The sequence below is a fragment of the Meleagris gallopavo genome, chromosome 3 (genome assembly GCF_905368555.1).
Source record: "Meleagris gallopavo chromosome 3, MGAL_WU_HG_1.1, whole genome shotgun sequence".
Taxonomy (NCBI): Eukaryota; Metazoa; Chordata; class Aves; order Galliformes; family Phasianidae; genus Meleagris; species Meleagris gallopavo.
Window position 1 is genome coordinate 16,721,490 of NC_139406.1, and position 144,179 is coordinate 16,865,668.

The following is a 144,179-nucleotide window of genomic DNA, read 5'->3' on the forward strand; positions in this document are numbered from 1 at the left end:
ATTCTACGTGAGCTCGCAGTTTACGTTCGCAGACCAGAAGGTCAAATGTATCCATCAGGAGAAGCGTGACCAGGAGGTTGAGGGAGGTGATTCTGCTTCTTTGTTCTCGTAAGACTCCCATCTGGAGTACTGTGTGCTGTTCTGGGGCCTCCAATACAAGAAGGACATTGAGCTGTTGGAGTGGGTCCAGAAGAGGGCCACACAGATGATCAGAAGGCTGGAGCACCTTCTTTATGAGGACAGGCTGAGAGAGCTGGACATCTTCAGCTTAGAGAAGAGAAGGTTCCATGGCGACCTTATAGTATCCTTCCAGTACTTGAAGGGGGCCTACAAGAAAGCTGGGGAGGGACATTTTATAAGGGCATGTAGCAACAAGACAAGGAGAAATGCTTTTAAACTGGAGGAGTGTAGAGTAGATATCAGGAAGAAATTCTTTACCGTGAGGGTGGTGAGACACTGGAACAAGTTGCTCAGAGAGGCTGTGGTTGTCCTCACTCTGGAGGCATTCAAGACCAGGCTAGATGGGGCTTTGAGAAACCTGGTCTAGGGGGAGGTGTTCTTGCCTATAGCAGTGGGGTTGGAACTAGATTATCCTATAGGTCCCTTCCAAACAAAAGCATTCTATGATTCTACAAACATTATCAATGTTACATATATCATTCACTGTATTTTTCTTTACCACTGAAGACAGAGAGAGAGACGTGAATCATAAATAAACCAGGATTCTTAGGCAAAGATTGGAATAATCACAATAAAAGAAATCATTAGGTCTTCTGCAATGAAGTATTCATTCATTCTATCTAATAGTAGAACTTTTGCCTTCAGCTGATACAAATAAAATGTGACAGTGTAGTGCACTTAACATGATACATTTTCCTGAGATTGTAAAGGAACTGTCTTTAGTATTTCTCCTAAATTTGTATGGACTTCATGTTAAAGTTCACATTTGTCTTATGAGATAGATAATCCAGTTTCATTAGAAATCCTTTTATTCTTCTACTTAGATTCCCTGCTTGTTGCTTTTGTCATTCCAAATGATATGTTGCTCAGTGTACCTCCTTCATATTTTTTTCCATGCAGTAGATTTTTAATTTTTTATAAAATTTTACCCAAGTAGAGAACATTAAGAGTCAAGAAAACAATCTGAGTGTCAACATGTAGACTTAGATAAGCTTGAGATTCACAGAGCAGTACTGGGAAATTAGTACCTTTTTTCTCAACATTGATGAGCAAAGAGTAATACGATGTACGTGATGACCTACATCAAATAAAACAGTTACAGAAAGTTGATGATCACTTTTAATCTCCTCACATTGCTACAACCTCACTTAACATTTCCAGGACTGGAAGAGAGGTAAAAAATATCATCCCTCATATTTGATTTTTAAAATGCATGTGAAAGAGGAAATTCTCCATAGTGAGAGGACTGTGTTTGTCCATTCATTTCTATTCAGGGTTACATCACATCATCCTATCTCTCAAAGTTTTTGTCCCATTAATTAAAAGTGCTTTCAACTGCATTTGGAATAGTATCTTGTATTTCAAAAGGGATTGTATGGTTTATACAAGTATACAAGCAGAAACAGAAATTCTTCCTTCTTCTAAGAACAATTTCAACTCTGATTGGAAAGGAGCATTGGGTGTGAAGCAACCACACATGCCACAACGTGTCAGGAGCTGTAATGACATGCTTGGAAAGCCAATTTAAGATTATAAATATAATTCTGGAAGTCTTCATCTAGTTAAAGTATGGTATCTGTTCCCAGAGCATTCACCAGTGCTTCAGAAAGAAGCAGAAACACAAACACAAAACCATAGTAGCTTCAACATCCTTGTTTTTCAAGGATTCAAATAACAGGATTTTTTGTGCCCTCTTTTTTATTTCTTGCATAAATCCTACTTTCTTCTCTCAAGCATTCTCAGTTTTCATCAAACAGTATGGTACTTCAATTCCTTCTCATCATTCCATCCAGAGAGAAAATATCAGTAGTTTATGATTAAAACTAAAGATACAATGTTCCTAAGGAAGGGTGTGAAGAGACTCTTAAAAAAGAGTGGAGGTAGACCCCTTTGAGGCAAGTCCACTTCATTATCTCCTCCTTGCCTGCAGGACATCCATGCAAGGGAAAATGTGGAGGAGAGGAAGAGAGCCACAATCTGATGCTGGGATCATGTAGTTTAAGGAGAGATTGAAAAATCATAGAAAAGTGCACTTCAAGGGGTTCAGAAAATAAAATATCTTAAAAGTAGAGTGCACAGAGCACAGTTTGTTGCAATTCAAGAAGCCACTGGACCAGCTGAGACCAAACTGAAGAGCACAGACGCAGTGGATGGGGAAAGAATTAATAGAAACCCTTCATGTTTTTATTGTGACTCCATCACATTGGGATTGCTCTATTTACAATGTGATTACTCTTTTAAATTCCACTACCTCTTTTTCTTTCTTTCTTTCTTTATTCTTCTGCATTATTTTAAAACATCTTAGTTGATTTTGGAAAGCGCGTGCTAAGAAGAATGTCTAGGCAATTCTGCTCAAATGACAGGAGACTTGGTACCACTACATAAAATGCTGCCATCTCCAGAATCTTTTACTTGTTCTTCCTCTCAGTCTTTTTCCAGACTAAGTCCTACTTACTTTCTCTAACAAACAAGCAACAGAAAAGCTGCTTTTTGTGCTCAAAATCACAATTTGGAAATCACTAAAAAAGGTAGCTGGGAGTAATATATAATTAAAGTCCCTCTTAATGCTACTGGAGTTGGTCCTGAAAATCCTTTCAACAACTGTTCTGCAATGGAAACTCATCTTCCATGAAAGAAGATGCTGCCTTCCTGCTGTCAACACTGGTACACCAACATCAGCTACAGAAGACAAAAAAACAAAAGCAATTGCTACATTCAGAAACTCAAATTCTTTATTTTATAGGTAATCGTTTTTATTATTTATTACTATTATTTCATTATATTACAGTATTTTCACCGTAAAATAACAAATGCAATAAAATGACAATATGAAAGAGGAGATCAATAAAAGTGATTCATCATAAAACTTGTAAATAAAACAAAGTTATGAAGAAAATATCCCTGCTTAAAAGAGAAGCTGATACAGCAACCATCAACAAAAATACAAGACTTGTTACATTCAACAATGCTACTGCCTGCGGTCAATATGCAAATGCAATTTCTGTGCCCAATCAGAAAGATTGAGCTGAGCAGAATATTTATGAAGCACAATGGTAAGGCACAGAATGCATAAGTCTGACCACTTCCATTACAGAAATATGAAAATATGACAAACAGGCGTACATGCAGTTTGTCCCTTAAATCTTACATACATAAATTCAAACTGAAAATGCAAGAACCCAGACTAGCCTTCAAACACCATTAGTGGCAGTCATCTTAAAGGCCACTTTGTCATCTTACAAATAATGTGATTCTAATGCAGTGGTGTAGTTCTCTTCTACTATTTTTTTCCTCCCACTGCTATCTTATTCCCAGTATTCAGTGTTCATACACACCCAACTTTGAACTGTAGATATAAAGTTTAAAAGAATTAAAGAAAAAAAAATAAAAAAAGTCTAGGATTATTCCACAGCCGCAATACTTGAGTGTTTGAACTCATCTAACACTAGGAAACTTCTACAAAAGTTGAAAGATCTGAAGACTGTGGAACTTGTTGGATTGATTCAAATAACAGACCCACTCAAGGAGAAAAAGAGAAACAACAGGCTGAATTTCCTCTGGAGGAGGTATTTCCTTTCTATCAGTGTTATCATAAGATAACAGCACCATGTCATAGCAGTAATATCCCCTTCATCTTCTGTTTTCACAAAGCTTTTAGTTCAGGCTACAGCTGTTGCTACATATGAGACATACAAAACTATTTTTCATCTGCTTGACAGTGACGAGAGTCTGTTCAACCTAAGATGCTCAGAGCAGAAATTACAGAGTAGAAAACAAAGAGAGGTTTTTGAATATTGTGTTTGCTACAGGAACTAAAGAAAATCAGCCTAAAATTGAAGGTTAGACACACATTTCTGGAAACTCGCTTCACTCAGACAATTTAATCACCCAGTGAACACTTGCCAAGCCAAGAAAAAACATTTGATATTCCTTTCCTGATATTCTTTGACAGTACATTCTCATTTTCTTTTACATTAAGACAGTCTGTTGCTCTCTGGGATGTTAGGTTCTCCTTCAGCTCTACATTCATTTCAGTCTGAATCCTGATACATTTGCAATTTCACTGTTGTGCAAACGTTATCTTGAAACTCCCTCAAGCAGAAAGTGCAGCACTGCAACAATACTACAGCACCTTAGCCTTACAAATCCCATTCCCATAGCTAAGTTGCTCCCAAAACCAAAATAAAGGATTGCAAAGAAAAAAAACTGCAAGAAGGATTTCTTCATTAAAAATCCTATGCTAAGACTTTACTGAAGAAGAGCTTAAGAAAGAGAGAAATATAAGCTTCTGCTTTCAAAGAAAAGAAAAAAAGTCTCATCTATATGTTTCTCATTCTAAAGGGTTATGTTAAATGAAAGTTACAAACTTTTTACTGCAAAATAAGAAAGTTAGGTCACTATTGCATTCTCGTTAATGGCATTAATTATAGTGGAGCTTAAATGGTCTAGTAACATTGGATTTGCAATTTAATGTTTGTAAAATATAATCAACATAATTTTTGTATGCATAATAAAGCTATAAATATAAATAATTCATCATACAACAATTTTATAACAAGTATTTTCTCTTACGGATGTTTATCTAGATAACCTTCTCAATTACTAGTTTCAGAGAACATAAAAAGTTAATGTGTAGTATCTACATCTTTTTCTAGTGGATTCTGTGTCATCTCTATTTTGTTTGGTTTGGTTTGGTTGTGCTTTTTTTTTTTTTAATTTATTTTGCTAAAGCAGAGCATAAGGTAAATGCATATAAATACTGAAGAAATATTTTAAAATAAAATGGGAAAAAAAAATGTTTTTTGGAGAGTATTTTCCTTCCCAGATGTCACAGGCCAACACCAGGATACCCAGATTCTCCTCCACAAAGCTCCTTTCCAGCACCTCAGCTTCTAATGTACCCTTACATACCCATTAGGTCATAAGTGTCCAAGTGATATTTACCTTTAATTCTCAAAAGGTCTAAAAGCAGCTCAGTGTGGCCAGCCAGTATCCCTGCATTTACTGCAGCTGCTTTGGGATCATTGCACGGGGCTACAAGATTTTGTGACTGTAATGTATGAACATAAACAATTGAGCATAGATCTCAGAGACTGGTCTGTCTCTCCATATACCTGCAACTTACAGCCAAAAACTAATAAATAGAGGATAGAGAGCAGAAATTTCAAATCTTTATGTTATTATGTGGATAAGTTTTAGGCAGTGAAATCAGTAGAATACATCTGATAAATAAAAACTCTGTATCCACAATTATTTCTATTTTTAATTCTAAGTCTCTGACCTCTGACAATTAATAATTTAAACCTCTATGTCACACAAGTATAATAAAGCAGAGTTGCATATTCAGTCTGACAAAGCAGCAAATTAGAGAGCGGCAAAGAAACTGGGATAGCCATATTGCAATTAGAGGGTTCTGGCCAATTGCCAGGGGATTTTCACTGTTTTTAACAGGGAGTACTTCTACTGAGTATAAAACTCCATACAGCCAACCTGGTAGCCTGTGAATGAATGCAGAACACATTCTCCGGACTGCCTGGCTCAGAGGCAGAATTCAGCAATGATCCTTCCTGTCTATCCTTATGTCTTTTGACCGATAAGAAGCCAGATACTCTCTGTGACAGCAGCCTGACAGCACAGCAAAAAGGCCACATGGTCTAGACACACTTTAAGGGCAGAATATAAGTTACTACTCAAGTTTAAAAAAAAAAAAAAAAAAAAATCACAATATATATACTCTTCAAATTGTGCAGTTTACTTCCATTAAGTGGTTAGTAGTGTAGATCACTTACACTGGACTGTAATATAAAATATTTCTTAAATCTATGGCTTTACATATTCAATGTTTTTACTGTCGTTTATCTCACAGTAAGAATAAAAGATCAAGGTCCCACTTAACCAGGCACAATAAAGAACAACAACAACAAAAAACAACCTCATTTCTCTAATTCTTTTTTATTAAAAACAATGACTGTAGTACACGCTCAAAATTTATGCAGCAGCACACTGCATATTTTTCAAATATTTAGAATACTTTGACTTACTCAGAAAGGAAAAACAAAATCTCAGATGTTGTGATGAATAATAAACTCATCTGCCTGCGTGTAATGAACAGGCAAAGTCTTTTTGACTATATATGCTCCTGAATTACATTATTGATGTAATTGGCACTGTACACATTTCTTTTGCAGCAATTTTTCTCCTTTTTTTCACAGTAGCTTCTAGAATCTAACGTGTGTAGACCTTTCTGAATGTAATGACTCCTATTTATTTCCATTAAACTTCCAACAGATACAAAGAGCACAATAACAGTATTTGATAAAGCACATTCTCAGCTACAAAACACTATTTTTCCACATAGCCACCACCATTAGCTATGTATTTTTGCCAGCAATGAATAAGAGCCTGCATGCCACACTTGTAAACCCCTGCATGGCAATCCGCAATGTAGCTTGTCTTTCACATTGCTGTTGCCACTTCTGAACCATACCACCCAAAATCTCACTGTGCTCACATCCACTGTTTGTTCCCCATATGCATTCAGCAAGTGTTAATGAATGTCAAAGGGTGCAATTTTTTTCAGCGTGGAGGAATTCAGTGACATACCTTAGCTTCATAGGCCCTTCTATGTCAGATGCCATTTTGTCAGACTGGCCCTCTGCTGCCATCCGTTGTACATGCTTCATATGGATGTGAACAGTCTTCTCTGTTCACTACTTGGGACAATTATTAACATCAAAAATACCTAGCTATCTCTAGATGTAAGTATAGTTAGAGATTTGTATAGCCTCCATTGCCCACATACATCAGTGTCTTGATTTAACTTGAGCTTAATGGGGTAAACTTTTCTTTAGTTCAGACTTGCATTATGGTATTCCTTCATGCCATAAATTTGAATGTGGTTATTGATTCTCAACGATACGTTTCTGAGTATATTCCCACTATCGAGTAAGAACTAGCAAAAGACTGTAAATTAGATGACCTCTTCAATAATCGATGGCTTAGAAACTTCTTTGTTTCTTTAGTTCTTAAATGATGCTTTGTCATTAGCACCTTTAATGGTATAAAAAATGAATTTTACCCTAATTAAATATAGTTACTTTATAGATCATGGAATACTCTTCATTATTATATCTATTTAAAATTTACTTTGTTTTGAGATATACTTTCTATTCAGAATATTATTAATAACCTTCCAACAATACTTGAATTCTTCTGGGCAGAAAACAAGAAGAAAGCTGGGGTGAAGGCTTATTGTGATAATTAGAATAGTTGCAAAGTTCTTTTTTTATTAAAAAAAACCCTACTGTTTCTACAACATTTTATCTTTAGTCTTCAACATATTGTCTCAATAACAGTGACACTTGTTATGAGTCAATAAGTGTAAGATGTACAAATCAAATAAATTTGTTAAATAAATACTCAGCAGTGAAAACAGCAATGGGTAAACACTGAGAAGAAGAAAGCATAGCTCTGGATTTTGTCCATAATCGTTTTCTGAATCATTATCCAACTGACACTGGTATGGTATTTTTCCAAGCAGCTTTCATAGACTCATAGAATTGCTCAGATTGGAAAAGACTTTCAAGATCGTCAAGTCCAACCTCAACCTAAACATACTACCCTAACTGTAACAGCCCATCACTAAATCATGTCCCTGAGCACCACATTCAGAGGTTTTTTTAAACACATTCAGGGATGATGACTCAACCACTTCCCTGTGGAGAGTGTTCCAGTGCTTAACAACCCTCTCCGTAAAGAAGTTTTTCCCAATATCCAACCTAAACTTACCCTGGTGCAATTTAAGGCCATTTCCCCTCATTCTGTCACCCGTCACCAGTGAGAAGAGACCAACCCCACCCTTGCTGCAATCACCTTTCAGGTATTTGAAGGGAGCAACAAGGTCTCCCCTCAGCCTCCTCTTCCCCAGACTAAACAGCCCCAGTTCTTTCAGTCGCTCCTCGTAGGGCATATTCTCCAAGCCCTTCACAAGTCTTGTAGCCCTTCTTTTGACTTGCTCCAGCACCTCAGTGTCCTTTTTGTACTGACGTGCCCAAAACTGAACACAGTACTAAAGGTGAGGCCTCACCAGTGCCGAGTACAAGGGCAGGATTATTGCCCTAGTCCTGCTCACCACACCATTCCTGATACAAACCAAGATGCCATTGGCATTCTTGGCCACCTGGGCACACTCCTGGCTCATATTCAGCCAACTGTCCATCAGTACATCAAGGTCCCTTTCCATCAGGCAGACTTCCAGCCACTCCTTCCCAAATCTGTAGGGTTGCCTAGAGTTGTTGTGACCACAGTGCAGGACCCAACACAGGCCCTACTGAAACTCATACAGTTTGCCTCAGCTCATCAGCTCAGCCTATCCAGGTCTCTCTGCAGTGCCTTACTACCCTCTGGAAGATTAACACTCCCTCTCAACTTGGTGTTGTCCGTGAACTTACTGAGGGTGCACTCAATCCCCTAAATAGATTGTTAATAAAGATGTTAAACAGTTGCTTACAACACAGAAAAAAATATTTCCTAGTCCTCCTGAAGTGAAAGCTGGTACTACATTCCACCATCTTAAATATCACAGGAGTAACCATTGTAACCTTGAAGGGTATGGCTAACAACCTTGTAAGCTACTCATAAAACATCGTCAACAAATTCTTATGTTGATAAGAATCAATCATAACATTGTTTAATTTTGGAAGTTTGCAGTTTTTTTGTTTTGTTTTGTTTTAATATACATGCACAATATTGCTTGGCTGACTTGAAGAAACTTTCAAAGTAATAATGTTTTGGCAAGTTTCTTGACTGGTGTATCATCAAAATTCTCCAAAGTCTAAAGAAGTATTTTCTTAAAGACAAAACATGCCTCAGTGGGATTTCACATGCCCAAAGAAATGAGCGTGTGATTCTTTGTTTCATCTAGACACAGTCTAAAGTTCAGTAATATAGATGTTCAGCTGAAGGTTGACTGAACAAATGTTAAAGAACAGAACTGTAAAATGCCCTTCAACCTAACAACAAATATCAGTGTTGTTTGATGGTAGAATTCAGTCATGGCCCTGATGAACTTTACTGCTGGTGTATTTTATAGTCTAGACAAGTGTCTCAAACATTTAAAGGCTGATCACAGCCTCCAGAGGGTAGCTACATCAGTCATGTCGTCAATCTATCTCTGTAAACACCTCTCTCTCACTCATCCTTCCCCAGCACCACTGCTATTCCAGCCAGTACTTGTGTAGGATACTTCCTTCTTTCACATTTCAAAGAATTGGTGAATATTATTAGTGACATATTAAGTATTGTTCATCACATCCAAATTAGTATTCATTAACTAAGCAGGGAGGCTCACACAGAAACCCCTTATGCAATGAAATCAGATAAGGTGGTGCTTTCTGGCCTCAAGAGAAAAAATTAATAAATGTCATTAGTTAAGTTATTTATAATATATTTGCATTTTCTTGATGAAAACAGGAAACTATGGGCTGAGAAAAATTATTTTTAGAATTCCTATCTTACTATGAACACTTTTAAAGTATTTGTCTTAAATTGAAAATCCAAAATCTGCCATCGAGCAAATCCAATCAGCATTTTTGAAGAGCATTAATTTACAAAACTACTAGGGATGACTTATAGGGGCAACTGAAGGAGAAACTCCTTTGCTGGAATATCAGTTCCACCAAACTTGTATAAACACGTGGCTTTTGCAGACTGTCTTTGGTATTGGAATCTTAAGGCCTCCTAATATCTATTGATATTTAACATTTATTCTTGTTAATAGACTCAAGCAAAGTTTACTAAACAAATATTCAATTTCATTATGGACCAACATGTCAGCAATTTCTTGGTTAATTTTGTCCAACATTTGTTCTTGCAAAACTTCCAAAGAATGCAACAAGTTTTGAAAAAGGAAAATTATATTTTAGGATTGGACTTCAAAAGTAGGATTATTTTGCTAGTGTTACTTCAAACTGATGGGGGGAAAGAGTTAAATAATTATAGTACATATGAGAAAAACCCACATCCTTTTGCAAAGTCATTTTTAAAGTGGCACAATACTAGGATCAGACAACCAGATATTGCACTGAAGTAGTTATGTTTATATCACTGTAGAGCTCTAAAAAGACTGTTGTCATTGAGTTTCTCAATCACACATTCCCTTAGAATGCTATGGTTTGAAAAATATTGCTTTACATAATCACTTTTAACTACTTGTTATTTGGTATAAGATATCTCCCGTGGAAAATGACTTCTTGCTTAGATGTATCCTTTTTCTGAATGAGGAGTTGCTTGGATTTTCTTAAAGTAAACAAGTTTTATTTCTCATCATTGCACACCAAGTAGAATTCTCTTTCAACCAAAGATTATATATAATTTGGTACATAATAGGATTTTTTTTTGCTGGATTCATCTGTCCCATCACAGATACTCAGAAACAGTACAGTACAATATGACAGTTTTAAACACAAACAGATAAAGGAGCACAGTCTGATTTATAGAACACTGAACTCTGCAATGTGCCGATTCATAAAATGAAACAAACATTAAAAAAAAAAAAAAGCACAGCCAAACCTATAACCAGTTGAAAAATATTTTTCCATTTTAGAGGAATATTAGATTGCAAGAAATTTCTAGACCAGATCCAGTATCAGTACATAATTATTAAAAACTAAAAGTATGCTAAAAAAACCACTAAAGCTCTACGTCCAGGTGGAAGCCGGTAACAAGTGGTATCCTTCAGGGATCTGTCTTGGGACTGGTGCTCTTTAACATCTTTATCAATGATGGAATCGAGTGCACCCTCGGCAAGTTTGCTGATGAAACCAAGCTGAGTGGTGTGGCTGACACAGTGGAAGGAAAGGATGCCATTCAGAGGGACCTCAACAGGCTAGAAAGGTGGGCCTGGGTGAACCTGATGAGGTTCAACACGGCAAAGTGCAAAGTTTTGCACTTGGGCCGGAGGAATCCCAAGCATCCATACAGACTGGAAGGAGTGGTCCTTGAGAGCAGCCCTGTGGAGAAGGACCTGAGGGTCTTGATAGATGAAAAGCCAGCAGTGTGCCTTTGCAGCTCAGAAAGCAAATAGTATCCTGGGCTCCATCAGAAGAGGGTGGCCAGCAAGGACAGGGAAGTGATTGCCCCCTTCTACTCTGCTCTTGTGAGGCTCCATCTGGAGCACTGTGTCCAGGTCTGGAGCCCCCAGTACAAGAAAGACAGGGAGCTATTGGAGAGGGTCCAGAGGAGAGCCACAAAGATGATCAGGGGACTGGAGCACCTCCCCTACGAAGACAGGCTGAGGGAGCTGGGCTTGTTCAGCCTGGAGAAAAGGAGGCTGTGGGGTGACCTCATTGCAGCCTTTCAGAATCTAAAGGGAGCCTACAGACAGGAGAGGAATCAACTTTTTGAAATGGTTGATAATGGCAGGACAAGGGGAAATGGTTTGAATTTGAGGGAGGGAAGATTTAGGTTGGATGTCAGGGGGAAGTTCTTTACAGAGAGAGTGGTGAGGTGCTGGAACAGATTGCCCAGAGAGGTTGTGGATGCCCCGTCCCTGGAGGTGTTCAAGGCCAGATTGGATGGGACCCTGAGCAGCTTTAATTAAATGTGAAGGTTGGTGACCCTGCATGTGGCAGGGGGGTTGGAGATTCATGATCTGATTCTGTGATTCTGTAAAGTATGCCAAATAATTTCTTTCTTTTTTTTTCCTATATCTATGAAGGGTTTTGTTTGAACAGATAAGTTCATATAAATATTTTCTTTTACCATGACCTGCTAACCTCTCACATCCTCAAACTGTAGATGCACAGTGACAAATATTTAAATTAGTATCTCCTGAATGAAAAACTGCATGCACGAGAAACAAAAAAACCAGACACTTCTTTCCTAGAGCAAATTTTACTTCACAACCTTGCTCTAAATTATGCTGGAGTAATAAAATATTGAAACTGAGAGAAAACACAAAACACTGACCAAAAATAAAATCTGCTTCTGTCAGTTCATCAAAACTCTTCAGCCTCCATCAAAGACAGCGGTAAAAATCTTCACCTGCTTTCAAGTTAACCAATTGGGCTATAGGACAAAACAGCAAACAGTTGGCTATTAATAACTTATGAATACAGGCAGAACTTTCAGATGGACTAAGTGAAGGCAAAACTGCCTTCAGAACAGCTTTGGAGGAATAGTGACACACAACATGAGAGAGCCAGGAGAGCAGGAGGGGAGTTAATAGCTCTTCCACCTAAGGGTCCCAAACTCTACACTGATCCAAGTGCCCAGGAGAATAATTGATTAAGCTGCAAAAACAAGATCTAAATCACTTATGCTTGGATTAGACAGTTCGTAACATCTCTTGTCCACAGATCCTATTAGGAGAGCTTTTATTTATTTCCATGATCAATGGTTGTCCATAACTGTACTTGGCTGCCTTTTCTTAGCTTGCACCTGATGTAAAACAGTGTGTACTCCTGCAAGCCACACATATAAACCTCTCTCCACACGGAGAATGAAAGAGTCTAATTTTAGAAATAAGGCAGAAAGCGGCAGAAACCCTTCGTTATTGCAAAGTAATGCATTTACAGTGACTCAAATCTACTTACAATGATCTTTTATTTTTGTTGTTTTTTTCTCAGTCACCAGGAGCCTCACATGCTTCTCCACATAAAAATGTCAGTGTCTGTTTCTGTGACCATCCATTGAGCATCTGATTGATAACCATTCATCTATTTCCCTGCATGCATTCACATCTAAGACTGAAATGCAGTATCATCTGAGTGAAGCAATTACTGTAAAAGGCTCCTCAAGGAAGTTCATAATGAAACTGCATTTACTTATTTATTTATGTGCTGGACATTTTACTTAAAGTACTAAAAGAAAAATGCCATCATTAATATTAATGAGGGACATTTTTAGTTTATTTATTTTTTTAATAATATTTACTAGTTCTAATCAGCCAACAGTTCTTACCATTATAAATTTTAAGGTATTCTATTAATTCAGGGAAAGAATTTAATTAGAATATGACATTATTTGATACTGCAGGGAGAATTTAGATTCAGTAGCTAAAATTAAATAATGTAGCCTTAACCTTTAAAATGTTTTTCAAATTATTTAATTAGCCAATTATATCTTATTTAAGCTGTACATGTTATTTACCTTGAGATAAAATTCCCAGTGGTGTTGGATTCAGCTGATAGTTCCAGGTTCCCTCAGATGTTATTCAAGCTTGGTGACTTTGGCAGTCTTTATTGTTGTTAAAAAGGATTACTTAAATAAAGCATCCTATAATGCAACTATTTTGTGTGTGTGTTCCTGTAATCAAGCTCAGAGTTTCATGCATTTATCATGAACTTTTTTACTATGCTACAGTAAAACATGATTTCTGCCTGTTATTTTTGTCCGACCATTCTTGAGAAATATCTAAGATGCTATATATAATATCACAGAGAAAATAAGTAACACTTGAGATACACTTCACTGAGGAATTTAGAATGCTGTAAAGAGATTGCATTAATTCTCCTTCCTTGCTAAAAATTCCTTAATTGCAGAAAAATGTCCATGTTTTTCCTAAAGCATTCAACTGAAGCCTAGTTTAAGTATCACAAGTCAGGAGTAGGGCCAGAATCACAAAGAGAGTCAAAAGTCTTTCCTAGCTTTACATAGATAATAAGAGGCCATGCTCTTTTACCCTTTGAACACTCTGGAGAATGAACAGAGCAAGAGCCCTTATTATGATATATTTTTGTTATAAAAGGTGTATGAATATGCTGTACTTTTGTACAATGAATGCTATATTGCTTTCCACTTTTCCAGAATCCCACTCACCTCAGGCTGCATTATAGTTCAATTCAATATATATTTTTCATCAAGTAATGAAGGTAAAAAATATGTTCGTTCTAATTAGGCTGAGGCTTTGTTAAATGAAGGTTAAATAAGTAACATACCAGGTCACTGCTAGAAAAGGCTAGTAGTTTGCTCCCCGCTCACAGATGGTTTTCTTACCAAAAAGTGCAAAGAAAGTGATAAAAAGAAAATTAAAGCTGCAGTACATGAAAGCTGCAGCTCATGAAAGCTGCAGCTGAAGTTGTGCAGAAGAAATATGCAGCTCTTGTTGCCCATAATGTAGACCTGTTTCTTAAGGGTATCATTTCATGTTATTTATAGCTTATCATGCAAGTCAGTGATAACCAAAAAAAGTTATCATCAGACACCTCTGGATTAAAATTAACAAATATGAGTGCTTTAATTTCTCTACATGCCTAGATACTGTTCACCTCAAAGGGTGGACCTTCTCCTCTTCTAGTGAGCCACTCTGTTGTCTCTATAGACCATATCCGACATCTCAGCCTGACCTCAGCTTATCCCTGCCCCAGTGCTCCTGATGCTTTCCTCCTGGTAGGGCACTAGAATGGTCCCTAACTGGGAGAGATAGTCATGCACTAAGAAAAATCTATTTAATACAAAGACACTTCAGGAATCTGTAAACATTCATTTTGAAGTTTTAATCAGTGCAAATTAAAGAGAGAAAGAAATAATAAAAAAAAATAGGAAAAAGTTTTACAAAGAGCATATAAAAACTTACAGGATGAAAGGAAAATAGAAAAAAATAAGTATCGTTTATCTCTAGTGTTTCTGAAAGGTAAGACTGGGAAGTCATAACATTTGTATAGCCATTTTTAAGCAGCGTTCATGACAAAGATCTTCAAATTTGTTAAGAAATAGATGCAACAACAAAAACAAAATGGACAGAGATGCAATATGTTTGAAATGGCAATGAAATTTCCATTGCAGAGTGTACACTGAGTCTTGGTCTCTCATTGTTTAGTGATGTGATGCAATAATGAGATCATTCTAATTCTAATCTTTTTGTCCTTTGGAAAGAAAATGATTCTTTTTTGGTCTGCTCTCGCTAGCATCTCCATTCTTGGTAAAAGAGACAGATTACTAAAACCCTGCTATCTTTAGCATAAAACACTGCAGACCCTCATCATTCTCCTTCACATAAACATGCCATAAGAATTATGAGGTTCATGATGTTAATAATAACACGAAGTCTAAGGATTCACAGGCAGATTTCTTAAAGCACTCCAGATCTTTGAATGTTTCAGTGTTGTTGTTAATTATCTAGGTAAAACATACGTTTAATTCTATATTTTACAATCACAATATGCCATTGCATTAACCTGCAGAGATGTTTACATTCACCTAAAGGGCATCTCATACACAATGAAACAATCTCAGCTTTCCCGTAAATGGGTGTGAATGAAAGGATTGTGTGTCTGAGACTCACCCACTAACTGGGATCATGGCTGAGTAAGTTTTTCTTTTCTTTTTTTCTCTTTTTTTTGAACTGGTCAGAAAATAAGCATGAAAAGTACTGAGGATCTTAGTCTGAGCACTGCTCTGTAATGTGCTCTGTATCACAAAGGTCTGAAGCTAATCAGTGATAGGGTTTTCCTGGCTAGAGTGCTATAATGGAGTTGTCCTTGGGTTTGTTCCAAGGGTTATGTATAAGGTTATAATAGTACTGACTACAGAACTTTTGCCTTTATGAGTTTCTCAAATAGGCATGACACTTTTGTGAAAGGAGGTGCAAGATATGTTCACTGAAGGGCTGCAGAATTAACATAAATTGCAACAGGAAAGTATACAAGTTGCAGTCAGGGCAGGAGAAAGCAGGAAGTAGGATGTATTTAGGTGAACTGAGACAGACCTCTTCTTAAGAAGGAAAAAAAAAAATGAGGGTAAGAATAAGAAAAGATTAGTGTGATTTATAATAGGACAAATGCCAGCTACACATAAATACACACAAAACATATACTGCATCCCATCTTCAGTTCTGTACTCTATGATACTTCACAGCTGGTGGCAATAAGGCACAGGATAAAGCAGCCTTTCAGGAAAAAAAAAATCATGTTTCATTTACTCTTCAGACTAAGTTACATACGTTACAAAATATGTACATTGCCTGCAGTTTAGCTTATGTTATGAAAAAAAAAACAAAAAACTGTTGACTGACTTTAAGTTAGCAATTGAGGATTTCTTTATTTTATTCAGCTTACATTCAAAGAACTGAAAAAGACCTTTTTAGTGACATCAGCAGAAACATTTTGCTGCATATGAAAAAGCATGAACTCACATTTTCTGTGTAATAATGCTTTCTATTTTACTGAATTTTTAAAAACTAAAATGAACATTTATGAACCCACCAGGAAAGGAAAATGTAGAAGGAAGCTGCATTATACATTATGAATAACTGCAACTCGGAGGGGTTAATGGTTTAGAACTAGCTCTAATAGCCTGTATAAATGCCTACATAGAGAAGAAATTTTTCATGATTTGTGAGAAATTAGATATGCAGTAAAATGAATTGTACATTAATTTAAACATCTGCCTTTGACATACTTTTGAGATCAATGCTCTGCTTATTGGCCTTTCCATACAATAGTCTTTGCAAAGTCAGAACCCAAGTAAAATTATTTCAAGCTGAAATCATTTGTCACTAGAGCTCAGTAAAAGATCATAGCTGAAAATTCTGCTGAAGAAACCTACAGCATTTTTTGATAGATCATATTATACAGGAAATAATTAAACCCAACTAATTTCTTACTCGTGGCCCCATGACCTTTGTTTCTCACTTAAAATTCTGTAAGATTGCTAAAGACAGACTTCAGGTACAAACGTGGAAAAGTAATCTGAGAGTAGTAATTATATACTGAACGTCAGTTTTTTTTCTCCTGTGGGCTGTTCAAGGCCTTGGCTCTGTAAATGTAAGAGATCCACAATTCAAATTTTGATCCAAGAACTTTAGTACAGGGAACTAATAGGAGTATCTTCCTACCTATAGCATAGATAATATCCAGCAGCATAGATCGTGCCCACTCTTTCCTCTATGCTTTCTATGAGAAAGTTTGCTTCTCCCCAGTCTCCCTCCTCTCTCCTGAAGTTAAGAGTTTTTCTTTCACTTTGTACAATCATAGAAGCATAGCATATCCCAAGCTGTGCTCGTGAGGATGATTGAGTTTACCTCCTGGCTCCACACAGGATGACACAACATTCAAACCTAATATCTGAGAGCATTGTCTGAGTGTACCTTGAACTCCAGCAGTTTGAGGCCGTGACCACTGCCCCAGGCAGGGTGTTCCATGCCTACCACCTTCTAGTGAAGAGTCTTTCCCTAACCGCCTCTTAACCCTCCCTTCCAAGCCATTCCCTCCAATCCTGTTTCCATCACCAGAGAGCAGAGCTCAGCACTGCTCCTCTGCCCTGCTGAGGAAACTACAATCTGCATTTAATTTTACAACTGCAACTACAGTAATTTTGCATACTGTTGTATCACCATTTTCTCTAGCATTTTTTATTATTAATAAAAACCTAAAAAAAAAACCAAAAACCACACATTAAAGTTTTAAATCACTACTCATATTACTAAAGTCATTAAGAATTTCATAGCATTTTATTTTCATTGATATTTCAAGTATATTAGAACAATTCTACACCAAACCATGGCCTGCTGAGCATTTTCAAGTCAAAGCTGAGTAAATTTTTATGAGGTGAAAATTTTAAAAGAATTTATTATATTTACAGTTAGCCTCAAAGTCACACTGTTATCTCAAAATTTAGCTTAAATTATTGGATTTAGAGAAGATGCTCTGGAGATACAAGAATATGCGTATGGCATGCAAAAAAAAAAAAAGAAAAAAGAGGAAAAGAATACTTTGGAGGAAGCAGTCATTTCTCCAGAATTTTCTACTTTGTGAAAATTAAAGGTTTTCATGTGGTCACATGCATCTTTGAAACCTTCTGTCAAAAAAACAGACCCTGGTGAACAAGGTGCCTGTCTTAAGTACTAGGTTGCTGGCTCTACTGCTAACTGTTCCTGATTCCAATTGCCTTAAAAGCCTGAAGTCTTGGTTGTTTCTCTTCTCCCCTGACTTGCAGTTTCTCAGATGTCTGGGTGTCTAGATATTACTAGAAAGCCTGGCTCCTGGGACTGAGTGATTCAACATGATTTATTTTCCCTCAAAAAAGAATTATGGCATTTGGGAATTTTGTTGCGAAGTGGAGTAGAATCAATTTGTTATAATCTTATACTTGCTAATAAATATTTCACCTTTTTAATCAGTAACAGAAACACATGCTGTAAAAATATACAATCACAAATGATGTGATTGTATGCAAGTCCTTAAAACTGAACGTTTTCTATTACTTGCTATGTACAGATTACCTGTTGAGATTAGTAAGTACAGGAGCATTTCATTATGCTTATAGTTTTGAGTTTGTTATATATAACATAAAAATATATACTGGCTATAGACTCCATATTCTCAGTTGGAGTTTGGGGTCCTTGATATTGTTATTGCGTTGTTCCTTGCATTTTTCTTTAAATTCAAAGAATAGGCATGAATGCTTGACATACAGATGGCAAAAAAACAATCATGTTAAGTTTTTCATTTTACATATATGAATGCACATTCATATATGTAAGTAAAACCTGTGTTGTATATGTACTCGAATTCTTACTCTTTATGAGCATTTAAAAGCTTCAGATTTTAAAGGAAAAAATATATCAAATTCATTTTGCAGTAATACTTCAGTTAAAGTAAATAAAAGAAACCCCAAGCCCACATTATAAACCTTACATACAACAAAGCTTATAAAGGAATATAAAATTATCATTCTTATGGAAACAAAGATGAAGTAGGAAAATAGTTGGACACACAACTGTTATTTAAGCCCCCCCTCCTTTTTTTTTTTTTTTTTTTCACTCTAATGGGTTAGCTACAGTTGCAGCACTCACACAGTGGTCTTGCTTCTGGGAGGAGCTGCAAAATTTTGTTATTTCACATACAATTTTAGTAGCACTACAGGTAGAAATCTCAGGAATTGACTTAATTATAGGATGTTAACACATTGAATCTAAAAAGAAAGCCTCTAATTCAATATTTCGATTCATGTTTTGTACCAAACGAAGGATGGATTTCTGAAGATGTAGAAAGAGTGAACCCACTTCAGGACTAGTGCAAGTTCCCTGCTTAGGAAGTAATAGTTGTTTCTGCGCAACATTACCTCTCTATGCTAATTGTTTAATTATGATGATTTATAGTTTATATCGCTTTTGTCTCACCTTGATGGTTGCAAAGACATTATTCACTATCAGGCACCGTGCCTTTTGTCCAATTTAAGTGTCGCTACTAAGAGAAATTATGTTAAACATTTTAATTAATAATGAACAAAATCAAAGTGAAGAAAAAACTTATTGAGCAGCTTCAGGAAAAAAAAAAAATTATAATAAATGAATCCCTTCATGTTCATGTTTGAAGTAAACCAGTGAACTGTAGAGGTTATTCAGGAAGGGCAATTCCCATTTTTTAAGAGTTTTTAATTGTATAAAAATTTAGAATAGTTTTTATGATCTACATGTGCATAATGTACGCTTATTCTGTTCTGCAAACTTCATACTTCCAGAAGAAAAAGCGAAGGAAAGCATAAAAGAAAATATTGCAAGCTATAATTGTCATTATATCAATTTTCTAATTAGAGTACTAATAAAGGATTCCTCAAGTGATGACATTGTGATAGAAAGTGATAGAAAGATCTGCTGACCTTCCGTAAGCATTCTCAGTTCACCTATTATACCTTCCACAAAGTTTCCTATAGCATTGTTTTCATCACATAATTGTATCTAGGTATTTGTTTCCTGGGTTTTGCTAATAATTTGACAAATCTGGCATTTATTATTCTGTACATGGGGACAAACTTTAACACAAGTTTCCTACTATCAAATTACTTTTTTGACATGAGTTTAGATATTTAGTTCTTTTACCTAAATTTATGCTTCCTACTAGAAAATTGATAGAGATACGATTTGCAGTGACCCAAACTTATTGAATACAGTGAGGGAAAACTTTGAACTAGAAGCACTGGAGCCAATAATCAGGAGATAAGATTTTTCTCCAGGGTGTCAAGACTTTCCACTTTTATTCTGTACCTATTCTTAGAGTGGAATTGTAGAGCATATTGCTATCTTTCAGCATTCTCAAAAACCTTTATGTGGAATTCTGAAGTCTGCAAATGTGATCATGACTGTTACTGCTATTGATGCATCTGTGAGATGAGATATCTAAACCTCACCGTATCTCTACAAATTAGTCCACAGCTCTGTAAAACTAAGGGTAGGTTTTCTTACTCCCTCTCTTCCTTCTTTTCCCACCTTTGATCTTAGAAATGAAGCTCATGGGAGGGGCTATTTTGAATGCATATTCGTAATACAACTCAAACTTTCTAAAGATAACAACTTAATTTTTCTAGACAAATTTGACAACAGTTTAGATAACTGAGGTAAAAATACCAAGTGGAGACTAATCCAGGAAGAATCTGTGAATATTACATCATTGCAGATTTTTACTGAGTACTGTATTTCTATGAAGTTGACTGGAATTGAGAAACAGACCAAATTATATCCTTAACTACACTTTCATTATATAGTAGTGGAGGTTCTAGAGATATTAAACTAATCTATTTAACAAACACACACAAGAAAAACAAAATAAAACAAAAGTAGCAAGAGATCCTTAAGCTAATTTTAAGATTAAGCAGTTTTTCCTTCTCCTTTAATTTTCTCTTCGGTGTTGGCAGTTCCTTTATATATTTATTTCAGTTCATATGCACAGGTGGTAGATGGAGCCTCTTAGACTACTTATAAGAGGGTATGCAATTCATCTCATTCAGCAATAATCATTTACTTTGTAAGTGAAAAATGAATTATTGATCTACTGACATGTAGAATCCCATAATACTTCTCTTCTGGAACTCTTTTGACAATGGTACTAAAGTGCCATTCCTCAAAGAAAGACTTGCTTGAGAAGAACAGTCCATAAGCAATAATTCTCACCAGAGAAGAATCACCTCCATATAAGAGAAATTTACAAATCCATTCATGCCTTATACATGATAATTTTTCTTTGTGAAGGAAGTCCCAAGCACATATTAGATGTCTACTTTATGTTCCTTTTGGGTCTACAAAAGTAGCTAAGACAAAACTCCTCTTGCCGCATCGATACAAAAACATGAGATGTTAACTCATTTAGATTTTAATTTAATACAGAGAAAACAAGTAATATAATATTGGTGAACTGAATCAGGGCAGATGAAAGGAATCAGATGACAGGAGCTTGGAGGTATTGATTGAAAAAACTGTGGTAGCTGACCACATAGAAAGGTTACTGCTTATCAGACCAAAGGGATAAAGAAATGATACCGTTAACATAGCAAGTATAAATATTTCACCTGTGATGTTCCCCTCTTACCAAGTGGAAGCTACATGTATAAATGGGTGGTACAATAAGCCCCAGAAAGTTGATCTGTGGCTGTGCAACTGTCTTGCTTAAATTGATCTCAAAAATATATGTTCAGAAGAGAGCGACTTTGTATATGCAGAACTGCAGTTGCAGTGTGAAAGGAAAAAAAAATGTTGAGCTGTAAACCCAGTTTGCTTTGAGAAGAGGTAGGCTATTCCAGTAGAAACAAAGGAAGGTCACCGCTTAGTGTTTTTACAATAATTCTATTGAACTAGTGAAAATTCTCTTTTGTTGGGAAAGGACTTACAAAGGTTAACTCAGGGCTGTTGGTAAGCTGTATAAATTTTCAACCCCACAGTTTCAGATGATTTTGTGTACTCTGAAATATATTCTAGACTTCATATTAACATGTAATAAACAAAAATAGTCAATTTTTATTATAACAACTTGCTAAATAGAATCTGGACCAGACAGTTAAAGATTCAGACGTTAGTGTCTGCATATTCATTGCACATTTAGGCAGGTCAGCATCGTGACTTTTACTTGCCTAACTCAAAACTAGAGAACACAGTAAACACTGTATACTAGCTGTTGAAGAGTTAACTTAGTAATAGGAAAACAAAAAAGACTGCAATGTAAAATAGGGACAGAATTTAGTAAAAAATAAGGAGTTCATTTATTTTAGAAGTTCACTACAACATTAGCACAGGAAGATTTTCATTAAATACATATTACAAGACAGCTTTATTGTAAGATTACACTTTTTGAATTATGGACTATGTTCATTATTAATATTTCAGGCAGTCTTTGAAACACCTGCATATTATTTTGGTCTACAAAGTAAGATTCAGTAATGTAAAAATGAATCATTTTTCATGTGAAAGTTTCTTTTTATGCATGTGTAAATAAAATACTCACCGAGTGAGAAATTAGAAAATACTATATTATGGAAAAGAGTATTCATACATAGCTTCTCACTGCTATAATTCATGCCACAAAAACTGTATGCTATATTGCAGGAAATAGACAAGGCACAAATAGGTGGAAAGAGAAACATGATGATGAGTTTGGGGAAGGTTCATGTTAGTGCCTGTTCTTGGGCATTTATTGCAATGGAGATAAATTCAACTTATATCTTTAGGGTGTCACTTGCACTACAGATGACCAGACTGTTCCCAGATAACTGATTTAATAACTAGATAGAGAAAAACAGAGAGAAAAGAAGAACAAAATCTGAAGACTAGAGGCATAGAACACAACTAAAACACTATCTAATATTTGTTCAATTGTTATTATGAACAAGATTATAACTGACACTTTGCTGGCCAGTGATTTTTATGAGGGAAAGAAATGTTGCAAATGAACTATTTACTGTAGCAGTCACTAGCTAGAAGTGAGATCTAGATAACAGGAGAAAGGATACAGATAGTAATGTGTATCAGAAGTTGTTGTTAAGGGAGCAAGACTGAAGAGAATAAGAAGAGGGATATCTACCTAGGCTAAGTAGGAAGCAGACTGACATTCCTATTGAGCACATATGTTCTCTTCTAACTGACGCAAATGCATATTTACATGTCTCTTGAAACAATTTCCCCCTCGTCCACCCAGAGCATCTCATCCAGGGTCTCCATGAAAGATACTTAAGAAGAGAGTAAATGTGACTGTGAGAGACAGTGAGAGAGCTGAGAAAATCTGTTTCAATTACAGTTATACCAGACTTCAGCAAAAATGTAAGGATTCTGCATTTCTAAAACTTTCTACAGTAGTAACAAGCGTTATTGAAGTGGAAGCAGAATTAATTAATGCCATATTTTGATCCACTAATTATAACTTTCACCAAACTTCCACCAAAAGACGGTTCAAAAGAGAGCCAAAAAGTGAAGCGGTTAAAGGAAAAGATGTATACATCCAAGACGCTACCATATAGAAAACAAAGTCTTCTGTGGACTTGGATTGCCATCTTTTGGTAAAGGACATAATGGACTTGTGATCTGCAAGGAGAAGTTAGTACCCTCATTCTTAATTTTCTTTTCAAAGAAAAAGCTGTAGGATGCATCATTCTCCAGTTATTCCTTTGTTACTTGCAGTGACTATGTTATCTGTAATTCAGGTGTTGTCAGAAATGCATGCTTTTGTTCTGAAAATCTCATGTTCTTGTAATAAGCATAAGGTCTTCTCTTAAGAAATATGGAGGAGAAATAAGGTAAGCAAAGTACTAAGAAAGCACTACTGGACTGCAAAGACTCACAAGTTTCAAAATAACTATTTGTAAAAATAGAAAATAAAAAACATTTTCCAATTAACTTCAGTTACAGTTCATCTCTATCTTGAAGGAAACAGTAAAATGTTATTTGATTCAAAAGGAAATATGCATTTGTAAATCATTTTTAATGAAGCATGTTCACTTAAACTGAACATTTTCCAGAATCAGTACTATATTTCTTTCTATATCATGTTTCTTTTAATCTATGTAACTTTTTCACCCTGATTACATCAAGCAGTCCAAAGTCAAGGCCTAAATCTGTCTCTGATAATTCAATTTGTCCTCAAAAATGAATGAAAAAAGATGTCTTGTGTATTTAACACTGGATTCCCCAAAACAACAGCAAAATACTTAATGAGAGCTATAGATAGGCCCTATGCATTTCTATTGTAAACAAACAAACAAAAATAAATTACTAATTATTAAAAAAATACATTAATTAGTGTGTTTTGGAAATGCACTCTCCTCACAAGTTTATCATAAAACAATGTGCTTGAAAGGCAAAAAAAGCCACAACTTGTGAAGTTTTCAGGAAGCTTTATTCTCCACTATTTTCTTTTTTATTGTACTTTTTGTAGATTATCATTAAATCATTATTTAATTCTGTACTCCTTAATCAATAGTTCTTCTCTAATACAAAGTTTTTCCATATCAAAGAACTTTTCACAAATTACTATTATTCTATTAGCCAGATAAGCAGGTAGTTTCAGGATAAGCAACTTAAGTACGTTTTCAAGTAGATACATGTTTCTGAATAACAGGACAACACAACACAGTTCTCTCTTGGAAACTATAGGCGTTTTCTTGATAAAAACTTTAACTTACCAAACAACATAAGAAATAGAAAATTTCCCACTAAATTACCTGCAGGAAGACTGCAGTGGAAATTATCTCAATGGCAGGCAGAAGAAACACTACTTGTTTCAGGTTTACTACTATAGAGCCAGCTAGAGATACTTTGAAAGTACCTTTACTGGAAGTTCTGAATTGCATGCCTAGGAAAAGGCAATAACAGATAACCAGTTCTAAATTACCCCCAAAAAATGTGCTGGTCACAATCCAGTTAAAGAAAAACTTGCTTACCCACCTCAAGGATCAGGGCTCAGCAAGTACACCAAAAGGAGAGATCTCCAGATAGAAAACTATCCCTTGGGGCAACCAGCCCTTAAATGAGGCTTAGAAGGAGTGGAACCTTCCAGTTGCATAGGTGAATTGCTTTTACCTGTGCTCCCAGGGCTGGCTGCATCACTTCAGCAGATGCTCAATCATTAATGCAGGCTGTGACTTAGCAATTTGCATATGACATCACCAATAAAAAATAATTTGTACAGCTCTGTTCTTTACCTGAATTTGAAGCTTTGCTAATTTAAATGCTTCTATCATATACATTTCTTCTAGTATACCCAACTCTATGATTAAAGCTGAAACACTATAATCTGTATAGTAACAGTAAAGACTTTTTTTTTTTAACTTGAGAGTAGATGTTAAGCAATATTTTGCCCTGAGGGCAGTTTCAACAATGGCTGTACAGAGTAATGCTTGTCCAAGATGAGAGTGGTAAATCTGGTCCTTCTTCAGTGAAAATGAGAACCTGGACTGTACTGCATTGGCATTTGTATGTTCTGCAGAAAACTGTGTTATGTCTCAGCTCTGCCTTGCTGAACCTGTAGCACTTGTAATAATCAGTGCCCTTTTTAGCCTGTTTTTGCAGCAAATTATGTAAAATCAATTTTAAAGGATTCATTTCTACACTTTAATGTAGTGTTTACAAACACATAAATGATATGTAAATTAATGTAAATCACTTGTTTATATGCACAGTAGAGGCAACCTAAATCTCATTTTTCAGGCAGCAGGAGGGAAGAAAGTTGCAAAATGGAGGAGTGGTAGCAAGTTGACCTAGAGGCTCATCAGCACAAAATAAGCTATTTGATAAAAGACAGAAAAGAAAGAAAAAAAAGTTATAATAATTCTGGCATTTAATCAAAACAATAGAAATAAGCAATAAAGAGGCAACTGCCCCACTTCATAGAAGGAGATTCACTATGGGTAGTGTTAGGTATTTCCCAAGCACATCCTGCTAATGTTAGGTATTGAATACAAAGTGTCCAAAATCTTTTACTTCTTTATTGACTGAATTAATTATTTTGGAAGGAAAAAAAAAAAAAAAACCAGGAAAAAAAAGGCTTTTTTTTTTCCTTCCATATCCAACAGTGAAAAGAAAAGTATTAGCAAGATACTAAAGATTTATTTTCATTTATCTGGGGATTTAACTTGCCACCATTTTTTAGAACTATTTGTGACTGAAAGAATCCACTGGATTTGAGGAGCTTTCAATTCTTGAAAACTATTTCATACAATTGGTCAGAAGTTTCCCTCCAGCATGTTAGTTTTTCAAGAAACTGTTTACATGCCTTGGTTTCTACACTGCTCCAGCACTACCTAGTGGACTTAAAATGAAAGTAATTTACCTGTAGGTCTATGGCAGGTACAAGGTAAAATACAAGTCACTACTCAGAAATCTTAAAAATTCAGGATCAGTATCCATTAGCTACCAACTATTTCACAAGGCATATGCAAGGATATAAGGAAACACAAGGATAATGAACAGATAAAGTGCAAGTGCATCCAAATATTTGACATGATGTTCATCTGCTCCTGGGAGTACTAGTCTTTCTCTCCAAGAAGTAACCTCTTTTAAATGCATTCCTATCCTTCATGTGATAAGACAAGAAGTGACCTGAGCCTTATTTCCTTTGCTTTCCTTCCGTCACGCACTAAGTATTCTGCATTTAGAGATAGATGTACTTTAAATGTGTTAGTAAGGTTTCCCTATTTCAATTTATTTGCCTGCATAAGTAATTTTGATTCCAAATGTTGATTTTCTCTGTTCTAGACAAAGGTTAGCAAATGTAAAATATTCTGTGATTAGGATAGAAAGGCTATAGTTTCCATAACTTTGTGCATAAACATACCACTAACTTGTAGGTTTGAAACAATGTTTCTCCTTCCTTTAAATGCTAAACCAGATGAACCTAAATACATTTTGTTAGTAGAGTTCTTCATTTGCTTTAACGAAACATCAAGTATTGCAATCTACTACCTACATTGTTATTTACTTGGATTGTTCCTTTCAAAAAAATGAGGTATTTTGATACTTTCCTTCTTTATTTATTAAGATCTTATTTTATGAGTGGAAGTTGTTAATGAATTGACTGTTACTCAACTACACGTAAAGAGTAAGATACTGGCAAAGCATAGCATTGCAGCATAACTCAGAAAATATTAATGCTAAATAATACTTGACAGAGTTTTAATGATAAGAGGTTGTTGTCACCTTTATATTTGAAAAGGAAGAAGAAACTGAAAACATGCTGAACTACCGAATTAAGTTAGATCAGTTCAGTAAATCAGCAAGCTCGCAGGTGTTGGATAGGCAGCTCGCAAGAAGTTAACAAGCTCTTAGCATTTTGTATCCTAAATTACTTTTAGAAAGTAATATCCATATTGTACCTTGAAGGAAGGCCTAGGCAGTAAACTTTAACGGCTGCCTGAGCTGGCAATCATGTCATAGAGACAAGACACTGCACTTGAAATTGCTCTATAAATAAGATCCCTTAAAAAAGAATTAAAATGAAATTCATATTATTGATGTTCACTAGAAGCCATAAAAAACAAGAGACAGCCAGGAAGTGGCACTTGTTTCAAATCACTGTCAGAAGCAATTGAAGGACAACTTCAAAGTCAGTTTGATCAATGATGATGAATATATCTAGCATTCTGAGCAACTTTAACATATTTGGAAGTCTTGAGGAAATACGTCTGGCAAAAGGAAATAAGACAGATATGAGATATACCTACTGCAAAGCCGCTCCTACATCCATTAATCCAGAAACCTGCCCTACCTTACTGAAACAAAATCTCTCTAAATTCTTCTCTGTCTTCTCCTCAGCTCCATCTGTTCACAGGGCGTGGGATCTCCTCTCATCCTCACCTCTTTGATATAAGCTTTCTGAAGAGTGAATACATTCTCTGATTTGATGGCAGATTGGCAATCATGCTGTCTGAACAAGAGTTATGATCTTCACCGCTAAAGCATTTGTTTGGGTAGCAGTGTCAAGGAAGAAAAAGTTTGTGTCATGTTGCACTGGATCTCTGACCAGTGTGGCTGGATGCTAATATTCTGTGAGCATTTACACAAACCTGTCAGTTCTGGAAAAATTTCACTTGAAAGCTTAAAGATTTAACCTGTAAATGTGACAGAGACAACAGCTACAAGTAGGTGGAGGTGATGGCTGGAAAAGACTGAAAAGTGTGTACCACTTGTTTGAAGGAAGCCTTCTATATATGTGTCTTAGAAGAGGTAGAGAGAAATGGAAAAGAAATCAAATTGCTGAAACCAATGTCAGAAGAGTCCAAGCCAGAAAGCAAGAAATGATATATCATTACCTGAGTTGAATTGGATTACTGGAGCCCTTTCATGATTTGTTCTCTGTAATTTAGTCTTTTCTTCAGATACCACAAACCATGAGCAAAATATTCTGTACTATAGCATATGGCATTTTGTGAAGGGAGTGATTGATATTCTGCAGTTAGCAGTGACATTGATGGTACTATAGAGCAAGAGGGAGCCTGCAAATGTCTGTGAATTTTGTTTAAAATAACATTTATTTTTATTTGCTTTTTTTTGGAAAATGATTTTCACTCATATTCACACCTATGAAAAGTGACAGATTAATGTCACAAGGACTAACAGCCTGCTAGTCCTGCATACCGCAGATATCGCCCTGTTGGCTACCATAACTATGAACTTTCACCACATCCTTGCTTAAGTACTTACTTTGATACCCAGAGAGGATGTAGGGAAGTATATTCAGAATATCAGTTGTGACAAAATAATAATAATAATAATAATAATTAGAATGGAGTAGGTGTTTTGCCATGTCAGAGGAAAGATTTATGTTAATTGTTCAATTTGCTGATCATTAGAGAAAAGAATAGAGAGCAAAAGAGCTCAAACATTTTGAGCGTGAGTACAAAGAAAGGCTAAAGTATTTAATTAAAAAAATTGTTTTCCTTTTATGTTTTCCAATATCTAAAAATGTAATCTAAACATATTTATGATCTATGCTCTTTGGATTTTTTTATAATTGTAATTCTGAGAAATGACTTTTTTTAATTAATGACTGTACATTTTCAGATACTTCAATAACTAATGTTTACTAAATTTATTTTATTCTCTTTTGTTGCTTTTTATTTCTATGAAAATGTTTCATTTGAATTTCAGATCCCTAAGAGCTTTAAAACTCTTCACATGAACTTTACTCACAGACCACAAACACAAGGATTTCAGCAGCATGCATCTTACCCTGCAGATCTTGCTCCTGAAAATAGCAAGTATAGAGAAAAGTAGTGAATTGTCAACTAAACACTAGTATCTTACTCAATTATAAATTGCCTTCGATGGGACTTAAACCTACCTCTAAAAGTTTTGCTAAATTAGGGCTTAAAATAACTTAGTCTTGCTAATAAGATGCTAACTGTCAATTAGTGTTAATTTTGGCAATGTAGTTCCTGAATGCTACTTCTTAACTCTCACATCTGTGAGATTGCCAGTCAGCAGGCAGTGACAACTTTTGGTTCCACCTTCCTTGCAGTCTTCTAGCTATATGCTTATTGCTCTATGCTGAATTGTCGTCTCCAGCCAATAGACTGGATTTGAACTGACAACTCTGCTATATATTCCTCCATTAGCTAGGGCTGATTTTAACAGATATATGTGCTAGCAAGGAAAACTAAAAACATCTGAATTTTGCAATTTTATGCACTACTGAAGCACGAACAAAGGATTCTTATTTACCTAAGGCTTTCTAGTGTTGGAATTAAATGTGTCATTCTGCAGCTACATTTCCTTTGCTGTTGACACTGTAAGATTTGAATAAATAACTTAATGATTCAGGGCAAAATTGGTGACTTGTATTGAAAGAGTCAAGCTCATTCATGTTGTGACCATTCTTCCAAGATTATTTAAATTCTTGAGAAGAAAACTTTGACACGAATGGCAAAAAGTAGTTAAATTCAAGTATAGATTACATGATCATGCTTCATTACTTCAAGAATAGTAAGTACTGTATGAGGTTTCCAAAGTTGGTTTATTTTGCACATTAGTCACAACCATGCTCTTTTCAATAGGACAATTAAATAGACCATTAGTCATTTTATAGGGTATTTATTCACCAGTCAAGAGGAAATTGTTATTCCATTCTGAGATGAGCTGGGTAATTCCTGGCAGATAAAATCAGACACCTTCTTCAAAGATGTATGCATATCCAGATGCCCACCTTCAATTAATTCCAGCAGCAAGGTTTATTACCCTGTCCTTATAGAGTGCTTAAGTACCTACACAGTAAAGTTCCTTTCAGCTCTGTAGCAAATTAGATGCTGGATCACAGAACTTGCCTCTCAGGAAAGTCACTACAAAAGCTAAGGTCAATTAATTTCGATTTGGCTTAGATTACAGATTCACCTTTAGTTCAGCTAAAATGAAAGCAATTCACAAACTCAGCTCTGGACTCCTTTAAGTCATGTCTGGCATCTACATACTTGTTTTCTGGATATATAAAATTTAACAGTCCCTAAGTATGTCTTCTTAGGCCACAATGAGACCAGGTTCCTCCTAGCAAGCCCTTGGCTAGCAGATTGCAACAAACTAAGTAACAGAGACGTGTCAAGTATCCATTCACACAGACAGGCCTTATGTCTAACTGAAGAACGTTGCAACTTGACAGCATATAAAAACAAATATCGTGCACTCTATAGCACCCAATAACTACCTCTTTCTCAAGGAGAAACATGATATTTGTGTAACATCAAAGGTAGTGATGAGGAAAGGGAATTGCTCTAGAAAATGACAGAAACAACACTCAGGCAAGAACTATGGTAAGGAAGTACTCTGGCAGTCTTGGTAATTGTAGATGCTGGTTTCAGCCCTTCAGCATAGTTAAGATTCCAGGCGGTTTAAAACAACATGACAGACACATGGAATACTCCAGAGGACTTATAACCTAGGATAAGGTCCACAATAGTAACATTTAATGTTAGTGGAATACAGAAGAATAGATCGCATCATTAAAACAAAATTAAGAACATCTGATTTGTACTTAATTTATTGAATTACACCCTCTTAAACACACATTTATTTTTCTGAGTCATTAACCCTATAGTAATATGACAAAATATAGCATCTTAATAAGTTTGACAATCAGAAATGCTTTATTAGAAGGCTGTTCTACTTCTCAGTCAACAGCTCTCTCTTCCTCAAAGTACCAGCAACACTAGAAGCACATTTATGCTTCAAAATTCTCAACGATAGATGTTACACATGTTGAGAGAAACTGGCACGTAGTTTCACTAACAACCACAGAATTAATCCTCGAAATTTCATCTCAGTGACATGAATTCTATCCTCATGAGTCTGCTACATTCCTTGAAGCATTTCATAGATAATTATTCTTGATCTACTTTTGTGACCTACTGAGTTCCATTGCATTAACATTTTTGTGGTTTGTTTTTTTTTTTTTCCTCAGACTATCTTTCCCTGTATATGCTTGTGTCCTTGTGTACGTCTATCAATTTACATTTCAGCTTTGTATGAGCAGATGAAAAGTTTGGTGAAACTCATACATATGGGGCAATGAGCATTCATGTTTTGTTCTTATAGATTAGAGGGTAACATCTGAGAGCAGGAGCTGTAATCAAGTCAGGAGAATAATCCACCAACTTGATTGTGATGCTTTAAGAATGGTGTATTTACTCAAACTTTCTGACAAAAATTCATCTTTATTTTCATCACTGCACTGATGAAACCATTCACTTCACCTTGTCCTACAGGCAAGACTATTTGTTGCAATAAGACAGAGGGGCAAGTTTCCAGAACTCTCTATTGATGGCCACTTTGTTAGTTTCAGCTTCATCCCTTGGGGACCATCAGTTACCACAACATCAAGCAGCACTTCATTCTTGAGCTGGTCTTTTTAATTATATTAGCAGATTATAAAGATGAGCAAAAATGGTAGAATTGATGACAAATGGATTTTCCAGTCTGATTCATTAAAACACAGTTCATTCAAGCATTGTGCTAAAGATGTCAAATAGGTGAAAATATGTAAGATAGGCAAATCAAAACTGATTATAAAAGCTGCTGAAGAAATATGAATAAGATAAAAACTGACATGAAAGGTTAATTTAAGCAGTGAGACTGTTTTAAGATGATTGGTCTTAAATGTTCTTTTCAGACCACTGTGCTGAGCTAATCTAGTAATTTTTTATTAACTCTAGCTTATGCAAACATTTTGCAAATTGTCTTTATATAGCTTGGATATCAGTGAAAACATCTCTGTATCTCAGCTCAGGAGGGGCCAAAAAGCCATTGGAGCAGCTGATGAAAAAGCTAAGCTATAGTGATAACAATTTGCACACAGCCACAATGCACTGAAGTAGATTGGAATTTGGTACAGGAGAAAGTGATTAAGCAACATCTCCCTTTTTCCAAGTGTCTGAGTCTGAGAGATGAAAGTTATAGTCACTTCTTCATGAGTTTAGCACAGAGGTCAAAGCCCCTGAGGGCAGCACAGCGCTTTCTGGAAGCCCAACTCATCTGAGATGTTGCTTGATGAATATTATATCTACCAAACTTGACAGAATTGTTTCCATCACTACGAGGACTATTGATACTAATGAATCAGTACATAACCTAGCTAGAATATTTCTTTGTTCTTTACATATAGATTAAGCCTTCAGCTGTGCTTTGGGTATACCCTAATTTATCCAGTGATGATGGTAGTAATAAGTGTGTTACATTTGTAACACTCCATGCACAATCTCACTACTGAAAAACATGTTGTTATGCACTGTGGTAACTGTCAACTTTAGAAGTCTTCCTGCACTTCTTAAAATCTAATGCTTATATTGTTCTATCTTTATTCTCTTCTATAGTATCCCCATATAAGTATTGCTATGTGGTACAGAATTAATGTCAAGTGCTCTCTTTTTACAAGGTATGTAGATTTGAAGTGCTAATATTCTAGCCATTGACATTTCCAAAGAATACTGAGGATTGATATTGCAGCCCGGAAGCATCTTTTAAGGACAAGAAATACTCAAACATAAAATTTTAATAGTGAGGGACAACAAATATTATTCCTTCTTTATGTTACCAAAAAAAAAAAAAAAAAAAAAAAAAAAAAAAAAAAAAAAAAGAAATCAGTCTGGAACGTAAGGACACATAAAACCTCTGAAGAGTTCTAGGAGTTTTGCTGATTTTCAATTCTCACATAGTCATTTTTATTACCTGTAGGCAAACATTATCAGAACCTTATTATTTCTTCTCCAGTTATACTGAACCCTCATTTCTCTGTACTTGCTAATTAACTGATACTTTTATTAAATACTCTCCAAATAACTGTGTTTTGTGAACCTTGCCCTTGAATGCACACAAAATCCAAACAAATAATCAAATCAAATGAACAGAGATATGGGTAATAAAAAAAGGAACAAAGCTGACCACAGCTGTTTTTTTCTTGCTGCTAGATATAGCAGACTGCTTCGTAGCTCTACACCTCCTAACCATAGGCCATGTATCTGAGAAATGCTGATAAAATTATTGCAATAATTTCTTCCTTATCCTGTTTGCTTTGTTCCTGTGATGAAGTGTCTGAGTGTAGCACCTGCCATCACAGAGAACCATGTCATCTTGTCCTTTTCATAAAATTATCAGGCACCATTTAAAAAAATCCTGCTATTCTTACCTTTCTCAAAACCATCACAACATTTTTCTTTAGAAACCGTTTTTCATTTCTCATCCTTTTGTCATCCCCAGCCTATTTTTACTCATTCAATCTCATGCCCAGTATTGTATACTAGTAAATAAGGGACAGTAATAAAGTAGAAAAATTAACTACTTTAATTAAGAACAGTTAGAGCCATTCTGACCAGATTGTGTTACACTGCTCCTTAAAAGCCTGTTGGGTGGTGTATTTATTCTGTTTGTGCACATCAGTGTGTTTCACATACTGTCTATGAGAACGAGTGTCTCACATTGATTTTTCAAGTGCCACCTATAGAAAGATGCATGTAACAATAATCACACACATTATTGATGAAATTAGGTCACTGACTTAGTGACTAAATTAGAATTATTTCTTCTTATTTTAAAGGCAATAACTAGATTTAGATTTTCTTGAATTGTATGTTCCTTTTTCATGGCATATCCATACAATCACCCTATGGTCAATTAATAAATCCCATATATAAACCCCATTTTATATATAGTTTTCTTTTAACAGAAAAATTTTCCTCTTGTTAAATACATGACATTGCATTTCATCTCTTTTCTATTATTTTTCCCTTCAAGATCACTGCAATTGCATCACTTTGACTTGATGCTTAAGCTCAGTAATACCTGTTGCAGTCTTTCTTTTTGTCTGTCTTCTTTATGGACTTCCTCTATCATCTTTCTTGTTTAAAAATAATTGTTATTCATCCCCACGTTGAATACTTTAACAGATAGGATGTCTGTGAAACAGTCCATCTCCTCTAAGAAAGCAGTAAGGTCAATCCAATACTATTTTGCTAATGCATATCACACACATGTCAAGCCTTTTTCATTTGATTCAATTCTTATAATAATTATTTCCTTTAAGAATTATTCTATCTGCATATCCAAGGTCATTCGTACAGTTCTGTACCTGCCTTAGTAATTTTCTTTCCTTTTCATTTCAATACTAAAATTTCTGAGTATTGATACATTTTTTTTCTTCAAGACCCTACATATTCCATAATGATTTATGGCATAATAACATAACAAATTATCACTTTTCCCTAAAAGATGTTTTCCTCCTTCCTTTGAGCATTAACAGTCCAATTTGGAGAAATTCAGGCGTTGTTATTAGCATCTCAATGACGCTGATTTCAAAACAACCATAAAAGCTTAATATAATAATATGACAATAATATAATAATATGATAATATAATATAATTATATAATAATATAATAATATAAGAGAGAAATTTGATATGATAGGGTACCTGAATTCATTATATCATCAAAAGGCCACCAAGTCTAATAAAGACAAAGGACTATCACCCATTCCTACTTTTTTGTATAGGGTTGAATGAGGCTGTAATGAGGAAAACTCAAAATATCAAAAGGGTCTTTATGTCACTCTGAGGAATCACAGGTAGTTTTTAACTCTGTCCTCCCTATTGGAGACTAGGGCTGGTGCCATACTCAGGGCTTTAGGTTCTTTAATTTTGGACGCAGCTTTGAGAGATTGGACATTGGGTGGGACATAATACTCAGACTGGGCAAAGTGCTCTGGGCAGCAAGCTGTCTGGACTTCCTAGCAGAGCTTTAAACAAGATTCGATGAGGGAAGGGGATATAATTCTGAGTGACAGAGAAAGGCCGAGAAAATTTTCACTAGCCAGGAAAAACTTCAGAATTGTCTTGAAAGAATGAAGGAGAGCCACTCTAAGAAGACAATGAAGCTGATAGCTCAGCTGAAGTGCCTCTACACCAATTCATACAGAATGATAAATCAGCAAGAGGAGTTGGAAACCATGGTGCAAATAGAAAATTATGACATACTTGCTATCATGGAAATGTGGTGTGATGAATCACACAACTGGAACACTACAATCTAGGGACACAAGCTTTTTAGAATAGATAGCCAGAGAAGAAAGGGAAAGAGAATTAAGAAATTGATGTGTTGAGAAGAGCTGCTTCTGAGAAACAGTCATGACCAGGTTGAGACCTTATAGGTAAAAATTAAAGACTGGACTAATAAAGGCCATTTTGTCATTGGAGACTACTACAGACCACCTGATCAAGAGGAACCAGTTGACAAGGCCTTGTTTTAGCTACAGAAAGCATTATGCTTGCAAGTTCTCATCCTGATGTGCAGTTTCAAACATTCAGACACGTGCTGGGAAAACAACATAGTAGGCTGCAAGTGATCCAGCAGATTTCTAGAGTTCATTGAAGGTAAATTCCTGGTCTTGGTTTTAAACAAACCAACCAGAGGAGAAGTGTTACTGAATCTGGTGTTCGACTACAAGTTTATCAAATTGTTAGAGCGAGTCCACAGGAGGGCTAGAAAGGTGATCAGAGGGCTGGAGCACCTCTCCTATAAAGAAAAGTTTAAGGAGTTGGGCTTGTTTAGCTTGGAGAAGATAAGGCTCCAGAAAGACCTCATTGCTACCTCCCAGTATCTGAAGGGAGCTTATATGTAGGAGGGAGGCTGACATTTTACATAGTCTGATAGTGTTAGGACAAGGGGAAGGTGATTATTTCCCTCTGCTCTGTCCTCATAAGGCCCCACTTGGAGTATTATGTACAGATCTGGGTCCCCAGCATTAGAAAAATATGGAACTGTTGGAACAAGTCTAGAGGAGGGCCATGAGAATGATTAGAAGGTTGGAAAACTTCTCCTTTGAAGATAAATTGAGAGTGCTGAGGTTGTTCAGTGTGGAGAAGAAAAGGATCCAGGGACGCCCTGCAGTACTTAAAGAGGGCAAACTAAAAAGCTGGAGAGCAACTTTTTACAGAGTTACAGATTTTTACACAGTTAGACACGGTTTTAAAATAAATGAAGGAATATTTATATTAGATATAAGGAAGAAATTTGTTACTCATAGACACTCACACAGGCTGCCCAGAGAAGCCATGGACACCCCATCCCTGAAGGTGTGTAAAGATAAGTTGAATGGGGCTGTGGGCAGCCTGATCTACTGGGTGGCAGTACTGCCCATGGCAGGGCGGTGGAACTGGTTGGGTTTTAAGGTCCCTTCCAAACCAACCCATTCTGTGTTTTTACAATATTTGTACGCATAACATAACACAACTATCTTACTTAATCAAAAAAGTTATTTTTGTTAATTAAGAATTTGAGTTACAGCCTCTTTTTCTCATTCTTCTTTATGATCTGTTTGTAAAGTTTTTAGTTTTGTTAGTTGTTTTTTTTTTTAATATAACTTTCATGTTTGATATCTTGCCACCACTCATTGTTTCATTAAAGTTATGAAAAGAACTTAATTAGCTATGATGACTAAGAATATACAGATACAACTATTTCTAGTACAATTCTGTCACCAATACCTTACTAGGAAAATATTCCTAATAATATTGGAATTTCTGGTTGGATTAATCTATCTGGCAAGCTACATCAGTCTCTGTTTATCTTCAGTCTTTGAAGACTGTGGAGAACTCTCATAACACCACCAGAAGAAAAGTTTTTTCTAGCATTTTCCTCCAAAGTAACTTTGATCAAAATGAGTTTGTCTTATTTTACTTCTTTAAAATGTATTGCTTTAATAATTCTTTTCACAGGACTTTGCTTTAAATCCACAACAAAATGTTTTTTAGGTTGAATTTCAACAAGAAAATAACAGAAGCTAAGAAATTATTACAATTTACCTGAGGACACAATAGCTTCTTTGATATCATTTAGTCAAGAGTGGATTTTTTCCCCAAAGTGGTGTTGTAAGAACTATTATGATCAAAGTAGAAGTCACTTGATAAAATGCTTCTGCTTCAGTTAGAGTAAGTAGGCTATGCTCTATATAGTCCTACAGATATCTGCTGTATCAGAATGTCCCCCAGTGCTTTGGAGGGCTCTTCAGATACCTGCCAACTTATAGATGAAAAATATAACACTGATACACAGAATCTTCAAAAAATATGTCATTAATGTTGCAGTATTTAATTTGTTAATATCAATAAGCTATTCCCTCATCTGAGTTTCTAATTCATCTCGAGCCTGCATTTCCAGGTCCAGCATCTTGAAACTGTTGTTTCCAGCTTCTGACAGGTGCATGAGAAAAATTCTCTCTTCTGCCAAGATCTACTTCTACTGGCCCAGCCACTCAGGTGTCTTCCTGAGCTAGAAGGAAGAGCATGGGAACAATTTTTTGTTTCACTCAACTTCACCAAGTTTCTGATCTCAAGTCTTTAAAGAATAATTGCTACATTTTTTCATGTGCTTCTTAAAACTTCTAAACATTTTTCTCTACCAAATTTTTCTTTATCTAAGTCACTAAGCATTTTCTATCCTCTAACTACTGTTATGGCTGTGCAAAATGTTCTGCATCCTACCTGGTTTAAACTCAACAGTCCAATAATCATTTGCAGAGCTCTCAATTCTGTACTTTTTTTGGTAGACTGCTGCTAGCTCTTTTAGATCTAGTAGGAGCCATTATGAATGCTTAACTGTGCATCCTCAGTGACCTAAACATTCTGCTCCAAAAGTAATGCCTCCTGTTTTATTACGTCACAATGTCAGAAGTGGATGTTGATGGTATGGCAGTAAAGGTTGAAGCTTCCTACCAATACTCTGTTACATATTGTTGCCGTGCAACAGATGGCAGCATAGGAGCAGTCTGACATGATGACATCCAACATGGAAGTGTGTATGGAGCAAAGGACTGTAACGGAATTCCTCCATCTGGAAAAAAAAACACACCCACTGACACTCATTGATGCTTGCTTTATGTTTATTGAGAACAAACCGTGAATTTGAGCACAGTGAGGTGACAGGTGTTGTATTTCAGCAGGGATAAAAGCAATACGAACGACAAGCTGTGTTTCGGACTGTCATGAACAGCTGTCACACTGCAAAATGAAGAGCATCTTGATCAGCTCATCTATGTAATCAGTATCAAGGATCTATGTACAGAACTGAATATCAGCCTAAATGCATTAGAAAAAGATGGTGGTGACATTGGAATATTGCAAAATTTTTGCCAGGTTTGTCCCATAAAAGCTCACACAGGAAGAGAAAGAACACTATATGCAAATTTGTCAGGAACTACTGAACCAAAATGAGACAGAAGGTGACAGGTTTCTCAATCATATTATTATCAGTGATGAAACATGATGTCACAACTACAAGCAGGAATCAAAATGTCTGCCCATGGAGTGGTGACATGTGAATTCAACAATGAAGAAAAAGTTCAAGCCTTAGTGAGTAAAATGATGTGTACAGTCTTTAGGGATAGGAAAGGGGTGATCTTTCTGGATTTCCTACAACCCAGACAAATATTGACTAGGCTGAAGACTCAAACAATTAGAGTTAAGCTAGAGAAGAAGGCAGCTCTTCTAATGCAACAGGGAAAGACGACCCCATACCAGTTTGAAGACTGTGGAGTGCTTTGCCAATCTTGGATGGTCAGTCCTACCACTGTATAGTCCAGATTTGGCACTTTCTGGCTTTCATTTGTTTAGGTCAGTGAAAGATGAACAGCATGGGAAGCATGCCCTAGCAACAACATCACCACAGCAGCTGTGAAGTGACAAAATAGCATTTTACAGCTGAAAATTTTCTCTACCAAACATTGGCGTTATTGTACTTCTTTGTATCTGTGGCAGTTTCCATGGAAATAAATAGGAGGCATTATTTTCAGAACAACCTACATAACATTGTATAAGTGCTGGGTACAATAATATACTACACTGTAGATCTATTCTAAATCCTTTGCAGGTAAATAAGCATCTGTGGTGGTATTCAGGCTCAGAAACAATTGCATTGAACATATTATCATGAAACAGTATAAGCTGCATTTTAGCAAGACCAGAGGACAATGTATAGCAGTGATGTCTCTGGAGATCAAAGATAAAATAGGAATCAGAACTGAGATAATTTGACCCACACATCCTCCATGCTCCATGGAAGAAATAAACTGTAGCTTTCATTCTTCCTCATCTAAACAAAATGTGATTTAAAAGCCATCAGAATCTTCCTCCTTTGTGTTCAAGGCAATACAAATCCATCAATTTTCCCATGAAGTGTTCAGTAAGTGTCCTTATCTGAACTTGTATAGAGCATGTAAAACATTTCAGAATCGTTCTTTATGAAGAACATTTTATAGTATAATACTAGTTCTTTAAAGAGATATTTAAAAGTGTTTTTCTACTCGGCCACTTTAGATGCATTTGCTAAATGAACAAAAGTAGTTTCAAAGGGAGGGAGAATGATATAACATTAGTCATAATTTGACTATAGTTTGCTAGTAAAATTAACATTTGAATGACATTTTCCAATGCAGTGCTAAACAGCAAATATGCACACATTTCAGGACATAGGATTTTTTTTTTTGTTCATTAAATTAAGCATACATCTAAGTTTTAGAAGGAGCAGGCCTTTATATTTGAGGAATGAAGGTCTGCAATGAACAATTTAGAAAATGCACTTTGTATTTTACAGCAAATTATATACTTTTGTTATTACTGATCACAGAATCACAGAATTGCTAAGTTACACTGAGCTTCAGGTTGTTAGTGAATTATTTTTATTTCAACTGTTGAAAGAATAAGCTTTGGGTTGAAAGGGACCTTAGAGACCATCTAGTTCCAATCCCCTTGCTATGGGCAGGACTGCAACCACTAGATCACATTGCTCGGGGCCCTGAGCCTTGAATGTCTTCAGGGATGGGACATCCACAGCTTCTTTGAGCAGCCTTCCAATGTCTCACTGTCCTCATATTTATTTCCTACGTCTAATCTAAATCTCCCCTCTTAACTTTGAATCTTTCTCCCTTGTCCTGTCACAACATTCCTTGATGGAGAGTTCCTCCCCATACTTCCTGTAACTGCTAGAAGGCTGCTAAAGGTCTCCTTGGAGCCTTCACTGAAAGTTACTTAATTCAATGGAAACTACAACATCTACAAAGAGCATGAGAACACTACTTGATAGAGCACATTCTTAGCTATAAAACACTTTTTTTCAACATAATCATCACCGTTAGCTATGCATTTCTGCCAGCCATGAATTAGAGCCTTCATGCTTCACTCATAAAAATCCGCACCAGTGGAGGAAACTCACTGTTCCACAGCTACTATGACGGCATCATTGTTGAAGTGCATCCCATTTTTTTCCACATGGAGGAATTCTATTGCACACCTTTTCTTCAAATGGACTTGCATGTCAGACACCATTTTGTCAGACCACCCCTCTGTCCTTAGCACAGCAACAAAATGTAATGGAATATTCAAGACTGGGTGCCTTCACATGTGACTTGCTGCAGGAAATCTATTAGACTCGATCTTTAGAGGTCCCTTCTAACCCCTACAATTTTGTGATTCTGTGAACATCCACCTCTGATGCCAAGAACGACATAATTAAATAGGAGGCATTACTTTCAGAGCAGCCCTCATAGAAGTGAATAATCACCTCTTTCAGCCTGTTGGCTGTGGTTCTTTTAATGCAGCTTCAGACACAACCTGTGCTGCGAATGCACATTCCTGGCTCATGCTGAGCTTTTCATCCACCAGTACTTCCAAGTCCTTCTCTGCAAAGCTGCTTTCAACCTGCTCATCACACAGTCTCTACTAATATCTGGAATTGAGTTGATTCTAGTACAGGACCTTGCACTTGGACTTACTTGAACCTCAACAGGTTCTCATGGACCCACTTTTAGAGCCTGTCCAGGTCCCTTTGAATTACATCCATTCCTTCTATTGTATCAGCTTCACCACTCAGCTTGGTATCATCTGCAAACTTAGTGATGGTTTTCCGAGCTTTGTTCTTGGGTCAAAGTTTGTTTTCTGAGTCATTTCTTGGAATAAGACTCTGACTCATCTGGGAGATGAGAGGTGGGTGTTGCTGTGTGGCAGTCGGCATCACTTTGTGGACAGCTTTACATTTGAAGAGAGTGCTCAGAAGTGTTTACTAGCAGAATATCTGGCCTGTGACCAAATAACTCCAGCTTGGTATGGGAGACTGGGGAAGGATACCATCGTATACTATGAAAAACAGGATGCAGGTGGGCACCTCCCTGCTCCCTCTTATCTGCTGGCAAGGCCTAGAAGATGGGAACACAGAAGTTTCTGCTGAGATCCCAAAGCTAGAAGCTTGCACTACAAAGAGAGCTGACTCAACCACTTTGGATTTGAGCTGTCACTCAAAAGAGAGCTGACTCAACCACTTTTGGAGTTATAAATAAGATTGTACTGTTGTTGGAAATCACTGTCATCATCAACCGAACAACAACCCCTGACGACCCATCACTACTGAAGATCAACGTCTTCACTACAAGCAATGCTGGAATCCATGGTGATGACTATCTCTCTCTTGCTTCCTACAAAGACTCCTTGCTTTTATTTCCTATATTTCCATCTTCCCTTCCCCATCTACCTAAATGACTCGGATTTGTAATAAATTGGTCAGGCTAACATTTGACCGTTGTGTCTTAATCTCTCCATCGTGTATACATATATTATGAGAACCTCCTCTCCCTCCTATAAATTGGAGCAAGACAATGGTGCATTAATCCTGCTGTCCATGTCACCAGTGAAGATATAAAACAGTTCCTGTCCCAGTACAAAGCCCTGAAGGATGCTGGTTGTCACCATACTCCACCAGGACATTCATCTGTTGACAACAATTCTTTGTATGCAGCCATCTAGCTGAATTTTTATCCACCATGTAATCCATCCATCAAATAAATGCCATGCTAATTCAGAGACTGGATGTTGTGTAGGACTGTATCAAGATCTTGCACAAATCAAGTTAGATAACATCAGTTGCTCTTTCCTTGTCCACTACTGCTGTCACTTTGTAAGAGAAGGCCAGCAGTCAGTCATGATTTGCCCTTTGTGAAGTCATGTTGTCTGACTCCAGCCACTTCTGTGTCTTCCATATGCCTTAACATCGTTATCTGCCATGATCTTATCAGGCATAGAGGTTAGGCTGACTCAGTTCTACAGGTCCTTTTGCTTACTCTATTTAAAAATGATTGTTATTTTTCCCCTTTTCTAGTCACCTGACTGCCACAATTTTTCACATACGATGGATAGTGGCTTAGCATCTTCTTCTTCTTCAGGACTCTGGAATGCATCTCACTGGATACCACCGATTTATCCACATTCAGATTCCTCAGATGGTATCAAACCAGATCTCCTATGGAGAATGAGACTTACTTCATCCAGTTCCTGCCTTGAGATTCTGTGACTTGGGAGGTTTGGTAAGAGCAACTGACAGTGAAAACTGAGGCAAATGTCACCTTCTCCCTGTTGGTTGTAGTCAGATCCCCTTTCTCACTTATTAGGAAGGTACAATTTCTTTTACCTTCCTTTAGTGTCTTACATAAAAACTTTTGTTGTTCTTCACATTCTTAGCCAAGTTTAGCTTGCCTTTCTTGATCATATCTCTACATTCTCAGATCATATCCCGATAATCTTCCTAAGATGTATGTTCCTACTGTCACCACCTATGCATTTCTGTATTTCAGTTTGGCTAAGAGGTCCTGAATCAGCCATGCTGGTCTTCTGTCTTCCTTGTCCAACTTCTTGCGTGTAGGAATTAGAAGCTCTCATATCCTACAAATCATGTACTTAAATACCTTCTACCTAGAAAAGATCTTTTCTATTCCTTTACCACTGAGGACCATCTCCCACAGAGTCCCATAAACAGCTGCAAATTTGTCTTCAGATTTGGAGTTCTGACTTTACTTTTTGCTTAGCCTACATTCATCATGATCGTGAATTCTGCTAATGAATGATGCCTATCCCAGGCTACCTGTAGTCTTGACCTCTCCAATAAATCCCCCTGATTTGGTGAGCAAAAGGTCCAGTAACGCATCTCTTCTGGTTGGGCTTTCTATTGCACTTCAGTCAGGCTGTTGATCCTGTCATGTTTTTAAGTACTTAAAAGGTATTTGGAAGGTTTTATATACGTTACACTAATTCTGAGTGCTTCTTGAGAATTTTTTCTAACACATAGGGGAATATATAGCTTATCATTTCTATTAGTGCTGGAAAGATGCTGTGAGGTAGCATGCAGTGAGCTTTCAAACACTTATGACTGACACCATTTAGTGGACACTGAGTGCCACATATCCTTTTAACATTTCATCATTCTGCAGTAGCAATAGCATATTCAAAAATATTGCAGACCTTTTTTATTGCTTAAACATTCAATGATGCCAAAAGTACCTTTGCCTTGTTCATGCCATACACTTCTAAGACAAGTATGACACTTGAATCATGCTTAAATCCACTCTAAAGCCATTAAAGTTGAAGAAAAGCATGTTAGGTTTTTCAAGACTGTCATTCCTTCAGCTGCATCTGCTTCTGCCATTGTCAGTCTTTCTTTCTTTTTCTTGCATTTGTCCTTTGTCATAAAATAAATTGACATTTATTATATTTACTCAGTATGACAAGGACCCACTTTTAAGAATTACATATCCATTAGGAAACAGACAACAAAACAGTGTTTGTTCAGGAAAAACATAACAAAGTAAAGTCTTCTTTCCAAAATATTTTTTCTCTTTTACTATCTCTTACTCATACCGTTATCTTTGCAGATTTTTGCCATAACCTGCTAGTTACACTCAGTAGGCTGAATTCTTTGAAGTTCTAGTTATTCAATTTGTATGTCAGATAGTCTTTGGTGTCTTGCTAAGCTATCTTTCTATTCATCGTTTCAAGGGATAATCCTACAAATACCACCTTAGGTCTTTCAGCCAAAATCTTCATAGCTTTGGCTTAGCAGCTGTTTTCCTCTCCTCATCCTTAACACTCTTCACTGAAGCAATACCAACACTATAACCTTGATTAAAGTCTTCCTTGGCACTGGCACTCATATAAATGATCAGCAAATCAAAAGTTTGGACAAAGTTTGGTTTGCTAGGACTATAGTAGAAAGAGTGTTGTAAGAAGGCAAGCTGCAATGACAAGGAGCAGTATGGACAATAACTTTAGTTACACAGGTGAGGAGAAAATACTTTATTTAAGTAATATAACCTCTCTCATCCCTATCCCATTCACTCAAATTGCAAATCAGTCTAAGTCTCTAACTGCAGGCTGGAGTGACAGCTAGCATTTTTTTTCTAATATGCTGTTTATGTGTAGATGATATAATTTCACTAGGCAAATCTGTGGCTGCACTGTGGAAAGACTGTATTTGATGAATCCAGGCAAAATAGTTTTAATCATTTTATGAACAGTTTTATTTTATTAACTTCTGCTTATCATGCAATTTCTGTCATTTTAAGAATATACTAAGGATTTAAAACCAGTGGACTGAATACATAAAATGACCAATTTTTTGAGTAATTAATGCAGTTCCATAAATAACACTTTTATTAATTTGCAATAAGTATTTCATCAAACTGACTATAATTAAGTATCTTTTTAAGTGTTCCTAAGTTTTTACATCAAAGGTCATTTTTAAGCAAGGAAAGAGTTTTTAGACAAAACATGCTGTAGCAGCCCAGAGACTAATATATTTTTACTGTATTATTCAAAATCAGCCTAGATACCCTTCTGATGAAGTAGATACATAGGCTTAGGTCTTTATTAGAAAAGTAGTTTTACTTAGAAACTTTCTGAATAATCAGTATGATTTTAATCATAATGAATCCTGGGATATTCCAGGCTGTCAAGTTTTACTATAATGATAACTAAATACCTGTCTGAGACAGTTGCAAGGCATTGCTGCTTTCTGTACTATTATGTTACGATTGAATTCCAGTGATACAAATGGCTTATTTTCTTTTTGTGAGAATGATCACTGCTGTAATGGAGATAGGAGAAGTTCCAGTGTGATATCTACCTACCGTGTATATAAACTGCTAAGAAAACCCATTCATCAGTAGGCATGGCTTTTAACTCTTTCCCCCAGCAATCAACCAACTCTAAATAAGAGGTAACAAAGCCCCGCAGACTACTATACAGAACAGAAGGACTTAATAACATCTCTGCAGACTCTTAAAACCATGGAAGCATGAGGAGTGATTTAGAAGCAAAGTATCTAAAGAAAACAGAAAATGTCTGAACTATCAGCTTCCCAGCAGTCAGTGAGCCGATAAGTATTAGACCTGTGAGGGAAGAGACCCACACTTATCTACAAATATGTAATTTGAAATGCTTGTTTTGAGGTACTTTGACACATTGATGGCATTTTTAGTAACATTACCTTGTTTATTATCCCTTGTGACAAGAAGCAGCATAGCAGAAGAGGATGAGGTCTCAGCAACCTAATTCAGCATGTGTAGAGTTCAGAAAAACAACATAAAACCTCTATTCTGATGATGATGATGATTTCTCTATTTACAGCTGTGGTTTTGAATGTAGCCATCTGGGAGAATATATTCTGTGCAGACCTTGTATTTGGTACTTGTGCTTCAATTTGGATGTTGCTACATTTAAAGAAAATATGTAAACTATGTTTACGAATACGCCAATCTTCCTCGTGTACCAGGTGCAGGTACGAGGCATCATCCCTAGGGCTGCAATTCCAGTCAGCGTCAACTTCACCACTTCAGGGCCAGATATATATGGGCTATATATGAAAATATAGTGCATAAACTGAATTATTTTTTTAAATGGAATTATCTTCATTTTTATTCTTTTTTTTTTTTATCTCAGTTACTTTTTAACAAAATCATGAAAACTGCATGTTTTACTCTCAAAACAGAGCCCTTATTTTCTCCAGAAAATATCTCTAAATTCATTTTGTGAAACTTGTTGATTTAAAGTTTAGTTTAACAATGAAGTAAAACAGGTTACTATGAAGAATACTAAGTAATAAACATTCAGGAAGTTATGTTTGGCTGAAAAGAAGACGTGATAATAGTATAGAACTGGACATATCCAATTGGACAGATTCATTAACATCTGTTCTTGCAGTTTGCCTTTCCTTGTTTGCCTTTCCATTTTTTCCATTATACTGAAATCTTCTCTTATGCACTATTTCTTCAAAAGTGACAGGTCAAATACAAAAATGCACTTTTTGTAGCACATAAAGAAGATGCAATGACGTACATAGAAGTCCTCAGTCTAAAAGAATAAAGCTCCATTTGATAGAGTCCTTCAGGAATGGTGAGTTGCATAATGCATTTTCTAAGAAATTGGATTATTGCCCATGATCAAAAGGAATGTATATTTATTGCAATCTCCACTAAAGAAAAAACAAAGCTTCATTACCACCACAAAAGAAAACAAACAAACAAACGAAAAAGCACCTTCACACACTACTGCAGCTCTCTGAATGCTGTAAGTAGGATATGGATATATTCAGCATCCATTTTTTCAGTGCTCTTACCTGAATGGAAAAAATTTTTCAGTTGTGCCTGAGTGATACGGTCAGCCCTACGCTACTGCAAAAATGTAATAACAGTTCGAGTTGAATTGAATTTGTCATTTATAAACCCTGTAGGATGGACCCTTAATTTTTTTAGTGCATCAATGGATGTTGTTTTGTTTGTTTGTTTGCAAGTTGAAGCTTTGTTGTAATATGTTAACAGTGGAACAATGACAAATGATGCTTGCAGCAGCTTCTTTCCTCAGCTGTACTGAGCTACAGAGTTTATTCTGACATAGTTCAGCTCTGTGTCCTAGATTCACAACCTAGGCCAGCAAAACAGTCATATGCTTGACAATGAGCATCTCCTAAGTCTCACTGATTTAAATTTAAAAGATTAACTTATGAAAGCTGTAGCAAGGAGAACTACTTAAATACCAGTACAAACTAAAATGCTAGTTGTTTGCCCATGTTGCTTAATACAGACCAGTGTTTTTAAACACTTTATTCAGGAGTCTGTGAGCCACCTCTTGGCTACTCATGACATCTTGTCTGGCTAGTTTAAAGCTGAACTGGAGTTGCCTGTACAAGCCAGAAGAACTCTCTTCAAGCTTATTAAAAAGGAACAGAGAATAAACAAGTGCTTTACTGAGAGGAGACTGATATAAAATCAGGACTTCAGTGCTGAAAATAGAGAAACTCCACAGTGTCTACCAGGATATCTCAAGGCAACAGTTGATTCTTACATAATCATAATTTTGCTATTGTAGCTTGTTATTGCAAGAAAATACAAAGAGTGGAGTGTGGACGATACTCAAATAATATTTGTACCACTGTCATGCTGTAGTTCTGTACCTGGTGATAATACCACTTGCAGAGACACAAATTCCTGCAGCTTTCATTTCATCTTGGCCCTCTCAATGCTTTCTTTGCTTTGACTATTACACATCTGTGGGACTGTATGGTGAAATGGCTTGGGGAGGTGTTCTCATTGCAAATATCTAGGTAACTGCCAGAAAAATAGTGTTCTCAGAATACCTCAGTAATATCATTTATAATTCTAATTCTAGGAGCTTTTAAGAATTGAATAGTGAGCAGCCAAGCCACCATACTTCTTGCAAACACAGTGTTTTCTGTCAGAACTACACTACTTTGTGCAACAGAATCAGCATATGGCATTTTGCAGAGCACACTTTGTCTGGTATCAACTATGACAGGTAGCTGCACTCCTAACATTTGGAATAGAAGCTACTGTTAGCAGAAGTCCCCCTCCTTATATTGCTGAATAACAGTCAAAGCCAGAAAAGGTCATGTAGACCTGGCCTCAGACACCAGCAGTGGCATTTAAGCAGAGCAGCACACACTGTATTGTGAAAGAAGCACCTATTTGGTATGGCTTAACAGTTGCAAAGCCACACTTAAGATTTACATATGTTTGTGAAACATTTTCAGAAAGAAAAAAAAAAAAAAAAAAAAAAAACATACCCCAAATAAATTAGTCAGAAACTTATTCCCTGGAAAAATACGCAGTTATGAGATTATATGAGTGAGGGAGAGAGAAGGAATCGGTAAAAAGAAGAATATGAACCAAGAAACTTCCAGCCTTAAATCTGCCCCCATCATATCATAAAAACAAGAAATATTCTTCATGGTATAAGAAACTGTCTGGCTAGTATGTGTCTGTGTGTAATTTAAAAAGCTTTTTGTTGTTGTTGTTCTATAGAAAGAATAAAGTAATAATTCTGCCAAGCATTGGACTCTGTTGTGTTAGAACGAGGTACTCTGGGGATGATATGAAGAACCTTGAATACACAGCCTGCCTATGACAGAAGCTACATCCTCATCATTGCACTCAGAAGGCAACTTATTCCTGCATATATCACTTGAAATTGAATAACGTCTTCAGCTTATGTAAAATACTCAGCAGTTTGTTGTACTAGGATCTAGCACTTTCTCTACCAATATCAACAAAGTGATTGTAGTAGTTGTTCTTTTAGCATCCACCCAAACGTAACTGTTTGTAATATAAACTTTCCACTGAAATGAAGAGAGGGAGCTTGAAGAAATGAGATTACTGACTCACGTGTTGATCTCCTAGAAATCAAGAAGGTCAAAGACAGATTAGTATTCAATATTCAAATTAAATGTCACGAGTATAAACATGTAAACACTCTTAATATAAGTTTTGCATTTCATCTCTGGCTGTAGTGTAAGTATTGATATAGGTTTAACACAGTTTATAATTATTTTCTAAACTATCACTGAAAATAATACTTCTACAATATGATGGAGACGGAGAGGAAACAAAAAAGGATTTCTCCATCCTTTAATCATACAAGCAATTTTAACAATCTCAGACAAGATAAACAAATGGGTACTTTAGATAATGTTGGACTTCTTAAAAGACCTACTTTTCCACCTTGGGAATATGAATGGTTTCTTAGAAATACATTCCTAAAAAAAAGATAAATATACCAGTAGGTATATATATATTGTACATAGTAGTTACATGAATATCGAGATCCTCTTTGCCTAATAACAATACCAAAGATACAAATTTGCTTAAACAGACATAAAACACAGCTCCATTGATTGAAAGTTGTTGATGAATTTTTAAAGATCTGATTTCATCTATACATTACTTTGTTGCACTGGGAAGACAGAACACTTTTACAACCAGAATAATATATTCACTCTATGATCATTTCTGTATGGGTATGTATGGTCAAATTGATCACAATGGGCAGATAAGATAAGTAAAACCTTTAATGTGTAGGAACAATCAGAACTGAGACAAGCTAATGTAACTTATCCAAATGCAGTACACCTAACACAGTTTTTTACTCTGGATGTAAAACCAATTAAATATAAGTGATAATTAAGTGCTAGAATATTTAATGAATGTCTATTTAGGTCTGTGGAAACAAAGAGAAAGAAAAATACAATTTTCTTCAGCTCAAAACTACTTTGTTATTTTCCTTTTTATGAAAATACATCTGCCTTTGCATACACAAATATCACAAAATTGTAAAGGGTAACAACATTACAACTACACAAAGAATACACATTTTCAATTAGCAATCAAATTAGTAATCAAAACAGTATATACGAGCATCCTTAGCTCTGCTAGTCCCACTAATGTAAACTACAGTTATTTCAGATAAGTAATTCTTGTCTCTGATGTGAAATTAATGAAACACAGTGAATCGGAGATGTAGGACCCAAAATGCTGTTCTCAGATATGGAGGAAATATATTCAGTCATGCCATGCTTATATTAAAATCATTATTAGAAATTAAATCTTAACTCCATATCACTTGAACAGGCCGCCATAAATCCTGTGAAACCTTGGTTTATTCAAAATTGGTTTAACTTTCAGAGGTATTCCAGCATTTACACTACAGACAAAATTGTAACATTCTCTGGTAGGACTGGTTTAAGCAGTCAGCTGGCAAATGAGAGATTTCAACATTACTTTCATTAAAATTTGTGACTTGTTTATCTGTTTAATATAGCTTTATTCCTTTCCTCCAGAAATATCTCCTGGTAGTGTGGAACAGACAAGCAACAGATACTAGGGCTTGTGTTATACTGACACTTTCAAGTTAGAACAGCAGACAGTCAAAATTCATCACAACTACCTAGATTTTCCTAGCCAGGGAAAAAAAAAAAAAAAAAAAAAAAAATAAGTGCACAGTGAAGTGCACAGTCTACCTGAATTTCTATAGCAATATAACAAGTTGAAATCATTTTTCAAGCCCTCCACCCAATTGTGCTGTTTTAAATTTTAAAAGTGAAATTTTACTCTGTAATTTTACTATGCAACAACTAGTTCAGTTATCTTAAGAGTTGAACTACTAGGAGAATGGTTAAAAATAAAAAGTTATTAGAGCAAAGATGAGTGACCTAGGTCAATAAAGATATCTTAGCTAGATTTTAGTTAGAGATAAATGTTTGTGAAATGACATTTTCTGTATGTTTGAAGGAGGAAAATTCCTTCTGGGGTGTGTTCTGGGGAAATAGGCAATTTTACTTGGTAGTAACTGGTACCACCTTTCCAATTGATGAGTAATGATACAAAGTCCAATAGAAATAGTACCATAAGCAGAAGGCTTGTTGCTAAAAACTAAGGGGGACTGATGCAGAACCACAGAAAGAAGCAGTTTAGAGGGACATGAGAGGGAGATCTCCCTGAGAAGCATCCTTATACAGTAACCAGGGCCCCGGGCTCCAGCAGAAGTCCACCTGCGCCAAGAGTATCATGCTGAACAGGAAAAGCACTGAAGCAAGAAAATGCACATGGTATTTATCACTATGAATTTTGTGTGTACAGGCTTTTTTTGCTATGTATTCCCAGTGTGACCAGCTTCCTATAGTGTAAGGGAAACAAGGTAGGAATAAGCCAACGGCACCAAACTGTTAAGGCTATAAGATTGTTAGTTTCCTTGAAAGGCAGTGGAGATATATTCTCTTTGTCTAATATATCTTCGGTCACAGAGACCACAGAATCCTGAGGCAAATGCTGACACCTCCCACAAGTCTGATTCAGGAGAATCTGTCTAGTGAATATGCACCTTTGTCTTAACAAATGGGTCACTGAAAACACTGTTGTGAATATGCATGGTCTGACATGAATCTTTGGAGATACATGTGATGGTAATCAACTACAAGTAACAAATTCCCATTATATTTACATTTCATTGAAAGATTAGTGTATATGCATTTGATATTCAAAATTGAAAACTGCTAAAAACTCTGCTAAAAACAGAAAGTTTGAGGAGAAACCAAAAAATGATTCAGAGACAGGGAAAAGGATGCTACCAGGAGAAGCTGGAGAATGTAATTTCTCATAGTTCTTCTAACAAGAACTCAAATGCTAGATTGCATCCGTGTATCTGGTTTCTGAAGAAACACATCTGCTTGTAATGGCCTCAATTTATAGAAAGTATGCTAGGCTTCCTAAGAAAGAGTACGAGCATCAGGCATGAAATCAGAATACTTACAAAACCTTAATTGCTAGCCTTTTAGAATGTTTCTATCAGGTAAGAAATTTTGGTTGTGGCAACACCAGGAACAAATACGTGAATGCCACATTAAAAGGTGACACTGCAGTTTTGTATTTTGTTTGAGCCAAGTTTTCTGCATCTGAGAGATCAACCAATTACTGTGAAATGACAAAGTGTTATCACTGGCACAGAAAATTTTCTACCTTTTTATTGGGAGATGGTACAGAAAATTGGATTCAATTTAAATTGAAAAAATAATACAGCAATTCAATCATTTTACAAATTGATCAACTGCAAGAGAGGCTGCACGTTGTGTCGTTGTGACAAGAGGGATGCACATGTCAGACTGCATGAATGATATGAAGGCTCCTTCAGGTCAAGGATAGAAGGAAATGTGAATCAGGACACAAAATTAACTTATGTTTTCTCTGGAAACTACATTCTCTCTCAGATGCTACACTGTTCTTCCTCCATATACCAGCTTTAATTTTTCTGTAGGTCAATGTCTGTAGTGGAAAAGAAACTATAAGTTAACTGGCAAGTTAATAGATGCAAACCCAGATGCTAGGCTAGTATGAGGGAGACACAGATGTGTGCATTCTGCACAATGCTGACATTTTGATATATCTGAAAACAGATTTCTCTTTTCTCTTTGTGATGTAATAACAGAACTTCTGAAGGCATCATGAAAAAAGGAAATCTTGTCCTATCTTCTGTTTCCCCTGTATGTGTTAACAAACAGAACTGGTAATCACACTGTGAATCAGCCAGGTTTGGTGCAGAGAACTGGTCCTTTATTTTATTTATGTCAGTAGAAATAAACTTATATTAGTTTAAGTTAAATTAACTTTTTCCATCAGGTATCCTGTGCTGTGGAAGCTCCGTGTGCTTTCACACACCAACACTTTAATTTTGTTTGGAGTATTACATCAGAGAAACCTTGGCCATCCTGCTGGATTTTCCATTTCTATACAAAAAAAAAAGTGACCAAATGTTATCCTGAGGAATGCTGGATCATCAAGAAGTTTAAGCAGAGACCTTGAGCATCAGGCCTTTATTTAAATTTAAAACTAAAGGATAATTGTCAGCACTTTGAGTACAGATTAAAATATATTGTTAGCTTTTACACATACCCAGAACTTTATAGTTCATAGCTCCTGGATTTTGGTGACCTTTCTAAAAACAAAGAGATCTTTCTTTAATAGTAAGCTTGGAGTTTAAATGAAAAATGTTCATAAGAAATTCTTAACAATTCCCACTATCTGTTGGGAAAAAGAAAAGGTATCACATTTCATCAGCAAATGAAACAGAAGATAAAATATTTTTACATTAAAGTTTTTCTCTACTTGGAAGACTGGATTAGTAAAGAAAATGAGTACTGCAGAACTTTTCTTCTGTATTTATTAAAATATCTGAATTTTGTCTAGGGGATTTCAAAAAATAAAAATCACACCCAAATCAATTGAAAGATTTTGTAGATATAGCTCAAAAAACTCTCTCATGATTAGGGAAAAAGAGAGATGACTACTGGTTATTAAATACTCAAGTTGATGATTTTATCTTCAAAAACACTGAAGAAAATTGATTGAAAGTGAAGGAATGGCATTTTGTTTCAGTTCTATCCAACTAAATTTAAGTTTTTTTGTTCGTTTGTTTTTTTGCAGATGCCTAGTTTGAGGTAAAAACAATGCAGTTCATGGAATCTAGAAAACAAGGCAGCTGGACAAATGTAGAGGACTACTTTAAGATGAGCTGAATATCCTCTCTGGTGCTACTGAGTAACTCTTCAATCAATATCAGGGGTGCCTGATTTCCTACATCTAAATGTGCTGGACTAAATTCCACCTAATAAGTGTACAGGATGTGTACAGGAACAAATGCAGGCTGATGAAACTTTCTCCAAGTTCCTGCCTGACACATGTTTGCAGGCACCATGCCCAGATAAGGGGCAAAAAACACTCAGCCACACACAATGTCACTGACTTGTGTGCAGTTGCGTTTGAATGTAGATGAAAACACGTGTCTGCACCTTACAGAAACATACTTGTAATAAGCAGCTCTAGCCATGCTATCTAGTAATTCAGCATATATACAAGATTTTAGTGCTGGAGATTACATTACAGATTCAGTGTTTTTATCTTCCCAAGACCTTTGTCTTCCCAAGAAACCATTATGTGCAATAAGCCCTGCTTTCCTGAAAATGGCTGAGCCTACCTGTGGGAAGTAGTGAATTAATTCCTTATTTTCCTTTCCTTCTGTGCACAGCTTTTTTTTTACCTGTTTAACAGTTTTTATCCAAATCCGTAAGTGTTCTCACTTTAATCTTTCTGATTTTCTGCTCCACCTTTCTGGAATCAATGAGAGAGTAGCTGCATGATATTTACCTGCTAACCAAGGTTAGATCACAACATCGGTTATAAAATATTATTTGTTACTCATTTCTCATTTAAATTGGACAATAAACATACACACACATACACAAAACTGACCAGGTACTTAGTGTTATTGGTCACTGTATGAGAAGACAACCTCTGTGCAAACAAATCTGTGATGACAAATGTACAGAAGTTTATAAATATAGTCTTACTTAGAAACTGAATCCATTGAATCCATCCATGAAGCATATTGTAGCAAGATACATGGAGTTTAAGTTTTAATGGTGGTGTAAGGAAAATATACTTACAGTTCTGGTGCAGCTGGATATCAAAGCTACAGCTATGTACACACGTGGCCAGAAAGATGCAAAAAAGCATCAGACACAGTTTTAAAGGACTCTCCAGGAGCAGTCTGACAAAATGGTGTCTGATACAGAAGTACACATAAAGCAAAAAAACTTGCACTCATTAACATTCAGTGTTGCTTGCTGAACATTTATGGAGACCAAACCGTGGATGTGAGTACAGTAAGGAGTTGGGTGGCTTGTTTCAGCAGTGGCAACAGCAACGCCTCTGCTGGTGCTGATTTTGAGGAGCCTGGCACGTAGGCTTTTGTACACAGCTGGTGAAAATGCATTACTAATGGTGGTAATTATGTTGAAAATAATGTCTTGTAGCTGAGAATTTTGACTATCAAATAGTGTTACCATGCTCTTTGTATCTGTTATAAAAATTAAATAGGAAGCATTGCTTTCAGAGTGACTTTTGTACATCAAATATACAATCTGTATAACAAAAACCAGAGACTCACCTGTGTAGACATGGTTTTGTGGAAGGCTGACCGTCTTCTTCCCTCATGCAGAATTTAAATCATTCACATGCCTTATGCTGGCTTATTGTGGAAGCCTTAATTTCCACCTGAAGTAAGTGTCTGCTTTAGAATTTATTTTGACTGAAGTTAACAAAGTCCATTTGTTAACTTACACATCTTGAAGTGTTTGTGCTGTATCTTCTTAAGTACCTGCTTCAATGAAATAATTAGGAAGAACAGAGAAAAAATGTGACAGTTCTAGTTCCATTTATAGTTAAAAGGTTCTATTTCTCACTCTGAGATTTGCCATTTGTACGTTTTAAAAGTCAACATTTATGTGGAAAAAGAGTAACTTTTGTGCCAATTTTTACTTGAATGAATGAAGATACATGTTCATGAATGTGCCTTTTTATGTGCTACAGTATGTGTCTTGGAAATTTCACAAAAATTATGCCATCTGGTTATCCATTTGCTCATTATCAGCAATACAGCAAGAGGAAAAAATGTAGTTTGTTCGGCCTCACTAGATTCCAACTAAATCAAAAGTGCAATTTGTTTGATCTAGTATGGTGCGATAAGTCTGCTGGGATTCATTATAGTAAAAATACCAAGTGCCACATTCCTAGAATATATTTCACCATCAAAGATGTTTCAGTTAGTTCTTTGAATATAATATGAAGATAACAGATAAAGCCATTGTCACACAAAATCCTTCTGAACAATACATATGAAAACTGAAAGCAGTGAAACAAATGAAAATGCCTGCAAAATAATTGAAGTAATAATAATAAATCCTATACACTGGACTGTCTAGCATGCTCGAACAGACTTAGAAATTTTTATTTTAAGTCATTACTGGAAAAGTGTTCATTATACAAAAACACACAAAAAGTTTTCAACATCATTTTTATGAGTATCACAGAGCATTACACCTCCTACTATCCATGACTGAATGAAAGCATTTACTGCCAAATGACAGATTAATTACCAAGCAGATATATCTAGCCGTATTCACCATTATTTCAAAACAGGAAAACACAGAAAAATAATTTTAGGATGGTGCCCTTAAAAGAATATGGAAAATATATTAATTATAACAGGCATTGATTACACTTGAAATTAGTGAAACCCTGACCTGCTACAATTCTTATTTCACTCTCTATAAAGATTCTAGCTTGTTTCTTGCCAATATCTTTTAACAAATGGTGCGTTTGTACCAACCATAGTTATGATTTTATTTACATAAAGTTTTTGTCAATTCCTATTCTCAAATTATTCTTTGCTCATTGTGGTGCTATGATATTTCAGATGGACCACATTCCCTTTAAAGTCATTGGTTCAAGCCTTTCTGTTTTTCCTCCCACATCTCCAAATGAAAATAAATTTCCAGTGATGCTGATTTGTCTCTCTGTTAGCAGCTGAGGAAGAGAACGAAAAATCAACTTGTCTGCCATTTGAATTTATTTAAGACACAGAAGATATATCCTTGCTTTTGAATTACAAACTGAACTCATCCCTTACATGCTTGAAGCAATATATCTCCTCAAGAATAATTCAGCTGAACAGTTTCTTACAAAGAGGTACGCTTCTACATTTTACAGAAGCAGTAATAAAATAATAACCCTTTTGTTTTTCATAGTTTCTCTCAAAATGTGTAAGAGTATTTTAATCTAAAATAAACAAACCAGCTGCAAAACAAACAAGAGAGCAAAATTGCCCACAAGAGAAACAACTGTTCAAGGTTATTGTAAAATATGTATTTTGTTTTTACTGTTCTTTATGTAACATGTCATTCATAGGATCAGAGCATTCATTCTGTTTTTGTGAGGTTGGCTTAGCTATAATATGTCAAACACTCCCTCACAAATACTGCTCAAATACTGTCAGTGTATGTTAGGCTAGTTAATTCTGTTGTCTGAAATTAAATGTATTGTATTTAGTTTTCATCATGTTGCTCAGATGCTTTGTGAGAGACAGCATAGAGAGGGACAAAATAAACAGCAATGCTTTATAGATCTGCGTGCTGTGTTATGATGACTTTATAATGCTGCATCAGTGTAGGCACATCACGTTCCAAAGAGAAACAGAGCTGAAGACTACCATCCTAAAGGCAATATGGTACCAAATATTGAAGATAGCTGATAAAGGCATCCTGCTGAATGCAGAGCTTATCCTGAAAGCTCTTCAGTTATCTATACTATAGTATGTTGGCATTAAATAACCTGAGGAGGTCATCCAGAAGCCAAATCTCCCTTCATAAACTGAGCAGCATCAATCCCACATACATCTGGCACCTGACATTTCTTACTCGGTCAAAAGCAGCAACTACTTCAATGATTGCTCCTGTGCTTGACTGAAGATATGACACAGGATGTACTGAACCGCCCCTCATAGAATGGGACAAGAAGATAAAGGAATTTTCCTCTGACTCAATGCTTCTGCTCTCCTACAACAATCACCATCTCAGCAGTACATTTGTCACCTAAACTTTTAAACTTTTTCTCCCCCACCCCTACACTGGACTGGTGACACAGTTTAGCGATTCAATTTGACATACTGCACAGAAAACATCTGTGAGTGGAGTTTCTCAGGTTTATGCTCACTCCTGGCAGCTTCATGGGAAGACTAATCTGAGCTCTCCTCACTCTGGAGGTGCCTCACTGACTCCGATATACTGAAGCATAGGGGATCTCTTTTGCCTCAGTCACGCAGTACAAGCAAAAGTTGCAGCCCGCTAAGAGATGCCATAAGTAAGTTACCTTAGTGTAGCTTCAAAGCTTCCAGTGATCGAAGAAAAAGTAGTTTCATATCATCCTCCACATCCTGAATTATGAGGCTTTTATCCCCATCAAAGTGTATTCACTAAAATGGTCATTACATTTATTTGAGGTTTATCTTATGTTACTTCTAATTATTATTTTAACAAACGACAAAGCAGAGAAATGTGATAAACATCTAAAATACTGCATATTTGAATACTGTTTATGTTTTGCAATGTACATATAATGTCCCTTAAATCAAATATTTCCTTATGAGCAGCCATGACAGTTATGGTCTGAGGGTGTGGTGGTAAAGTGCAGATAAGTAAACAATAGAGATTATGCTGTATAGTTCCAACATGGCAGGTATCTTTTCATGCCTTGCCAATAGAAACTACTTGCTGTTTGCCTATGTAGAGTGAAGATTCTGGACATCACAAACCATAATCCACTTGAATTAAGTAAAAGACTGTCAAAGGACATAATAATTTTACAAGCATGTTTTCATGGAACACTTTTTGCTCCTTCTTTCAGCAGTAATTTAGTTCCAAATATTCCTGTGTACTGCCTTGTGCCCTCTCTAGAAAAATAATATCAACTTCATTATGTTATTTTTAAAATTCACATTTTTGCTTCCATATGTATAAGCAGGTCTGTCACTGCTCATTACACATTCATATTCTGCTTCTGAAGAAATTTGTCTGCATGATATGGATCACTGAGGTCAGAGGAGATGTTACACTTGATTTGGCACAGTGGAACTTCATTCCTAAATTGATGTCCATTCCTAAGCAGGAATGACAAAAGAGACAGCTGCTAATGGATGAAATCCATGAGAAAACCATTTATACTAACTTACCTCTCAATCCCAGTCAAGTCTTCTCATGGCTACTATTTGCTTAGATGTTAGCGGTACAGTTCCTTCTTAGGAACTGTTCATAGTTCTTGTTTAATATAGAAGATCTCCTCCTTAAAAGTTCAAGTATTAACCAGGTACAATAGCACCAATAACATAACTGCATTCAGCACTGTGAGCTGGGAAATATATGGTCCAGAACTTCTCATAAAACCTATTATTAGATAGCTCTACAATAGCAAAATATCTTCCAAATATATAAGTGAGTTTCTTGAAAACCTGTATCAAGACAAGTAATTGGCTATTCCAAAGGTAAAATAAAAAATGGAAAACAATGTGAAAGTCAAGTGTTTTAAATGAACATAAGAAAGAAAATTGTGAAACATGCCAAGGCAAAAGACTGATCTTGACAGAATTTGGACAGTATGATTGTGTAACAGTATAAATTCTAAGCAGTTCTTATGCAGCTTAAAGTAAAAAAATTGCCAATAACAGTAAAAAGCAGACTTCCATGCATATGTAATAGAAAGCTGTCTTTCATTAAGAGTTAGAATAAACAGTCATGGCAATGATCCACACTCTAGTTATCATATAAATGTTCATTTCATAACACTCCTCATTAATAGAGCCTTCTCATTCACAACTAAAAACTGTAAGAAAACTCACTAGTCTTAAGTGTGCTGCCATTCTTCTATTTTGGTATCTGAATTGATAAAGCAATCTAATAAAGAAAAGCTATCAAAGGAATATTTCTGCTTTTTACCAGATGGTGCACATTTTGCATATTTAGTGAACTGAATTCTTCTTAGAAAAGAATGTCTTTCTAACTACCTGTAGGCTGCAGAATTCTTAAACATATTTGATACAATATTAATATAGTATGCTTTATGAGATGATTTATTTGATGTAGTAATTATTTGATCCAGTATCTCCCACATAATACATGACATACCTGCTGTGACAGACAATACATCTAATTCAGTAAGGCAAAGTTTAATTCTTTGCTCTTCTGAAGCTTTTGAATAAAGATGCATTTTAATATATCACTGCATATTAATTTAAACTATTTCAAGTCCAGCATTATTTGCATTAAGAAAAAGTAATCCTAGCTCAAGAGTGAAAGAAAAGGTAGAAATGTACTTGCATATAAAAATCTTGACTTCAATATGCGACTCTTGATAAGTGATATTTGTAACTAGAAATATTTCAACATATGCTAGTATCAATGAAAATATCAGTAATTTTTCAAGTATCATGATTTTGTATTCCACATTTTACTGAATGACTACTTGTCCTCTACAGTAACTGTTCTTTCACTAAAGATTCATAAAAACACCTTCAAACATACTTTTCATAAATCTACAGGATTATGTAGAAAGACCCACATTTATCATGGAAAGTGGGATATTAATTTGGCTACAGTAGTCTTGCAAGTCTCTTTCAGTCAAAAGGTCTGTTGTAAAAAAGCTATTATTTCTTATCATAGAATCATAGAATCACCAAGTTTGGAAAAGACCTTGAAAATCAGCTAGACCAAGTGTCCACCTACCACCCATATTTCCCCACTAGATCATGTCCCTTAGTACAACATAAATATTTCTATTACCTCCAGGGGCGGTGAGTCAATCACCTCCCTGGGCAGTCCTTTCCAGACCCTGACTGCTCCTAATATCCTAACTTGAACCTCTCATGACACAATTTGAAGCCATTCCCTCTAGTCCTTTCTGTAGCTAGGAGGGAGCTCAAGAGAAAAATTGATTTTTATTCTACCTGTTTGATACAGCTGATGATGAAACTAGTTATGTGAAAAGAGAAATGTTTTTTTCTTCTTTAGAAAAAGTTAATTTTCAGATTCCTAGACCAGGTACATTCTTATCACCTTCACAAAATCTAAAGAAAGAATTAAGACGTCTGCTTACATTAGTATTAACCTCACTCAATGCAATATTTATATATAAATGCACCTGACGTATATTCATCAAGTATTAAAACTTGACACCAGGTAATAGCTAAGAATCTGAGCTTGTATTCAGGGCCAAGTTGCTGGTATTCGGGGTTAGGGTAAGAGTAAAGCTGAAAAGCTTCAGATCTCACACAAGATCTCCAAATGACACTTGTACAAGATCATGGTTTTTATAACATTTTTCAAGATTTGAGAAGACTGATTAAAGCTTTTAATGTTTCAGCAATACTTGGCTGAGAATTATGTTAATATACTTCCCAATGAATAAGTGAATAATATTTATATTGACTTATATTACTTACAGAGAAGGAATTAAAATCCCTTAATTACTTGGAATGGTAAGAAAACAAATACATACATGTTCTCACTTTGCTTTGTTCTAAAAATTTGACTATACATTTTTCTTACTTTCAACGGAAAATGACTCTCCACATTCTTCATATTTACAAATCAGATGTTCCTGTGGACTAGTGTCAATGAAATAATCCATTTTACTGTGTAATTGTATTTGATAAGTTATACTTCACACAGATGGATTTTTCTTTCCCTCAAGCTGCAGCTTACACTGTAGAAATGTTTTGCTGAAATCAATGATTGTATTTGTAGCATAAGATAATACTTAGCACCAGTAAAGCTTGCAAAAGCTACTGTATAATGACTAATATATTTGTTTCTATGTCAATGCCCATCTAGAATTCATATATTAAAAATTAACCTTCTTAATAATATATATTCCAATTTGAAAATGAATGTGTTACGTGTTCAGCATCCTTATTGCTCCTGGAAAAGACACTCCTCATTTCTGCGCTACATCTTCTACGTGTGGTCTAAGAATTATTTTTTCTCCACTGAGAGAAAGAGACCGCAGCCTCTAGCTATATAAACTTTTACATCAGTGATGCTAATATTCTGCTACCAATGCAACTAAGAGAGGATATGCTTTCACTGACATTTTCCTTTGAAGTAAAATCCTAAAGCCTTAATTTTTATTAATGCAAATCCCTGCTAAAAGCTACCTTATCCCTGGTCACATATGAGGCAATATAAGATCTAAAAGCATCTCTGCTTTCAGACTTCAGTATAAAACAGCTGCCATCTGTAAGCATAAAACCTTAGGCTCTGATAATGTCAGCTTTTATAGCACAGGGTAGGCAGGGACAAGTTTCTGTTTGGGAGGGAGACTTCCAAGTAAAACCCTAAATTTCTGGAAGTTGGTTGAAGGATAATAGCATGCTTTACACAATTTGAAGCTGTGAAGTACTTAAAAAACTAGAAAGCCACACCAAAATTCTATGATGGTTGTAATGTTTCAACGTTCAGCAAAGAAAATAAGGAAATGGTTGTTATCTCATGAATGCATTTCCTACAGATTCAAAAGGTGTGATTTCTCCTGTCTATTCCATAGTGCTGTAAATCTAATGATGCCCTTGATGGTTTTCTTCTAGCTGCAAATAGCAGCGAAGTTCAAAGATCAATAGGTAAATCATCATTATATAAAGAGATAGAACAGTTGTCCAACGTAGCATTTTGGAAAATGCAATGCACTGAATACCAGACTCTAGCTGCAGTTTTATTTGAGCTGACCATGTTGAAAGGGAAGTATGTAACTGTTTGGTGCAATTTATCACACTTTGCAAGGGCCACTGTCATGCTATCAAGTGACGTGAATAGATATAAGAACTAACGATGCTGCACTGTTTCTCCACACACGTTAATCTAACTTTAGTGCTTTCCACTTCCATGGAACTTTACAAATATTTAAAAACATGAAATGTCACATATGTATAAAATACTAATTATAAATTAACTTTGCATCTCTATAAGTTGTGTCTTCTTACAATTTTATTGTATGAGTTGAATTCCGCAAGAACTTGTCAGTTGATACAAACCAGATCAAGCCATAAAGCCCTGTTACCTCACAAGGTGACTGTACAGGGCTGGTGACAACTCAGTAGCACATGGCAGCCTCTTTGTCAGTCACAACCATGTATCTCATCACTCAGCCTGGAACATGGGCAGACTAAACTCTTTTCTAATTATGAAAAATTAGATATACCAGTACTTGACCTTCCAAATGAGGAGTGCTTCCTCTATCACCACAGGTATTAACAGCTTTTTGGAAGCAGAAAAAAAGGACTTGTGCATATTATATCTACAAACCACTAGAAGTCTATACAATGAATAACCTGCATACAGGCTCTCTAACCAGTTTACTCTGGTGGAACAACTGTATGGCACTGTCAACAGCTGAATGCATATGTGTGTTCAGTTGAGCTACACTGTTAATGACATGAAGAAGAGAGCAACAGGGATTTTATTCTCTCAAGTGTACTTAGAAGGACGTTTTCCAGTAACTCGTAGCTTTCCCACAGGCATTGTAGTTGTTAAATAATTCCTGTAGGGTGTACTTATATGAATGCCTCATGAATGAGAACCTGATTGTTACAGACTCTGCACGCAATTTTGAGGTACTTGTTCATGGTCTAGTTGGTGGAAGCAGTTCAGCATTTATTTTGTAGGATATACACTAAAATAATCTGTCAAGGAATTGTAACCTTCAAGTAATTTAGCATATACTATTTCATATATCATTGTTTGTTTTGTATTTTTTATCCTTTTTTATATATATACATCAAACATGACTTCAGAATAGTATCAGCTTAATTTGTTTCTTACAATATAAGGAGCTTTTTCTTTGATTTTCATGAGTGTTGGATTGGGAAGGATGGGTCAAATCTTCACGCTTTCTTTAAATACAGATTGAGTAAAAAAAAAAGAGTAAGAATTTAATTTATTGGCAGACATTAAATTTGTAAAAAGAAAGCAGATATAAAAAAGGGAGTGTAGAATCAAAAAGTGAGCATTTTCTTGACAAGAGAGACTTTATATGCAAGAAAAATAGAGCACCACCAGCAAAAAGTGCCCAACCATGTCTGCACATGAAGAAATTCAGACACCTGTACATGTGGACATTTCTTCATTTGTGCAGTGACTATCAGATCTCTGAGAGACTGCCCTTCTCCACAGCCAGCTGCGGATATAAGTCATCATGGTCCTACTTGCAAATGGTTCTGCTTCTAGTGGAAATAGCAAGGATGATTAACAACCATACACGCCCTTCATAAATTTAAGAAACATGTACTTACTCTAATGTTAAGAGGTTCAGTAAAACTTGTTCAAAGCACAAATATGAATGTCACACTAGATTTATACTAAGAACAGTGAACAGGAAAGACTTTCAGTTCTTGTTTTATCAGTTGTTTTATGCTGTAACACTTATCTTGGCACTTCAGTTCCTGTTTTGTATATATGCTGTATTAGAGTGATATGACATATGGTACATACAAATGACATATGGCCATGCCTTTATGACCTATATCATCTCAAACATTTTCAAATACAACTTTAAGAAAGACATTTGACCTTAAAAACTTCACAGGAACTGTATGCAGTGCAGTGCCGAAGCTGAAGACCAAGTAACCTTCCTGTAACACATGCTGTTCTCATTGCTGGCCATTTATTTCTTACATTTTTACAGTTCTGGCTGGATGGACAGTAAATTCCAGAGGAAAGTCCTGTTGAAGAGCTGAGTGTATTTAGCATGCTTCTGGGAGCTCTATCCAAATGATGCACTGATTCATTGGAACAAGCTTTGTAGAAGATGATTTAGTAGTAAATACAAGCTAACAGTGCAAATATTCCCAACCAAGTTAGACAACTACTTTACACCTTTTTTTTTTTCTCCTGAGATATCTTTGCGACATCTGCCTATAGTCCTTGGCTGTGAGCAGCTATAAATGACATGCAAACATTGTCTACATGCATATATGTCAAAAGGTTTAGCTGGCAAAGTACCTACTGAGTTAGCCATAGTGTATGCAGTGGATAGCAATTTGTCTCCCGATAAAATAAGTACCAGTCAAATATACGCAGAAAAAAATTGAGAGTCCAGGAACAATATTAAATTCAGCTCCATTTCAACCGATACAATGCAGATGTCTGAATTTTGAATCCAAAAATACTTTTTTTATTACTAAACAATGTATTTTCCAGCTTACTCATTTACATGCAAATCACCTCTGTGGGAACAGTCACCACCTCAGGAACACATTAGTATTTATTTAAATTCCATGCTGAGTACACAGATCTGAAAAGGAAATGGGACAGGCATTCAAAGATATTTTGCTAACTACTGATGCAAGTTATATATCAGGTTGGATTTTCAAAATAACTAACCAGTACTAAAACTTTCAGAAATCCCTTTGAATGGCAGTCTGCTTCACTGGGCAACGTACATGTCTTTTATTGTTTTTGTACACTGTAGACATTATTCTGTTATTCTGTAGACATTAGGAAATGGTGCTGTGGGGGAAGTGCAATCTATATAGGTGGAAGACAGGACTGAATAACCATGCCTAAGACACAATTTTAAAACGGCAAAGTCATGTATTTAACAACATGATAATATTGAATAGAAAAAGAATTTCTTATTCACTGCTATATCTTGTAGTATTTTAAGCTGAGTTACTATGGCATTTATAAATATAAATATAAATAAATATAAAGCACCTTCTTTCCAGCTCTAGCTTTGCATTTTTGTGTACATAAGTACAAACCTTAATTATCAATCAAATTCACACTAGTCATGACAGCAATGAGCATTCTGATCACATATTTTCCTTGTTTAATACTTGTTCAGAAACCTTTCAAATTTAACATAAAGACAGAAAAAAACCCATAATGTTACTTATCTTTTTGTTAGCCTGAGCTACTGCACTGCCATGAAAAAGAATACCTACAGGTTTTATTGTATATGAGCACACAAATGTCACTTGAATAGTTTAAAACCCAAACCCCCCAAAATCCCAAAAACTGCACTTAACATTTTTACCATCATATTGTTCAGTGTTTTACAGTATTGCAGAAGTTTCAGAAGAGATTTAAGAGTAAAATGATGTAAGCCAGTATTAGTTTATCATTACCCTGGTGTATTTTGTCTGTTCTTTATGAATCTGTAAAAAAAGTTTGGGAATTTTTTGTTTTATTTTATAAGAATTAGCCCATTTTCCTTCTCAAGACATGATTATATGTCACACATTACTTATGAAGATAAAATCAGTTCAACTTATGTATTTCATTTTTCCCACTATATTAAAATCCTAACCATATTTTCAAAAACACCTTCCTAAAACCTACGTAAAAGATTTTATTCTAGTATGTAGATAATATTACAAATACATTAGAAGTAATATTTTACCTATCTGTACATCAAATTCCACTTCTAAACTTTAAATCTATTGGCCATATCCCTTGACTCACAGTCTTTTAGACCACCAGGTATTCAGAATTGAGCTGATGTACAAAAATTAGGAAATGCATGTCCAGGTCCAAATCATAAACTTTTCCTTCCCAAATTGCTGGATTTGCTCAGAATAGATGAAGATTCCATTTTAAAATATAAAACTAGTGGTGCACTGAAATCTTCATGTATATGTTTTCTTGTTTTCAGTCTCAATCTTTTTAATTGTTTCCATGTCAAATAATATATCAATTAATATATCAATATATCAAAATTATAGAAAGGAATCATCAAAGACTGCATATGGAAAATCAGCAAAGAATTGACACAAAAAAACTTGCAGGTGAGTAATAAAGCAAAGAAGTACATCAAAACATCTCAAGAATCTTACTGTAGGTGTTCCTTTGCCAAAAGGGTCCAACACTTAATCCATGTTACCCATTTTTCTTTTCTAGGCAGTACCAAAGGTGAAATTCCTCTTGAAATAAGCTCTTAAATGAGAGAAAATTCATTTTTTCATTTACTGATTCTACTCATTTGAATTAATGTACGTAAGTCTTACTCTGTTGACTTCACTGTAATGTAAAACTATTAAGAGGACATTAAAGAAATTGATTTGGGTAATTTAAGTTTAATTCTTACATTAAATTCTTCCTTAATCTTTAGTCTCACGGTTTTTATGCTCACTACTTAATTAGTTAAGAAACACGGATTATATTTTTATTTATGAAACACATTATGAAGTTCTATTTTGCTCTAGTCTAGTCTCCTAACTTTTTAAATATCATGAAAGACTAACGGCAGTTGTAAGAAATAAAGGACTGGATTTCCATACGTTTGAACTTTTTTAAAATGTAAGAATCTCTAACACTTTTTAGCCAATTTAAAGTTTTGTTTTGGTACAATTTATTATCCTCCATTTAATGCCATCAATAGTGCAATGCAAACATCCAGTCTAGAGGCTTCATTGTAACACAGCACAACTCATTAAAGTCTATGTTGTATACACTGCAGTAATGAACTTTACCATCACATATTCACTTATATGGCAATGCTAAAAACTATACTTTCAAAATTAAAATTTTGCGAGGATAAAGAAATAGCTTTTCCAATGTTATTAGAAATAAAATAATTTGGAACATTTTAGCTATAACTAAAGCACACAAAACTGAACATTTCATCCAAGCAGATACTTCCCCTGTAGATCAGTCAGTAGACATTTGGCTGTGTTATCTACTGTAAGTTTTAAGTCAGAGCATAATCAGGGCTGCGTATTATTGAAAGCAGTGGGAGACTGAGAAAGACAATATTTTGGACGGCAAAACTTCAGTTACAATTTTAATTTCTAATTGGTTGAGAATTTAGGTGTATCTTTAATCAGGTTATGGAGATCACAAGTTTGTGTAATTTTGTCATAGTTTCATTGACATTAACAGAGCTTACAGACATTGAATATTAACAACAAACCACCCTGTGTGTTTGGTTATATTAACTTTAGAGATGTGCTCAAATTTTTGCATAGCTAGAAACTTTCACTTCCTTTGTAGATTAGTAAAAGTTCTTTAATTGGCCTAGATTAATCATACAGCAGCCCTATAGATTTTTCTGTTTGTTTTTTGTTGTTGTTGTTGTCATTGTGTTTGTTTGTTGTTGTTTTTTGTAACTGTGCATGTGCTTGGAGAAGACCTTAAAACTGACAAAATTCTCCTGCAATCACTTACTTACTGCTGACACTTAAACAAACAATACTTTACAATGTTTACAATGTTATGCTGACTTCCTTTTAGTGATGTAATGGGAACAGGAAAATACTTTCGTGATTTACCTTGTACTTAAATTCTCTCATCATCACTAAATGCAAAACCACTTCATGGATTTTTAAGGGACTTTTAAAATTCAGTCCTTCAGGAATGAAAGTTACAGACAGAAGATCTGGATGAAAATGTATAAGAAATAAATGTAGGCAAATCCACTATGTACAGTGTTTTCAAACAATTACTGATGTTATGAATTTGTTTATATTCAGGGATTTGTTCCTTTTGATGGCTTTGACAAATAAAAATGAACATTAAAATGAAAATGTCTTATTTGAACACACTAGAATTATTCTTAGTTTGTTTATTCAGTGAGCCACTACACTGATGTATCTTTTAATTAAAATGCAGTAAACAGTTTAATTTGCTTTATTTTAAATGACTAATAGTGAAAATATTTTATATTTTTGTTTGCATACAACCTGGAACAATTTCTAAATAATCACATCCCCTACCCCACACCCCTCAAATCCCCAAAAGATGCTAAATACTAGTAAATCAGAAAGCCCATTCTTCTTTTTCTAAATCTGAGTGAATACAGTAGTACAAGCAATGACTTCACACAATCAGCAGCTATTGTCTACAATACAACTTTAATATTAATTAAGTGAAATCTGTTTATGCCTACTTTTTTTTGTTGTTGTTTACAGTAGTTCCTTCACACAAGATAAGCTATGCTACAGAAATGCCCCTTCCAAATATTAGATTCAGTGTTTTGGATCTATATGCTTTTATTTAATATTCATTTTTTTTTGTTATGATCTCTGACAAAAACAAATGAAGCATTTTAAAAGTTTTCCTTTTTGAAACAAGATACTCTAAAGCAAGAGAGCTGCCAAGATATGAAGGGAATAAAATTGATTCTAGAAAACAAAGAGTTGGTTCCTCAAAAGCAGATAAATAGTAATGTTAATATATAGGGAAAATAAATTTTCAGCTATTGTAGAAATATTTTAAAGTAACACAAAAATAAATAATCAAACAAGCAAAAAAAAAAAACCACAAAATTTGGAAAATTATTTGCAGAACTTCATCCTTTAAAACCAAAGAAAAATGACTGTTAACTTTTTCAGAGAGACAACTTGAGAATTCTTCACTGACTAATTCTACGTTATAATAATTTCCACAGAAAAGCAAGGAGATTGCTATTACCTCAATTACCATTTTGTGTGTATTCAATAGCTTCTACAGTCTGGGAAAGTAGGAGAATGTACTCAAGTTTAACACCTTTTAAAAATTAAATTCATCAGCTGTGATAAGAGCAAGAGTGGAGATTTATCACAGACCACTGAAGCATTTAACTGATATTCCACTAACCTTTTTGCTCCATATGAACCTGAACAGCCTTCTCACAGCACAATCAATGAAATGAGCCTGTCCATTCCTAATAGCTGCTGCCAGGATACAAAGTTCTGAGTTCTCAATGATTAAAAAAAAAAAAAAAAAGCAAATTTTTCCAGATATCTTTGAAGAAACTTTTAGAATACCATTATTTGAGATTAATTTTTCTGTTGCAAATTAACAGAAAAGAACATGCGCTATGTAATTCAATGATAATTAAAAATCAAGCAAATCATTTGATGATGAACTTCAGCACTTCAATTCTTCTGGTTCACACAAAAAACAATCTACCAGAGTTAGAGGATTGTAGAAAAAAGTGATGGCAACTTTTGATTAGGAATTAATTATTAAAAAAAAATAAAAGTATTGATACAATGCTGAAAACATTTATAAGAATAACAAAAAGCTTATTAACTTTGATTCTGTAAATTTTAAAAATACTTTCCATATTTTTAATTATGCTTTTTTTTTTTTTTTCTATTCAGTTATTCAAGGTATACCCATACACAGATAATCAAGCTTCCTTGAGGTTAATGACAAAATTTTGTAAGGTTTAAAGATAAAGAACTTGGTCCCTCTATGCAGCAACACATGAAAAACGTAGAAAAATTAATAGTATGTTTTCATGTTGATAAATTACTAGATGTGTATTTGCATATAAAGATAAACCTTCTATCACCATCAATATTTCTGCAGTCAACAGAATCATCTAACACTAATATTGACACTTTTATGTGGATTCTTCCATAGATGTAATGTTACAGTAACATAGGCAATAAGAGCAGTAGAAAAGGGTTCCCATAAGCTTCACTTTCCAAACAAAAGCACCTCAAAAATTGACTTACACCTTTCTAGTTAAAACTTGTTGGTTTTTTTTTTTCATGTTCCATTTAAAACCATTTAAAAACTCTTAAAATTCATCATGATAAGGTTTAAATCTTTAATAAATATGCTATTGATACTTTTCAATAAGAACAAAATTACTAGGTGCAATAAAACTCACAAACATTCAAGCATCAAGGAAAAGAATAAAACAAAATGGAAAAAAGGTGTCAGATATCTGATATTAAGCTATTAGAGAATGTTTGTAAATTTTTCATAAGTACCTAAATTATTTTCCAAGTTTAATTCAATGACAGTATAACTTTGTCTGTCAATGATTAATCACTTCTAAAAGTGGAATAGAGTTCAGAACAGTGAAGAATAGATGAGTGTGTTCAAGAAATGAATCACAAAATGCCAGCTGACGGCAAGTTGTATCTGAGCCATCATTGCGCCCTGGCAGCCCAAAGGGCCAACCTTACCTGGGGGTGCACCTGGCCCAGCGCTGCTCCAGGCGAGGGGAGGGGCTGCCCCACTATGCTCTGTGCTGTGCAGCTGCACCTCCTGCACTGGGCGTAGGGTTGCCTGCCACAATATAAGGAAGACATGAAGATATCAGAGACTGTCCAAAGGAGAGCTACAAACACAGGGAAGGGTATGGAGGGCAAGACGTATGAAGAGCAGCTAAGAACCCTGTGTTGTTCAGCCCAGAGCAGAGGAACTGAGATGCCCATGGCTGCTGCAGCTTCTCACAGCGAGCGGGAGGCAGCGCTGAGCTCTGCTGTGTGACAGCGACAGGGCCCGAGTGAACGGCTTGGAACTGTGTCAGGGGAGGGGCAGTTGGGGTTAGGGAAAGGGTCTGCACCAGAGGGCGGTGGGCATGGAACGGGCTGCCCTGGACAGTGGGCACGGCCCCAGAGGAGCACTTGGCTAGCAATGTCAGACACTGGGTTTGGATTTTGGGTGGTTCTGTGTGGAGACACGAGCTGGACTTGATGATTCCTGTGGATCTCTTCCGACTCTGGCTATTCTGTTATTTCATGAAAAGAGAATCAGTAAATCAATTGTTTCTGAATTACAGTGGAAAATACTTTGTGAATGTGCATTTTAAGTTTTAAAAGACAGCCTATTTTCTACTTTCCAAAACACTTTTTTTTTTTTTTTTTCTCATTACTGCAGCTGTCTTACAGATTAGTTCCATGGGATCCAAGCCGAGGTTCAGTTTCGCAGAACCCCAGCAGACAGGAACACAGCTCTAACATAGACTGTCACACAAGACGTCTGAACATCTAGACTTGCAATTCACGTGCAGAGAACAGCCTTTTATAAACTGTGAGACTTAATTTGTCATCCCTGAACTCTAGCTTGAAGACCTTGATTGTACTTTTCAGCCCTGGCCCTCCTCTTAATTCAAAGAAAAACTAATGCCTGTGGAGGTTTGGCATACATAAATCAACATATCCAAAATGGAAATATTTCATACAGTTCCTCACTGCTCTCTCAAGAATTTAACAGCATTTTAAATACCAGAGAGACAAATATTAAAGATAAGAAGTTATCTTCTAGTATTTCGTCTAATTTCGAAGGAATAAAGTTTCGCTCTTTCAAAATAACGTAACTCCCTCAATATAGATCTCCTTAAGCTTTTGCCTGAATGTTTAACTTAAATTTACTCGTGTTCTGTCACATTACACTTAACTACAGTCTTTTACTGTGATTATTAAAAAACAAAGCCACTCCTTCACTTGTCATTCACACCTTCTTCATACATACTCAGTTATCTTTCAGGCTAAATCATCAGTTTGCAAAGATTTAAACAGTTGTCTTTTTTTCCTTCCCCGCCCACCGTCCCCCCAGCATTTCTAAATTTTTTCTTTCCCCTTACATCACTCTAATCATTTTTTGGTGTTCTGTGTTTTTCCTGTAGTTGGCAAGAGTAGTACTGAGTTAAACATATTTCTCTTTTTATACTTTGCTGGTCACTCACCTTCATTCCATTATTCTCAAGACAATAACTAAAGTGAAAGGGGAGTTTTGAAAGGCAAAGCAAGGTTTTACATGCGCTGCATAAATATTTTCTCCACAGATATTGTCAGACATCTCACTTTTCCCTACTAAGAAATATTCTTGCATATTTGTACTCTGAAATACCGGGAAATAAAGTTGCTTGTACAATAGACTTCGTTTCCACTGCAGTACTTTAACTTTTTTTAAAAAAACTTATCTTTAGAACTTGCCTTCACAATGGCATGCAGTGAACTGCATAAAGGCAGGGTCAGCAACTAGGTACACTGCAATAGCTTTGAAATTAAAAAAATAATAATTTCACAAGCAACAAATTTACATGTATGTTATGCTTTTCTTTGTTTGTTTGTTTGTTTCTTTCCCATGAACTGCAGGCTTGTGGTATATTTGTGGCTCACAGATTAATCTGCAGTGATTTTTTCCCTGAATAAGTACTGAAGTAAAAAACTGTTCCAAAATTTAGGATAAGGGCAAAAAGAAGAAGGTAAGAAATATGAAGCCCTCTTTGAGGCAGTGGCCATTTTATCTGTTTTTCAAAACCTAAAAATTAAGTTGTCCTCTGTCCATGAATTTGACTTTGGTTCAGTTTGAAAGACAAAGCTCAGGGCAGTAGATGAGGAGGAGCTGGAAACCAGGGAGGTAGGGCCTCTCTCCACTGAGTATTTCCAGTGATGGAGGGCTGAATGCCTGATCTCCACACAAGCACGAGGCAGATTTATGGTTGAGAGAAATAGAAATTTGCAGCTGTTGTCATAGCAGGGCTGAGAAGCAAGATCCAGGATGGAGAGCTGTTTTCTTCTGTGAGGAATATTGAGTCCCTATGGAGAGCAAGCACGCAGTGCAGCCACGCACAGCATCTGGGCTGTGACAGTGAGTCATCGTGGGATAGCCTTCCAATGTAACCTAGGGCCAGAGGTTTGTTTCCACTGAAGGAATCAAGGGATTGATCTCCACCAGATTTTATAATCTTGCTCACATCTTCCCTTGACCCTCTCTCCCATCAGTGACAGCCAGCAGCCACCCCAGGAAATGACAGTAACCAATACCACGGTACTGCATGTTAGAGCGTGGTATGCCATGTAATAATTTTCCACTTCTTTATATTTTAATCACACCTGAAAACATTGCAGGTATCTCATGACTTCGTGTACATGCATGCCAGCTCTCATCAGGGATCCTACCCTGCTTAGTGCATTCGAGCTCTCAGATTCAGTCCTGTAACAGCTTGGGATAACCACAGAATGGGTGACAAGTCAGTGAAAAGGTTCTTTAAAAGGTAATGACTCTTTGTTTTCTGTTTCTCCATTTACAGTGACGTAAGTAGATTTATCTCATCAGTAGTGTTCTGATAAGGAGCAGATTAAATTACTGGCTTTTAAATTCTCTAACATTACAAGTACATATTTGCACATCTGAACAGAACACTATCAAAACTTCTGTCAAGATAACTACCAATCAGCTGAAATATCTTAAAATTGCAACTGTTTGGTAGTAATTTAATTTTTTTCCATACCAAAGACTAGGTATTTTGACTGAGCTGCAACTAAGAAGCAGTATTTCTTTTGATGATGGTAAAGAGAACAGGGAGTTTGAGAGAATTTACTGCTATTCTGTAGTACTAGAACAGGGTGAAATATTTTTCTCCCTTTAAAACATCAGAAATAACACTAAAAAATACAAGAATTGTTCAGTAAGTTAATTCTCTATGTGGTATAACTGGAATTGCAAATGACAACAAATATTTAACCTTTTTTCTGTTCAGAAGTCTTCTACTCTGCTTCTCTAAAGAAACGCTATGATGGTTGTTTTTTATCTTCTGTAGATTATTTTTTTTTAGTGAAACTTAAATATATTGCACTAAAATTGCCAAAATGAAAGGCTTACCTCTAACGCAAGCAGAATTTATTCACTCCTTGCTTCTAATCAATACTCAAAGGTTAAAGGCTTTTTTAACACAATGGAAGAAAATTAAAAGCAAACATAAATCTATCATTCCTGCTAAATGTTGCAATTTATAGGGGCTAATGGATTTATTCTTTTTCTTACTGCATACAATGCTTCTTTTCAGATGACAGCTACCATTTCTTAATTAAGGATTCACAAAACTGCCATGTAAATGTACATAATTTATTCCCATCTTATTGAAGGTCTGGGAATTTTGCCAGTGGATGAAAGATTGTATTCCATAGGAAAAAAGGGAAACGAATACTTTTGTGTCTGATATGAGAGAATAATTCCTTAAACTGGCATAGTCATAAATCTAAATTAGAGCAAACAGCACGGTCAGGGTAATATCTAATCAGTCTTCGAGCTCAGGATTTCAGGGCTTGGAATGGTGATTACTTAATAAGGCAAAGAATATCCAAACCTTTACAGGCAGACATGAATGAGCTTTGTCAGCCTACTTTCCTCTTTGTAAAATAGAAGTTGGTGCTACCAGTAATCTCTGGTTCTTTATGTACATCAGAAGGCAAGATTGTGGCTTTGATGACTTAAGTGGCTTTTTTTTTTTTTTTTTGTCATGTTAATGTTGCCAAGAGCAAAAGCAGTGCTGAGCCAGGGAAGGAGGCAGACGATGAACCAGATGGAAGAGCAATCTCAGGAGGCTTGACTTTACAGGGAAAAGTAAAAAAAAAAAAAGAAAAAAAAAAAAAAGTGCCTCAGTATTTGTGGCTCTTCTGGCAGTATGACCCGAGCATCATATGCCTGTGTCTTTCCATAAAATCCTATCACAGTTTCACATACACTCTAATACTTATAATTCCATGTCACAGACTATTCATTTCTATCCCCAGAATGCACGCCCCTCATCTATATTCATCTATATAGAAATGTGACAGAAAAAGTAGTCAGAGCATGATCCAGACTGCTGAATGTTCATCCCACCTTCTGCTGTATGCCTTCTGTAACAAATTGGCTTTCTGTGCTATACCCCAACTGTCTAATGTTCAGTCTAACTGAAAAAAAAATAAAATACATAGGAGATAATGATGCCACAATCAGAGGCTGATACTTCACAAAAAACCTTAGTACTTGCAACCTCCGTAACCATAAAGAAAATCCTACAGTGACACTAGAATCTAATAGTTACTAGTCGATCTGGAAACTTGGTCTAAATTGGGGCAGGAGTGGTGGAGAGAGATAGACAAAACAGAAATCCACTTTAATTCTTCCTACTTTAATTTTAAAGAATTTTTCTCTCCCCATCTATATTACATTCAGAGCTGTACTTCAGCAGTACAGTTGATTTTGCAGGATAAATAAAAGCGTATCTCATTTGACTGAAACAGTCAATCAGATCCAACGATAAAGATGTACCCTTATTTCTGCCTTTCAAGGTAAATATATGCATATATAGGGATAGTATTTCCAAGATCCAATAAATATTGTATTTGGAGTTTTGAAATTCAGAAAAAGGCAAAAGCTGCTAATACATGAGATAAAATCATATGAAACAGTCATGACAGAATAAATAAGATACTTCTGATCTGAAAAACGTGAAGTATAAGTTACTGCACTCAGGTAAATGCAAATGAAATATACAGCCAATATTTCTTGTGTAAGAAGGTGACTATCTTAACAATGTCTGAGCAGAGCCATGCAGCAGTGCTTCTTAACTGGTGAGAAACTGCCACCAAATAAAACAGAGCTTTCCCAAGAACCTTAAGTAAGCTATGATTGCCAGCAGCACATATTTGAAACTCACTAGGAGCTTACAAGGAAGTTAATTGCCTTTCTTAGTTTTACAGCGGAGTTTTGTTGTGCTATGGAGTTAGTTTTCCTTAAGGGTGAGTGGGCAACTCTAACCAGGCAGCAGTCTACAACATATACCCTTACCTGAAGACTGAGGTTACTCCTGAAGGAGTCAAGATCCTGTATGAGATCAGCACAGAAATTTCACCTCAAGATGAGCACTTACCGATGCAGATCTAGAGTAGAAAGCACGTCCTACAAGAAGTGTGCTTTTGACAAGCCAACAGTACAACTTGCCTGTATTTAAAAAAGCCATTGAGTGCAGCAATGCAACAGTGATTTGGAAAAGCAGGAAAATTCTACAAAATGTAATAAACCTCCTGCTCACAGAAATGAAAAAAGCATCACTTTGGCAAATGCTGTCACCCAAACAGAAACAACATAATGGGAATATAATAAAACACACAACTCTAGTGGTCCTTGCAGTTCAAGAGAATGATTTTTTATTCCATATTCGCTAGTACAATCTTTCTTTTCTCAGTCAAAGAGAGTGGATAAAGCTGACCACTCCTGTGAGTCTGAGCACAAACACACGTTGATATCCAGCTTTTCCTTAATGGCTGACAATTTTGGTCTCAATTTGACATATTTTTAAATCCCTCTTTTTTAATGGCCTGAACCTCTGCCATTTAAAAATCCATTATGAAAAGGACAATTCAATCGCCTGACTTAAAACGAGTAGCTGCTTCAAAAAAATTACAAATTAAAAAATGGCAAAAGTAAAAATTAATTTGATTAATCTGATGTCTTGGTATGAGACAAAAATAAACTTAAACACTTAAACATAATTGGTTTCAAAAGATACAAACCCCACAACCAAATCCTCTTCAACTTCACACAGTTTTCAGTGACTCAACAACTAAAATATTTGGGAAGATAAAAAAGAAAGTTAAATACATTATCAAGCAGCTATAACTCTTTATATACTTTCTTCTAACTCTGGTAGATGAACTAGAGTCAGTGCAGTAGGATAAATGCAGATTATTGTCATGTGAGATTTGAAAGTGATAAATTCCAGAGTTGTAAAGATGCCATGATATCTGTATGGTCTGTTTGTGCACTAAGGTTCTGGATGTTACATTACTATGTCTCAGATGTCAAAAATTCAGATATGTAGTACTGTTTGGTGAAAAGCCAGTAGAAAGATTGTTTATGTTTTCCCATTTAATTGCTTGTAAAACTGAATCAATATTAATCATACTAGCTGGCAAATAGGTAAGTGAAATCACAGAAGCTTACTGTAGAAACAGCAATATAACATGAAATTCATACAGCTGCAAGCTTGACAGCAGTCACTGCATATCTGAAAATTCATTTTGCTTCCTCTCATATGCATATGGTTACAGCTTGCTTTTCAAATAAATCTGATCAACATTTTGCGGTATGTGAACATTTTCCCATCTGGTGGATTGTTCATAAAACTCATTTTCCCTGATTTAGTGAGGCTGGGAACACACCAGCATGAATGGTTTAAAATTTGTATTTGGAACTTCTAAGCTTTTGAATCTCTCATATGTCCCATAATATGTTCCTAATTTTACAACAGATTAATTTATGTTTTAAAGCTAATAAGCCATGTGTCACAGTGTTTGGTTATTCTTTGCTGCATTACACTATTTTATTATAAAAAGTCATGCTTAGTGAGTGTGTGTATATTTTATATCAAAAGATGAAATGGCCTGAAGTTTTAGAGCCATTTTTCCTCCTTACAATAATGTTCAACCCTCTGAAATGATTCTGAATATCCCCAGAAGTATTTATTAGACCATAGGCAGTACTTACTTCCATTGCAAAAGTGCTTGCAACTATGGGCGTTAATGGTGGAAAGTAGGTAATATTTGTCAAATTAAATTAAGGCATTACTGTTGACTGTACCAATTTTTACTCCAGCAGTCTTACTGTTTAATGACTCCTAAATATTGGCACAGCTCAGTAATTAAGGCAACTTGGGAATATTTTAGTAAATATCTTAATCTATCCCTAAATCTGTCCACTAGCTTATATAAATAAATAAATAACACAGAAAACCCAATTATCTTGTAATTGAGCATATTTGCACTTTATAGGCTTCTGCCTCCTATACTTGAATCCAAACCACTTTGTTTAGCCAGTGTCTAGTCCACCTGAGTAGTCAAAACATATCCCATGATCGCTTTCGTACTAAATAATTGTTCCCCACATTATTTTCCTTCTAGGAGTTTAGTATATTTCTAAGTTTGCTTCTGTCTTGACATTGCACAATGTTGAAAACATTGCCTGAGTTGCCATCTCTTCAATGGCAGACAATGATTTGTTCAGATTCAAACAGATACTGAATTCCCCCATTGAATGGCCTACATTAGGTTTCACTTTCATGTTATTAAAGCATCAAACATGGTGGATCCCTTGTGAAGTATAGGGAGCTACTGAACTAAATGAAAGAAAATGAACCTCGCTATCAAGACATCAGACAACATATCAAGCTTATTTCAGGAGATTCCCTTTGCTTCAGTACAGTTGAAAAGCAGTTACACTTTGAATGGATTTCGTAACGTTCAGCATCTTCCACTATGGAAGCTAGTTTACCAGCAAAGCAAGTTGGAGGTGAAGAGCAGGTTTTTAAGACATGAAGGGCTTTTGAATGCAAGTCTTCTGCTCACTGGAAAACTGCTGTACTAGCTTAGCAGTTGTTGAAGAAAGTTCTGAGTGATACCATCCAATATTTTTTTAAACAAAAGAAATGATGACAGCTGCATCCTCTATTTATCTGAATTTATAAAAGAAAAAAAAAAAAGTGAAATGAAGTATGAACATAAAACATATTGGGCCCACACAGAAAATGTAGCTGGGAGAGATATGTAAAAAGTAGGCAATAGGCAAGTTCCTGTGTCAGATGCTGAGGTTTTAGATCAAGCACCGTGGAAGGGTACTCCATACTCTAAGAGTAAATATCTAGGAAATTAAAATGATTAAAGTATTGATGTATATTCCGAATCCTCGGAAGTCTGTGAGTTTAAAATCTTCATGTGTAACTTGGACACATGCATGTAAGCAACACTGTAGTCTTTGTATCCAAATTTTGAGAGAATTTAAAATCCTATTCATTCATGCCATTGCATTTTATTTAATGGCAATTCTGTATTCCATTTGAGCACCTTTTTATTTTTCAAAACTTTAAAAGGATGGTGATAGTAGGGAGTGTTTAACTGTAGAACAGTTGAAGGACAGCTACATTTAGATCTTAAATCTTGCTTATGAGGCAAGCTAAAGCTTTAAAGAGCAGAAATAAATAATAATAAAAAGGGGCAATAAAAGGTAATTTAATTAGGGACCTGGCAACAAAAGTATGGTTTTTATAGCATCATCCAATGATAAGTACTCTTTCACCTTTTTCTGCATGAGAGGTTGCCAGTTTTACATCCAAGAATTTCTTGGCATCACTGAGCAAAAAACCTCACACATTTAATACAGACCAAGGCTAAGGGCAGTTTAGCAGGATTAAGTATTAGCACATTGAAACCACTTGTAGTATATTTCTTCCTTTCATATAGCGAATTAACACAGATAGTCATTAAAAAAAACACAGGTATATTAAAACAGAATCAAAGCCATGCATCATATATCACTGGAAATCTTGGGGAACATGCTTTTACAATAATATATGGCTTCAGCTCCAAATATCTACTAGACATTTCTAGCTGCCATTCATTCCAAATTAGTAAAGTATACAAAATGATTTACTCCTGTGAATTAGCACAGTCTGGATCATCACCAAAAACATATGTCTATCTTATTAAGTATCTAATCCACTTTCCTTTAGTAATGATTCTTTGCACTTAACATTACACTTCCATCTTTTCAAAGAGATCCATAAAGTACTGCTCAGTCCTTCCTCCCCAAACAGAAAAAAAAAAGTACAGTTTTTACTTGGGACAATCTGTACGTAGAAAGTGGACAGGATAAGCAGCTAAGTTCTAGTGGTGGTAGATAGTTATTTAATAGTTATCAACCATTCAATCAATACATAAGAAAAGTTAATTCTGGGTATGCAGCAAAATTATGAACCAGTCCAAATAATTTATCTCCTGTGAGCGTGAATCCATCACATTTATTCCTCTTTAATATCCAATCCACATGTGGAAACTATTGTAACTTACTTACCTCTAAATATTGAGTTTAGCTTAAGAACTCTTTTTCTTTAAAATATCAAATTAATATTTAATTCATTTTACTTAAAGAATACTGAGACAGAATACTGTCTGTACCTTGTTTCATTTCTAACTTTAGCTCTTGTGTTTCTGTGATTGAGTGATTAATTCTGTTTCAAGTAATTTGCGTACTATCTGTTTTTGTACTAGCTTTCTACAATGACACCCACATATATTTGCATTTACACAGTAAACTATCTGAAAATAATAGTTGCACACAGATAGTATAGGATTAAAAAAAAGACTGTTTTCCCAAAGCATAAGCTATTGTCATGTAATCTTCTAATTATACAGCAAAAATACAAAGTACTAATAAAATAAAATCATTTTAAAAAGAAGTAAGTTCTAATGCTGAGTAAAAGTAGTTTTCTTCAAGTAATTATTAGTATATTGTATCGGTGAAATAATTACAATATAAAGAACAAAACTATCTCAAATTTACAATAAGACAGCAGTTGATCAAGCTAAATTCCAGATTTGCTTGGCATGGTTCAGAACACATGACTACTTCAGTGGTTACAGAAAAAGTGTTTTTGCTCTGCTTATTTGATGAGGATAACAGTCTTCATCAGTAAGGACTGCAACGCTTACATAAATACTTGTTAATGAAAATGTCCTTCCGGAAGACTGTGTAGAACAAGTACTTCTTGTCTCCATAACACAGGAACAAAAATGTATATCTTTGGAAAGTGCAGGGTGAAAGGAAAAGATATTATCATAAATTACTTCCGAAAAGCAGAGGAAGTGCTTCAAGGTTGTCTGCTGCCTGCAGGCTTGTTAGTTCCTTCATGGAATATGTCACAAGGGAGGAATTTTTGAAGTAGTACCAGCACTGAGAAAAAAAAAAAAAAAAGTATATACTAATATGATTCATGAGTCTAATCTCTGTTTTGCAGATGTGAATGCCCTGTTTTCTACAGTAAGGAAAAAAGAAGATACTCAAACATCTAAAGAACACAAAACTGGTCAGTTCATAGTGCTAAAGCAATAATATCATGTTAAAGCATGAAGTTACTACATAACTTTGGTAGATAGAGTGCTTTGCCTGGAAAAAAAAAAAAGAAAAAAAAGGAAAATGATATAAGTCTGAGAATTACTACAGAAAGGCAAACCTTTTGAGGCTCACTCATGCTCCCTGAACTTGATGTTTCCAGGAAGAAGACAGAACTGCACACAGCAATGTGTCATATGTGATACTTTAAAAAACTGAATATAATAAATGTGCCTTTCATAAATTTCTAGAAGTAGCCTTACCCTCTGAGGTTATGATCTTGGATTAGGCAAAAGAAGGCCTGCACTAAAGGCATCATGCTTTCAAACTCTGCTTAGTTAAACAAACTGACTGTACATTGTAGAATACTTTCTGGCATCTATTCTGACAAGAAGTTTCATTTCTGAGGGATCTCTTCTTTAGTAGAAGTAGACCAGTGGCATTTCAGGGAACAAAAAGAGACTCAGTGACCTGAACTCTTGAACTCTGACCAAATAGCCCTACGTGCATAATTCTGTAACACTCTCCCAGTGTGTGAAGTGAGGCTGGTGCACTCTTAATTAGTCTCGCTGTTTGCTCTGCTGGTTCTATACCCTTTGTGAAAACTGCATTCAATAGAGGAAAAATAAGAAAAAAAAAAATCACAATTAAAATCATGTGTTACTTGCATTTCTTTAGATTTGTTTTAGAATGAAAAATATTTAGTCTCTTTTGTCAATAATTCCAAAGAAAAGATATCAAAATGTGCATATGTCACCAAGGACATGTGGTTCACTGAGGAGAGCCTGCAGTCATGTTTTTTAAAACATTATGAAGGCGAAAGATTGACCCTACCTGTTTATCTGGGTCAAGGATTTTATTGTTAACAAAGAAAATAAAATGCAAAGGGTATAATAAAGACATAAATAGGTGACAAATTGCTGTGATACTAACCTGAAATGGAAAATGACATTCTTATTGATGGAAAAGGCTAACGGGGCAATGTAACATGTGTCATGTATGCAGGCAACATGATGGAAAGCCTATGCCCTCCATTAGAGTGATATTAAACTAGAGGGGTATGGAGTAAGAAGAAACAAATAAAATGTTATCTTGAGGCACAACTTCATGGATTTTTCTTCCCCCTCCCCACAGATAGTGATTGAGCTTTTGTAGAGTCTGAAATATATTTGTAGAAATACCAAGTGTAGGCAGTTGTTTATTTTTCATCTTGAATGAATCTTTATCATGGGACAGTTCTTTTCAGTTCCTCAGCAAAATGTTAGAAGGGTTACATTATCACAACAAACATACCCAGGACGATCACATCCCCATCAGTGGACAACATTAGAAGCTGAGACACCTGTTCTTGTGGCTTTTGGAAGTGTTGTACATATTTAGGCCCCTGGTTGACTGTCATCCTAGAGGTGATTCACAAAACAAAACACTTCACTGCTGTGACCACACCACGATTAAGAGTTAAAAGTTAATGCCTGTTGAAAAATGGGGCTTGATATTTCTCTACTGATAACGAACCGTTTTTCTCCACTGTTTTTTTTTTTTCCTCATTTTGTACTTTTATTAATTACATTGTATTTTCTTTAAAATTCAGGAACACTCTCTGCTCAGTGTGAAGAACATGCAAATCTTCTTTTTTCTGTCACAGAAATCCCTTACTAGAGTGAACTTTAGTTGTTTACTTAACAAAAGAAATATAATTCCTGGTAATATGAAATGCACTGTGTCATCTATGAAATGTATTGGTATCATCAGTACTTAGAGGATGACAGTATTTAGCCCAGTGCTTTTTTTTTTTTTTTTTTTTCATATTACCTCCTTGTCTTTGTCTACCTGATTTGCTTTATTTCTGTATTCAACAGTATCAAATAAAGGTAGAAATAGAATTTGATGGATCAAATAACCTTATAAGAAATCAGTGTGCCACTAACAGAGGATGAACGGGGGGGAAGGGAAGACACTAAGATATTCGCAAAGTCTTTACTCATTAAATAAACCTAGCTACAACAGCATCTGCCTCCCACAGTGAAACACATACTACAATGCCAAAAAAAAAAAAAATCACAGATGCACACTGCAGGTACAGATAGATCCTGACACTCAAGAGCATGAGGGCACTTTTGAATCCCTGACTGCAATACTTCTACCACGTAATATATTTCCGCATTTTGATGTATCATCCTACACTTCAGGGGCAGTGAAAAGTCTGTACATGGAGCCAGTTGGCAGAAAATAGAAACTACTTCAGCCTGCATCTTTGGTGAGGTACAGGGTTCCTAAAAGAGCTTGTACAGACAGGAAGATCCAGGTCAAAGTCTACACCAAACTCTGGCTGAACAAAATTGTACTCTTAATGTCGCTGCCTTACATCTGTGCCTCAAAATTAAGCTTACAGAAGGCCTGATCATCACACCAGCAAGCTTTGAAGCATCTGGACACCCCATCTCACTCAAGAATTTCCATCAAAATGCAGAACTTCTATCATAGTGTCAAAAAGGAATTAGTGGTTTCAGAGAATCAATTTACAGATCCCAAACACTGAACAAAGAGGTTAAAAAAAAACAAAAACAAAAAACAGGAGATAGGAAACACTTCAGAATGGTTGTGACCTCAAATAAATAAATCCCATCCCTATGCTAAATAAAGCACTAGGTATGCAAAGAAGGAACTCCTTCTGCTTGCACAGGAGACATCCCAAATGCTCTTGGAAAATTAGACAGTTAGGTCTGTCCTTATACAAGTACATAAAATGCTATTTTTCCCTTTCAAAATATATCCAAGACAGAATACAGTAATACCAAGACATGAAGTGCTAGAAGTCACAGCTTGCATTTCTTGGAATGCATTTAATTCCCATTTCCTGCATTTCAAGGAAGTTCCCTAATTGACAGAATAAGCTGTGCTCTTTGGGAGAAATGATAAGAAGTCATTTAACTTTTCCTATTGAATCTGTCCCACATTCTGTGGAGTAATTAGATGTTTGGAGTGAAAAAGAGAGACAGCAAAGCTAGAATAAGAAATAATGTGACTCTTTATCCTAATGGACAGACAGCTCTTTTGGGACAGATCTGTAGATCATGGACTCTGCTCTTATATAAACAGTAATTGGAGCACGTCACATTTCAGCCAGCAAAATCACCAAGACAGCAGGACATTTTATTAGGGAGGAGAAGAGAGTTTAATCTGTCGAAGTGGAACATCTGGTCACCTTATCTTACATTTTCTGATGTTGGATTAATAACATTGCACATTTAATGTGCACGCATTTAAACTGTAATCTAATTAATTACTGGAAGTATTCTGTTGCCTTTTAGCCTGGATGCCAAAATATTGTTTTTATTTGCAGTCTGATGCTGGTGCTTTTACTGATACTCTATTGATGTACCAAGAGTTGCTTTGCTAAGGCCCCATCATCCTACAGAAAGCACCAGGGGAGCACTAATCTTCTGCACTAGCACTTCAATTTTCTCATCACAAAAATTGGCTGCATCTTCCTGGCTTAGACAAACTGATCAGTGTCATTCAGACCTTGGGGGCCTCTGACTGGGAGCAGCAACAAGCAGAAGAAGCACCAACTGTGACAGCGGATATTTTCACAACAGCTGTCTGGCTTTGTGTGCTCCTCCTTGATTCCACTTTGAAAGCTCCTTTAGTGTCTGCCCCCACTAGGTATTGCAGAGCCAAATAAGAGTAAAATGCTCTTTAGAATGAAGCAACAAGGACTGTCATCTCGTAACAGCTCAACAGATTGTTAGCATCTTCATATATTCTCAGAAGCACTGAAAGAGCAATCAGAAAACAGTGATAAAAGTGTAATGATGTAGGTATACAGAAATAAACCCAAATCATTTTAAAATCATGCTCTGCATTTGCACTTAGGCTTTTACACAGTGCATTTTGCTATTTTTAAGTTTCCTAACACAGCTGAAAAATGAGAAACTTTCACTAGCCATATTGTGACAATGAGAAAGCTGAAACTGCAAAATCCATAATTTATGCAGTGTCACAGAGCAAGTAAATGGCAAGTGACACAAGGGGAAGCAGTAGCCAAGTCTCTTAAGTTTCAGCTTCATGCCCTTACCACTGGTTCATTTGAGTAAGTGAATGGGACATTTATTTCTAAAGTATGGTTTCCACTTCAGTGCTAACATGCCTAGAGAAGGAAATTAAAAATATAGGAATTCCTGTTAAATTTCTTGGTTTGTACATGTTTAGGACCACCCCAATCCATGGGTAATTAAATGTAATGGTGACACTCTAGGTAACCAGCCAATAGGTTAGATAATTATTTCTCTTGTCATCTTCTGGGCCAGGAAAACAGGACTGTAATTATCATGAATAGTTCATGTTTAATGTTTTGGAGTTAAAACTGAAAACCAGGAAAAATTAACTATATATATAATAATTCTCCTGTAATTGTTCTTTTGTTTTTGTTTCCCCCCTCCCCCCATGCTTTACTGCTCTTTAATCTCTGATCCTATTGAGTAAGAGCAGTGGAAATTCTTACAGGTTTCACATGACGCCAACTCCAATTCATTCATTTTGGTAAGGCTTAATCTTGAAGTTTCAACTTTGTCACTAACTTGTGTTTAAGTGGAACATAAGTATTTATAAGAATGAAGTTCTCTTCAGAAAAGTATGCTTCTTTTCCTTAACAAAATTCTTTTATTCTCAAAGCTCTATGGGCAATTTTCTTGATGTTCTGCACAAACACAACCTAACAACTGGGTTCTAAAAACTGGAATAATTTGTCTACTAGTTACTGAAATTTTTTCTAGATAGGTAAAATGTAATGATCTGACTTTTTAAAGACAGCAGGAGTATTGGAGGTGTCGATCTGCCTGGGGGTAGTGAGGACCTACAGAGGGATCTGGACAGGCTGGATAGCTGGGCTGAAGCCAATGGGATGAGTTTCAACGACACCAAATGCCGTGTCCTGCATTTTGGCCACAACAACCCCAGGCAACGCTACAGGCTTGGGGTGGAGTGGCTGGAAGACTGTGTAGAGGAAATGGATCTGGGGGTACTGATTGATGCTCGGTTGAACAGGAGCCAGCAGTGTGCCCAGGTGGCCAAGAAGGCCAATGGCATCCTGGCTTGCATCAGGAACGATGCTGCCAGCAGGAACAGGGAAGTGATTGTCTCCCTGTACTCAGCTCTGGTGAGGCCGCTCCTTGAGTACTGTGTCCAGTTTTCGGCCCCTCACTGCAAGAAAGACATTGAGGCCCTGGAGGGGGTTCAAAGAAGAGTGACAAAGCTGGTGAGGGGTCTGGAGCACAGACCTTATGAGGAGCAGCTGGGATTGTTCAGTCTGGAGAAGAGGAGGCTGAGGGGAGACCTCATTGCTCTCTATAACTACCTGAAGGGAGGGTGTAGTGAGCTGGGGGTTGGCCTCTTCTCTTGTGTAACTCATGACAGGGAGGGGGAATGGCTTCAAGCTGCGTCAGGGGAGATTTAGGCTGGACGTTAGGAAATACTACTCTTCTGAAAGAGTGGTCAGGCACTGGAATGGGCTGCCCAGGGAGGCAGTGGAGTCACTCTGGAGGTGTTCAAAGAACATTTTGGATTTTGTGTTGAGAGACATGATTTAGTGAGTACTATTAGTGATAGGTGGATGGTTGGACTGGATGATCTTGAAGGTCTTTTCCAGCCTTGGTGATTCTGTGATTTTGTAATCTCAATTTTATGTTCCTTGGCAAGCATATGACCCCAGTAAATAATAATAATGAACTTAAGATCACTGAATACTGAAGATCCGTTGCACAACAGAGATTCTCTCAAACCTAAAGAGTTCTTTGCCTACCCTGGGCTTATTCTTCTGGGAACATTTTCCTCTGACAAGATCTTGCAGACAAAGGGCACATGCAGTATTCATTACTGAATGTACTAACTGATGCTCCTTTATGCTACCAGGAAATCACTCATCATATTGTCACTGCTTTTATCATGAACTTAGAAGTGTTCTGGTCAAAGTTCTCAGCTGGAATTGTTCCTGACACTTTTAGAAAAATAATTGCAAATAAAAACGTTGAAACAGAAGGAGCCATGACAAGCAATGGCTAGAGCTATGAGTTGATGGAAAGCAGGGAACTTAGGTACTGGTAGGACTGTTCTCCTTTATACTCTCAGGCAAGTAATGTTTAATGTGACTGTCATACAATGCTCACAGACATTTTTTTTTTTTTTTTTTTTTTTAAATGTGCAAGTTTAATTTCCCACAGTCACTAATCATACACAGGAAAAAGTGAGCAATACTTTGAAAACACACAGCTTTCTTCAGTTCTCCATATTGTGTTGTATTTTTGACCATGAAAGGAAAAAAAAAAAGACAAATCTGAATTATCTTTTGATCTCCTGAGATTTAATTTAAATATTTAATGACACTTATCAAAATGGGTACTGATAAAAACAGACTGTAAAGAAAGCAAGAGTGGAAGATATACATTCTCTCATTCGGGTTAACATAACATACATTTTTGTGAATGTTGTGGATCTAGAAGCCTCTGGAAGAAATATGAACAACATCCTCAACCATTTGTTCAAATTAAAACAAAAAAATCTCATAGGTATGTTATTTATTATTAACAACTTTTTTTAAATAGGAATTCTGCTGTCTTGAGCATTTCAGAACACAAATCAAAGCCTATGGGGAAAATAAATATAAATCTGCACAAAGATTCATGCAGCATACTTTTCGACTGACTGACTAGAATTTTTCTTTTTTTTTTTTACTCTTTTCTTTTTTTTTTTTTTTTTACTCTTTCCTGTTTGTGAGAAATCACAAGGGAAAGACTCAGTACTATACTGTCTTGGTGACCAGTCCCAGATGATTAATTAGGACTTTGAAATCACAATATCATTAATAAACAGCTCACATACAGCAACTTCACTTGAACATATCAAGTGCTCCTCAAAAGTATGCAAAGTAAAAATTAGGGCATTTTAAAAAGTTTGTAAATCCTTAACTAACAACAAGGTCCAGTTCTACTTCTAAATAGTTTTTAATTTCAGGATTCCTTCACAATGGAAATGCTAGCATGTGTCTCCCCAGCAATAACCAGGAACACTAGAATCAAATTATTTGATTTTCTATATCACTAACAGAATTTTCTTACACTTCCTCAAGTTTATCTGAGCATCTCTTCAAATTCTAAACCAGTCCAATCTTATTAACATGTGTGAAGCGATACCACTGCAGAGAGACTGAGTAGAAAAAAAGTCTCTCTGTATAAACACAATACAAGACACAAACTTACCTCGTCCAAAATCGTGGAGTTCCTTACAGGTTATGGTGTTCCCAGATCTCAGTAAGATAGTGTCCTTTTCTGGAACCCTGACAAACAATATTAGCCCTGTACATGAACATCTACCTCTTGACAACTCCATTATCAATCCAAGTAGTACTCAATCTACAACTTTCAAGTGGTTGTAATTGAAGCAGCCACTTTCCAAATTCAGAAGTATTTTTCTTGTATGGAAAAAGCTTTCTACACATATTGGTAACCCTACTTTTGCCCTGAAGAACACAAAAATCCACGGCAGTAAGTTAAATTATTTACATATTTAGAATACAGAATTAATAAAGCAGAAAGAAAAAATACATATATCCTTTCCCCATCATGATCTTCTTTGTTATCTACCAGCATTAAAAGTTATCTGCAGTAAAACACCTGTAAGTTTTGTTGCTTTCCTTTTCCCCTGATATGGAATTTTCATGTGACATGACACAACCAGGATACACAGATACAGTTCCAACACAATCAATCAATAGCAGTATTTAAGAGAGCCTTCATCTCCGCAGCATACTTATAACCAGAATCTCACAAATCATGACATCTCCACATATCCTCATGGATCAAACCACATCCTTATATCCCTTCCCTGAAATGCCAATGTTAATGACACAAATATGAGAAACGTACTGGCTATCTTTGTGAAATGAAAGTAGCAAGTAAAACTTTGATAGCCCAAACTCAGAATTGTTGCCCAGGGTTAGAATTTGGCTGCTAAAAGGAACTGACATGGCTCTCAGTTCTGATCAAATTATAACATGTTTGAGAAATGAATATCTCAGAATCACTGGTATAAACAACATTGATTTCTGTACATCAACTGATCTTAGAAATAAGAACAGGCAAGGAAACAAAAAATTACTGGGAGAGTTCTCTTATTGTTCTCTATTCCAAATGAGAAAGAGGAGACAGTTTCACTATTTTGGCTTCTGTGTACGTTTATTTAAAGAAACAGAACACTATTTAATTATGTATGTGAATACTTGAAACATATAATTACTACCCAACAGGCAAACTCTGTTTAGGTCTGTTGAAATGCCAGTGGGCTTTTATTAGTTCAGCCCATCATTCTGTTCTGAAATGGAAATGAAAAGTAGAAAATATGTTTTCCTTCTCTAGGGATCACTTCAGCTCCTTTTTCTCTTTATTTTATCAGACTTCTCATTGCTGTGGGGGTCTTGAAGGCCTATTATTAAAACACCCTGCAGTCCTAAGGGAAGAAAAGCAAGCTGGTGCTGCAGATGGGAGCAGTGTGAATAGAATTAACTATAAGCACAAAAGAACACCAATAAATGCAGTAAAAGCAATGCATTATTCCTTTTCCCCTCCAAAGTTCAGTTGAAGTTTCATGTTTTACTTGTCATTATTCATGAATACCAGGTAACTCATAGTACTATCCCAATACAGAAAACAACAGTAAAGTAAGTTAGTTGCTGGCTCTTATTAAATGTGCTTTTGCATAATACAAGTTAAATCCAATGAGAACAAGCCCAAACACAGCAGATGTAGATACACAAACAAAGGAAACAAACAAACAAACAAAAAACAACCAAACAAGCCTACCTTTGATAGACCTCAGATAAGCAGAGAGCTCCCATAAGACACCCTTGCCTTCACTGCCAACCCTTAAATGAGGTCTGGGAAGGGGTGGATCCTGGCTCCACCCCTTCCGGTCAGTCAGGTGCATTGCATATACCTGAGCTCCCCTGGGTTGGCCCTGCTTTCCCACCAGGTGCTCAATCACTGATTCAAGCTGTGACTTAGCATTTCTGCTCCACTCATTTTATTATTTTTATTTCATTTAAAGATCTCGCCTAATAGTTTTAGTCAAATTGGATCTCTGTCTCTGAAACACATTCACAGCCATCATCTGAAGTGTGGTGGGCCCTGGTAATGGAGTTGCAAACATTTTGTAGGAGTTTCTAGAGCAATAATACATCAGCATGCACATGTATAAAGCTAAGCATAGAACTTCTGAGGTACTGTATAATGCATCAGCAGAGCAGTACTGCTCCCAAAGCTGTTCTTATGAAAGAGTTTTAAAACTTCTGTCTCCCTTCATAAAACCTATTGACAACTGTTCACACAAACATACTGGTAAACTGATTACCTGTAAAACATTGAAACAGTGGATACCAGGAAAGAAAGGAGAGAACATTATCAGGGACTTTGGGCCAACTAAAGTGTGTACTTATACACTTCTATAGAACACAAAATCTTTTTTTTTCTCTTATTTGTTTTTAGTGTCTCCATCGATCCCACTTTTGAAAGTGTTCCTTTTGAAAGGTACAGTAAATAAAGCTTTGCAGCTCAACTTCCTTTTAAAATATTTTTAATATGAACAACTATCAGAGCTATGTGACTGCATCTGAAGTATTTTTTGTCTTACCAGAATAAACAGTTTGTCAGGGTCTCTTTCTGATTTTGGTTTCTGAGAGAAAAGCAGACATGGCTAAAGTGATACTACACTGGTTATACAGTCACTTAGCCAGAGCTTCACTCCAGCTGAGGCTGGATACACTACAGCACTAGGTACAATCCTACCAATTGCATGTGTATATACATTTAATTCATGATCTCCTGATATGGAACTAAAAGATCTTACGCACACTTACAAATTGTTTCACACTGCCCTGAACCACAAAGATCTTAATTTTTACATAACAGTTTTTGGTTTTCATTTAATTGAAGTACATTCATAGCTGCAAAATGCTACAATCAGCATCTTGCTCAGCTCCACCCCATAGGTAGTATCCAGGTCTGGGGCTTTTGATGGAGGAAAGTTATTTCCTGGCTGACTGACAAGCACTCAACACAAAATTGTTTTGTAAGAATCATAAATGCAGTAATCTTGCCCAAGAGTCATATAAATAATGCTCACAGTAACATACCTGTCATTCTATGGCACTAAATGCATCAGAATGAGTTGATTTCATTAACATTCCCAGATCCAGATGGGAATGGATAAAATACTCTGAAATCAATATCATTGAAAAAATATTCTTGAAAGTTTATATTTTATCATACTTTCACAGTACAGATGTGTAAGAATCAGTAGTTTATCATTAATTTGCAGCAGAACCAGATTCACTTTTTTTCTAACCTAATTCTGGCTTATATTAAGGGAAAATATGAATGACAAGCTGACATTATATTCTAAAATATGTTTGTTTGTTTGTTTGATTTTAACAAGGGAAGCCATTAGAATCTTATAATCATAGAATATAGAATCATAGAATAGCTTGGGTTGGAAGGGACCTTCAAGATAATCTAGTCTTCAGCCTACCATTTTGTAACAAGTATTGTTGATAGTTCCAATATCAACAATACTTCTCAAAGAGTGAGAACACTATATATAAACTATATATGAACTAGTATATCAACACATACTTCTCAAACAGTGTTAAACTTTCCTTAAACTATTTAACTGGGTTTAACATTAGTAAAAGATGTAAGAAACAAGAATTTTCAATCAAAAGGGAATTCTACCATTTCAAAAGCTGTTTCCTTTATGATTTCAAAGCAAAATTTGAAATTTTATACAATTGCCTTGATGTTATATCAAGATCAATCAATGTTTCTCCAAATCAATGATTTGGAGAAACTGCAATTCCATTCAATTTTGTTTATGCTAGAAGACTACAGAATTTAAAAAGAAAAAAAAACAATAATGCAAAATAAAAGTATTTTAATTAAAATTGAATATTTCAGCAATACTGAAACAAGAGAGAATTCATTTTGGCATTTCAATTTGTAATTTTTATAATAATTGATATTTTTATGTGAAATATTTTGATGCAGGAAAAAGCAGCTTCATCATTTTCTTTTTTGAAGCTCAAAATCATATATCGCACCTTACAATTGATATGTGAGCAACATCCCAATTCAGAATATACAGTCGGTGTTTAACATGAAATACCAAGTGAGGAGAGTGCGAAGGAGACTTACTAGAGGGCTATGTATTATAATTAGGCACCTACATTTTCAATTTTTCACTGATGATATTTTAAAAAGTCTTTTTTATATATTTTCATGTTATCTCTGCACTTTCTTTCTGAATATAGGTAAGATAATGATGAATGTTCTCGGGAGAGAGTAATTGCTTTGCTGAGTGGATTCTCTGACATCACAGGAAATATGTGCATGAGAAGTCAAAAGGATGAACATAATCTGTAAATCAGAGGTTTTGAAATAAAGTCAGAAAGAAAAGCAAGGGACACATGAACCAACAGATTAAAAGACAAAGATAAGAAATTAGCTGTCGTGTTGTGCAACTGGTGATCAAACAAAGTGAACAAAATGATAATATTATCAAAGGTCCCTACATCTCCATTTATTAGAAAATGTTTTAAACAGCTCTGATTATCCTGCAGGATTTATGGGCTTCATTTCAACTGAATTTAATGCTACAGTTTTGTGAGTTCTTTTCTGATATGTAATGCAAACAGTGGGGGCTGTTTAGTGTGCCCTTATGCCAGTACAGAAGCCTTTCATTATTCTGCATTTCTCCTGCCTAGCACAATAATACAATTTAATCTTTAGGAGGTTTTTTTTCTTTTTCCTCCTGTGGCTAATGAGGAGAATAAAGTCTTTAGTCTCTTTAATACTCAGCTACTACTTAATACTCAACTACTGCTTAAATTCTGCTACTATGCTTCAGAAATGCTGTTGTCTCTTTGCCTCATTGTCTGAATCTTACAGGTTAGGTGTGCGAAACTTTGAAGAACTGCACAGAGACCCCTGTAGGGAAATAAAGTTCTTTGTGCTAAAACGTTTGAAATGAACACTTAAAATGTTTCAGGCTGTTGGTCTTCTTTATCAAAGCTCTAAGTATCAATTGGAATAGATTCTTGTCTATTATTTGAATCCCTTCCAGTCACAGTAGTGCTGTATTTATAATATATACATATTTATAATATATTTATAATATATTAGTGGCTCTGCATTATAACCACTATCTAATAAAAATGGCAGTCCTTAAGACAGATTGGAGAAAGAAAAAAACAGTGTTTTCCAATTTTTCATTATTTCTTTACCCAATTTTGATTAGGAAAAGGAGGAAAGTAACCTGCACTTCTTTTTCCCCATTTTTTCCTTTTTTTTTTCATTTCAGTGCTTTACTGTGATAGCTGTTGGTGTCACATAAACATTGGAATGTGTATCTATTCTTTGTTTCTTCCAGTTTTACTATAACTAAATTTCATTAACACTTTAGGAAATGTGAACATTTTCCTTCCATCTGCTAGATGGCTTTTAAAACCCATTTAGTTTGATTTAGCAAATCTGGAAACAGCTGGCAAAAATGTATTTTTATTAAGTTCAGATTCATATTTGCAAGAAATGTGACTTTCATAGTCTTTCTTAAGGTCTGTAATTGGTTTCTATTTCTCAATTGTACAATTTCTTTCTAAATGCTAATCAACCAGGTGGTCTGATGTTTAGTTATCATTTTGCACATTAACCAGTTTAACGCATCTCAGTTTAAATGTCTATAGCTGATGATTCAAATGATGTGCTCAAAAACTATAGGAATGGTTACATAGTTTTCAGCCATTATCTCCTTTTTCTTTTTAATTCAGAAGTTGATTGTGCTGATTAAGTAAGCTAAAAAAGAACATGTAACATAGGTTACATGCACTGGATGCTTGTATGCAAAAACCTCAACATTTTGCAGGCTGATTTACCATCAGAGAAAAGATGCTTTATGCCCTAGTCGTTAACTCTATTTAGTTTTGGATGTGAGAGCCTATGCCTCCTACTCTCATTCCACCTTTGCTGGCTCCATTTTCCCAGTGGAAGATATTCTACAGCTAGCAAAAAACACCGGATCTTTTTCACAGTGACAAGTCTGAGATTCTGATCTTTCAGAGCTGCAGAAAACATGTCCATGCGTGTGAATCCATTGACACAGAAAAGCGATGCTTCGAGCCACATTCTTTGATCTGCTACATCTGCTTAGAGCTGCACCCTGCCAGCAGACTTTAACTCTCCAAGCTGGGCTAACCTGGCCAGGGCAAAATGTGATAGTATGGAAGATTTCTGATAGAATAAAGCTTTAAAAAAGACTCAAAGAGCTTTTTATATCATTTTCCCCACATGCTGGATACAGCTGTAGTAAAACAGCATCACAGAAACACTTTGTGTGAAACCATACCTGACAGGAAGCTTCAGGTTTGTGAAGACATTTCAAGCTGTTATTTTTGGATGGGCAATGAGTAACAGATGTCCACAGAATGCTGCCAGGATCTGAGATACCAATAAGGCTTGAGTCATCGTTACTAAACAAATTTCATTTGTGCTTTAGATCGTTCATATTTTTAAATACGAGTTCTATGTTTTATTTTTATTTTTTTCGATAGCATTACTCATAACATACATTTTTGTTACCTCATTCACCATCACAATTTGTGATCAGAGTTTCAAGAGATAATTGATTTCCAAGAAAAAAATAATGCTATAAGTATTGTCATTTGAACAATTGTCCGTAAATCAGAAATTTGTGATAATATCATGGCAATGCTGTATTCATCATCTTCATGCTCAGTCTATTCGCATAGATTCTGTTATTAGCTCCAGCAGATGCCATTGGCATGAGCAAAGTCAAAGACTTCCAATACTTTTGGGAATCCAGACAGTATAGATAAATCTTCACTGACTTTCTATTGATGAGGTTAGCCTCTTTCAAATGAAGTAAATATCTGTGTTCCAAAATTGCCTCTGAAAAATGCCACTAGACACTTGGGCGCAGAAGGCTGGCTAATTTGAATGATGTCTCTCAATAAAAGATCAAAAAACTGAGCAATATCAGGCTTGTCTGACATTTTGTAGTACTTCTCAATAGCATAGCAATAAACAAATGCAACCATAGCCATTGGAAAATTCCATGTAGACTCTAAAAACTCCCTTTACCTCACTGGACTTGCTCCCTCAGGTTTGAATAGAGTTTTTAGATAATAAAAGTAAATACTGTTGAGAGAGTATTTGGGGTTTGTGTAACCTACATTGTAGCGTTTTAACACTTATGTATTCAATTATGCAAATATGTTTTACATACTGCGCGTATCCCAGACAAACAAAGGCCTTAAGTCATTAAACAATAAGATTCAGAAATTCAACACAAATTGCTAAATATTCACGGACACGTCTGTCAAGTCATATCTTCATCTTTTTGTGTAAGTAGTTCTGATATTCTGAGATGTAGTAATTAAAATTTCATACATGCAAAGCTGTATGATATGAATTTTTTAATAGAGTAAGTTACGAATACTATAGCTTTTATTGATACAATGTACAAGAAACACATTTGTTTTGAAAAGCTTCATGTAATAATTTGGCCATATTTACTCAAATCATTTAGTTGTGGATGTGGAAAAATGCTATCTGTGTTTCATCATTTCACTGTCAGTGAAATGTATAGCTTACACTTGTGGACTACAAAAGAAGCCACAGTGACAAGGAATGTAAAATTGTCTCAGCTAAAACTAGTTTTTTAAAGCCTAGTTTTATCTCTTTACAATTTGTTACAGGTAATCTAGATAACATGAGCTATCTCTGCTAGTAACACTGAAGCATAGGAACAGGATGACTATGTGAGGAGGTGTGCTTTCAGAACTCTTTAGAAGTGGCACCTGATAACACAATCAATACATGCTATCAACTCTTAAGTTTATGCTAACTTTATATACATGCCAAATCCCAGCCGTGGATAGAACAGAATAGGAAACAAACATTAACTTACTTTGTAAATCAGAAAATCTTTCTTGTTCAGGTTTCTGAATGCAGGCACCAATGAGAGCAAAAAGAGGGCAATAACCATAGGCAGCCACACACCTCATGGCTTCAGCTTCAGTCTCTCTTCTCCTCCATAGGTTGCTCTCACTACCTGGAAAATCCGGAGCAGCTAGAGATGTGACCACCCAGCCTCCACTCAGGTCACAGCAGTCCCAAGCATCTTCATTCAGTTGCTCAGAAACTGTGTGCAGCCCTTTTTCATGTGTTTGAGATGGGATTCTAGAAGCTTGATAGTATAATAATATAATTATATAATAATCAGAAACCTGACTTTGTGTTGCTGCACACATCTTAGCCAAAATCTTTTGCCATTTTGCCTTCTTTTATCAAGATCCCTGATTTGTTCCAAGTTCTTCTCCTTTTCTGCCCCATTGTATTATTCAGTTGAAAGCTGGACCTAAAGATGGGTTGAGATAACAGGGAAAGGCAGACACAGGGAAAACCATACTGTTTGTGGCTGGTATGATAACACAAGTATCTTGTATAAGATACTGAAGCTTACTTTTAGGCTTCTCTCAGACACATAACATATCTCTCTCAGATGTACAGAATAGCAGAGCTATCAGAAAGCAAAGAACAAGGTTGATGTGGTGCCGTAGCATTTGCCAAATTTCACAGCTCAAAGACAAACTTGTTTGGGAAGGAACTCAGTGCTGGCATTGTCATTCTTTGCTCTTGTTACAAGGCAAATAATATACAGAAATAAGACAGGAAGGAAGGGAAGAAGGAAAGAAGGTAAAAGAAACACCATCACATTAAGAAGTTATTGATAGAGCTGTAGTCTTTTGCGAGGTTAACCTCTATCTCAGGACAGAAGAGAAAGTTGCATTAGTGTTGCTAAACTCAGTCACTATTTTAGTGGTAGATTTGGTTTAAGAACATTTCTGTGTGTCTCTCACAGTTTGTTGCAAACAGCCTGTATAGTTACGAACGTCCCTTGGCAAGGAGTACACTGCCTTTGATAGGAAAAATGGTGAGCACCTTTAAAATACCATTGTCTGTTTTGCACACACACACACACAAAAACCCCAAATAAATAGATATTGTAGAGCATAAAATAAGTTCCTCCATTTCAGTCTGACACATTAATTATGCAATATAGTAGTAAGAGAGAAAGCTTGGTGAAACACACATCCATAATGACCTTCCTGATATGCTCTAATCTCCTAATGGAACAATATAGTGCACTTGGCAAGTGCTTAGGGATCCAATCTGTCAGGATCAGGAAGAACAGATGATGCTTCCTGACAGCATATTTATGAAGGCATGCCATGTCAAATTTAGATATTTTCTGAATGCCCTCTATTTTGAGTCCCTGACTTGAGCCACCACCAAGGTGACCCAGCAAATATGGTGACCAAAGATATTCACTTAGGTGGGAGCCTCCAGCCATCCCTGATAAGTGCAACCAAAACCTCCTTGATTAAGCGTCCTTGGCAGGACAAAGAAGACATGACAATGAACTGACCTTCCAGGAAATCAGTAGTCAGCAACAACTGTTTTCAGAATGGTTTGTCCTATGCCCATGATTATTTACACCAGACAGTTATAAAGAGTCATAAAATGGCCTGGGTTGAAAAGAACCACAATGATCACCTAATTTCAACCCCCCTGCTATGTTCAGCGTTGCCAACAACCAGACCAGGCTGCCCAGAGCCACATCCAGCCTGGCCCTGAATGCCTCTAGGGATGGGGCATTCACAACCTCCTTGGGCATCCTGTTTCAGTGCGTCACCACCCTCTGTGTGAAAAACTTCCTCCTAATATCTAACCTAAACCTCCCGTGTCTCACTTTAAAACCACTCCCTCTTGTCCTATCACTATCACCCTCATAAACAGCTGTTCCCTCTCCTGTTTATACGCTCCCTTCTGGAAGTACTGGAAGGCCACAATGAGGTCTCCCCAGAGCCTTCTCTTCTCCAAGCTAAACAATCTTTCCTCATAGGAGAGGTGCTCCAGCCCTCTCATCATCTTAGTGGCCCTCCTCTGGACTCATTCCAAGAGCTCCATGTCCTTCCTGTGCTGGGGGCCCCAGGCCTGGACACAGTACTCCATATGAAGCCTCACAAGAGCTGAGTACAGGGGGACAATCACCTCCCTTTCTCTGCTGGCCACTCCTTTTTTAATGGATGTCACTCACTATCCCCTCTGCATGAGTCACCCACTCACATCGGATCCTCAAAAAGAACATGCAGTTCATTCCAGACTTGGTGCAATTTCACGCAGTATATAAGGTATAATAGATGCGTTCATGGAAATAAGAGAATTCAGTCCATATTGTGCATCTCATTAAGTACATTTACAAATAGAAAGTAGAGTTCTAGATTAGAAAAAAAAAAAAACTACTTCTAGTAGATTCTAGTTTAAGAAAATGTTCTAGTGATTAAAATCTCTGTCCCATTGTGTCTTTGCTCCCTTCTCCATATTGCATCTAATGGCTATATAAAAACAATTATAGGCAAGACTGAATAAACTTACCTTTTTTCCTAAAGTAGCAAAGGCGTGTGTTAGCAGTGGAACTGACAATATCAAATATTTTATTTCTTGACAATGCTTAGATTTCCTTGATTTGGTGAGAATGGATGTATTCCCTATTCAGCTGTTAATAAACAACTTATGCTGAAGTCTTGTTTTACTTTTCCTTTCCCCCTTTGCTCAGTAGCAGAAAAAAAGCACTTAAAACTAACTGGTACTCATTTTACCCTGAATGCTACAATGCAAAAGTTGCTTAATTTACCAAATCACTTGTAATATTAATGGCTATGATCAAGCAAAAGAATTTTCTCTCAGCCTTTTAAAATATATTTTACCTGAAGGGCAATATATTTTTTCTCACTTTAATGTATCACACGTTATTATATCCTTGGTATTATGTTAGTGTATTCTTAGGACATCTTTGCAAGACTGATTAACATTGCAGTATTCTGTCAATTGCTACATGCTCTTTAAAGTAGCATATAAGGAGCCCCATTATGATCAAGATCACACTAACTTAAGAATTGTACAAATTATCTTTAAGAGATAAGTCTGTAGTATAAAAAGATGAACAAAGATGAGGATCACAGTGAGACTAAACGATCTCTAGCAGATCTACAGAGCAGGCTACTGGCAGACACATGGGTAGAACTCAATCAGTTCCATTTTAGTGCCAGACCTGCTGGGATCATGCTAACTAAACTTCTATGGAACAAAATATTGCCACTATACAGCACCTCAATGAAAAACACATAACTAAGCATCAATATAATTATCCTTTTGTTCAGCTGACGGCAGTGCTCTAGACAAGTATCTGCATTTGGGACCATCTTGTTGGCAGCTTCATTATGCATACAAAATATTAAGTGTGTGATACTTTGGTGCAATTGATTTGTCAGACAGTCACTGAAAGTTAGAGTGATCTTTTTTTTCTGATAAATGATAAATGATAAATGATGCCAGTCTTTGATAGAACTGAGATACAGTGGATTGAATTTCTAGTGAACTAGTATTTCTTCCTGCTGTCTGACCTGAGGCAAAACCTGTATTTTCAGACCTGGGGATATCCACACAGGAGAGTAAGATACTGCTTCTTATCGAGAGCAAGACAGGAAAGATTATGTTAAATGTATCCCTATGGCAAATTACTGACCTCAGCCTACAAGCACTGGATTTGCAACAACCAGTGCTGCTGCATATATAGAACATCCCCAGTAAATCACAGAAACTGACCATGAGAATCCTTTTTGATCAACTGCAAATTCATAGTTAAATGTATTTTCTTAAATTGTCTATTTTGGTGGCATTTGCATTATCACCTAGCTGGTCATCACATTCCATATGAGATAAATGAAGTAGCAAGGCTGATGTTTTACATTAAATGCGGCTCACAACCAAATGTATTCACATTCTTAAGCAAACCAAAGTAATGTACTGAGGCGTTTCTCCTGTCATTATTACAGCATATATCCAAAAAAGAGACTTCATACTTAGTAAGCTAGGTAGTGTGCAACTCTTTCCAAATGAGAAACAAGAAATGCAAACATTCTAAATTAAATGACTGTAATAAACTACTCACACAATGATACTGTGCACAGTAGTACTGCAATTTGCAAAAGTTAATTAAAATTCTCCTTATAGAAAGGAATGAGTGTTGTGAATTGTTTCAATGAAAAGTTTGACCACTTCTATTTCCATCTAATGATCAATAAAGAATAATTATTTTACGTGTGAAATTTTTACTCAAATATATGTCCAAACACAACACAGATGTCTCTACATGATACTGCATGCACAAGTTGAGTAGCTTGTTTGTTCCTTTTCTTTGCTTACTAAATAATGAGAAATGCTGTTGTCCTTAAACTTTTCATTTGGCAATGAGCACCAAGTACGCTATCCAACAGCTGTTATACTTCTTAGTAACTTCTATAGTACCTCTTGGAGAGGAGTCATTTTTACTGTCTGACATCAGTGTCAGTGGGTTACCTCATACTCTCGATTTTAGTAGTTTTATCTGCAGCAGATAATACATTGTGCTCTGCTTTTATTCTCCTTACTTAAAAAAAAAAAATCAACAATGCTAAGACTAGTGACATTTAACGGATTGTTCTATTATATCATTATTTTTCTATAATGTACCATTCAATTGTATACACACAATTGTGCTTGCCAATAGTTCTGTAACCTCGCCTCTTTATAAATTGTTTCTATCTGTCCAAAGCCAATTTAGTGTATTATAGTGCATTATAGTGTATTATAGTGTGTTATCTTGCATCCCAGTATCTTATTTAGTAAATTAGTTTGTTTCTCCTCAGATTGTTGCTGTTGTTATTTTGGGGGGCCCATCTCTCTACCCTTTCTCCCTTATCCCCTTTTCCAGAGGCACGGATCCATGAGACCCTCTGCCCTGCTTGTCACGGAACCAGGCCAGATCAGCCCATAAACCATTGATAGGGGTTTTTGTATTCTAGAATTTCAAATATGCCTCAGGAAATTCATATTTTGATTCCCATGGAAATTTGATTAAAGTTTTGAAAATAAAAGGTCCTAAGAAAAAGAAAATCCTGTTTCACATATTCTATGCAGTTTTGATTTTGGACTTTAATATTTCCAGCTAGCTGGACAGAGCAAGTTTTATACCAGGCAACAGTGAGGCAGGGCTCATGCAGCAACTTATACCAGCCATTGATGTTGATGGTAGAGCAACATTGGTACAGCACCAGGGAAAAACAAGACATAACTTAGAAAACAGAAGAAATTCAGTGTGTATGTGATAGGAACTGAGTTAAAATGTTACTGAGATACAAAGTACTCCTGACCTGGTTCTCATGAATGAACTTTTCTTTACTCCTTTCAAGTAAAACAGAAGTCAATTACCCAAATAATTCTTGCTATTCTGCTTCTCACTCAAGCTTTAACCATTTCTAACCATTGAATTCTTGTTCCTTCTTTTAAAACCAGTTTCTCCAAAAATTCTGGCAAGTAATATGTTATTTCAAAGTGTCATCACAGTCTTTCAGTTTGATATTTTAAAACAAATATTTTTGCAGATTTCCCATTCCTTTATTATTATTATTATTATTTATTTATTTTTAATAATACTGCTACAAAACTGAATTTTCAAGTCATCCTATTAAGCATCATAAACACATTTTTGCACATCTGTGTCAATAACTGAAAAAAATCTCTCCAACTCTAAAGAGTGCTGAAAGTACAAAGTATCATATTTTTGTGTGGATGCTTCTATTTCCTTTTTTTTTTTTTTTTTTTTTTTTTTTTTTCCATTTGAATTTAACAGAGATGTGAAGCAGTGGTATCTGGTTGCTACTTGCTGCAACTCATGGCTTTGTGACTATCCCTGTTTTCCCTTCCTCTTACCAGGGAATGGACAATGTAGGGTTATGATTGTATGATTTATATAGGCATAGATCATCACAAAACACAACTGCTGAAAGAGGCATGTTGTACCTGAAGTACCTATAGTTTAGAACAAATCAGAAACATATTTACTTGGCAAAGGCAGCCTCAAGCTCTCACAAACTCAAAACCTTTAATTATGAAAATAACCTCATCTGTAGCAAACTTCTCTGAGGATAATATGTACCAAGACATCACCAAGACTTTTTTTTTTTCCATTTCAAAAAGCAGTACAGACTTCAAACTTCCTAACTCACATATTCAGCCTCAACAGCACCCTTAGAACTGTCAGTAAAGAATAAACTCCCAACTGCCTGGACGTATGATGGTCAGGAGTGTCGATCTGCTGATGTAAATGTATGAGATGAGCATTAATACTTTGTAGTAGTGTTGACTCTCTACTTGAAAATCAATTTCAGCACTGTTACTGCTAAGTTACTTATGGCTGAAAGCAAAAGATGACTGGAAAATAAAAATCTCCATAGAAACTGATGATGGACAAGACCTAAGAGAGACCAAAAAGAGATTCTCAACTCAATCTCTTACATGAAGATAAATTTAAAAATTCCCATTTGACAGAAGAAGAAAAAAAAAAAAAAAGCCCTAAGCTGTAATAGTGTTCATAGTATCACTAGTAGTTTCAAAACTAAAATAAAGGAGGATTTTCCTAAAAGTCTTAAAAAAAAAAAAAAATAGAAACAGTAAAACATATTAATCTGGAGACAAGGATGATAAATTTACATCCTAGATGGATAAGTGAAACAGATGGGAAATTCTTGGTTAAGGTTCTGGTATTTAAAAAAAAAAAAAAAGATACAAATCCTTCCCCGTTTTTCACAAACTGTATCATTTTTTATATCCATATAGAAGTACAAATAAAGAAAGTGGTCATTTACCAGGATTACTCCTGACTTGTCTTTAAATGATTATGTTATACATTAGTGCTATGTCTGAAATCTAAACAGTATCTTCTTTTTCAGAATCTCCGCAGAATCCTGCATATACCAAAGAAATCTCCACATCCTTCCTTGATGCTGCACTATTAGATCACAGTGCCATGATTATTGCTGATAGATCTTCAGTACAAAATTGACGCTGATAATTTGCTGGCATTTGTGCCACTTGCTTTGGAACAACCTTAAGATGGAACAAGCTAGCTTCATGACATTCTTTTGCTGCTACAAAAGAACTAAAAGTACCAGAAAAAGCTCAGCACTAAAGAAACCCATCAATACTTCTGAACATACTTAAAATAAGCAGACCAATTCATATGGAATCAGCATTCAGTGCACATGGCCTCACATTTTTTTAACCCAGAACTTAGAGGCTCAAAGGTAGATGCAATGTAGTATTGAATAACAACTGTTCTTATGGTGCTTTGTTGTTTTGCTTTTTTGTTTTGTTTTGTTTTCCATGAGGAGCTAACAGACCACTCAAGTGAAGACTGAAAAAGACACTGAGTCACAGCACTGTCTGCACTTGCTGTATCTAAACCATGCCAGCCAACAACAGGCTCAGCATCTAATCACTGATGCAGCAATGAAAGCTCGTTGCCACTGATTTTGTGATTCTAAAGTCAACCAAACTTTGGCTTTCCAAGTAGCAAATCGACATTCCTAGGCAAAGTTCTGAATTCCTCATTTGTAATTAGTCCCAGATTGCACTTAATGTAAATTGCCCTCCAAGCTGGGCAGTGATATCCATTTCTCCCTAGCATCCACTGGATGGTGTTTGTCACTCCTCCATCAGGAGTTTCGGGATCTAAAGGAAATGTTTCTTTCATCCTTATAAATCCAGTGCATTCACTTTCAGACTGAACATTTATGTGAATAAAATACCTAATGATATTACTAAATAGATATTTTCTCATCAATAAAATGTGCAGTGACCTTGTCAAATTGAACTTTTTGGTGCCAACCTTTTGACATATTTCAATTGATTCTTTTATTACCATTCCTATGTTGTGAATATTTTAATTATTTGGCTTTATTCTGTACAAAAGGAAACTTGCAAACCCTGAACTTGTCGAATGAGTTATGTATTACAGAACATCTATCATTTTCCAAAAAATACATAACTCAGAGTTAAAGGAAAGAAAATACAAAAAGCGTTGTCAGAGCACAGAAAGTATCGAGAAAATTACTATCTGAAAATAGCAAAAAAAAACCAACAAAAAAGTCCATGTACTCAGGCTGATAATTGTATTGCAAAATGATAAAAAAAACAGGTACAAGGTAGAGACCCAGATAAAGTTCCTTTCAGCAGGGCAGTACAATTTCTGAATTACAGGAGAATATCTTTCATAAATATGGTAAACTATTTTAGTCACTCACTTTAGAATTACAATAAGAAGGGTTTTCTTCATGCTGCAACAAAACTTTACAGAAAATAGAGAAGGGCGCACAAATACAAGCAGCCTGGAATTTGTGAAGAAAAAAAGTCTTTTGAAATACACTATACTTGCTTGACTTTATGTCTGGGTTTTGTTTGTTTTTTTTTTTTAAATATGTGTTAAACAGTATACCAATGGTATTTTCCATGACAATGTACCCTCTGACTTACCTCAAAATTTTCTCATTTACAACCTCTCCTCAGTCAAGTTAGCTAATGCAAACTAAGAGCCTAAACTATAATATGAGGTATGTTCTTCTTTGATACTCTGCTGAAATAACAGTTCTAACTTTAAAAAAGTAAAAAATAAAAAATAGGAAATGCATTCACATCAGGTATTTTACATCATAAAGGTTATATCATTTAAGTATTATCTTCTCCAAATGCTTTAAATTCCACCTTCCTAAAATTCTGCTGAAATTACTTTTTTTCACCTGCAGCATTCCTTTTCAGCTGTTTCACACTGATTTTGAGTTTCAGTATTATTTTGCAGTATCAGTTTCTCACACTATCATCATTCTTTTGCACAAGGAGCTAGAAACAAATCTGCAAAAACGGTAGTTGCATTTCTTATGAGAAAAGTTGTTGTTTTCCATGCATTCATTGCCACAAGCCTACACATAGCCTTTAACACTAGGCTCTTATTTTCCCATTTCTTTCTCAAAATTCCTTTATCCTTTGACAGAAGTGTGTTATAAGAATCTGCAAAAATCATTCTTTTTTTTCTGGTTGCACTTGTAAACTGATACCCTTTTCATTTTTTACCGATATGCTTAGCTCCTAAGTATAGAAGATTATATTTCCTTTACAAGATTCAGATGAGATGGCTCTTTAACTTGCATTGTTATGACACAAGTATAACTAGATTTTACTAAATAAAGTGGAAAATATTGTTTAAAAAATGAGTGAAATTTTAAACTTCAGGTGTTTCAGTAAATGTCCTTACCTACAACTAAGCAAGTAAGTTTAATTTGTTAACTGGAACAGCTTAAGAAATAGTTTTTCTCCTATTAATGGAAATGCTTAGTACATATGGAAGAGTCACATTTAATTTGTGCAATATATGCTGCAGCAACTGACCAGTAACGCACTCTTTCCTTTACATCATCTTTTACGTATTATAAATCTGAGACCATCAGATTCCGTAGCTCTATACATGTAAATAAGAGAGAAAACATCATTCTTTTAACAAACAGAACCTTCTAAACCCATAATTAAATGAAAACCTGACATTCGATTTCAAATCAATCATCTTCACACCCGCAAATTATATTTTTCCCCAAAGTACGGCATCATTTTGTGAATCAACAGAGAACATTTGATGATTTTATGTCCTCAGCTCTCACCCCAGTGTTCTTGCTTTGTAAAATTTGTAGATCAAAGCAGAAACCAGTCTTAATGCACTAGATTTCTTATGCTGTCATAAATCTAACAAATGTTCTACAATATTCATATGTTTTATATTCAAGTTGTGAGCTAGGATTGAATCAGAGTGATTTTCCTAGTCAACATGTGACAACTCTAATCTCTGTTTAATGACATAAATAGCTTACTTTTAATTCTTGTGAAAATCTTGCAGAAGGTGTTCCTGTATGCAATTGCTCTATTTTGACTGAACTTTCCACATAGCTATGAGATACATTTCCATTACTGCTAACAAGGCTTTGAATCACAGACCCATTTGTATTAGACACTCTGTGTACCCAGACCGAAAAGAAGGTTCATGTCCCAAACAATTTGTCTTTCAAACATAAGACAAGAGATCATGGAAGCATATGAACTGCCAGCAAGAAACAGTATATTGAAACAGTACAGTAATAATTTCTTACTAGGCAAAGTTTGGTCATTTTTACTATCTGTCCAAGTCACTTCACAGTTTTATGCAGATATTAGAAAATTTTGACAAGATGAACTAGTCTACTATGGCAGACCAAGAATGAAGGACATTTTTAAAAGAATAAGAGGATCCTTATACTAATATTCTAGCCAGCTGAACTCTAATCCTCTTCCATCATCTTGGCAGCTAAATTAAATTTGTCAACATCTTTACTGTTTGTGCTTTGCAAACTTAAGTTTGGGGTGGCAGATGCTGGTTAGCAGAAAGATAAATAAAAGTGTACATGTTCCTGTAGGGGAGGACACTGGCACTTGTTTCTCTTGAAAAATAACCTTTTTTCCAACCCTAAGGGTACAGGTCTTTCACAAGTGCTGCTTTAGATGTAGAGCTGTAAGCACTGAAATTCAGCACTTTCAAGATCTGCAGTTTTTGTGTAGATTATCCCAAGACACAAACAAAACAATTAATATAAGCAGCTACTGGTATCCTGCATTTAATAAAGGTAGTTATAGACTTAACCTGTAATGCTACGCATGCTTAGGTGATCGATTTTACCCAGCTAATTGTACATTTCAGGTTGAATATTATGAGAAATTTCTTCTCAGAAAGAGTGGTGAGGCACTCAAGCAGGCTGCCCAGGAAGGTGGTGGAGTCACTGTCCATGGAGACATTTGGGAAACACATAGATGTGGTACTTACAGACATGATTATTGGGCATGGTGGCAACAAGTTGTCAATTGGACTAGATGTTCTTAGTGGTCTTTTCCAACCTTAATGATTCTGCGATTCTATGTGTTGCCTTTTGAGCATAGCCTGGTGCTAGTGCCTGAACTACCACTGGCTGAGAGGAACAGAAAGAAGAGGCCCCTCCCTGCCATCAAATGGCTCCAGCACCACAAGGTTAGGCATAGTACTTAAGTCTGAACTATGGCTTTGCAAAAATTAGACCTCCCAAGTCTATCTAGATCTCTTTAGATTTTATTGGTTGGTTGGTTTTAAGGATTCCTGAAGCTGTTGTATCATCCAGACTGTTGTACTGTAGCTTCATAGTTGGAAATGGCAGGGAGGAAACATGCCTGTTGTGAGAAAGCAGAATATTTCTGAGCTTTATTATGTGCATGTCTTGACTTCATTTTGTTTTTTTGTGAGCAGCTCATGGATTCTAAATTAAGGAAAATGGTCTAAAAATCTAGCAACTTGCAATTTACAAGGAATCCTCTTTTACCATAATTTGCCCTGAAAAAGGTATACTCAGAGCTACTAGATAGAATGTTCACCCTGTTGTTCACCTCAATAAATGCATAATGAGAATCACAGTTTCTCTTGTGAATAAAAGGCATCTCCTACGAGCAGGAAAATCTCAAAGACCCTGAAAATTGTATTTATTATTTATCTGCATTTTCTGTTTGTGTTGGTGAAATAGAATAGTATTTCTTTCCCTCTTTCTTTTTTACTTGCTCCTTAAAATCATCATAGTCAAATCGTCGTATGAACAGCTCGGAAAAGGAAGCAGTCAAGTCTAAGCATATACTGAAGCCTTGGCAACTTACAGTGATTGAGGATTGTATTTTCAAGATTAACTGCAAATGCCTTTTAAACAAAAAGGCAGTTTTAAACCAAAGGACTGTTTCAGGAGGAAGAAAGACTGCCAAAATAAAAGTACAACTAAAAGTACATTTCATAGCCCTTCAGACGTTGCTACCTCTATTTCTAGCTTTTTCAGTTTTCATGATAAGGGTTTTAAAATACATAGTTAAACACTTTCCTAATTTTCTGCTTTTTTTCCTTTTTAATTTTCTAAAGCTAAACCTGGTTTTGATCATATCCATCAGGCTAATCTCATTATAGCTGACTGATTGGAATTCCCTTCCCTATGGCTTTGCTCAATCCATGTACTTGCCTCTGGGAATCTGCAATCTAGTCTCCTCACCTACCATCTTTCTCTCTCTTTTTTTTTTTTTTTTCTTCTTTTTTCTATTTTTTCAAATTAGTTTGTAAAGTAGATTTAGGAATGATATTTTCTTATTATCTTAGATCTGAAGTTAGCTTTATCTCACCTCTCACTGAGTTTGCACAAAAATGGTATCTTTACAGCATGCAAATGTAATGTGAATGTAAGCACACAAATCTCTTGCATACTAAAGTAAACAGAACACTGTGGTTTTGTTTGCTTTTCAGTGATTGAAACATCTATTTTAAAAAATGACAGCAAATATGTAGAGTAGATTTAATTAATTGTGGCTTGAATGTCAGACAATAATGTAATCTATATTGTTTAAATAAGATTTGCATTAATGCCAATGCGTTCATCACATAGTTACCTTAGGAATTTCTTTCAGACTTACATAATTCAAGGGAAATAAATTCACTGACATAAAAGAACTTTGAATCAGACTCAGACTGTGGACTTGTTTTGTCTGGTCTGGTAGTTAAGAAAGTACTTTTTCTAATTCACAACAAGATCCTTCCCTCACTAGGCCCTACTTCTGCAACTGTCAGCATAAAGAATAAGCAGACAACAGAGTTTCTGAAACCATGATATTATACTAGTTTTTGATGCAACTGAAAGTTGATTGCATCAACAAAAGGATTTGTGCTGCAGATCACTGATTTATTTGTAAAGACAAGAACTGTTTTTCATCAACCAACCAGTGTGTTAAATGATAGCTGTTCTGGAGCAGTTGTATATCATATGAAAGTACCCTAAATTATCATAAATAGAAAATTTGAGTGAAATGCTTGCAATACAGGTCAAGTAATTTGTCTTTTAGTTATGCTAAGCACCCACTTTCTAAAAGTCATAGTATAATTAATCTGACTTACAATTTCACTTCCAGAACAAACATCAGTAAAATCCAAGATCTTACTGACAAGTTACTATATATTGTTCCAAGAGACTGTATGCACGTTACAAAAAATTAATTGCTCTTCACCTTCTATCTGTTTCCAGAAATGATGAAGAAATGTCCATTAGATTAATATAAAGAACACAAATGAATACTGCCATTAAAAATAGAAAAGATATGTACAGAGTCTTGGAGACATAACTCCTTTTTTATGGAGCATATCATTGTATTTGGTAGTTTGCGAGATACAGAATAGCATAACAAATGAGGTGTGACACAGCTAGTCAACTTTAAAATAAACCAAAACTCTTCTATTTCTGGATCTGCTGCTTTGGATTATGTCTAAACAAAGCATATCCATAGGAATGGAACAATAAAATATTCAATGCATTTGAAATGTCAGGGGCTGTGGCAGTTCAGCTAGACTTTAAGTGACATGAAGGGAAGTTCAGCTTGCAAGTTTAAGAACAGATTTTAGCTTGTTCCTTATGCCTAATCACAGGTTAGAAAGCCTTCATGAAGTTGAAAATAATCACAACAGCTTATGAAAACAGATTTCAGGTCACTTTCATCCACTGATTCCTCAATACTGAAGGTTTGGAATCTTCCTTAAGCATATTCACTTGTAGAATCTGTTCATATATCACCAATATATGGTAACATTATGCTGAGATATACTCGATTCTTAACTAGTTCAGAAGTATTATATAAGTGATAAAATAAGTATTTTTAAAAGAACTTTTTTGGGGTGTTTTAAATGATCTGATAAGAATTAGTAACAAACCAAAAAGATATTCAGTGGGTCACTGGTATTCCCTTGAGTCAAGACTGATCATACTGAGAAACTTCAAATTAATCTTATTTGGCAGATAAGTATCCTGGCCTTTGGGGGAGATGGGAACATCTGTGTACAAGTTCTATGTGCTCTACAAGCAGTCTTTCAGCGAGATAACAGCCAAATGTCAAAATTTTGGTCAATTTTGAAAAGAAAGAGAAGACAATCTTATTATACTTCCAAAATATGAAAAGCAGAAACAGAGAAAATAGAGTTCTCTCTTCATAAGTCTGTACAATGGCAGGACGAGACATGAAGAGCCTAAGTTGGATCAGGAGAAATTAATTCTGTTGCATATAAAATAAAGAACATTGGGAGAGGTCACCCAAAGAAGTGATGCTCTCTCTGTTGCTGCAGATTTTCAAGATCAGCTTGTCAAGTCCCTGGATAACCCAATCTAACACCCTACTTTGAACAGAAAGTTGCAAGATGATCTCCAGAAGTCCATTCATTCTATCCTAAACCCTCCCGTGATGTCAACGGAGGCAACATTTGCTATCATCCAAATTAATGAAGATCTTTATGGCAATGTTTTTTGTTTTGGTATATCAACAATGACTAAACCACAATAGTTTAGTTTCAAGAGTAATTCAGATCACAATCCTGTTTCAAGGCAACATATTTTGGACCTCTTGTTATACTGATGACCGAAAGCACTCTGAGAAACATTAGTGGAACAATGACTTATAATTACTACTAAAAGGAAGCTGCCACATTCAAAACTCTTTCACAGAAGTTTAAGCTATTACTTGTTTGCACAACAATTCTTGCACAATAATTGTTTTGTAACAATTATTTTTTTCTTAGTCAGTTTTGAATGCAATTTAATATCCTCCCTCTGCCTCTTCTTCAAGCTAAGAAACCCTTTTGTTCTATCTTTCCAGATGGTTTATGTACCTCGATTTATAAACAACAAAAAACTGTAATTCTCTCTATGAAAATAGTTATCATAAAATACATGGTGCTTAGTGATTTTATCCCACTCACCCCCTCACTGAAATCACTGGGAACTGAGAACATAAGTACTGTTGTAAAAGTCTGTCCTAAATTTTAGTAATAAAACAGCAATTGAAGTTCTTTGTTAACTCACTTTTGTTAGCTCTATCTTGTCTTATCTGCATATAATATAGAAAGTAAAAGCTTTTTTTGTGAATGTTCTAAGTTCTTAACTAAGTAAGCTTTTTTTTTTTTTTTTTTAAATAAAACTTTCATAAAAGGTATCTTGGACTTCATTTCAAAGTTGTGGCCTTTTAAGTAAAACATGCCTTAAATTTTCTTTTCCACCATTTTACTTCTTGGGGTCAGGAAAAAGTGAAAAACAAATTAACTAAAAAAAAACAGCTCGTGATCAAACATATGATAAAACACTATCTCAAGTCAGATTGGCAAACCCAGGATAGAAATATTGCATTAGTGTAGTAAGGGTTGCAAATGAATTAATTTGCTGTAGAACTGAGCTAGAAATCACAGTCCAAATGTATTTCCTTGCAGGATGTTCATAGTTTTAAGTTCAATTACTATTAAAATTATTTCTAGGTATTTTAGACTGTCTCTAATTCTAACCTTGTCTAAATTTTACTGAGCAGTGTAGAAAGGTACAGAAAGTATGACCTAGATTATACCATACAAAGAGAAAGAACACACAAGAGACACACTGATGTTAGCATCATAATTAGAAAATGAAATAGTTAATCAGAGAGGTAATATATTTTCTTCCATAATACAGAAATTGTTCTAAGCACAAATATTAATGTCATCTGCCACTGTCTTTTCCATAGAGAAAAAATATTGGTTTATAGAGTCCAAAAATGTTTAAGTTTTTCCTTACTAAAGAGCAATACAGGACCATATCTATTACAGATCAGAAATGGATGCCACATAAAGGAAACATTTAGATAAGATCAATACTTACCAAAGTTAAACAGACTAGAGACAAGAAAAACACTTAAAATGACACAGAACATTCCTACATATCAGTATAAAAATACTAAAAATAAACCTACATAACAATTCCTCATTTTCTGCTTTTGTCATTTAACAAAGACTTATTGCATTATTTAAACTATATTCTTGTTTATAAAGGATTACAAAAAACCTTTAGTGGTAAATAAAGTGGTAAATAAAAAAATGAAATCCCTGTTTATTAGAGTGTAGGCAGTCACTGTGTATTATTTGTGGTAAGCTTATTAAACTGGTAGCCCATATGTTTGGCACCTATTAGGAGAATGTTTATAACTCATTTCACAAAGATATGGCAGTCTGTGTTAGCCGGACAAATGCACACAGTTATAAATAATGAACATCAGGTTACATGACTGGAGTTACCTAGAAATCAAAAATTGCATGTATTTTCCGTAATGTTTGTGCAGTTATTTCCAGGAAAGACATTTCTTTGCAGCTTATCTTTACAAAACTTATCAAATAAATCTCTGTCTCAGTACATAACTTCTCTTGTGGTGACTCAGACATTTTCAGGGCCCATTTCTACAAAAAGATAATTATGTGATGAAATTTGAGTGAAACTTCATAATGTTTACAGGTAACAGAAATATTTTCCTCTTAATAATACATTCACAATAGGTGGGAGAATAACTCCCTACTGCCAGTTTTGACACAGCAGAACATATAAGTACTATGTTATTAATAATGAAGCCTGTAGTCTGTACAAAATAGAAGATTAATTCAGAGCCATATCTGCATATCAGATCAGGATAATCAGTCCCAGTTGCTTTTCTTCTCTTCCGAGATCACTGCAGTAGGTCAAAATCCTAAAGCAATTAGAGTAAAATAAGCAAAATCCCAGCCATGCAGCAAAAGATCTTTTATAGTAAGTAGGATAAGGGATAGTAATTTAAAGAAAAACATAGGAAAAAAAAAATACACCAAAATGATTTCTATTGAGTTATTGCAAATGCTCAAAGCTGTAGCTTGTCAATGCTTCTATTCTACAGTGAGCTATGCACTACTAATGCTACTACTTTAAAGCCTGTTCTGAGTGGGCTTTTTCAAAAAAGCAAATGAGTATTAAATAATGCTTTTTCAGCTCCAGTAAGTTACTGGTAAATGTATGCCACCACTCCCTCCCTCTCACTGTTCTAAACTAGCTTTTCTCAGGCCAAGATTTTAACTCATTTCTTCCCTTTAAAACAGCACACACAAGATCAAAAACAAAAAAATGCAACTCGGCCTATAAGCCATACAGCTACATTCTTGAAACTCTCCTCTTAATACATTAGGAAAGTCTAAAGAAATTTTTCTGAATTGGAGGTATTGGTAAGTGGTATCTTACATGATCTTTTTGCCATGAGATGGCAGGGAGAATGCTTGAAGGCATACCTTTTCTTATTTCCTTGACAGCAGGTCATTATTCACAAAGTCTGGTTAAAAAGAATGGTTTCGATGACAATCACGGTTCAGTGTTTATAAGCATTATTTTATCTTCTAAAGCTTATTATATTTCAAAGTTAAAAGATAAAATAAGATAAAATCTTATGCTTTAAGTTAAGAACCATAGACAATTAGGCTTAATTTTAAATTCAGAGTATTAATTTTCAGTTACTTTGAACAAATTCCATCTAAGGAGATCGCATTACATCTTCTAAGCTATTTCTTTAGAAATAGGATAGCCATCTGCAGGTTCAGTGCCTTCCAGAGGTGAAACAAAAAATTAGAGACAAAGAAATATCTCCAAAGATGTAATTCAGTGCAGTAAGAAATATTTTAATCATGACTGAAATATCTTGATATACTTTTGAATTTATTCAAACATCATGCCTCTATTAGTCATATACAATGTCTGCCCATCTTACTGGACCTTTCTTGGGAAATAATTTAAGTAATGGAAAAAGCAGTGTGGCATAAGAGCAAATGTAACACAGGAGAATATTCAGAGACAGAAACTGATTTTAGCTAGAAAACAATCAGCAATGAAACTGTATAAGAAATGTCACTAGTTACTATTCAGATTTGAAGTCAGGAATCCCTCCTCTCATTAAAAACATATAATCCACATGTATTCAGCTTAAATATTCCAGCAAAGAGTAGTGGCAGGAAGAAAGCTCCAAAACTCCTCTAACAAGCCAGAGATGTTACAAGGATTTGCAGTACAATAAATAGATAGATAGATAGATAGATAGATAGATAGATAGATAGATAAATTTGAACTTGTTTTCATGATCAGAAGTTTAAAAGGGCAAAGGAAGAAATAAACAGGAAAAATTAAGTGTAGCAGAGCATGATACCATGACTTGCTGGTCCAGCAATTGACTTCCAGTGAAAAATTCCACTGTTACTAGATCCCCAGAAAAAAAAAAGACATATCCAGCAAAACAAACAAACAAACAAAAACCCACACATATTTAATAACCATCAATACATTTTCACAATCTTAGTATACTAACTAAATCAATGACTGATTCTCCCTTCCCCAAGTTGGATATACTCTGCAACAATAAATTGTCTTGCTGCTTTGCTTCTGCTTTTATAGTATGCGCCAAGGAAACACAGCTTATCTCTTGATCTAAGCATCCTGAGGTCCCCTAATATCTGTGGCTTGAAAGTGTTGTGTAAGTTGCATGGAAAATGCTTTTTAACCTCTTTCATGTGTTCAGAAGCCTTCAAAAGACAAAGATACACCTGAGAATAAAAAAGAATTTATCACATTCCAGATGACAATCACAAAAAGAGCAATCTCAAAACCACATCTTTTAAGAGGATTAGAGACAGTAAACAAAATAAATATAAGAGACATGGGAACAGGGATACTCATGGTCTCTTTCTTGAAAAAAAAAAAAAAAAAAGCTGCGTTATTTTTATGTCTTCTACTTATCTTCTAGTTTATGAATCATGATTTTTGATCAAAAATGAGAATGATTACCTATCAAGCAGTGCTAAAATTAAACAGTTGCTCACAGTACTAGTGGGTAAAGATTACATAAACACCCTCATTTTCAACTGTTTTTCTATTCAACAGAATTTAGGGACATCTGTGGGTTGTTTTTAAATCCACTGTTGTACTCTTGAGCTGCATTTCCTAGTTCTTAACTCTGATCATACAATGTTTATTAGTATGGTGTGCCATTAGTATGTAAGTCTATTATATATCCAGTATCAATATTACATGTATATTACTCTAGTATGTACAGTGTTCCTCTGTGTCATTTCTTTTAGTCAGAGTATGTTATGGTTAGACTCATTCCCTCATCTCTCTGCTATTGTCAAAGTAAACTGTAAGAATTATTTAAATCTCTAGTTCAGGGTTAGTATTTACCCATTACTTGGTAGTTAAATGGGTTACTTTAAAAAATAATCTCTAATGAAATTAAGCAACAGGAGAAAGAATATAACCTCTGTTCACACAACCACTTCACTTGACATTGCTGGAATTTGTCAAAGAATATCTGAAGGTATTCCAGCATTTAAAGGTACTTAAGTGGGTGTCAATCTAGTCATCCATCATCTTTTAATATGCCTCCTATTACTCCAGGCATATTAAAATTTGTGAAAGTCATCCTACTGTTTCATTGAGGTTCAGATTAAACTATAATACCAACAATTTTACCTGCTTCTATGCTACCTGATGAACACAGCTATGTTAATATTCCTGACTACTTTCTGAAAACTGATCAGATATCTTGAGCATAACAAATTATCTGAATTATCAATTAATCAGCACTGCATAATTGTAGCACAGACACTGGATTCATCACATGGTATTAAAGAAAACAGTGGTTGCCTTTCTGACCAAGAAAGTCCTGGTATGGAACAACAACCAAACATAATTCCAGACAAGAGGTTTCAAAAAAGGAAGTGTAAGAACTACTACTACAGGTTGCACATACATAATGCTCCCAGAAAAAAAAAAAAAAAAAAAAAAAAAAAATCCTTCCATGAATAAAATTAATTAGATCGTATTTTATCTAAAATAACTGTTCAGATTTTTCGCACTTTTTATCATGATATGTATTTTGCATCATGAAAACCAGCTTTCCTCACCTCTGTAATTTCTTCTGAAGTCTCAAAACAGTCTTTCTCCCTTTTTTTTTTTTTTTTTTTTCCTTGCCCTGGTTGGTATTATCTTTGTACACTAAACTACACATAATTTTCACACAGAGGGTGGTGACACACTGAAACAGGATGTCCAAGGAGGTTGTGGATGCCCCATCCTTAGAGGCATTCAAGGCCAGGCTGGATGTGGCTCTAGGCAGCCTGGTCTGGTGGTCAGTGACCCTGCACATAGCAGAGGGAGTTGAAACTAGATGATCACTGTGGTCCCTTTCAGCCCAGGCCCTTCTATGATTTTATGATTACTAATAAACAGGCAGCAATCTGGAACAAAAGAACATTCAACATAACAGAAGGATGTGACAACAGGACACGATCAAATTCATTCATTAAGCCTTGCCAAAAAGGGCTATGCACAGAGTCAGTAGTCTTCTCGTTTTCCTGAAAATCGTAATGTCAAATGATTATCTTGAGAACCTGTGAGGAAGCTCATCTCAGTCTTTAAGGGCAAGTAAATTGCAAATGCATAATCCCAAGGTCCTGCTCAGCTGTATTTCCTGGTTGCACATAGCATATGGCCTAGTGTTTGAAAGTCATTTCTGGTGTATGGCACTCATTTCAGTCATCAAACACGATGTTTTAGAGAAAGGGTTTCAGGCCTGTAGGTACCAAGCTTTTAAAGCTTTTTTCTTGAGTCCATCTGTTGCCATAATTTTTGTCTTTCCCTTCTACTACTCTAAACCAAAATAATCTCCATCACATTTTTCTTTTCCTTTGTCAGAGAGTTATCATATTCAGCATATAGATTACATAAGAAAGCACAATGGCAAAATACCAATAATTACCTTACCTTTCAGTGAATGTTGAAATTGAGCTTTCAATACTTTTAACTTCATCCATCATCCACATAATTAATTACTATTTACTTATTTTGGAAGTTTCAATTTTTTCTTTAAGAACACAAACAGACCAACATTTTGACTAAATCTGAGTTATATTCAAACAGCAGCACTGAGCACAGAAAATATTATCTTACACTAACGAAATCTTCCCACTTCCCAACCCGCCTGCTCCTTGCTTTTGCTCAGCAGAATCAATCATTGATTTATTTTGATCACTTTCTTTACAAATACAAAACACATGCAGCTATTGACCCGAGACCAGCTAAAAATCCATCTATTCATGAGAAACAATGCAAATTACCCTATAATTTAAAAGTCTTTAACAAGATCAGGAGAAAACACATTTAATAACTAAGGTGGTGAATCACTAGAGGAATGGGTAACTGAATGGTTTCTAACCTTTCATTTAACATGGATGAAGCTAGATGCAACACTGAAACTTTAACAATACCAACTAACATAATGAGGAACAAGGTTGTCTCATGTTATATTCATGTTACTCTATCAAAAGAAATCATATATTAGGAAGGGATCTGCAAACAGAAACTACTCCCTCATTTTATATTTCTTGAGTAGCCTGTAGGTAAAGAAACAATCCCCACCTCACTACTACCTAAAATAAGCCATCCTTTTTCATATGTTATTTTTTAAAATATTTGTCTGTACATGCAGCATACACTGAGAAGATCACAAAGTAAAAAAACATAAAATTCAATAATTCATAAACCACAAATGGTTTAAAAAATAAGAGGAAATGTCTGGACATTTTTCTAAAATAAATATCTTAACTCTAGTTTCTATCAGCCATTTGCTGTTTCACATAGTATTAAATACTTGGATCTAAAACTACTTTACAAGTATAATTTAAGGAATTTGTTACACTAAAGTTTTTACCAATACAAAGAACAAGGTTTAGTTAGAAGTATATTAAATGGGTTAGATAACCCTGAAGTAGTCTGTCCTCCTTCCCTGCTGCTCTCTGTTCACAGAGCAGTACTCATTCGATATATGCTATGCTTTAAGAAAAATGGACTACATACCCTTGTTAACAAAGTAAGCAAGCAAATTTTCTTTTAAAAAAGAATCTAATGTGTCTGATTTTTCAGCACCTCTTCTGATAATGACAGTCTTTGTCATTATCTGCAAAACATTGTCTCTGCAAAACTAAATCATTTTGTAGATTTATTGCTCTTCTGAAGGGCCTGGCACTCATGAAAATTAAAGGCAATTTCCACTCGTAGTAAAATTTCAAGGTAAGAGACAACATCCAAATCTCAGCAATGAGTCACCTATAGTTTCTTGACCATCTTTTTTTGTAGATATTAATTCTATGGAGTACTGTGCAGAATCTAACAAAAATGTTATTAATACAATTTTCATGGCAAATTTAATGAGACTTTAATTTTTAAAATAACAACAAAACCCACCACCAAAAAAAAAAAAAAGAGGCAATCTCAGTTAATTTAACAGCATGTATTTTGCAACTAATTGACAGTTTTAGTTAAATCTTTGTATTTTTCATTGTACTGTCTTGCCTTGTTTGCTAGATATGCATATTATCTCTGTAATGATGAATTTTGCCTTTTAAAGAATATAAATTGGATCTAGTCATAATATTATTTCTTCCAAGTTGTACATCTGAAAATACAATTTTCAGGTTTTTAAATTATTCCTTCTTGCTTTCTGCTTTTCTTGCTCATTAAATTAAGCAATATCTCTTCAATCTGTCCATTTCCTTGACTGGTGGGTAACAATAGAATCAAACACTCCGTACTTCCATCTGGATATTTTTTCACATCTTTCCACTGTAACCATGCAACTGAAAAAGCACTGAGTGGTATGCAATTAAAGATTTCAACAAGTAACACCAAAGCAAAGATTGGAGAAAAACTGATGATATGGTTTTAAAATGTGTATTGAGGACTGATAGAGATTAGTACAACTTTATCTTCACTGTAGCTTTATTGACTTCACTGAAGTTACATCACAGACTCAGCTACAGAACTTATATTCATGGGTTTTTTTTTCATTTTTTTTTAAGGATGTCATTTATTTTTAGCCCACTGTGACTGTCAGCCTACGATGCTATGTTTAAGTAATCAAACAAGTGAAGCAACTTATCTTTTTAGAACTTTATGAAAATCTGTTTTGTCTTTTTCTGTAAAAAACAAAACAACAACAAAAAACTGATAATGAGATTGCTGAAATCCTGTACTCCAAGTAGAGCTGAAAATGACCCATGTAAATGAAACATAAATACAAAACTTTCTGTTCACTATTTCCACCTTCTCTTTAAGCAGAAAATTTAAGGAGGCTTTCAGCCAGTGGAAACACAGGATTTTCATAAAGCCTCCAATAACAAAGGAAAAGAAATAACTATTCTATCACTTCGGGAAGTGAACGTGATGGAAAGGATCATAAGATGTGACTACAAGACCAGTCTCCATTGTGTGAATGACCATACATACACCCTGAACAGTGCTGTTTTAAAGCCACTTGAACAGATAAACAATGATAATAATGTACAAGAAATAAGTGAAATGTGAATTGAAATTGTCCCTACCTTTCTTCTCCTCTTCTACTACAAAGAATGTGTCCTGATTTCAAAACCAAAGAAATCTTCTAAACATGCTGTGATAAATAATAATAATAAAATGTAGGATATACTGTCTATTTAGGTGGTGGATCTGCCCCAAGTTGTAATTTTGTTCTTTGCACTAGTTTGCAGAGAAGACTTTCCATAAAGAAATATATCCAGAATGTAATTACATTATAAGAATCTCAAGCTCATTTGAATTCAGAACCACATCCTAACATTTCAAGCCCGCAGATGTTTAGTTTTGAAATGAAGCCATTTGCCCATACAGTGCGATCAGTTTACATATGTTGTTATAGTTTAGTCATTGTTTGAGCTGATGTCTAACATAAATGTTTTCTTTTCACTTCTAACAATTCACTTCAATATTTATATGATAATACTTCCTTGACAGTTCACGATTCTCATGCAATCCTTCCCTTCTCTTTCCTTCCCTTTCCTTTCCTTTCATGGTGCTTTGAGAAGCATTAACATCACTTGTATTTTTCTCTTTTTATGTGAAGATTGAATATCCAGCTGTTACTTTAATTAAGTCTGCCACAGGCAAGGATCTGGCTTTATGTACCTGCAGAGAGAACTTTCACGGTGTTTTAATAACTAGCTATAGATTTAGCAAAGTGACTCAAGAGCTAATGCTACCAAAAGCTTGTCTCAAATGAGTGACAGAGCTGTCGGTTTCCAATTAGGAGACTTGTTTGTCTCTCTTGACAGTGAACCATCGCAAATTACATGCTTTAGCACTGTTGGTTACGCTTTTGCCACCTGACAGATGGAAGTAAATCAGCTGACTTATGTTAATCACTTCCAGGAAGTAGAGAATTATATAAATCCTGTCATAGCTCTGCATCTGTGAAGACAGCATTAGGCAATACCACAACAGTAACCCATTGTTTTCACATGCGGTGTCATATAAAGTGTATTTGATGGGGTGGAAAGAGTGGCATGGAACATTGGGATCATGAAATACATTGCTCAACCCTTTCTGAAATGCTCTCCCAGCTGATGACAAGGCTTTTGATTGATCTTATCTTGCACATTCTATGTCTTCATAAAATTTAATACAAATTTCAACACAATCAAATTGTTAGTGTATATATAGAAGAAATGCATCGAGGTCCCTTGAAAAGATGTTGGCCAATATATGCTTAGCAAAAATATCAGTTTTTTTTTTTTTTTTTCTAAATATACACCTGCTAAAATTTAGAGAATACATTTGGCACTAATAAAAAAAAAAAAAAAAAAAAAAAACTGGGATGAGTTATATGCGAAAAAAAATGGAAAATAATTTTCTTTATTGAAAAATACAAATAAATATTTGAAATATAGTAAAGCATCTACTAAGGATTTTCATACGAAGCCCTAAGAAGTCAAGCTTATGGCATGAACTTTGCACTATTGTCTGGTAATGTGCAAACAGAAGAGCAAACTGGATTTCAGTGCATGAGGAAATTTGTTCCTCGTTTGCTTTTTGCAATTTTCCCTTTCTAACACAAGCATATAATAATTTGGAGAACAGTCTGCATTTCTATAGCATCTTTTTCATCTTCCAGTTACTACATTGTCCACATAAATAAAACTGCTGTAAATGCAGTAAGTTATTTGATGGATAGGGACTTTACTGACTTTCTTGCTTCAAACATTCTCACTACGAAATTCCATGCAATATCATACAGTATAACCTAAAAGAACTAATAATAGGACCATTATTAAAATTTCTGTAGTTTCTGGAATAAATCAAATTCAAACTTCAACAGTCCATAGAAGTGCATAGGTAGTTTGGTAAGGAAATGTGCTTCAGGCTAGAAAACAACCTCTTTTTGGAAATGAGGAAATGCTTCAGAGGCATATTTTTACTGTAAAAATAGCAAACTATTTCTATAATTATAGAACACAGAACACAGATTGCTACTTAAATTTCAGGCAAGCAAGCAGGTGCCTCTTTACCACTGTTCATTAACTTGACCTCTCTGTGCCCATGAAGGAAAATAGAGACTCAAACTGCACATTCCATCCTAGCATCACCTTCCCATCCACACTTATATTTATATACTTCCTTTGTTTTCCCTATGCTCTCATAAACAGAGCTCCACCATCATTAAGATTGCAGGATAGATACTCAGGGGCTGGATTAAGATTACATGGACATTAACACATTCAACCTCATGTCCTGAAAATTCCTAATGTATTTTAATACACTTTCTTATCTGGCTCACTTTGGAGGAGACCCTTTTCTGTGCTACATGGGTCTCAATGCTTTTCCATAGGCTTCAGAAATACTTGTGCATATAGGTAGCATTTTCAGGAGTGTAAATTAAATAAATGGCATTATTGCCTTTTGAGTTGGATTTGAGATTATACTAAGAATTCTTAGGCTTTCCCCACACCATACCTGCATATTTTTCCAATAACATTTGCAATCATCTTCTAAAAGGGTGCATTTTACCCTGACTCACAAGTCTATCTTGTTTGTTTTAATTCTTATAGGTAGTGATTTTGTACTGTGTGCTTTCAGAAACACGCTGAGTTAATTACCATTCATGATTGCCAACAGCCAGCACACATTTCCCTGAAACGGGAACGGGAACTCTGCAGCTCTGTTTGACCAAATGAACAGGCCACAGGAAATCAGTGTGGTAAGTATCACTTCCCAGACAATTAACTCTGCTTTCACATTATACTGATGCTTTTGTTATGTGCAGAATGTTGTGACTTTCAACATAAAAGATAAAATATTATTTTACAGTATTGTTTATATAGACAGATGTATATAAAAAGCTGTTCACTGAGTTTTGTTTTTTTTTCCCCCAGGCATGTAACATACATAAACAGTAAAAAAATCTCATATTAAGAGATATCAGAGTTAAAATGTTAACAATAATGCTTCAAAATAAACTTTTTAATGACCTTATTTGTTTTCTATCCATCCAAAAGCTTACTGCTACTGTAAGCATACAAAATAAAATAATATTTTAATTAACACAGACACAAAATTATGTGTGCCATTATTATTTCAGTACTGGATCCCTAAATGGACAAAGTTGGTCCCTTGAGATTATATAAAACTTCTTCAAACTTTTAGGAGTTCTTTGATATTTCTTTATTTGAAAAGTTTTCATTAGTAATTAGTGATATCTTATACTGTCTTTCTATCCATGTCTCAAAAGTCTTGTCTTCACTGCAGTATTTTGCAAACAAATTGTGTTGAATCTCATTAGATTCACAGGGTCCCACTTTTCAAGCCTGTCCAGGTCCCTATGAATGAATCTCTTCCTCATATGATCAGTGAATCACAGAATTACATTGAGAGCATACTGAAAGGTAGGAAGTCAAGTTTGCTTTGTTCTTGTTTTTTTTTTTCCTCCTCCCTTTCATTTTAATCCCCCCTCCAAAAAACAAAATTTGAAAGAAAGCAAACAGAAAGACATCAGATCAAACTCGCAAACATATTTTGGTATTAAGGAATAGCAGCTTTCCTTCAGTACATTTCTTTTAGATATTAAAAAAAGAGCATTCATATATCACAAGATAGCTATTAAACACAGTCCAGGCAGACATTCATGACATCAGTGAATGAGAACAAAATGAAGAAACACCTATGGCATATTAAACTGCCAACTAGATAATAATTCTTATGTCTGAATAAACAATCACTTAACAAGGAACAAGGAAGGTCACAAAAGAGCAGCACTGCTTTGATTGCATACACAAAATCAGATGTGACTGCATCTAAAAGACATTCTCATCACGAAAAAAAGAATGCCAAAAATAGAGAAAACTGATTTTACTTTATAGTAGGATATAGCTGAATGTAAGGACATATGATAATTTTCCATCAGTATATTAAACAATGTATAGTTTTGTCAAGAAAATAATGGAAAAGCATGGCAGAAAGAAAGCTCATTTAATTACCATCCTTCCTCATCAAGACCTCGATAAATGCCATTTTTAAAGGACTATTTCTATGACTACAAAGAATTCTGAGAACAGGATCTCTCTAATCTCAGCAACTTATTCTAAATATTCTCTTTTTTAGTTCTGTTTTTTTGTTTGTTTGATGTGTTTTTATTTTTTGAGGGGGGACAGTTTCTAACATTCAGTTTAGTAGGACACACATAGCGTGACCTGTTTGTGAAGGAATTACTGTATTTCTCTTATTGACAAAGGTATTCTCTATCCTATATGAAGCAAATATTGGCCTGATGTATTAGATTGCTATCCATCTAGTAATCCTGTGAAAGTCTTCCACCTATTTTCAAAACAATATTGTTAATTATGGAATTGACAAATTAGAGAGGGAATCTTAAAAATAAAAAAAGGATGAATTTATTTTGAATTTTAACACATCTGACAGTGCTAGCCATCTTTTTGTTGTTTTTGATTGAGTAAATATCCCATCTATTCCATCATTCACTTTCCTTACAAAATTGTTTGATCCTATTGAACTGAAAGCAGATTTCCTTCAGATTTTCACTTGATACAGACAGTACTATCATAATTCTGAATAATATATGCCAAGTAATTTAGAAACTAAAAAATATGCACAGTTATACAATAGTAAACATTTTGGGGAAAAACAAACAAAAAAACACAGTCAAAACCGGTAGACTAATATTTCTCTTGTGAAATGTTAGAAGACCAGAAAGAGTTAAATAGTGTCTTAGGGCCCCATTCATACCTATTCTGTATGAATTTACTCTTCAGTAATCCAGTGGTATGTATACAAAACAAAAGTTCAAGTGTTGTGAAATTCTTTGACTTAGCGTCTAATTTACTGGTTTGCTAAAATCTATGGACATCTCTAAATTTACTTTCTTCCACTCACAGTCTTTACCATTCTAGGGCTCGGTCTCACACAGCTACTGTTAGGATGAAAGTTCTTTAAGTGAAATGTTTTAAAGAAAGCGGAATAAACTTCATGCCCATTATCCACTGCAAACTTTGTGGATTATACAGGAGTTCTGTTACTTTGTCTTTGTGGCTTATAGAGGAGTTCTACCTTCATTCAAGGTCTACTCTTTTGAGCTATGTAATTAGCCATAGTAATAGAAACGATGATACAGACTATTGTGATATGTTGAACTTCAGAATCAATGCTTTCTTGTAGGATTTGGAAAAAGTAATCTAAAATTTGTACAACACAGCAAATATAAGAAAAGCATATTCTTAATACAGAGTCTGAAGAACAGAGTTTAACTCTGGTGAGACGGAACATAATTTACTAAGTAGTAGATTATATTCTACATTTAAAATTAATAACTATCTTTTTAGGCAACTGAACAGCAGCTTTTTTTTTAATTCTTTCCATTTTTTTTCTCTCAAACCCAGTTTACTCATCTAGTTCATCTTGCCAAATTTGTACAATAATTCTATTTACTAGTTTGTCAACCCTGCCAATTATCAGAGTTTGATTAAGCAACCACTCTGAACTCGTCCTGCCAATGTATCCTAAACTTTTCTTTTCCTGGAAACCATAGTAGAAATGGAGAGACAAATAGACAGAGCTTAGATGTTATGCCCTGTAGATAAGACATGCATCCCTGAGGCAAGAGAATGCAACTTACTATATAAAAAAGTTAACTATTTAAAGGAAACAAAAGGAAGTTCCAAAAATATATATCTTGAAACTTGCAATAATTCTATAAGTAGAACCCTTTTATGCTTCTATATATTATAGTTTGAGAGCTACATTGATGAAAATCTTTCAATTTGATATGCAAAATAGACACTCTGAATATTATGTAAGGCTCACTTAAGAAAAGAAAATGTTTTATAATTAGGATAAATACGTAAGCAAAGTGATCATTGACATTAAGATTTCTCTATAAGTTGTGAGAGTGTTTCCTTTTGCAGGAGCACAACATATTTCTTGATGTCAACTTAATTTAATTGGATGCTCTTTAATATTACAGAGAAACTGAAGTGTTCTTAAAATCATAAACTGTATCATAAAAATATAACTAATATATTTGGGAAGTTGATTTTTAAAAATATACTTTTGTTAAGAGAAGAGAAATAAATCTTTCAGTGTTGCTGCCTCAACTTAATAAAATAATATGAAGTACAGGTAGACAGTGATAATTCAGAATATAAATAAGCAACGCAGAGTAAAACAGTAAAACCTTTATGACTTTTAAAAAGTATTTCTAATGAAAAATACTGTAATTTGGAAGGAAAAAAAGTCACAGTGAAGCATAAAAAATAAAAATCTCTCTGCTGAATAACTGAAGTTAGTCACTACTATATGGAATAGTGTGCGTGTAACTCACTCAATTCACTATGAAATGGAAATGATGATAAACTTTACTCAAGGCCTCCCTCTGGAATAAAAAACACTAAGTGGCAAGAAAATGCATTTTTAGTGCAAAGCACAGCTGCCTCTCACAAAGGAAAATGTTCAGATGTCATTAAGATGGATCAATTAAATACAGTTAAGTATGGTTGAAATGCAAGATCTGTACTCTCCTAATGGAAGCCATCACTCACAGAATAATTCAAATTCTAGATGATCATATTGCATAATACATATCTCAATATGCAAATTTACCAGGTATTCAAAAGTGGGTCCAGGGAGTTCATTTCATGATCCAGTGGTGTTACTCCTGCAGAGGAAAGCACAGAGTTCTGCTCAGACTGAAGCTCCCCACCATCCCAAATGCAATCAGGAGGTCAGCCCTACATTTCTTTCCCAGAGGGGTGCAGGTGAGATGGCTGGAATAAGGATGAAGAGGAAACTGCCCCTTCAAATCAACAGTACTCAATAAGGAACATGCACATACTTGTATTATCTTCTTAAAATATGAAGAAAAACCTTTCAAGTTCCTTCCAGTGTCGTATTTCTGGTTTCCTTTTCAATAAAATCAATGAGCACCAAACTTTTCATGTGTTTCTTATTCTTAACCTTTGAATGAAAAGCACATAAAAACATTAAATTGGCATAAAGGAAGAGTGCCAATCTGATTATTGTTATTTTTGCATTGTCTATATTTTTTTCACAGAAGCATTAATTCCTTTCTTATAGAATGGTGTTGTCCTCCAAAATTATGAGGGATCTTAGATTTAAAATATGTCCTGAAAAGAAACAGCATATTTGAGGGATCCTGACATTCAAATTTCAAGAGAGTCAGATTATTGTAACAGACTTATTTAAGATGGCATTCTAAATTACACAAGTAGTAACCTATGGTATAGTTGCAAACAAATTTCAGAAGTAAGGAGAACTTATCCAAAAACAATCTGTATGAAAAATGCGGAGCCTTATAACACAAGAGGTTTGGAGTGACTTCAAACAGAATATCACTGTAAGGCAGAAATGAGACTGTCAAAAAAAGTACACAGAAAGCATTCAATATCCAGAATCACCATCTCCAACCCTGGAGCATTGGATTATGTAAAGGAGGGGAGGGGAACAGTATTATGCAGGAGGGGTGACTGCGCAAGACAAATAAACTGATCTACAAGTTGTGAAACTATCCCAATGTTCAACTTTAAAATTTCATCATATTTGTCTTCCAATAAGCCTACCCCAGTTTGAATCTAAAATGATAGTTCTCAGTTAACAATTGAATTTCTCAGATACCTGTAGTGCATCTTCATGTTTACAACTGCATGCACATCTAAGTGAATTACGCCTTTGCTTTGGTCCTCAAAAATGAGAGGGAGAGCATCACATGGTACTCTTGTCTTCTCAAAGAGAACATGTGAGGGTACACCCAGAAAAACACATGGACATGTTTGCAGCTGGCTGTTCATAAAAATGAGTTGGGCTCTTCTTAAAGGAAAGTATGTACAAATACTTGTGCTTTTCCATGAGGAAAATCTGCATTGATTTGTCACTATTTTGACATTAAACAGTTTTGAAAGCTGAAAATTTTTGTATCTTTCAAAGCATTCAGTTGTGAACTACAGTAGATTAATCTAAGGTACTTACATAATTTGTTAGGAGTTGTGTAAATTACAGGCTTCAAGAAACTCATATTTCTTCTGAAGATTTAGTCAGATGCACTAGTAAAGAGCTTCTTGTCCTAACATAAGCTTTTCTTGGGTATATGGTATAACACTCAAGTGTCTCCCTATGGTTATTCTCTGAAGCAAATAATATTTTTATATTTTCATTCCAGTAAATAATGTTGTGGATTTGTGTGAGCAAACTTGGTCTATCTGCTTTTATCTCTTAAAAAAAAAAAAAAAAAAGATATAGCAAAACATCAAATACTTCGCATTGTCTCAATTTCCATTTCATTTTTTAACACTTTCACTATATCAGGAAGCCTCAGTCAGCTCAGAATATAGAGGACTGCTGGAGAAAATTAATATCCTTGTTTCTCTCATGCTGTCTAGACAAAATCAAAGTTGGAAACAAGTTGAACATGTGTATATAGTTTATTCCTACATATCACATCAATCCATACTTATGTATAGGCAGCATTTTACATTAAGCAATAAGTTCCGGTGACTTTCATAATCCTGAATCATGCAATTTACCACAGGTGGCGGGGGGGTGTTAGGCTTTTAGATATAGTAGTGCTCAACAAATAAATAAATAAACAGAATTTTAAAATGCTCCATCCTTTATGAAAACACATAATAATTTAATAAATCACTTCTTTTGGTTCCTTGAACTACAGTAGGTACATTGTGGAGGAACTTCTCTTGAAATCTTTCCAAACTCAAGGGCTGAAGCCTGTACTTGAAATTACTGTTTAGAATTCATATTTCTTCAAGACTACCTGTAAGTAAAATTGACTGTATTCTAGTTCGTAGAAAAAGAGCTTCTGATGACTGAAGTATGGAAAGGTTTGGAAACAGAAAACTGTCCTGATAGCAGCTAGCAGTAAAAATTTGTTGCATGGTAGTCCACAAAGAAAGACTGTGAAAGACTTCTCCTCTGGTGTAACAACCAGCCTGTTGAAGACAACTTAAGTTCTTTACTATGAGAATGGTGAGGTGCTGGAACAGACTGCCCAGAGAGGCTGTGGATGCCCCATCACTAGAGGTGCTCAAGGCCTGGTTTGATGAGGCCCAGGGCAGCCCAGTCTAGTATTAAATGGGGAAGTTGGTGGCCTTCCATGTGGCAGGAGGGTTGGAGATTCATGATTCTTGATGTCCCTTCCAACCCTGGCCCTTCTTTGATTCTGTGAATTGACAAAAAGTTATTTCAAAGAGAATGTGTGGAAGCTGTCTGAAACTTCATGTAGTGTTCTGATTATTTTTAGTATGTATGGATAAATATTGTTCAAATATAAGATTCAAAGTAGAAATCCCCCCAAACAGTGCATTCTCCTCTCTCCCTTCCCTTCTCCCCATATCCACTTCTTGCCTTTTTAAATATTCTCTGTTTTTCGCACAATACCATTACTTGCTTATAGCTTGGGATTCTGGGAGCAGAGAGAGGTGTTTATTGATTCTGTTTTAGCAAGTGGAATATTTGTATGGAAGATGGAACCAAGTGTTTCACAAGACTATTTCAGTGTTCCCATGAGCCTACTACCATAGGAATGAATGGAAAATGTCAAAAGTTCACTTATTAGAACTAAGAGTTAAGAATGCCAAAGGTGATCTGATCTTTCCTTTTCTGCTCTTGCTTCTATCCTCAATTTGTTACCAAACATTCCTGTGACAGCTATCAGCACAGATAGCAGCAGTATTAGAACCTGTTAATGCTTGAATAAGCCTACACCCTATAATGTACACATGCTATGAGAATTAACTATCCATTCTATAAAAATATAAATTTTATTGATGAATTATTTTGCTCACAAATTCTCTTTCAAATAGCAATTTTCAACAGTGACAAAAGATTGTTTTTAAAAGGAACAAATATCTAACTATTAAATCTATTTTGCCACAGTGAAACAAAATAGCTTTAATAAGTTTCATCTCAACTGAAAATAGGCCATACAAATCAGCAATTCAGAACCCTTTGCAAAGTACAACACACTCTTCTTTGGCACATTTAATGGCTGAAATTTCTTCACAAGAAAGAGCTCCAGGTTGCTGTGCAAACTTGGAAATCCCTTCTAGGCTAAATGTAGGAATAATTAGAGGGAATGCACTGGAACTCACTGCCCAGAGAAGCTGCAGACTCTCCTTTTCTCGAGATACTCAAAACCTACCTGGACACAATCCTGTGCTACCTGCTAGAGGTGGCTCTATCTGAATAGGGATTGGACCAGATGATCTCCAGAGGTCTTTTTCACCTTCAGACAGTCTGCATGTGTGATTCTGTGTGAGGGAAGTAACAGTCCTACAGGAAAACATACATATTAGTTATATTAAAAAAATTTATTTATTTATACTATGTATTTAATACTTAATCATTTTACAAGAGTGTAAGAGGTAACATTTGAACTTTTTTTTCAGAATGGAATTTCAAAAAAGTTTGAGAAGGTAATGAACAAATATTTCAAAAAGTAACCTTTTTTTTAAATGAGAGCTGGTAAGAGTAATGTTTATATCCGTTTTCTCGTGATTTCCTCAAAATAATTAAGGCAAGATGATTGTGGAAATTTTTTGTGATGCACTGCATACACTGTAATTTTTTTTGTTTGTTTGTTTTAGCTCCTTTTACCTTGGGGGTGATACTTTGACTCAGCTTGCAACATGGATTGTTCTCAATGGAAAGCAGCCTGCTTTTGTAATACTAATGTAAGAAGAAATGAAGCAGTCTGTGCTTCAAGCTGCTTCTGCCATCTTTGATATCTCCTACTGGAATGTCACCAGCTTGTATTGTGTTACACATCTTCTAGAGGATGGTGTGAATAACATGTCAGAATGTTGAAAAAATTTCCTCCTTTTGAGTAACAAGAGCTGGGTTCTTGAAAACCACTATTTTTGTCATCAGTATCTATTTCCAGTTTCAAATTTCTCTGGGAGCTACGCTGAACTTCATATCCAAGCTGGTTAGCACACTTTCCTGACTATCAGCAGAAAAAACTGCCTAACAGATTTTCAACCATACTAGTGTATGCATTATTTCCAACTTCTTCTAAGCAAGAAATATCTAATTTCTAAGAGTCTGGTCTTTTACTGTAAGTTTATATTAAAACAGGCAGCTTGGAACCTTTTTTTGAGATTTAGAATAGGCAAAATATAAGTTTATAGATTAAATATTTATTGCAGCATTGCCCAGAATGGGAACACAGGCTTGGAAAGTGGCCTGCACTATTTCAGACTATGGGCTGATTTCAATTTCATAGGAGTATTATCTAGAAAACTGACCAGCTGTGTCCTCATGGCTTCTATGCTGGCTGTTGACAGAAGCCAAACCTTCATTAAAACAAAAGTAATCACAGCGATTGATGAGCTCTTGCCCTGGCAAAACACACTGCTCCTGAGCTGCAGAGCTAAAAACTTGAGCCCACCTCCTGTGAGGCCACCTGGCAGTTCTGCCAGAAGCCGGGGTGTCTTTTCCCTCTGTAAGTCAACTTTCCCAGGGCTGCAGCTGCTCAAATGCAGGGTTGCTACCTCAGCTCCAGAGCTGACAGCTGGAAGCACTGGGTCCAGGCAGTGCAGAAAGCATCAGGGGCAGAATCACAGAATGGCCAGGCTTGGAAGGGACCTCAAGGATCATGAATCTCCAACCCCCTGCCACATGCAGGGCCACCAACCTCCCCATTTAATACTAGACCCAGGATCTGCCCAAGGCCCCATCCAATCTGGCTTTGAACACCTCCAGGGATGGGGCATCCACAAGCTCCCTGGGCAGCCTGTTCCTAGGAAGCCTGCAGCACTCTGGAAAATGCCAGGTCCTGAGGGAGAAAAATGTTCTGAATCCAGTGTTCTGTGGCTCAGTACAGATCCCTACAGCAATAACACAGATAATGCCCCCTACAAGTAATAGAGGGGCAGTAAGATGTCCTATACTTTCTGTACTAAAATGAAAAATCTATTTCAGTTATTCTAAGAGAAATGCTAACAGTTGACTTAAAGCCTCCAAATTATAGAAAGCTAACTGCACACCTCCATGAATTCTCTAACAGCACCGCATCTCCTAACAAATAAAAGCCTAGTTTGCTTTGTTGTACATGGTTCACTTCTTAAGCAGCATGTGATGCTTCTTTCAAAGGGAACAAAAATGCTGCTTTCTACTCCCAGCCATTTTAAGCATTTGCAGCAAGGCACTTATAGACAACCATATTCCCAAATGATGAACCCAAGCAAGCTTCAGTATCATTCCACACCAATAATAAAGCTGAAATTATATTGACACCTTAACTAATTGTAGATTTTATGCTGGCGTGCCACTCCTCTTTCTCTAAGATGTGTAAAATCACAACTGTCATTAATGTACATTTTTAAGGAATAAAGTTACCAGTTTTCATTTGTGAAGTTGTTAAATAACTTTGCTTATGTCCTGATACTCACACTTTGATATCAGACTTTAAGCATTTAGAGTACTCTCTCTCCAAGCCCAGAGAGAAATAGGAACAGGAGGCTATGAAAGTGAGGCAGAATGAGGCTTGAATCTGACTATTCTCTATTCATTTCTAATCTCCAGCTAAGGAATTGCATTGAGAGATTTCTGCCCATGGCCAAACCTTCCACAGTCTGGTCATAGATTTTTAATAAGAAGACAGCTAAAAAATCATAGGGAGAAGGTTGCTTAAAACAGCAAGCATAAATCCCATGTGTAAGGAAAAATATCTACTTGAAAAAAATATATATATATTTCTATACATTACTTTTTTGGGGTTGAAAGTTTGCTTAAAAAGGATAGAACAGTAAAACCAAATGTCCCTGTTTATAAATACAAAAACAAGTGAAAATTACATAGATGCACCAAAAAAAAAAAAAAAGAAAGAAAAAGAAAAAGAAAAAAGCCAAACATCAACATTCATGGATGTTAGGAAAAATTTCTTCTCAGAAAGAGTGGTGAGGCACTGGCACAGGCTGCCTGGAGAACTAAAGGAGTCACCATTCCAGGAGGTTTTCAAGAACCATGCAGATGAGGCACAGAGTGACATGGCTATTGGGCATGGTAGTGATAGGCCAATGATTGGACTAGATGATCTTAGTGGTCTTTTCCAACCTTAATAATTCTATGATTATTTGATTCTCATAGAACACAATAAAATATCAGTTTTATCATTAATGTAGAATGACATTGCAGCTAGCCTAGATTCATCACTTTGGAATGTAACTAAATTGGAAACTGAATACATGACACAGTTTCTCTGAGGATATACATTACTGATTGCTGATCGCATACTGCTGTGCCAAGACAAGATCTCTGACTCAGTGCTAGTAAATTCAGGAATGGTCACTGAACATGAGGTGTTTTTCCACAAATGTTACAGCAACATCTTGCTAAGAAACTCCGTCCAGCACTTCCCTTGCACCTGAGCTCTAGTCATGACAAACTTGGACAGAATAACAGCGCCTGCCTCTGAGAATTTGCCATCTGAGTAAGTGAAGTTAACTGGCTGAAGGAAAGAAAGGTAAAGAGGTTTGCACAAATTCCCACAGTAGTCAATTCTAGAACTGAAGTTAAGATCTACAGCATTCCAAATGCTGACTGCAGAGCTCTGTCATTCTACCTCTAAAAGACTTCTATTCTCTGGTAGGTTTTACATCAAGCCCTAAGGATAATAGAATGTGGCTGATGACTGTGATTAGTTTTTATTGTTTCTTGTGTACTAACAGCATGCTTGGAGCAAAACACAAAATAGAGCCTGCTGTAAAGAAAGGGGAGAAAAACCTAAACATGGCAGATAAAGAAATGATAACACTTACAGATATCTCATGCTGGCTTAGAATCCATGCAGTTACAAAAATAATAAAGTTAAATAATAAAGTTGCCTGTAGGCAATCTAAAAGGGATTTAATTATTTTTGAATTATCCATCTTGGATGAAAAATCATTCCCAGCTGGCACCAAGAGAATTAAACTTTTTTTTTTGACCATAGTATGAACTATATTTTTAAGAACTTTTAAGTAGCACAGTTGTGTATCCTTGCTTTGTTTAAAAAAATGTATGACACTGCATCAGCCACACACTGAATTACATGTAAACACATTTGTAAACGCAACACAAAACTACGATGTATTTAATAGCAAATACAATAAACCATAACCAAACATTAATTGTCAGCACTAGTATATGGCATTCATAGATTTTACAAAAGAATATAATGCTTCAATGCTTGCTTTGTTAGCGTTAATGTATATTTCCCTCATTTCCCTCTGCTTTACAAATGGTACATTTTAAGCCTGAGGAAGTTTTAAAACATAGGAGGGAAAAAAAAAGTCAGTGTTTTCTGCCCTCCTTTTTTTTTTTCTTGTAGACAAACAAACTGATGAAGTCTATTACAGTGAAAAAAAGCTACACACATAAAGCCACTGTGAAATTCAACAGAAGTTCTACTAATTCACGTAATTTGACATATGCAACAGCCATGTCCTCATTCCGTGTTTTTTCTTCTTTTTAAACGTATACTCACATTTACTTCTTATGCACACTAAGGTAAATATAAGCATATGTGCTATAAGGTCTGGAAGACAGGTGTCTATTTCATAAATGGCTTCCAGAACCCAGCTGTATTTTCCATCCCTGTTGCTACAGCATGTTATCCGGAGTTCTAATTCCTTGTTCAGCAGAAGAATTTGTATGTCTCTACTTGCATTGCAGCGCCAGCAAAGACATCCCATTTCACCTCTGTGCCAACTCCACTCAGGAGTTATGGAATGATCTGGAACTACAAGGGGAGGAGGAATTCCCAGCATATTATCTAGAACATTTCAAGTACTTCAGCCTTAAATCAGCCTTAAATCCCAACAATATCACAGATCTTCCAAATTTTCTTTTGGAATATAATCATTTTTATAAGGGCCACATACTAGAAATAACATGGTAACAGCTGAAAAGCCTCATTTTTTTTTTTTCATGTTATATGAATCTTATTTTAAGAGGTATATCAGATATACTGAGAATATGCAGATATTCTCAGATTAAGTTATCTAAGTACATCCTTTCATTTGCTACAAGAAAATGAATGTTTTACCATTTTCCTTTAAAAATAATAATAAATTTGTATTTTTCATAGAACCATAGAATGGCCCAGGTTGAAAAGGACCACAACGATCACCTAGTTTCAAACCCCCCTGCTATGTGCAGGGTCACCAGCCTCTAGACCAGGCAGCCTGACCTCGAATGCTTACTGGAATGCAACATTCACAACCTCCCTGGGCAACCTGTTCCAGTGTGTCACCACCCTCTGCGTGAAATGTCTAACCTAAACCTCCCATCTTAGTTTAAAGCCATTACCCCTTGTCCTATCACTATTCACCCTCATAAACAGTTGTACCCCCTCCTGTTTATACTGTTTATTTTTAAATGGATATCTCAAGAAAATACTAACAGAATGTTTTCTTCTGTTAATCCTGATATTTTCTTAAAAAAAAAATAAAAAAATCAATTACTCCTATCCTTGCCTCTAAAACATGTATTAACAGTTAAGAATTACAGAACTGCAAGAAAATAATTATTCCCAGATACATACATAGCTGTGTCGGAGCTGGGCCAGGAGTATAGATAGCAACATTAATTTTTGTGATGCCTCCTGAATGTAATACAAAAAACGAAAAGACAGAAAGGCAAGAAAGTGAAAGACTATGACAAATACTTTCCAGCTTTCTGAAAAAGTTCAAAAACAATAAATAAAAACCAGTCTTTGGATTGGATGTGTAAATAAACTTCAGCTCTTATTAAATGTGATTAACAGCTTAGAGTACCTACATTAAAATTATTGATTCAAGCAAACTCTATTGCTAAATATTTTTAAATAATATATAGAGATTTTCAAATTACCTCTGTATATCATTCCATACAATTACATTACGATAAAATAACACAATTACATTTAATTACAGTGCCTAACTTCAGACAAGAGGAATTCAAAAATTTGAAAAGACAAATGTCCTATCTGCCTGTAATAAATAGTGTATTGCTAGACAGGTAAATTGCTTGTCAAATATTCTCATCAAGCTTTGATGGGCACTTCTATTTTATGACAGGCATTTTTTTCTTTTTACTTGCATTAGAAATACTTTGGCAGAACGTGAAACTACCTTAATGGTCCCTACCTTTTGCCTCAGAAAATAGTCTGGCATAAAAATTAAGAGCTCCTATTTTCTGCAGGCATTCGGGAAAAGGTGAGTTCTCTCCTTCAATTGGAAAAAGGACCCAAATCTATTTATTCAGTTATTGCTATGCATAGAAGGTAACCTTAGAAATATCTAAAAACAGCGACGGTTAAAAATTACCTTTCAGCATTCTTTGACTGAAAAGTCATTTTCAACAACATATAAAACTTTAACTTGTTCTCAAGGTCCTTAGCTGTTAAGTCTGGAAATAAGGTCATTAACACTTTTCCCGGTGGCTAGCTGCACCATTCATTAACCTAACACAGGCTTTTATCATACAAACAGAAAAAACAAGTACATTCCTCCATGAGTTGTGAGTTCCCAAGAGCAGAGGGATCTACACCTGCTGCTGCTGCCTCCTTCCATCAGCTGGTTGCTCCAAGTAGTACAGGAAGGTGAATCACCCATGTGAAACCTTTTCTAAAACTTGTAATATTTTCAAACAATCTACATAAAGGGCAAAGCTTTAGTTACCTAAAACGCTTAAAGATTTGCATTTGAAAGAACATTACCAGTCATGGGAAATGGGTGAGATTAATACACACCATAAAACATTAAGGTATTGCTTTTTTAATATTCTAGTTAATTCGTGATTACTTATTGTCAAAAGAATCAATGTAGCTAATGAGGTATTCTTTAATAATGATTATAATTTCCTAAGAAAGGATTGTACTGTTCATATGTAAATGACTTTTCTGATTAATGAATAAAGACAGTCAATCAATCAGATGTACAAAGGAATAAAATATAAGTAAGATAACTTTTTTTTTTTTGTAGGCTGTCCTCTCTTTCTTAATTGTAGGAAGAAAAAAAAAAAGTATGTATACTATTGTGCCACTGCCAACAACTTCATATTTCATAAACAATTATTATGAAATGTAAACAAGTGTGTTTCAAGTCAATTTGCAACCTAAATCTAGCTCTAGTTTTCACTACTTCATCAGAGTTTTATCAATCAAATGTATTCTTTATCAAATGGAGCTGCAGCTTTGCCCTGCAGTTCTCTCTGCATAAGATCATCTGCTTTGGTTCAGAAACCAGTCCAGAGGTACAACAGGAGACTCTCACTGGACTGAGACAGAAGGCAATCTATCATCCTCCACAAACTTCATTTCACAATAGATACACTTATGAAGATTTATAATAGGTTTTACCAACAAGATGTTAAATGCAAAGCTTGTGTCAAACAAACCATTTAAATGTATCTTCTAAACCTGCAAGTAATGCCATTTAGAAGCAGATGTTTATTGTGCACTGCACTCAGAAGGCTGGAGGGCTACTCAGAAGACTAGAGGGCTCTGGGGAAGAGAAACCAGAACACTTTGCACTTCACAAGACCAAAGAATTTTGTTTACAAGTTAGAAAGTAGGTCACTTGAATCTCTTCCCTTTATGCCCACATTACTGTAACAATAGGAATTCAAAAAAATGCAAAAAGAAAATAAGATCAGAATAGATGAGATACTTTATCCAACATAATACCATGTTTCAGTACATCTGACTTTCGTGTTCATGATCCAACTCTTAAATGTTGATTTAAGTAAAAAAATAAAAATAAAAAAAATCACCTTATTATCTCAGAAGGAACACAATACACCATTCATTCAAAAGATTTTCCATTAATATTCAACTTGTCATCACTGCATTAACAAATTACTGAACTTTTTTTTAGATCTGAACAAAACTGTCATATTCCCATTTAGAACTCACCAAACTGAAACAGTGAGGATGACACTCTGAAAAGGACAAGAAGTATTCTCTATATGAATCTCTGAACTCTGTATGCAGAGTTCATCAAGTGCATATGGGACACACCTTATTTTCTGAGATAAAGCCATAATCATATGCCTTCCACAGACTTTATGCTTAGCAGAACTTAGCAAGCTATTTGTCTTATGACTATTAGGTCAAATGCATCCTGGGTATGTCCAGTTTACCATGCACTATACTGGTATGTTCAACTATTTTATGCAGAAATCTCTATTTCCTTGAATTCTTCTAAGCAGAGCTTTCAGTCCAAAAAATAAAAAAAGGAGAGAAAGGAGACATATTTTGGTGGAAGCCAAACTCCAAACTCCAGATGCAGTAAAATAAATCAGTCTGTAGGTAACAGAAAGAAGAAACATGACAATTAAATGGATTTGGCCCAAATCACAAAGTGACTCTGTTGTACAGCCAGGAATCCTCCACACTCAGCTGTCCTGTGCCAGTCCCAAGTGCAACCACATTCACAACAGCATTTCTTAGACATCTCTGAGAGATAGTCTTGCCTAAGCGAAATCAAGGTACACACATAGAATACTTCAATTTCACTTGATATGAACTGTACTATTAGAAATTATTCATGCTATTATAAATTATTCTTGGGAAATGCTTCTTGTTTCACACAGTACAGTATCATTACAGGATATGCCCTGTAATCTGAGAGCTATAACTAGTACAGCATGTCTTTCAGAAATTGTAATGGTGCACTGCTAATTAGCAGTACCAGCTACAGTCACACTTCCCTGCAAAGCACTTCTGGTGAGGGAATGAGTAATGACATTACTATTTATTAATTGCAGAACTCAGGCTTTGCCTTATGGCTACTAGTTACTATTTTTATTTATCTACATGAAATATTTTAAACAATGGAGAAAATACAAGAAATGAATAGGAGCTATCAACAGTGTTCAGCTGTGATCAGAAATGGAAGAGATTTTAAAGCTAGCATGTCTTACCAAACATTTTCAGACACAAAATGCTGCTCCAATATTAAAAATAATAACTAGGTACATTCCTAGTTGTATTCATTCTACTTATTCTCTATACTGAAATATCTCTCTCTTAGAATCTATTCAATGACTCGTTTGTTACAAACAATTCAGAATCAAAGATCTCCATGCTGTTTTTATGCCTGCAGGCACAATCTTTCTTAAACCAATGAGGTCCAGGATCACAGCATATAGAGTGCCAATAGAGTACCGCAAAAATTACAAAATACAACTAATAACTCCTATCATGTTTAGAACAAGGGAAAATTAGAAGCTTTCTTCTGAGGAACAAATTTCTGAATGAACATCTCATAACTGGACCAGCCAATTTTCTTTTCCTTTTTAATTTCTGTTTGTTTGTTTGTTTTTTTCCTTTCTAATTGAACTCTCTTTACTTCAACCTTTGCAGTGTTACCACAGCTCTTGCAGTGTTACCTCTTCCAGTTCTCTCCCCACCTCACTAGGGGTATGAGTGAATGGCTGCTCAGAGCTGAGTCACATGCTTCATTGAGCACAACAGCTTTAAGGCAAAAAAGCGCTGGGAAAGCAGAACAACTTCAGCTGCTCTCACGCTCAAGAAGGACACTGGTGCTGCACAGTGCATGTCTCAAACAGGAGCAACAGACAGACCAGATGGGCAACCTTCACCAAAACACGTTATACTTGTGATCTAGTCCTCAATTTCCACTCACTGAGATCCACTCAGGACTCCTCTCATACATCTCACAGCACAGCTCTTGTCAGACTTGTTGCAATCTTGTCATGCCATTCTTTAAGGGTTAGAACAGACTGGAAGAGGCTCCCCAGAGAGGCAGTGGATTCTCCTAAAGTTATTCAAGACCCACCTGGGCACCCTCCTTTGCAACTTTCTGTAGGAACCTGCTTTAGCAGTGGGTTTGGACTCAATGATCTCTAAATGTCCCTTCCAATCCCTATGACTCTGTGATTGTTTCTGTAAAAAAAAGAAAAAATTAAAATCAATCACTGCTATTTCTTCAGTTTACCTTAGTATTTGAGAACGTTCTCCTATCTTTTCTGCATTCATCCCTTCCTTGCATTCCCTATGTAAGTGAAAGCCAAATGCTTACCACTTTTTATTCTGGGTGTACTGAGAAGCAAACTTCAAGTTTTCTGGATCTAAAACAATGACTCAGACATCAAGTTAAATGAATGTAACATAACCAGTCCAACTAAATTTAGAAAGTTATTAGACTGCTTCCTCTCCAATATTGACACATGCACACACAAATTATTTTTTATTTAATAGCCAGCAAAATTAGAAGTTTATAAATCAAGTTTATTGCATATTTCTGTAGCCTCAAGCTGATGAGCACAAATTAAATTTTACGTTAACCTGCTTGAGTAGTTAGCACACAATTAAGATCTTGAAGAATTAGGCTGCTGGTAATAACAATATGTGAGAATTTGATCTAAATCTTGGGATTTAACAGCAGTCTGTAAATGAGTTTTTATGCAGTCTATCACTGCTAGAAAAGAGTGTAATATAATAATACTGGACCAGGAGGAAAAATGAGTGAAGCAAAGGAAAAAACTAGATGTTTTCCCTTCCTGTTTGCTCATGCAGTTTGTCATTTCACTACCGTGTTAAAACTATCTGCTTTGTTTCACAAAGGTAAAAAAAAAAAAAAAAAAAAAAAAAATTAAAAAAAATAAAAAAAGATATACAGAGCCCTACAAATTCTATGAATATCATAAACAATTTTGCAGATCTTTATCTGCTTACAGTCTAAAGAGACTAAACAAGGAAATCATTATTGCAGCTGAGATTTTCTTATGATCCAGCACTGAAATATTCATAGATGAATACTTAAAGATAAACATTATTTGCCAGAGAGAATGAACATATGAATTCAATGCATCTCTCTTTTTTTAAGTTTTCTTTTTAGCTGAAGGCTATGATTTTTTAGATTTTACAAGTAAGAACGGGGTGCTAGAATTCTAAGTAGCTATTCTAAGTAGATAAATAACTGGCTGTAAAGTTATAAATAAATATGTGAACAGTTTTTAATATATTCACACACCTTGATCTTAACAGAGTACATTATTTCTTGTTCTCAGGTTAACACACAAATATAGTATCAAAAAAAAAAAAAAAAAAAAGTGGTTAGCTCCTAAATATATCCTTGTTCTGGAATTTTTACTTTCCAACTGCAGCACAATTCTAAGTCTCTGATTGACACATTGATTTATTCTCAGCAAGGGTCCTGTAATTAATGTGACCTTTTGATAAGGTGGGAGATATGGGGTGAGACAAGTGCTCTCATGAGAGCTATTAGCAACTTCTGAGCAATTGCTAATGGTAGAGAGTTCTCTTTTTTAAACACAGTTTGGAAGATAATTGACAAACCACAATAATGAGTATGTATAGAGAAGGAAGAAGAGCATGAAAGAGGTCCAAGAACTGTTAATTACTACAGCTTTCAGAGTTGGGTAAACCATACATTTTGGGCTGTGGTCTCAGGAATGCATTTAATTATGTCAGTAAAATGTAAGAAATCATGTGTCTACGTGGGCCAGAGAATAAAGCAAGCAAAAATCTTTATCCATATTAAGAAGCCTTAACCTTGCCTTTACACAGCACAACAGGTGGTCTTATTTCTTCTTGTCAGATGGTATTTGTACCAAGGGAGTTTTCTCTTTTCCCTTCCCATCTGGTTCTGCACACAGAGATACAACATAATACCAAGATGACAAAGTTCTACAAATGATATTTGAAGATTAGTTCAATAATGGAGAAACTAAGCTGTTATTTCATAATCAAGATCCAGTAACTCACTCATGACCACCAAACCACAAGAATTTGCTCTATGATTTTTTTAAAGCATACAGTAAGATTGAGCTGACAAAGTTAGTAAACAAAAGCTACATGAATGTCTGTCATGTGGCAGCCAGAAGGATTAGGAAGAAAATAGAAACCTAAGCAATTACTGTATGCATAAACAAATTTTAGACTACTTTTATTTACAGTCACTCTAAATACATACATCTATCTCCAATGTAATATATCTCATTATAGACATGTAGAGCAATTTGGGTAATAACATAAGAAATGTAAACAAATGGAGAAAACTGTGAGGAGACTCCTTCCAAATCTGAAGGAAACACTAATCTATGACGTTAGGCAGGACAAATTTCACTTAAACAGAAAACCAAAAAAACTCCACCCTTGTCTGTGAGAGATTTTTGGATATTCAGACTGTTTACACGGTGATTTTTTTTCTCATTTACAAGTTACCATCTAGCTCCAAAGTTCTAGCTCCAAAGCAGATTTTTTTGACAAATCTTGTCTTTTGAGTTTAACACATATGATCATAAAATTGTGGGGAGTGAAGGCACAGAAGTATTATTTCTCCAACATAACTTTGACAGTATTGGTAGAATCAGTAGCAAATGGCAGTAGATAACACATCAGGAACTGCTGATATACACTGGGGACAAGTTTCTTTTGAGCAGTGAGTCTCTATTTACTTGTATGCAAAGATCAGAATGCAGTGAAGGAAGTGTAGCAGCAGATAACATTTATGTCACTAGACAGAAGAAAGTATGCAATAATTTCATTACCTGACTATTGTATAATTGTACATTATACATGTACAATTACAATTGTAAATTGTATAAAATGCTGATGACAAATAAATAGCTGTTTGGAACTCTGAATTTCTCAAATAATTTAGAACAATAATATTTCGTGTCACCTTAGGATCTCTGATTACTATCTCCATTTTGAAATAATTTGGCAGATGGCACTGTATTTCTGTCATTTTAGAAAGTTAAAATTGAAGTCATTCTCATAATTTAAAAGCAGCTGTACAAAAACTTTTGGTATTTCTCATTATTTCACTCCTCAATTTTTAAATAGGTATTTCAGACCTTGTGCATTGTTTGTTTCTAAATATTTACACATGCTTTAACACTTTTTGTTTTTTTGTAAATGTATTTCAACAGCACAAATGTCATGAAGGAAACAAAGTCAGAGACAATGATCACCATGCAATTAATAATTTTTATAAAAATCTCAAACTGTGTCTTTCACATTCTTCTGAAAGGAAACATTAATAATCTTGTTGACACTCTTTCCCCTTCCCTCCAAATCTGCTTTTCTTACTTAGAGCAAGGGTAAGGCACCAGCCACTAATACTAATGGAAACTGGCTGTTGCAATTCCAGCCCTCTGGATCGTGTCAGGTATTTAGGAAGAGATTATGGAGGAGTCAGGTCTGCACCCAGAATGGTAAGTTAAAGGAAGTTAATAACAAGTAGTAGCTTGAGGAGAACTGCCAAGAATGGGGGATTCTGCTAATGGGACACGAACCAAAGACACCACTGAATCTACATTCCTGTGCCAGAAAGACCATAGAATAAACAAGAGAGCTCCAGCTGTTTGCATTCAGAGGTGGGTGTCGGGGGAGAGCCTGATAAAGGGAGGGCATAGTGCTGCCAGCAGCCATGAACAGAAAGAGAAACAGCCCATTTTGCACCTAGGGGAGAGAAGGAGGAGGGCAAGAGGGGCTCCAGGTGCTGCAGGAACAGAGATCCCTGGCAGCCCAGGGCAGGAGCAGTTCCACACTGAAGGCCAGGAGGACCCCACACCAGGTGCCTGTGACAGGAACCTTTTCTGTCTTATTTCCTGTGGAGAAGAGGGAGTGGCCAGGTGAGCATCTGGTAGTCAACAATGGTCAACCCATCACAGGAATTAACTAAAACTACATGAAGAGGTACATGAATAAGCAATTAAACGTAAGTATTTTTAGTTGCTTTGCTTCCTTTTTTTAGCTTGGATAGCTTGATTACTACACCTGCTCTTTTGTGGAAAATGTCTTTGATTCACATTTCACTTAGCACAAACAACCCCCTTTGGAGTTCCCTTTTCCTTCGTGTTTTTCTGGGATGCATATCAGGGTGGTGCAGATAACTCATCTCCCAAGCAGACTTTAAGTTCTTCCCACACTGCACAATGGTGCCCTGCAAAGGTGTTGCGTCTACACTGTAAAAAAAAAAAAAAAATTAAAAAAAAAAAAATTAAAAAAGTGAAAAAAAGGGGGGGGAGGAGGAACAAAAAAAAAAACAAGGATGGTAAAACAGAGTTAGTTCCAGAACCCGAAATAGTCTAACTGTGTCACTGGTGCTCATTAGTTCTGCTGAGAAGTGCCGTGCCAGCGCAGTCACTTTGCTGCCGGCATTCATATGCTGCTGCAGTGAGCCACGCTGATGTTCCAGCCTGGTTGGAGCTAGCTGGGGACAGTTTGTGCTTTGCTCTACTGCACAGCGTAGACGTACCCTCAGGGTCCAGTGCTGCTTATTCACGTTTTCTAATAAGTACTAACCCACTAATAACAGCTTTGGTAATTGTTATGAAGCAAACAGTGCACATCCATTCTGCATATGTTTCCTAGCAGTTTACCCCATGGCATTCTTAGCTGTATCAAAATCTATCCCTTAGCCATCCAAAACAGAGTAACAGAACATATGGGAAAGCAGGGAAAGCTAAAGGGTAGAAAGATTTTCCCTTCCATTGGTTTTCTTCCCTCTTAACTGTTTCTTCTCCCTTAAAGATCTGCTTGCAAAACTGTATTGTATTATACTTGGGTGAGGAATTTCACCAATAAAAATATCCTACTGAACAAGATAGAAATGCATCACAACAAAACAGAATTTAAAAAACAAAAAGAAAGGAACAAAAACCCCTACAAAATCAACCCTATGACCCTTATCTCAATTCTTGCAACCAGAATCTGAAGCAATTATACTATCATGATAGTAATATTGTCATTAGTACTGAGAAAATTGTTTTAAGTATCAGCAAACATACACTACATATGGATGAGTGCAAGAGCCTTAAGAAATTAATGATATTAGTGACCTAATCTGCAACTCAATTAAAAAGTACTCTCTTACTAGCAAAAAAAAATTCAATATAGTCATTATTTAGACACAAACATTAAGCATTAAAACTTAATGGAAAAGAGAAAACATTTCTATCGCAGATGGTGTAACCCAAATCCAAGGAATATAGGACATGGGAAGTGCACTGTTCATGTCTTCCACCCAAGAATGTCAACATCTCCCTAA